At 36.4% G+C, this 104,855-nt stretch overlaps 12 protein-coding genes, 1 non-coding gene and 1 pseudogene across 16 annotated transcripts; 8 read left to right on the top strand and 6 right to left on the bottom strand.

Annotated features, from left to right (window-relative positions):
* The first annotated feature begins 14,535 nt into the window (after positions 1-14,535).
* LOC137709518 (uncharacterized) lies at positions 14,536-15,913 on the top strand. The gene is made up of 2 exons (XM_068448603.1): positions 14,536-14,982; positions 15,077-15,913. Exons 1-2 carry the CDS (start codon positions 14,710-14,712, stop codon positions 15,641-15,643), a joined length of 840 nt encoding a protein of 279 aa, XP_068304704.1. The 5' UTR covers positions 14,536-14,709; the 3' UTR covers positions 15,644-15,913.
* Positions 15,914-21,559: 5,646 nt separating this feature from the next.
* Positions 21,560-24,955, bottom strand: LOC137709520 (uncharacterized). Its single transcript, XM_068448606.1, has 4 exons — positions 23,094-24,955; positions 22,510-22,611; positions 22,246-22,423; positions 21,560-21,935 (listed from the first exon to the last, which is right to left on the bottom strand). The coding sequence occupies exons 1-4, from the start codon at positions 24,953-24,955 to the stop codon at positions 21,723-21,725; spliced, it is 2,355 nt and encodes a 784-aa protein (XP_068304707.1). The 3' UTR covers positions 21,560-21,722.
* Positions 24,956-26,078: 1,123 nt separating this feature from the next.
* On the bottom strand, positions 26,079-29,135 carry LOC137707671 (G-type lectin S-receptor-like serine/threonine-protein kinase At2g19130). Its single transcript, XM_068446580.1, has one exon. The coding sequence runs from the start codon at positions 28,903-28,905 to the stop codon at positions 26,398-26,400; it is 2,508 nt and encodes an 835-aa protein (XP_068302681.1). The 5' UTR covers positions 28,906-29,135; the 3' UTR covers positions 26,079-26,397.
* Positions 29,136-38,750: 9,615 nt separating this feature from the next.
* On the top strand, positions 38,751-39,814 carry LOC137708449 (universal stress protein PHOS34-like). The gene is made up of 2 exons (XM_068447534.1): positions 38,751-39,546; positions 39,632-39,814. Exons 1-2 carry the CDS (start codon positions 38,862-38,864, stop codon positions 39,640-39,642), a joined length of 696 nt encoding a protein of 231 aa, XP_068303635.1. The 5' UTR covers positions 38,751-38,861; the 3' UTR covers positions 39,643-39,814.
* A 365-nt stretch (positions 39,815-40,179) lies between these two features.
* On the bottom strand, positions 40,180-44,455 carry LOC137707504 (uncharacterized). Of its 3 annotated transcripts, XM_068446384.1 has the most exons (6): positions 44,111-44,455; positions 42,936-43,218; positions 42,758-42,810; positions 41,383-42,652; positions 41,091-41,237; positions 40,180-40,982 (listed from the first exon to the last, which is right to left on the bottom strand). In XM_068446384.1, the coding sequence occupies exons 3-6, from the start codon at positions 42,806-42,808 to the stop codon at positions 40,357-40,359; spliced, it is 2,094 nt and encodes a 697-aa protein (XP_068302485.1). In that variant the 5' UTR covers positions 42,809-42,810; positions 42,936-43,218; positions 44,111-44,455; the 3' UTR covers positions 40,180-40,356. The 3 variants fall into 3 exon arrangements, with proteins under 3 accessions (XP_068302485.1, XP_068302484.1, XP_068302486.1); XM_068446383.1 differs by having other exon boundaries at positions 42,758-43,218; positions 44,111-44,454; XM_068446385.1 differs by having other exon boundaries at positions 41,383-42,647; positions 42,758-43,218; positions 44,111-44,454.
* A 2,283-nt stretch (positions 44,456-46,738) lies between these two features.
* LOC137708658 (frataxin, mitochondrial-like) lies at positions 46,739-50,306 on the top strand. Of its 2 annotated transcripts, XM_068447780.1 has the most exons (6): positions 46,739-47,031; positions 47,442-47,514; positions 47,644-47,691; positions 47,780-47,874; positions 49,084-49,230; positions 50,115-50,306. In XM_068447780.1, the coding sequence occupies exons 1-5, from the start codon at positions 46,790-46,792 to the stop codon at positions 49,211-49,213; spliced, it is 588 nt and encodes a 195-aa protein (XP_068303881.1). In that variant the 5' UTR covers positions 46,739-46,789; the 3' UTR covers positions 49,214-49,230; positions 50,115-50,306. The 2 variants fall into 2 exon arrangements, with proteins under 2 accessions (XP_068303881.1, XP_068303880.1); XM_068447779.1 differs by lacking the exon at positions 50,115-50,306 and having other exon boundaries at positions 46,740-47,031; positions 49,084-49,390.
* A 3,922-nt stretch (positions 50,307-54,228) lies between these two features.
* On the bottom strand, positions 54,229-55,458 carry LOC137708386 (zinc finger protein CONSTANS-LIKE 4-like). Its single transcript, XM_068447443.1, has 2 exons — positions 54,796-55,458; positions 54,229-54,713 (listed from the first exon to the last, which is right to left on the bottom strand). The coding sequence occupies exons 1-2, from the start codon at positions 55,330-55,332 to the stop codon at positions 54,504-54,506; spliced, it is 747 nt and encodes a 248-aa protein (XP_068303544.1). The 5' UTR covers positions 55,333-55,458; the 3' UTR covers positions 54,229-54,503.
* Positions 55,459-64,520: 9,062 nt separating this feature from the next.
* Positions 64,521-68,593, top strand: LOC137708099 (G-type lectin S-receptor-like serine/threonine-protein kinase At4g03230). Its single transcript, XM_068447091.1, has 8 exons — positions 64,521-65,895; positions 66,032-66,526; positions 66,611-66,763; positions 66,850-67,061; positions 67,148-67,358; positions 67,475-67,712; positions 67,795-67,945; positions 68,033-68,593. Exons 1-8 carry the CDS (start codon positions 64,566-64,568, stop codon positions 68,345-68,347), a joined length of 3,105 nt encoding a protein of 1,034 aa, XP_068303192.1. The 5' UTR covers positions 64,521-64,565; the 3' UTR covers positions 68,348-68,593.
* A 7,870-nt stretch (positions 68,594-76,463) lies between these two features.
* TRNAY-GUA (transfer RNA tyrosine (anticodon GUA)) lies at positions 76,464-76,556 on the top strand. Its single transcript has 2 exons — positions 76,464-76,500; positions 76,521-76,556. It is a non-coding gene; the product is annotated as a tRNA-Tyr (tRNA).
* Positions 76,557-77,474: 918 nt separating this feature from the next.
* On the top strand, positions 77,475-78,176 carry LOC137709195 (G-type lectin S-receptor-like serine/threonine-protein kinase B120). Its single transcript, XM_068448300.1, has one exon. The coding sequence runs from the start codon at positions 77,475-77,477 to the stop codon at positions 78,174-78,176; it is 702 nt and encodes a 233-aa protein (XP_068304401.1).
* Positions 78,177-78,388: 212 nt separating this feature from the next.
* Positions 78,389-83,138, top strand: LOC137709194 (G-type lectin S-receptor-like serine/threonine-protein kinase SD1-1; annotated as a pseudogene).
* Positions 83,139-84,808: 1,670 nt separating this feature from the next.
* Positions 84,809-88,066, top strand: LOC137709193 (receptor-like serine/threonine-protein kinase SD1-8). The gene is made up of 8 exons (XM_068448299.1): positions 84,809-85,368; positions 85,457-85,962; positions 86,071-86,187; positions 86,285-86,451; positions 86,600-86,810; positions 86,927-87,164; positions 87,238-87,388; positions 87,478-88,066. The coding sequence occupies exons 1-8, from the start codon at positions 84,809-84,811 to the stop codon at positions 87,787-87,789; spliced, it is 2,262 nt and encodes a 753-aa protein (XP_068304400.1). The 3' UTR covers positions 87,790-88,066.
* Positions 88,067-88,910: 844 nt separating this feature from the next.
* LOC137749369 (uncharacterized) lies at positions 88,911-90,028 on the bottom strand. The gene is made up of 2 exons (XM_068489463.1): positions 89,933-90,028; positions 88,911-89,825 (listed from the first exon to the last, which is right to left on the bottom strand). The coding sequence occupies exon 2, from the start codon at positions 89,817-89,819 to the stop codon at positions 89,058-89,060; it is 762 nt and encodes a 253-aa protein (XP_068345564.1). The 5' UTR covers positions 89,820-89,825; positions 89,933-90,028; the 3' UTR covers positions 88,911-89,057.
* A 4,579-nt stretch (positions 90,029-94,607) lies between these two features.
* On the bottom strand, positions 94,608-98,263 carry LOC137709192 (uncharacterized). Its single transcript, XM_068448298.1, has 4 exons — positions 95,997-98,263; positions 95,597-95,905; positions 95,403-95,508; positions 94,608-95,300 (listed from the first exon to the last, which is right to left on the bottom strand). Exons 1-4 carry the CDS (start codon positions 98,261-98,263, stop codon positions 94,608-94,610), a joined length of 3,375 nt encoding a protein of 1,124 aa, XP_068304399.1.
* Between the last annotated feature and the right edge of the window lie 6,592 nt (positions 98,264-104,855).

Raw genomic sequence — 104,855 nt, 5'->3', positions numbered from 1 at the left:
GCAGACGCCTCCTTTTGCATGGGTTCATTTGCATAATCTGCCCGGTGTATATCCAGTCAACCCCTGGTACTTGCTGCCTGATATAAAATTGTGTGGCCACGGATGGCGCCGGTAAAGGAATACCCACATAAAATAATTGCAAGTGTGGACAAAGGAAAATTTTGATATTTAGAGACAAACTATGACAACAACGTCATGGGGCGAAGCAGTTTGTCTGGCTACGGATCATCATCGTATATTATATGAGAATCCGTTGTTTCGAGTATATAATGTTAGGAAGGTAGATTGTGCGCTCTTTTGTTTGGATGTCTTTTATATCCTCTTCTATTTATGCAGTCATGGTTAAATCACTTCAACATTTTATATTGATTTTTTTATAGAGACAATAAGACAAAAAGCAATAGAAATATAAAATGTTGACGTGACTTAACCGTGACCGCACAAATAGAAGGGGATGGTAAAGGCACCCAAACAAAAGGGCAGACAATCTGCCTCCTAATGTTAGAGATATCATTGATCATATTTTTGTAAGGCTTTTTATATTAGCACTCCACAAAATGTTGAATGCACTCTACATAAAATTTTAATACTAAATGATTTATGTATTCTATGTAATGACAATTTTGACCTTATTAAGTTTTAAAAAAAATAAAAAATTTCTAAATACACCACAAATCATTTTTATTATTTATCTTCTTCAACTATCAAAATTCCTCCCACCCTCCATTTTTTATGGTTATTTTCAACTAGGTATCTTACAAAATAGAAAGTACAGAGCATTTAGGAAGTATGAATACTACAAATTGGATGAACATAGATATCCGATAGCTATAAAATTTGTTAGCAAACCATAGTTTTCATATGAAAAATGCCTACTGCTTTGTAAGATATTACATCAAAGCTTAACTTAAAAGTTCACATGTATCAAAATCACCATAAAAAAATTAATAGGCTACACAGGTTAAACATGGCCTGAAGAACAGAGTATAACGAAAAAGAAAATCATAAGACGTTTAATTTCTAAGATGTTAGAGCGTGATTCGGATGGTGAAGCAGTAAACTTAAGTCACAGTTCAATGAGCCAACTAAGCCGTTTAAAATGAACGAAAAACAACAGAGTTGAACGAAAAACAAAATCCTAAGACGTTTAAAATTGAGCGTTATAAGATTTGAAAAATATGGGGTATATAGAAAATGTGGGGTGTATGGAGAAAATGTGAGGTGTATGTTGAGAATGTGGGGTGTGAGGGAATTATGGGGAAGTATGTGTGGTGTATTAAGTATGTGGGTTTATTCAATAATAAGTGAGGTGTTAATATAATAAACCTTTTTGTAATAGTAAAAACTCTTTGTAATAAATGTATATGGCTATATGCCATAATAAGATCAGTTAATATTTTGTTGAAGCATAAGAAAAGAGAAATTTTGTTTGAACCTATATAACTTATTTCTACACATAATTTACTTTCTACATCTATATTATTTTTAATTAAAGAATAAATATCTCTTTGAGCCCTTATTTACTACCTAAATACCCTCACAAACCCAATTCAAAATGTCAATTTATCTTTACACCTATTTAGAAAATAAAATCCTTGAAGTTTCTACTTTTTTATGGGAATGAAAGCTTTCTGAAGTTTGACTTCTGTTGACAAGTTGAATAATTTGGTGAAGTTTCTACTTATTTATGAATCTTCCGTATACTAATAATAATTTTTCTTTTTAGATTTCCCTTCAAATTGTATGGCTTGAACTTGACAAACTGTTGTGTTTGTTGAGAAGACTAAGGGCGCGTTTACTAATCTGTAATCAAATTGAGAGGAATTGAATTGAGGAGGAATAGAAATGAGGTGGAGTCAGAATCAGATTCATTTTGAAGTTGTTTACTAAAACTGTCTGCAATCGAAGTAGGAATGACATTGATTTATATAATTGTTTACTAATTCACATGAATCGGAATGAAAACTATTGTGATTACTAAAATACCTCTAGTTTAATTAATCTATTTTATATGCTAATTATTTTTAGTAAATATTTTATTCTTTTTTGTTTTTTTTTAGAAAAGAGAACCATTATTACTTTTTATTTTTAAGTAAAACTTTTATTATTTTATTTTTGGATTTTTAGTGAAATTATCTAGAACCCACAGCTTATAGCCTCATCCCAACGGAGAGATCACCGTTCCTACTGCTTCTTCTTCAGCGACTTGCAGGCGTCGGAGCCTGTGCCTCAGTGTGGGATTCTGCATCCCCGAGCTCCAATTTGGGTCTTTCTCGGGTCTCTCTCACCTGAACCCGCTCCTCTCCCTCGGCCTCTCTGGTACCACTCTCTTCTCCATCACTTCTGTTTCCTTGTGTTGCTGAATTTTCTATTATTATCAATGGTGGTAACTGGGTTCAGATTTTCTGAAGATTTGATTTTTGCTTTGGGTATGCTTGCCATTTTTGGGTTGATTTTGCCGAATCCTATGAAGGTGGACGTGGAGGATTTTGAGGTGGTGGAGCGAGAGGAGGCCGCAGAGGAGTAAATAGCTGTTGGAGAAGATAACAGAGGACAACGAGAAGATGGAAAGGAGTATTGAAGGTGCAATGCATTTTGGGAAGGAAAATTTGATTCCGGATGGAGCCTTCTCCCCAGAATCCAAATACTACCTTCTTCTAGGTAATCCAATTCCGACAATATCAGGAGATGAATTCCTGATTTTACGGGGGGCCCGCAGAATTGTTCATTCTGCTTAAGTTGGTAAACGGAGGAATAATCAGGAATGGGGAATGATTCCCATTCCACCATCCTTTCCCCATATGTAAACATGCCATAAATGTGTGGCAATGGCAAAGTATTATGGAACTGAGTATGTTAGGAATTTGCATATCTGCTAAGTTATTTTTCTAAGTTAATCTTTAATTTAAAGGAGACAAGATCTATGTTTTTTGGTCCTTGTGAATTTAGATTTGCTTGTTCAATTAGAATTGATATATTTTTGGTAACGTTACTTTTGTTACATTTTGTTATATGTATTTGTATCACATATCTAATAGAAATAGGACCCACATATGTTGGTGGACCCTACCTCTATTAGAGAGATGGTACAAATGTGAGATGAAAAATGTGGTAAGTACATCATTATTCTATATTTTTTTTAATTAGTCTTGTATCTTGTTTTATTGGCTCGTCTGGGAAGTGCTTTTAAATGTTTAAAAATGTTTTTAAAGAAAATATTTTTGAAACTAATCATTAATAATAATGCAAGTTAATCCTGAAATGGCACTTAAAGTGCTTCCTACAAGAAGCACATCATTGGTGCTTCTTGCTAGAAGCAATTCAAGTGTTTTTGAAACCCAATAATATTTTCTTTAAAAACGTTTTTAGTCATTAAAACACTTCCCAAATGAGTAGTCTGTAATTCGTTTTGAAATTATGAAATGTTAAAATTTACCCTAAAACTTTTGCTAGCATGTTTGCCAACGAAATGAAAATGTTTAATTTGTCTACAAACATTAAACAGTGATTAATTTTTTGTATTACCTCAAAGAAATTATAAGAAGTTTGGTTTGTGTCAATGATTAATTTATGCTTTAGCATAGGTTGATGGTAAGGTTATAGTACCACCTGCTAAAAATTCTCTTCAGTGATCTCTTCTTATAAGCATTAAAAACTATTTAGTGATCTAAATAAATTGCCCAAATTAAATTAATAACTTTTTTTTTATCAAATTTACCTTAATTATATATTTTTCTGAACAAACGATATTATCTACACTAAGGGGAGGGGGTACGCTTAGCCTCATAATGGACTAGCAATAATGTGGTTCAAATTGGAAAATCGAATCTAAGGCCTCTCACTTACAAGATTGATAGTCTAGCTTTGATAATATCTATGTGTAAGAACTCGGATATTGAGGTCAAGAACTCATAGGCAAGCTGGTAGATCACTATTAATCATACTGATGTACATGTTGTCCCAATTTAACCACCTACACAGTTTGATATAAGTTGTAATTTGTTATGTCTTGCTTTCTATATGGGATTGCATCACGTATGACCATGTCAAGGCTCTGATACTATGTTAAGATCTAAAAGTCAAGTCAGTGACACACTAATAATCACACAAAACTATCCCAACTTAACCATGCATCTACACTATCCAACATATGTTGGGTTTTATCACAATTACTGACACATCCCGACCCGAAAAGTCCACTAGGATTCCAAATCGAGCTGTGCTGGCCGACACCTGGAAGGTGACGAAGCCATAAAAGGTAATAATGTGTAAAATGTGAATAAATTTAAACTTAAAAGTGCCTATATACACAAATGCATGGTGAGTGGGTATGGACCCATTTCACGCGTGATACAGAGCATAAGTAAGCACAGTAAGGTAAGATAATGATTATACTATCATAAGGAGCCACCTGAATTGGGAGTGCCACAAGTCATCGTTGATACGGAACTTTGCTATTAGAACCTGGAGAGGTGCAAAAATAGAAAATGTGAATGGTCGAAACAAAGATTTTCAAAATCATTTCTGTTATCAAAGGTAGTAACCTCTCGCCGTAAAACATGTATAGTTTCCAACAAATCATACTACGTAAAAGTATGAAATCAAAAGTATACTAAAAGTAAACTCGGAAGTATACCACTATCCAGCATCTCATTAACAATATAAATAATCACGTGCTTAATAAATGATACTAGCATGCAAGTCAGAATCACCTATGGTGACCTGTACAACTGTACACATATATCACATCAATCAATGCTAGCACATAAGTCGGAGTCACCTATAGTGACCTGTACGACTTATCCATATCTCATCAATCATGGCTAGCATATAAGTCAGAGTCACTTCTTGTGACATGTACGACTTATCCTATCCATATCTCATCGATCATGGCTAGCATATAAGTCGGAGTCACCTCTTGTGACCTGTACGACTTATCCATATCTCATCACATATCTCATCCATCATGCTAGCCAATAGCTCAATAAGTATACATGCACACGAGTCGGAACCACCTAAAGTGGTCTGTACGACAAGACTGTGCACCTACCTTGGATCCAAGGTGAGTGTAAGGTGCGGGAGGTGAACATCACGTGAAGGACTGTGCCCTGACCATAGGCGGGAGCACTAACACCGGGGTGCAGGTTTATGAGCTATAATATATCTCAACACAATCATACTCACTACCATCACTATCATCAACATGTACTCACCTGAAGCTTACCTAGGCATCCGCGGCATTATTTAGCACTTCAAAGCATTCACAATAATTAGGTTCAGGTAATATATACATGAATATGCCATGATGTAAATCTGAAATTTAACTATATCATAATACTTCCAGATATATAAACATATATACAAATGGCATGAAATGCATAAACTGTAACACCTCACTCCCGAACTATTTACTTTCGAGAGTAATCATCGATGATAAGTCCAACTAGACACTAGTTAGATTAACTATCATTACTTACCTTTCCTTACTTCAATTTCTTGATTCTTTACATCTTAATTTATGACCAACATTTAACTACCAAAACCTAAGGTTATATCTTGCATTTTCTACCAATCTCCTTCACACTATTCAATTCCTCAAACAAGGTTATTGTCTCAATTATTTAGTCTCGTTTATTTTATGGCTGCATCTAACGTCTTGTTAGACTGCCTACTTACCCTAAACAGGGATCAAACCATTCGTAGTTCACATCCATTATTTGTAGGTGACATGCATAAATCAATTTAAAAGCATTTGTGGAACTATTAATTATATGCCTATGATAAAAGGAAAATACCCACTCACCTAGAGTCCATGCTATGATTCTCTAGCATGCGCAATGAGGTGTCCCGAATGATTGGCGCCTGTGGCCAAGTCTAATTTTTCCGAGAAACACCTCAATTTTACATAATTCCGCCGGAAACCCTAAAAATGGTGTGCTTCGATTCGACCTCCATGCTCACTCCGACGCCTCCACAAGTGTTTGGGCTTTGTTCCTGAGGTTAAGGGGAGTCTATTTGTGGTGGTAATTGGAGGAGGTAGCTTCAAATCATGGTGGAATGAAACCCAACCCGTGTGCCCCCTTTTTGCACGGTTTTACCCAAAATTCACCAATTTCCACCCAATTTTTACATGAAAATGGAAGAGGGATCAGTTGGCCTCGTGGTAAGGGTCATTTTTACACTAACCTTGTCGTCTAAGGTGACCAGAGATGGGAGAATCCACCGGGTCGGGTCACAGGTTGAGGGAAACCCGGTTTCCCCTCCCCCCCCCCCCCACCCTTTTTCTTTTCTCCCTCCTTTTTCCTCCTTGCTCTCTTCCCTGGTTGGTCCCTCACTTCTCTTCTCTTCCTGATTGGGCAATAGCCCTTCCCTTCTCCTCATTTCCTCTTCTCCCCCCATTTTTTTTCTTTTTCTTCCCCATTTCCATCACATACACATGCACACACTCATTGTCCTCCTTTTTAGCATATATTAAAATAATATAAATAGAATAGTTATTTCTTCAAAATACTTTCGATTCTTAATTCCAAATTCACTTCTGCTTGCGCTTACTCGTTCATATCGTCGAGTACTTCAGAAACATACTAAAAGAATATTAGTATGTCTCACAACATGTTGGTCCATGAAAGTCAAAACCTTCACCTCTAGGGTATTTTTGTAAATTCACATTATAAAATTTATAAAATAATAAATTTTGGGATGGGTTGTCACAATTACAATTATGAATGAAACGTTCAATATTATGAATTGTAAGTTGTCTCTCAAATTATCGAGAAAGGATTGCATTCTTTAATGACTAATTGCTACATGTCGTACAATGTACGTGACAATGAACAAGTGACGTTGATAACCAAATTAGCTGAAATAATGCAATATGAATGGTCTATTATTTAAATAACACGTAGCGAAGCAAGATAATTTGTACGATGTTTCACACCACGCGTGTGAATCGAATTTGTTGTTATGTGATTTGAATCAGGTTGGCTCTATACTTTCATGGTCAATGAAGAATCTTTCTTTTTTAAGACCCCAAAGGGAAGGAGATAGAAGCAAGCAACAGACCATCTGCCCACTTGGGGTCTTCCTAATTGTCGGAAGACTATGATCGGGACCATTTTCAGTAACAAATGTACGATCCTCACTTCATCAGGTCTTCAAAAATAGGAAAACAAAATGAGGTCATTCTATTGCCTTACTTGAGTTTAAATAGGGGAACAGATCCTACCAATTAATTAATTTGGGTCCTTGAAATTTGATCCTATAGCTAAAATTATTATAACTTTTTAAAGGGCTCCAGGTTTGTAGCTGTTGGATCAAATTTCAAAGGCCCCTTAAAAAGTTATAATAATTTTAGCCGTTTGATCAAATTTCAAGAGTCCAGATTAATTGATTGATGGGCTTTGGTGCAAGAGATCCGGAGAGAATCTCTTCCCTTTAAATAGTTGTGTACAACTGTTGTGAAACTGAGACTGATTTCCCACCCTAGTTTTGAATAAGGGCATGAATTTTGAACGGCAAACTGAAGTGGTCAATGCACTTAAGGAAAGTCGATTGAGACCTGAAAACTGCAAAGAAACATCGCCTCAACTTTTCGTCAAGATCTCTCTCTCAAAAAAATATGAGGCAGTGGATTTTACAAATTAATTTTATAAGCATCAAAACAATTTCAGTAATAATTTTAATTCAAAGATGTGATATCTTTTATTTGTTACCCGAGCACACTCAAACTAGATTGCAAAGGCTTGTAGCTTTAGTTGTTGAAAGCGTTTGAATTTATTCGTACCTCAAGATTCAAGAATCCAATCCCTAATCCCAGTTTTGGCTTTCCTCGTTCTAAAAACAAAAGAATTCAGTCTCAAGTGCTCACTTTTCGGTTCACTTTTGAGACTTTTGTAAAAATGAAGGAAATTGAGGTTATAAATAAATCAATAGAAAACATGGGATTAGTCCAATGACTTAACGACACATGCAAGGTCTCCTTTTTTCCCGATATGGGATTCATACTCTCCACAAGTCCCTAACATGTGGTGAATTTTTAATTTTAACATATCGACAACACAAATCGAGGGACGTTGAGCTTCACACACTGGACTACATACTTTGATACCATTAAGAAAGTTGAGGTTCCACCATAAAATCAATAGACAATATGAAAATTAGCTTAATTACTTATAAGCAAGATCTTTTCTTTTTCCGATATGAAATTCATAAATAATGGTTACTTTTTATATTTTAAGAGTCTTGTGGTGTAAGTTTGTTTTTATTTGCATATCTATCTACACTGAGGCGTGAATCAATTCTTACTTACAAGCATAAAATTAGGAACTTCAATAATAAAGATGAAATAAAAGAAAAAATTAGAGCACTACTTCAAAATTTGGATCGAAAGTATAGTGAGTAGTTTACACAAGGATTTCAACTCACAAATTATACAACAATAGTTCCTTAATTATTCTTTTGTCTACAACCTAAGTTTTACAATTCAAAAGATAAAAAAAAACATAATCATAACACATACGACAATCTGAAGCATTTTGTATAAAGTAATGTTAGAGAGATTAAATTTCTAAACTTAATTTACAACCAAAATAATGTATCACTAATAAAAATAAGTACATTAATCAATACTTAGTAATAATCTAATTATCAATAACCACGTCATTTAGTTTATAAAATTTTTATTTACTAATTTAGTATCTCTAACATTATTTATTTATAATATTCATCCTTCAAATGTATAATTCAAGGAAGTTAATTATTCTGTTTGTGTGGTCAAAGTTTTGAATTTCATAAACTGTCGTCCGTTAACTCATTTTCTATGTAGTTCAGAGAGGCCCACAGTTGCACACAGCAGTCATCATCAGGCATGAATTCCATATGCATACTGTAACGAAAAAGAAAAGAAAAGAAATTCCATGCACAGAGAAGATACGGCATATTCCATGCGTCGTCGTTTACTTAGCAATTCGTGCGTGAAGACAGCGTGTTGACTTTGAAGTCCGAGTCGAGCTGCCATGTGCTCAACATTATCGTGTTCTCTTTACGCGGTCCATGTTTTCACGTATTCCCACTCTGTCCCCTTCTCACTTCCAACGTCACTGCGGCATGCGTGGAATAATACACGTAATTAATTAGCTAATTAAAGAGAACTTGTTTTGTCATTATGTTCACATATTTATTCACAAGAACTTGATAGCTACCTTGGATGTAAGGAAATAAACTGTATGAATACGGAGTTAGTCTATTGTACAATTAATAAATAAATAAATAAATAAATAAAAGTTACACTATCATTTAATATGAACTTTCGGTAATGCAATGGATATAATCACATCTAAGTTTAATAATCTACATTAGTATAATAGGTCCACAACGTAACTACTAATTTTGTTGTAGTAATAATAACGTCGTTGTGAATTATTAACTATAACCGTAAGATAATCATATCACAGTTTACCAATATAAACATCTAGAAAACAAGACATTACTCATTTATGTATACAATATGTATATATGTAGGGAAATTTATTTGAACCCATATAATCACCTTCTACACCTAACTTAAACTTTAAATGTGAATGTTTGTATCAAGTACAAATTGAACCTAACAACAAAAATAAGATTTATCGGTAAATGTGCACCAATTAAACAAACCTAATCATCACGTAATCTTTCTCCTACGTTCTATACTGGCAATATCATTAATACACTCTCGTAGAGAAAAACAAGCTATTTTTTACAAATGAATGATGATTTTGATGTTTTAGATACTCCAACTAAGGTATGAATCGATTTATGCAAGTTTTTTTAAAGCACAAATCCAGCCAATCTCTATGAACCTCTCTTGCACGGCAATCAATATCCCATCGTTGATGTTAAAAGCTTTCACTTTAGGTGTCACATCCCAACTCCCAGCCTCCAAGGATATTGTCCGCTCTTGCATTCCCTACCCGAAGACAGGGCTACCTCGCGGTTTTGTTTCTGCGGACCGGTACCCGTGGCCGAAGCCGGTGATCCGTAGCCGCAAAACGCGTCCTTGAAACTTAAGAGTTGCGAATGGATATATAAGGCCAGGACTCGACCCTCGTGTGGCCGATGTGGGATACTACAATCCACCCCCCTTAGGGAGCCCGACGTCCTCGACGGCACACCGAACCAGCACGAGTCCGGCTCTGATACCAAATTGTCACATCCCAACTCCCAGCCTCCAAGGATATTGTCCGCTCTTGCATTCCCTGCCCGAAGACAGGGCTACCTCGCGGTTTTGTTTCTGCGGACCGGTACCCGTGGGCGAAGCCGGTGATCCGTAGCCGCAAAACGCGTCCTTGGAACTTAAGAGTTGCGAATGGATATATAAGGCCAGGACTCGACCCTCGTGTGGCCGATGTGGGATACTACAGTCTCACCTTCATGTAATTATAATATATCTCTAATTAAAATAAAATAATAAATAAATAAATAAAATAATAAAATTAAAAAAAAAACTTCCCACTCTCACATTCTCTATCTCTCTTCCTCTCTCCTTCTATTTCAAAACAAAAATAAAAAATTTTCTCACACACTTTGTGTGTGCCCATATGCTAGTTATGTAATTATCTGTGTACTGTGCAAGGCTCCCTTTGGATATTTGAAAATAAGTATTTTTTTTTTATTCGAGCGATAGCATTAGTAAGTTAAATGTTAGATTAGCCACCGGAGTTTCAACACACGCCGTCATGCAAATGAAAATAAGAATTTGTATTTGACAATAAGGTTAAATTTTCTAAAAATTAAAAAAAAAAAAAAAAAAAAAAAAAAGATATTCGATTGAATGCATTTGTTTATAATTGGATGGTGTACATATGGAATTAATGAATTTAAATTACTAGCTATATGAATAATTCGAAATCCAGTTGTTGTATCCATATTCCTTCTTATTCAAACCCTAGCATATATTAATATGGATTAAGCAAACAAGTTATTAACCTTTTAAATTATTACATTTGAAATCACACTACATCCAAATCGGTCGTAATTAAGAATGCTTGTGACTATATATGATATAGTTTATGTAAGATTCACTTGGGAGGCAGAAACTTCTCCTCTTGTACTCTTGTACGTGCACTGCATCTAACCAAAACATTTTTTTATTTTCTGGAACTTCTGCAGTGGTAAGAAAATCCTTTTGGTATTTCAACACTGAAGCAAGGTCAACCCTATGTACGCGTTTGATTATCTATAGTGTTATCGGACTAAGTCAAAGTCGAGCATTATGTTATTTTTTTGCCAGAAAAATTCTGCAGATGATCAGACTTGACTCCAATACTTTAAGAAAAGCGACTTCAGTAATCCAAGCTTAATGCATGCATGTATATTCAATTAAACTCAGTAATTAATTTATTTAAACGATGGTGATACTTTGCGCGTTTAATTGTGGGGAAACTTGACTCCAACTCTTCTAATTCTTACGAACACCAGTCAGTGCTGAGGGAATTTAGTCTTGAGCCGAAGTCTTTTTTTTTTTTTTTTTTTTTTTTTTTCAGGAAAACTAATGAAAATGACCTGAAAACTTTGAGTTTTAATGATAAGGACAAAATAAAATGTCAAGTGAATAGTACTAGGATTGACTTTTTAGTGTAAAAATATAGTTTTTTGTCAAAGTAAACAGTATTGAGAACTTTTCGTTAAAGTTCTATTTTTTGTATCTATAATGTCCTAACCTAAATTTCTAGTCAGTTGGGCTAGGTCAGGAAATGCTTACGTGGATCCAGCTACAAAATCCAGATGACAATTGGGGGCTTTGAGTTTCTCGGCCTAAGGGCCATTCCTTGTTTCTTTCCTTAATTTGTTGGGCCATTGATCTTTACCCAAACTTTGATTAGTTAATTAATTTATTGATTAATTGAAAAGAAGCGGTCAATAGCTAACTATTTAGTAATTTAATATGGTGCTAACTAATTTTCGGGCCTGCACCACAAAGTAATCTCATTGATTTGAATCGTACATTTTTTAGGTCCTTATTCATAAATCATTCTTGCAGAAATTCACTCAAAGCAGAAATCTCCAACCCCTTAATCATTATTATAAACATTTCACAGTTTATCAACAACATTATGTTCATCTACTTCTAAACTCCCAATTAGGGAACTAAACGTCTTCCGATTTTAGTTAAAGTTTGTAAGGATGATCTTTTAGTTATAACCTTAAATATGGTTGATTCAAATTATGAAAAATATTGTAAAATATGCCTAAAAAGGTGATTACCTCTGTATTTACTTACTAACTGGTAGGTCAACAACCGCTTTAGGACTAGGAGAAAGAATGATAACACAAACGTTAGTTAATCCAGTTGCCCATGATAGTGTGAATGTCTTCCCACTCTTGAGTTTGAATCTTGTTTTTTTTTTTTTTCCTTGTCTTTAACTTACCGATGTACTCACCACACTGGTAAAAGTACTCATCTTCCACCTCTTGTGTACTAAGAAAAGATTACCATGATAAGCAAGACATAAAAGACATTTGAATACTTCATTATGGCCAATTTCTTTCCATTTACTTGTTAATTCTCAATATATAGATTCATAGAAGTACTTGTACCAATATAAACACATAAAAATGATAATATTGGCATAGACCGTAGACTGTAGGCTTGAGCAATTGCTCTTGCTAGCTTTCCTTTGTATCGACATGTTATAAGCCAACTCAGATTGTTTTGTTTTTCTATTTTGGTCAAAGCACAACGTTTTAAAGTGAGTAAAATGGATCATGCAATGTCAAGATCAATATCTCTATTCGGCAACAGTATAATTAGAGTAGAAAAAAGAAATACTCAACTTCTTAAGCATTCAATAATTATACTTAGTGTCACAAAAGGAAGCTAAAACAGAAAAAAAAAAAAATGCTAAAAGACAATCAAACTTGTCAAATTCTTATTAATTATTTGCCCCACCTAATGTGCTAAGAGTAAAAAATCTCTCCAATCAAATTAAATGGACGGCCATTTGCTTGCCACTATGTCAAACACTCAAACCATAAGTCTCAACCACACCAACCAACTCAATTAAATTGATAACCCATTAATCTCCTCCCCTCCCAAAAATAAATAAGTATTATATAACTTGTAACCCTAAACTTGTCTCCCGTGCTGAAAAGGTCCTAAAGCAAATGTAGTTAAAAGGGTTATTTTGGTTCCGATTCTTAATCAACTCAATTGTTGGACTGAAACCTTATTTGTTTAAATATTTTGATCGAGATCCTTAGTTTCATTTAAGAGATTTAACTCATGCATTTATAAATTTAATGTCCCACAAATTATGAAATTCAAATAATATTTTAAAATATAATAAATACTTAAAAATCAAATTTAGAGTAATATTGTTCTTCACAAAAATTATAACAAAAAAGTAATGTGCCTACATAATTATTAACATATTTTAAAAAATAACTATTAATATAGTTTAATACATAAAAATAAATACATATAATTAGCATGTTACATTTAGCAAAATAAAAAATGGGTACAAATAAATTAAAAAATATGGGTACAAATACAAATAAAGGTTTAAAAAATATGGGCACAAAAATGAATTAATATATAGATACAAATTAAAGCCGAAAAGAAAATTGGTACAACTTTTTTTTTTTACCACCCCCCCCCCCCCAAAAAAAACACACACACACATAATTATGTCATTAAAAATTGGTACAACTTAAAAAAAAGGCTTGCAAAATAAAAATGGGTACAAACTAAATATAAAAATATATAATAAAAAATTCAGCCATAAATATAAATATACCAAATGTAACGTTTCTAACACTAAATGAATATATTTAAAAGCAAAAAAAAAAAAAAATTATTATTGAAATAATTAATGACATTTATTAAAATCTAAGAATTTTGATCAAAATTTGAAAAGGAATAAAGTTTTAATTAATGGAGTAGGAAAAATAGGAATAGACACCTAATTTTTCCTAGTTAAAAGGTTTCCTCTCACAATAATTAACAATCAATTCAAAATTATTTGGCAATAGGTGAACATGTTCGGGTCTTGTTAACATTTAATGCAAGACTTATTTTTTATTTTTCTATATGATATATTTTTAACACATCTCTTCATATGTCGCATCACAATCCAAAGACAAAATATTGAATCACTAACATAACATATATAAATTATCTACGTGATAAAAGTTTTCAACTTCTTTGGATTGCCTTCAGCATTTTTACAATGATTTGATAAATAAACTCCACATGGTACACTTTAGTTAAGAGAGAGAAAACAAGATAAGCACAAAACACCCGCGCGCACACCCTAGTACATGAACTAGATTCTTCCTTCTTCTCTTCACATCCCTTTTGATCTATTCTTTTCGTATTCTCTTATTTTGTTTTTTTCTTGTTATAAAAATTTAATATAAAATATTAACGTAATTTAACCGTGATCGTTTAAATAGGAAAAAATGAAAAAAGAAAACAAAAAAGGGAGAGAGAATCCTGCTCCCCTGGACATAACTCCCAAAGTCTCAACTTCCAACCGATCACTCGTTGTCTAGTAAATGAACAAGACACCACTGCCGGCCTCCAACACCCAAAACTCCCAAATGAAAATAGATTGTCTCTGTTTCCCTTCTTGCTCTTTCCTTGTTTTGACCAAAACCTTAACCCCATTAATTATCCCATCTTAGACAAGCCCGTTCAGGCGTTTCTTTTTGTTGTTGGTAACGGACATAATGAAGAAAAACGTTTCGAAGTCAAAACCCAAATTTCTGCACTGTTTCCGACCGGTGGACGTGGACATGGTGCTCGAGAACAAAGCTTCCTGGAGGAGACAGGTCCGAACTGTTGAATCCAGGAAGGACAAGAAGGCAGCTCTGCTGACGAAAACAATGTCTCTGGACAGAGGGTGTTCTTCTCCGGCAGGTTCTGTGAACTCGAATATGCCTCCTCGTCCGAACAAAACTTTTTCCAAGGCGGTGAAAGCCGTGGTGTTCGAAACAATCTTGGTCGGTGTTCCGAAATCCTTAATCTTTGATGGATTATAGATTTTGGGTTGTTTTTGTTTTTCGATTTTAACAATGGTTTTTTGGTATTTTGCAGGCCAAGACAGCTCGTGATCGGAAAGTTTGCCGGCGGGACTCGTTCGGATCAAAGCGGTGTTTTTCGTTCAGAAATGAGGCGTCCCTGAATTTGGGAGGCGATGAGTCGGTGAAAAAAATTGAAGAAACAAAGCCAAATTCTGAGATGTCGTTACATTCTCGTTCTTCCAGTTCATCATCATCCGCATTATCTTCTTCGAGTTCGGTTTCGGAATCCGAAAGGTTGTCCAAAACTCTCTTGGACCCGACGAAACAGAGCCTCGGGAATCCTCACAACCCCGCCGCGAAACCGAAGAACACGAAAGTGGGGTCCTACTGTTTCAACTCTGGAACATATTTTCTTCTCATCAGCCTTGCAGTGACGGTATTTTGGGGCAAGGCGATTGCAATCCTTGTCTCATCAATTTGGCTCTACTTTTTTCCGTGGCAGAGTTCGATTACAATCTCGCCGGAATATGTGAGGAGGTGGTCGGAGGCGGAGTGTAGGGATAATAACAAGAGGGTAATTATGGAAGGGTTTATTGATAGGATGAACCACCACCACCAGCAGACAGAGAGGGGGCATTAAGTTTTTGGCGTGAAAATTCTCTGTTTCGTGTTTGATGCAGCTTCTGTGGTTGGAAGGGACATCAAGATTTTAATTGTGTAGGTTCCTTGTGGTACACTGAGGACAAAACACAGAACATTCTGTATTTACATTTACTTCTCTGTTTTGCCTGTTTTCTTGAGACCTGTGAGTTTTATGTGGTTAAGTTATATATATATATATATATATATATATATATATAATGCAGACTAGCCATGCCACAGAAAATTGGAAGCTGTATTCATGTAAGAATATCTTGATTGTAACCAGTTATATATAAAAAAATATGAATTTATATTTAGTACGCAATCAATGAATTTCTCTTGCTTTACTTTCGCTCCCTCTTGGCGGGTATTTATTGACCTCAATGTAAGAGTGTCTCACCCATGGGATTACATGCTTTGTGAGAGGTGTGCTTATGAGATTTGGCACACCTTATCATGATATGGTCATTTAGGCGATTTTGATTTGAGGAGTAAAACTTAATAACAACTAGTGCATAAACTAAAAAATATGAGAAATTTTGGTAGGATTTTCTGATATTATGATAGATCTCATGTCGGAAATGAACATGGAATCAAAATACATTAAATCTCATACTTTTTGTGAGAGTTGTCTGATAGGAAATCGGAAGCGTGTGTTTGTGTTAAATTGTTGGAAATCTTGGTTGTAACAGAAGATATATCAAAAGATATGGACTATTTTTACTCTGCTTGTATGTCCTTGCTCGTGAGTGTCTCATTCATCACGTAATATAATTCTAGTGATAAGGCATAATCACCTCTAGTTTTTCTTTCAGGAAGAGGATCCTTTCCTGAGCTCAAGATGGGGATCCTCCTGACCAGCCCATCTGGGTCGTTCAAATTTAATCAAACGGCTCTACACAGGGGGACCCTCTAAAAATTATAATAATATCAACCGTTGGATTAAGTTTGAACGGCCCAGATGGGCTGGTTAGGAGGATCCCCATCCTGAGCTCAAGAGAGGATCCATGTCCTTTCTTTCAACCTCCCTACATGTCACTAGTCATTATTTAATCAAATTTTATAAACATCCAATGCTTGTAAAATCTGGCACACCATATCATGATGTGGTAGTTTTGACAATGTAGATTTGAGCCGTAAAATTTTGGCTGGTACTATTCGCAAACTTATTTTTATTTTTCACGACCTTTTGTTAATTTTTGTTCTTTGATCTTTTTTAATTTATTCGATCTAACTACATACCAAAAGTTAAAAAGTAAAAAAAAAATTGTATCTAGATAGCACACCTCTAAAATTTTATAAGAAAGTGCACATAAACTGCAATTGATGCTGATGCACATTGCACATCTTTATTTATTTATTTAATTTTATTTTTTTGACATCTTTATTTATTTATTAAAGACATTTCACTACCTTGTTTGTTGAGGAGGTTCCAAAGCATCTTAGAAATCAATGCACTATCTGTTTTTGTTCAATGGGTTGGTGCTTTAGGCATATAATGTGCTTAAATGAAGGTTCTACAAGGCGCTAAGCACTAGTCGGTGGTGGGTTGGTGCTTAGCGTCTAATCGTGATTAGGTGGATTAGGCGGGGGTTTAGGTGGACCAGGTAGGGGCTTAGGTGGATTAGGTGGGGGTCTAGGTGGACTAGGTAGATTTAAGTAAATTTATTATGAGTTGTATAAATAAGTATTTGCTTATACTTAAAAAAGACACAATTTCATTAGGATACATACATTGTAAAATAAAATGCAATTATTGATTATAAAGTTTTGGAACATAATGAAAACATGGGAAACAAGCAGATAATGTGTGTTCATCTAAGTATTTAACAAGTTTCTTATAACTTATTGGAAAAAATAAAATGTAAAATGAAAGTTATCTACTATCTCTGTAAGTGAAAGTCGCGACCTAGGCAAATCTGGGTTGAATAGGCGGGCTTTTAAGCGGTTAAGGCAAACCCCTAAGCAGTTGAGGCGGGCACCTAAGCAGGTTTAGGCACTCTTTCTTAATTTTCAAACGCTTAGGATTAATCGAGACGGTGGTCAGTCGCCTAACGTGTCATATCCTGGTCCTGGGGGGACCACTTCCTAGGCCCGCTCCACCACCGTAGCACGATATTGTCCGTTTTGGGCCCCGACCACGCCTTCACGGTTTTGTTTCTGGGAACTCATACGAGAACTTCCCGATGGGTCACCCATCTTGGGAATGCTCTCGCGCGCTACTCGCTTAACTTCGGAGTTCCGATGGAACCCGAAGCCAGTGAGCTCCCAAAAGGCCTCATGCTAGGTAGGGATGAGAATATACATATAAGGATCACTCCCCTGGGCGATGTGGGATTGTGGAATATAAATATAAGGATCACTCCCCTGGGCGATGTGGGATGTCACAATCCCACATCGCCCAGGGGAGTGATCCTTATATGTATATTCTCATCCCTACCTAGTACAAGGCCTTTTGGGAGCTCACTGGCTTCGGGTTCCATCGGAACTCCGAAGTTAAGCGAGTAGCGCGCGAGAGCATTCCCAGGATGGGTGACCCATCAAGAAGTTCTCGTGTGAGTTCCCAAAAATAAAACCGTGAGGGCGTGGTCGGGGCCCAAAGCGGACAATATCGTGCTACGGTGGTGGAGCGGGCCAGGGCAGTGGTTCCCCTAGGGCCGGGATGTGACAATTTGGTATCAGAGCCTAACCTTGGCCGCGTGTGTGCCGACGAGGACGTCGGGCCCCTAAGAGGGGTGGATTGTGACATTCCACATCGCCCAGGGGAGTGATCCTTATATGTATATTCCCATCCCTACCTAGCACGAGGCTTTTTGGGAGCTCACTGGCTTCAGGTTCCATCGGAACTCCGAAGTTAAGCGAGTAACGCGCGATAGCATTCCCAGGATAGGTGAACCATCCAGAAGTTCTCGTGTGAGTTCCTAGAAACAAAATCGTGAGGACGTGGTCGGGGCCCAAAGCGGACAATATCATGCTACGATGGTGGAGCGGGCTCGGGAAGTGATCCCCCCTCCCCCCCCCGGGACGGGATGTGACATAATGCCTAGGCGACTCTAGGTGGGAATTTTTAGAACAGTGGCTGTGGAGCCAAAAAATATTCCCAAAAATTATGGAGTTGTTACGTGGATTTTTTGACAAGAAAGATGAGATCACCCTTGTTAGATGGATGACGCACACCCGAATTTTCACTCACATGCAACATACAATAACGACTCAAGATTCCCTCCATCCTTGAAATAGTCAAATGTGATTATTATAGAATTTATTCAAACCACTATCATTTCCTCATTGATTTCATTCAATAAGGTAACTCCTAAAATCCCTTATTCAATTTAGAATAATTGCCATAGTAATTTCAAAATATTATATTATATAATATCTTGAATTACTCCACTCAAAATCACTATATATGGTTGGCCACTCCCAACCCTAATGGCCGGCCACCCTTCTATAAATACCCCACTTATCCCACTAAAATGTTAAACCATTTGTTACCCACAAACTCCTAAAAATACTTTCTTCTCATAATATTAACTTTGGAATCGGAGATTCTTCGGCCAAACTCCCAGCCCCTCCCAATTCATCATGGGAATGCGTGAGGCTTTTAGCCTTAATCGAAGATGTTATTATTTTACAGGTGTATTTTTATCAAAGAAAAAGATGACGGAAATTTACATCTACATTGACTTAAACAGACCTAAAGTTTATCATTTTTGGCAACATTTCACACATGGCTACATGTCCTTTTTTGTTACTACTTTCTACAGTTTGTCCTCTTGGCTTTATAGCCAAAGCCTTCTGGATTTAAACCACGCAATTGATACTGATCTTATCAATAATATCGAAAGATCTCAAAGTTTAAATAGCATTAAAGGGAGGGGTCCAATTCTTTACTACCCTACCAAAATCCATGAAGATGGTTAGATTCACAAACTTCTTTTGTCATAAGATTACTGAGCTTGTCATAATATTATTCTCCAATATATTAAATGGGTTGTTTGCCACGTAGATTGCAGATAATTGAAGTAATTGTTACCTGTAAAGGGTTTAAAAGTATCTTCAAATGAGATATTAAATTTTAAACATAAATTTATAACAGTTTGATATCATTTAAGTTTTGCTTGCTACTCGATATGTCAAATTAAATTATTATTTTATTACATTAAATTATTATACTAAATGTTTTAAAACAATAATAAATTAATAAAATGAATTTAATAATTGATCAATTTTTTTTAAGCTGTATTTTGGTATTAAGGGTGAGAGCTGTCAATCCATATCATCCCACATTAGGCTTGATTTTTCGATTGGAAAACGTTGTTGCTGCTTTTTTTAACTGCTATTACTAATTTAGACATTTTGACGTCTCATTTGGAGATATTCTAGTGTTGAAGTAAAATGAAAGATCACTTTTTTACTATACTTTATGTTGTGACAAGTGATGTATACAACAAATTCAGACATTTTGACATCTCGTTTGGAGATACTCTAATGTTAAAGTAAAATAAAAGGTCACTTTTTTACTACACTTTATGTGATAAGTAATGTATACAACAAATTCAACATTCGACAAAATAAATTCATTAACTTTCCGCTATCAATAATGTGGTTCAAATTCAATTTTGACGAGAATCAAACTTAATACCTCTCACTTACTAGTGAAGAGGAATAACATTAGACCGTAGTTTAAGTGGCTAATCTAACCGAATTATATAACTTATCAATGTAGAGAATGAGAGATTCTTAAGGGCCACCAATTGTATACTTATATGTGCTTATTTTTTCTCATCAAGAAAATTATATGATAAGATAATACACATAATTATATAAAATCAATGATATAATCAGATTTTTTTATAGAAGAAGGTAGAGTACAAGGTACCATATATGATTTTCTGAGAAGAAGTATTGGTTTTTCCTTCCTCCTCTTTCTTTAATTAAATCAAATCCAAACAAAAAGGTTTGTCTTTTGCTCTTTTTATCTACTTTGATTAATAAAAGATCAAGTGGCTAGGCAGGGATTTATTTAAAGTTTTTCTGTCTTTCAAGTGTAAAAGGAAGATCAGAAAGAAAGGGACATTTATCAACTTATTCATTGCAAAAGCTAGAGAAAAAGAAAAGTGTTGGGCCATTCACTTAATAAAAACCCCATAAATCACACATATTCCTGTTTTTGCATCCAACAATTTTGAAGAGGAATTTTCATGTTATAAGTACATCGTTATGACTATAAGAGCAAGTTTTGACGCAACAGAAAAATTATTTTTTTGTGATTGAAAGGTCAAAAGTTTGAGTCGTCGAAGCAGATTCTTTGCAAAGTAAAGGTACAACTGCGTATGATAGACGTTTCCTCGAACCCCCACCCGATCCTCACAAAGCGAAGAACCTTGTTGACTTGATGCCGCTCACAGGTATACCTTTATGATGATGTTCTTTATTATTAATATATGTAGGGCAAAACTAACATATGTTCATTTATTTTTAGCACGAAATGTCATTGTATTAATATATCCGTAACATACAAGTCATTCTCAAACTTAATTGGCCATTAAGGCACTGCAACTCTGCCTTCTGGCAGTTTCTTAACGGTATACAAGTTATAAGGGATGACTGGATCTAAGTACAGACCATAAAAAGAGGGCACCAACGACAATAATGATGATACAAAAAGGTACCCAACTCTTAATTTTGCAGCCTTGGAATTTCACATGTTTCCTGATATTTAGTTCAGGGTTTTTGTGTCAAAAGCAAGCTATGGTGACGAACCCTCTCTTGTGGGAAGAGATTCTTAGTTATCTTTGGTTTCATATCTTCTTTAATTCTTTCATTATGGGATCACCAAGTTACATGATAAGAAAGATAAATACGAAGAAACATACATTATAAGATCGAAAAGATAAAAATGGAGCATCACTAAATCACTTTCACATTGTTATCAACCAAACCAAGGCACCAAAGTACAGGAGTACACTTCCTTTCCTTTACCCTTTACAGATCTTCTTCCCTTTACAAATCTTCGCTATGCAGGCAAACTAAAATTCACAAAACCAGAAATAGATGGTATTATTCGTATGTAACTATTTATAATGTGTTTTTCGAGAACTGAAGAACTTGTAATCTGGCTGCCTGTTGGAAACCATGACGTGATCCTTGTAAACGCAGCCTCTACCAAAACGTAATGCATTATCCTCCAACGTTCTGAGCCTTTCTTTGAGAATTTCTACACTGTTAGAAGTAGATTCGTTTGAAGAATGTACGGAAGGTGTTTTGGGTTCAAACCAGCATTCACCCTACAAGAAGAATATCCACAATAAGTTTCTAAGCGAGCCTATATCAACAAGTAACCATTGTTCAAAGCATTATAGCAGTAAGCAGAATAGGACTTGTTCAAAACTTGTGATATCATTGTCACAGTTAGCCAGCATATAGTGTTTCCCGACACTTCCAAACTGTCATGGAGCGTGGTTTTATGCTCCGTCAGTTTCAATTGTTGATGTCTTATGATTGCTTCCAACCCTTTCAGCGATTAAGTGTTGCACAGAAAGAGTGATCTTGACTGAAATCAAGGAGCATGAAAGACAAAGAGTGTTGATTTCTTACATGTGCGTTGTAGCTTTGCAATCCTAACACAGGGCAGACGATGCGACTTGTGTACTTATTGGCAGGATCAACTGAAATAGGCCTCTGTACAAAATGTCCAAGTGAATGGTAAGTCAAGAATGTAGCACGTAGGTTGCCTTCTGGAATTCGATATATAGGATACCAGGCCACCGAAAACCTGAAAGCCACATTAACCCAATATTCTTAAACATGCTAAGAATCAGTAGCAAACCACATAAATTGAACAGCAAAATTGATTCTCACCAAGATGCAGGATGTAAATCGTGCAAATTCAGACAATCTAGCTTTGACGGGTCACAGAATATGTGATGATTAGAAGTTCCAACATCAGTTAGCTCCAAAATTCTGCAATCAATTAGAAATCAGGTACATCAAAACTAGTATCTCAAAATCAAAATTACTAACATGCAAATACGAGAAGTGAGGAATACTCAGAAGTCCAAAACAAGACATTAAATTAGGAACCAATGTAGTTGAAATAATCATTTGGAGTTCTTTTTGCACTTTCATCATTGTTTCAAACATGGATCAACCATATTGCATCATTGTTCGATTTTTTCATGGTCCATTTCAATATCTATTTGGAAGTTTCTATCCCTCATTCTCAAGTAAAAAACTACGTTCCACAGCAATTTAATAATGTGTAAAGAAACCGAACAGCTAGAGAAGTAAACAAATATTGTTAACAATCAATCCAATTTTGATTACTATTTCTAGAAACTTTTCCGCTGCAGGATGAATAGAACAATAAGAAAAGACGAGAGTGGCAAGAACATACTTATTGTAGAAGGGCAAGATATCTTAGTATAAGAGTGGCAAGAACATACTTATTGTAGAAAGGCTTTCGCTGATATGGCTGCTCAGACTCAAAAAATTCAAATATGAGCTCTGAATCAGGTGAACAATCTAGAGTCAAAGGGACACTTCCATCATGTTTCTCTGTCTCTGCCTGAAGATGGTTGAGCTCAGTTGCTTTTGAAGAATGTGTTGCATTCAATGTTTTGGAACAAGAGTTTTGGGGTTGAAACAATTGAACAGCGGAAAGGTAAGGAACAAAATATGCGTGGAATGGCATTGACCTATCGAGGTTTTTTGAATCATCTGCCTTGACATCCATTCCGTAGTTCCCTGGTTTCTCATACCAGTTCCAAACAGTGGAAAGTGATAAATTCGGTATCTGGTGCTTGCACAGGAAACCATGAGACATCTGATCATCCAAGAAAATAGAACATTTTTTATGCACATATGAAGATGCAACAACAGGAGCAGCACAGTGGATGAATCTTTCAAACTCTGCAAGGGGACATCCCATTGTAAGCTGAACAAGCTCAGATGCTAATTGCATTCTGTAAGAAGCATTTAGACCTTCCACTGCCATTTGCGAGCCAATCAGGAACTCGTCGGTGGCCCTTGGTATTCTACCATTTGCTTCATAACCTTTACTTTCAATGTTCTGATTCTCTATTTCAGCAGCGGACTTATAGAATTTTGGGCACTGATAAGACTCTGAAGGCAATTGATGGCTAGATATTGAGTCTGCGCATCTTGTATCAGATGAAGGGAAAGGAATTTGACCTCCTTCCTGATGGTTATCGCTCAACTCCTTACTTAAAACTGCTAAGCTAAGGTTTAAAGCAATGCAAGTTCCAGCAGAGCCAATCCCCTCATTTCGCCTGGACTCTTTTGTACCAACAGGTTTCCATTGATGAGAACTTGGTCCAGAATTAGCAGCTTTCCTAAACTTTTGATCACTGTGATATCTGAACTGTGAGTATGGCATACTGTCCAAAGAAGCATACGAACACCTACCAAAATTATGCTCCATGATTGGATTCTTCCCGAGTTTATATGGTCGAAAACCATGACTGGGAACATGATGAGCATGGTAAAACGTTCTTCTTGCAGTGTCTCTAGTCTGGTAATGGTACATACCAAAAGGAACCTGTGAATACTCTTTTTTCCCATTGAAATTCTCACGCCTATACAAATTAGTTGATGTTTCACAATCATTTTCGGCACCTTGAAATTTACTTGGTTGTGAGACACATCTATGAAAACTCCCATTCAACCTCTTCTGAGAAAAAACCCATTGTGATGATTCATCCCCTACAAATGCTCTTGGCGGAATTCTCCGATGCATGGATGACTGTTCGTGTCCCATCCCCTTAAACCCATAAGCAGCATTGTTGCTAGGCAACAACACATCTCCAGAAAATGAATCATGCTCAACCCATACCTGATTCTGCGGCGGATGAACATGTTTTACTCCATATCTGTAACCTAGTTCCTTCACCCAATTCTTTCGTGCTTCCCGCTTCATCTTCCAATTGTGACCTAAACATCTGTTTTCCTTTCCATTTTGACCGCAGGCTCTCCCGGTTCCATTCTCGGTACCTTCAGAAACACCGCCTTTCGAATCTTTAACTTCAACCTCAACAAAATTACTACTGCTTGCATCATCAAACCCACAATTGCTCATCTTTGAAGAATTACAAGAATCCCGCACACCAACTGACGATAAATCCTGGGTCTGGTCCGAAACCCCATCACAGATCTTTCCTTTCTTCTTATTCTTTTTCTTCTTCTTCTTCTTCTTCTTCTTCTTCTCAGAAATCATCCCATCAGGAACGTCCGTACATAAAGGTAGAGAATTAGGTTCAAAATTTCCCCCTTTTTGGTCCACCATCATTTCTCGTTCATAATCTTTAGAGGGAAAACACACAAAAAGAAGAAAAGGGTTTACTTCAATTTCAAGAAACTAGCACACAGAAATTCAATCTCAATCGAAGAAACCCAGAAAACCCAAATCTTAATGTTGTCTAATTGTGAAGAAAATTCCAATCTTTTGCAGCAAAATTCACAGAAAGTAAACGGAGAAATGCAACAAGAGCTAGGAATATTGAAGGGAAACTATTTTCTGGGAAATTAAGTTCGTAAGGAAAAAGGAAATAAAAGAAAAAGTAGCAGAGAAAGTACCTGAGAGAGAGAAAGCAGAGGGCGCGCGCAATGGGAAGTGGACAAGGAATTTGAAAAGCAAAAATTAGTTGGGTTTTTTGGTGGGGGTTTAACGGTTCGTTATGCTTTAAGCGCCGCTTGCTTGCTTCTGTTATGGTGTGATGAGGGTGTACCACTGTTCATTCAGTGAGGCTTTGGATGTTTGCCACGTGGATGGTCGTTTTATTAGTTTTTTTTTCTGTGATTGAGTAATGAATTCATCTCACAAATTTCCATTTGAATAATACTAGGAAAACCAAATTGTTTAAACTAAATGATGTGACTATAAATGATTGGATTATTAATTAAGTATCGATTAACGTGTTTATTTTTGTTAGTGACACATCATTTGGTTTAAAAAAATTGATATCCCTAGCAGTACACTTTGCATCTACAGCCTTGTATTTGTAAGAAAAGGAGGGTAGGGTAGAATTTGGAGTTTAGGGTTGTGAAATATGGGAATTTGGGGGTGATTCGGGAATTATTTCGTGCTAATGAGAGCGATTAAGGTTTCAATCTTCGCTTCAGCATTCAACACAAATCTCCGCTTCACCATTCAACACAAACAACTACGTCAAAAGATGGTGGAGCCTAATTGAAAGGTAAAAATTTGGCCAGGATACTTGGGTAAGATGATCAAGGTACCCTTTGTTTTCTGTCCAGGTCGACGAGAATGCATGATTTGCACATGTCACAATGCCATTTGACGCTCTTGTTTGGGATGGATTAACGAAGTTATCACATCACCTTTACTGTTCAAGTAAAATTTTCAAGTTCGAAAAAGAAAAATAAAGTTTTCCAAATTAACAGTCCATCACTTATGCATATGAAGCTTTAATTAATCAAACAGAAATAAAATTTATCTTGAAGATTTTGATATGAAGCATTACCAGAAGCTATCTACACACACACACATTGCTTATTGGGATAATTTGGATAATAATCCAATAACATACCTAATCAGAAGCACTCTACACACACACACACACACACACACACATTGCTTATTGGGATAATTTGGATAATAATCCAATAACATACCTAATCAGAAGCTATCCACACACACACACACACTAATACAGGCAATTACTTGAGGATCAAACCAAATGACCAAATAGAAAAGGCACATCAAAATGCTCACTGATGCTCTTCAGATCCCTTGGAGATGGTTGAAGATGGGGTGCTTTTGGTCTGAGAGGAAGCAGTCGATGTGTTATTGCTCCGCGGGCGCGAACTCTGGTTCGAGGATGACTCAGTGAAGAAAACTATCTGCTCCTGGTCGTCTGCAAACAATTGAAGAGCTCTCGGAATTGGCGGCAAGTTGACATCGGAAACTGCCTCGAGGATTTGCACCACCTGCCCCATTGACGGCCTCTGAGCTTCATCATCTTGGACACACCAGCATGAAACTCTACAAACCCTAGTGAGCTCTTCTACGTCCGCATTGCCATCGAGACTCGGATCCAATAGGCTCAACACATCACTTTCTGGAGTACTAATCTGGCTAGCAGCATAAGCTGGGAAGAATCTAACTTTCCCATCTTCAGATTGCTCCGAGTTTCTTCTCCCCGAAACGAATTCAAACAGCATCATTCCGTAGCTGTACACATCCGCTTTCACTGTGATCGGCACGCCTGAAATCCACTCTGGCGCAAGATAGCCTCTTGTCCCTCTCATGGTTGTCAGGACCCTACTAAACTCTCTTCCAACAAGCTTTGCAAGGCCAAAATCTGCCACTTTCGGACAAAGTTCAGCGTCTAAGAGGATGTTTTCTGGCTTTATGTCACAATGTATGATGCAATCTCTGCACTTCTCGTGAAGATAAGCCAACCCTCTTGCTGTCCCAAGTGCAATTTGGTACCTTGTTTTCCAATCCAAGACCCCCGGACCCTTATCGTTGAAGAGTTGAGAGTCCAAAGATCCGTTTGGCATGTAATCATACACCAACATCCTTTTAGAACCTTCGGAGCAGAACCCACGAAGGCGGACAAGATTGACATGCTGGATTGTCCCAATTGTGCTCACTTCTGTTCTGAATTGCTTCTCCCCTTGGCTAACACTTTCAAGCTTCTTCACTGCTATGACAGACGAATCGGGCAATGTCCCTTTGAAAACAGAACCAAAACCTCCTCCCCCCAATTTTTCGGAGAAGTTCTTCGTTGCATCTTGCATATCTCTGTACCCGAATGCCACCAACGAACCCTCTACTGCTTTTCCCAATCCTTTCACCCGCTTTCTCCGTCTCAAGATTGCAAATACAATAAGGCCTAAAAGAACTGCTACACCGGCAGTTGAGCCTGCCACAACACCAACAATCAATCCCTTGTTGCTTTTCGAACTCTTAAACTCAGATGCTGCAAGTTTGAGGTATAAAGTACTTCCCTGGTCGTCACTTGATGTTAGTTGTTGCAAATCCGAAAGCTCTCCTTTCCAAACCGAACATCCACTTCTGTTGTAAGCATAAGCAGTGCAAGAGCAGTTTCTAAGGCAGAACGATTCACATTCCGCAATACTCCCAACCTCCGCAGACTGTTTATTTTCAGGCAATGACATGCTAGGAAGTTCAAGAAACCGGTCTGGCTTCCCGTTAGCACTAGTAGCATTTTCACAATACAGACGAGTTTTTCTCGAACACCCACCAGAGTAGTCCATCAAATCCCAATCTCTCTTCGACTTGGGCTCAAAACCGTTCAAGCAATTACAGGCGAGGTTGCTTTGCTCATTGCAACTTCCGAATGCGCCACACAAATCATAAACTTCGCATTGCTTTCTCGGTTGAGACCAAAACAAATTCCATTTCCTGGAAGTCTCCAACCATGTCAGCTGTTGAATCTGCCCCGAAGTATACATCACGAAACGAGACACTCTCTTACGATCATAAACAGAATAGGTGAAATAACTTTCGGTTTCATTCGTAAAATAGCTGAAGTCGTATATATAATTGAGCCTCATTTCCGGAACCAAGCTGAAAATCTTTGATTTTGGATCCCATGGTCCACTAGTCCAATACTGTCTAGACCTATTCCACAGTATGAAATACGCATTGCTTCCGTTGGGGTCTAACTCGAGCGAGAAAAGACCCGGTGCAGGATCCTCCGAACTCTTCCATGAAGTAAGAATTTGGGTTTGTTTGGTAACAGTGTTAAACCCAATCCTACCTTCTGGAAGCCATGTGTGAGCTGGATGATCAAAGCTTTGCCATAACGCCTCCGAAGTAATATTACCAGACCCCGATCTCAAGACGAGGTTTCCGGTATCCAAAAGACGTGCAGTGGTGGCGGAGGAGGAGGTTAAATTCGTTGACCAAATGGGGGTTTTGGACTCGTTCAAGAGGACTAAATTACCATCCGACATCCTCAAAACCGAAGAAAATCTATCGGAAACTGGTTTTTCTCTGTTTGCCACCCAAACTATGGTTCTCTCGGATACCACTTGTTTGGTGTACCACATGCCTATGTAGAAGTTTGAAGAATTACCTGGATTGAAGAAACCGAGCTCGAAAATCCCAGCGGCGGAGACAATGGTTTGGTCGCCGGAGAGAGATTGGTTTGCGGTGATGGAGTCGGCTGCAAGGGAGACATGGCTTTTGAGATAGCAGAAGAAAAGAACTGAAAGCACCAATCTTTGCTTGGTTTTGGCATCCATGGCTGCTCAGGAAAATTTGCAGACAAAGTTGAGAGAGAGATTTCTAAGCCAAATAGTTTTAAATCGTTTCAGTGGCCAAAAGTCATGATCGTGTGGCTAAAAGTCAAAGGTGAGTTTCTTTGTTATTTTTTTCCACAAATCCCACTGAGGATCCATTTGTTTTTCTGCAAGCAAAGTTTTGTCAGATTTGGAGAAGCGAAGGTCAAGTGGTCAAGCAACCAAACAATGGAGGGCTTGGATCACATAAACCATGTTACTATGTGAACAGAGTTTGATCATATGTGTAGCTTTGTCAGCCGCAATTGACTTTGACTAGGTCTATTTGTTTAACAAATTTTTCAGTAAAAACTTTCTAAGAATATTGAACTATTAATCAACTTATTAAATAATTATCTAGCTAGAAGCCATTGTGTGAGAAAAACTATCAAATCAAATATTTGAATGCAAAAATTACCACGGGATGGTTAAGTGAATGTAGCCGAATTTCAGATCCGTATTATCAATGGTATGTTCTGGGTTTGATTTTTGTTGTTGATGAATTGTATAACGGTAACTAGGGAAAGCTAAAATGTTTCCCTATGTGTCTTTCTTGCCCTGAAAGGATGGATTGTCCTGACAAAGCCATTAGCTGGTCCATTTTTTTTTATAAAATATTCAAATGCAAAGATTGGTTATAGGTATGTGTCAAACTAACAAAAATATTAGTGTAAAAAAATGATGGATTGTTTAGTTGAGGATTTACTCCAATAATGGTCAATTTGTATAACAATTCTTTAATCATATAAATGTTTTGTGAATCGTGTTATAAAGAACAAAATTTATAAAGATGTTAATATTTCGTAGGTAAGATAACGATAACACATCAATAAATTTCGCACAGGTAATATACTAATATAATAAATAATTTATAATTAATATCATGTTATATTCCTTGGTCAAATAAATAACATACGCTGTGGCCATGAAAATAATTATGACGGTAATATATAAAATACAAGCACGCGAACAAATTTTTATACCAAAAACAACAATTCCTGGGTCATGACCGTTTCCACCATCTAACCAACATAAGATAAACAAAAATGAGAAATTGGACTGATCGGTTTAGAGCAAAGTGAAATTTCCAACTAGCCTCATTCAGATCGAAATGAATGGATATCAGTAATTTACCACCCGTCGTCCTCTTTCTAGAAAAAAAGGGAAATCAAATTGGACCCCACTAAGATTTGTCTGTTATTGTGGTGAGGTGTTGAAAATGCTACACAAATCACTTTCTCTGATTGATTTTTGTTTCAATGCCAATTTCTGTTGTTGTAACCTTTCCTCCAGGGAAAATATTTTTCCATTCAAATTAAAGGTCTCCGTAACTGTGAGGCTGGCGGTTCGGCAGATTCAATCGTCACGGGGTCCACACAGAAGCAATCTCAGCCGTTCAATCTGTTGTTTGTGATAAATGTTCAAACCTACCTCGGTTGGGATGATCATTTACTCGAGACGAAGGGTCCAACATTCAACGAACGGATGATCAGCCTTGCGTATGATTTGGTTGGAAGTTTCCATCTTGACCGCTGCTCTAGTCTTTTTCTGTCCGTTTCTGCGTTATGTCCTTGCTGGCTCTGTTGAGAGCTCAACTCCAGGGCTTCCACTTTGTCAGGAAATTTTGTCGTGTAATTGGTTGTATATCAATTCTATTTTTTATTTATGTTTCATAACATAATGTAAAAGAGTGAAATATATTAGAGCAAATTGTAGCAATGATCCTTTAATTTTAACCAAATTGGAACAATGATCTGTAGTATCCCACATCGCCCGTGAGGGCGTGGTCTTTGGGCCTTATATATCCATTGCCAACCTTAAGTTCCAATGAGGCCTTTTGTGGACTCCCTGAGGGGAGAGCAGGCGCTGGCTACGGCTGAGTACCGGTCCGCAGAAACAAAACCGTGCGGTAGCTCTGTCTTCGGGCAGGGAATGCCAAAGCGGACAATATCACTAGAGCTTGAGGGTTGGGATGTGACATGATCCCTCAACTAAAAATTCATAACTATTGATCCCTCAACTCATAAAAACTTGTAGTTATGCCCATTTTCGTCAATTTCATTATAATTATGTCAAAATGAATTATGTTGAAAGAACCATTACTCCAATTGTGTTAAAGTTGAGGGACTATTTCTCTAATTGGATTAAAGTTGAGGGACTATTGATACAATTTTTCTTATTTGATTTTCCATATCTTAATTCAACCTCACCTTCATTGCACATGACTCATTTTGACGGAAGTTCTAACAGAGTTGACAAAAATGATCATAACTGCACGTTTTGATGAGTTGAGGGACCAATGGTAATGAATTTTTAGTTGATGGACCATTGCTCCAATCGGGTTAAAGTTGAGGAACCATTGCTACAATTTACTCAATATATTATATACAACTGGTAACATATACCAAAAGAATTGGACTGGAAATTGAGAAAGAATTAAGGAGAATATTCAACTCATTTGCTAAGACTTGAGAAATTGGACTATATTATTTTTCTCATGTCATGTTCGCTAGATTTTGGACAAAGTCCTGTTGGAGAGGGGAAATTTGCACACCGGATCTCGAGTGCGAAGATAAATATCCTTAACTCTTACAAGTTACAGTAGCTTGAATAATGTGTTATTTTTCCACATTGTGGTTGGGACAAAAAAAAAAATTTCTTTCAACGCTTGTGCATAGATTTTAGAGGCAGTTAGATCTAGATTTAAAACCCTTTTTTTTTTTTTTTTTTTTTTTTTTTTTTTTTTTAATTGAGTCCAATTATAAAATACTTATATCAGAAGAGGATTAAAAAAAAATTCAAGCAAACCATATGTAAGATAGAATTGAATACAACTAAAATGTCTATAATATAGGTAGTTAAAAACGATTTATTTGTGATATAGATGTAGATTATCGACAAAAAAATTCTATGACACAGGTATATTAAATAAGTACAGGACTAAATACAACGAAATTGAATTGAAGGGACTTAATTCTTATGATTTAGGATATTACAATTCTTTTTTACTTTTCACTTTTATCACAAATTTAACAAAAGAATTACAATCATTGTGAGATTAGCCCCATCTATTTCTCTTTAGTGTAGATAATATCGTTTGTTCAAAAAAAATAAAAAAAAGTGGACTATTCCTAATATTAGCTCACAAAATTGAATTTATATTGAATCTACCCTAAATCTTAACAAGAAAAACTAATTTACCCTAAATCTTAATAGAAAAAACCTTGAAGAGAGTAGGAAAACAGGCATAAAAATAAAATTGGACATCTCTCGATTTTCGTTTGTTGTTACGAAGGGTGATGCCAATCCTCATTAATTTTTCTAACCGAAAGATGCATTGAACAGAGTAGGAAAATCAAGAAAAACTAGCAAATTTGATTTATTTATGTCATCTTTACGAACGGTCATGCCAATCCTCATTAGATTCTAACCGAAAAACGCATCAACGAGAGTAGGACAATAAAAAAATAATAATAATCATGTTAATCTTATCTGTATCGTTTTAATTTTATCAAATATCCGCAAGGATATAGCTCGGTTGTAGAGCGTAGCCATATAAAGCTTTACTGAGTTCTGAAGTTGTCCGATGTGGGACAAAAGTTACGTTCTCTTTCATACACGTGGGCCATCCAAGCCCCATATAACTTTTTTTTTTGGTGGGAAAGAAAAGGATTATTCTAGAACAATAAAATTTTGGAATACGCCTGAATAAATTCCTTATCAAGACCGAAACATATGAATGTTTTATGAGAAAATAGCATTTTGCTGCCTCTCTTGAGTCTTGAAAGCTCAGTTCTCCAATGCCAATAAACTTGGTACTTACATGAAATGGAGACGTGCTGTGATATATACAGAAATTCTCCTCAAATAAGTCACAAATCTATTATTTTTAGTTGTGAATGTATAGATCAGAAAGACTTGGACTAATAATAGAAATTAGAGTTTATTAGACTTTGCACTCTTGTGATTAGAATTCAGTAACAGTTTGATTTATGTCTTTTCATTAGTTTTCCTTTTTTAAAAGTTAACAACCTTTCGGTCTACCCAAATTAACTATTATTTTTTTATATGACAATTTGCTAAGGAAACTCTCTCAAAATGAGATTCTACGTGGAATCTTCTCAAAGTGAGATTCTATGTGGAATCTTTGTCACCACACAGTTTAATGTCAATTCTTCTATCAACATTACCAAACATTGTGCCAAAAACATAAGGTGACAGAATCCATGAAGAATTCTACTTTTAAGAGAGTCTCCATTTCATTTATCATATAAGATTGATACCAAGTAAACTATTTTTGATCAATTATTATAGGGTGGATTATTTTTGAGCATCAACAATGGGAGCATATTTGCTCACCACTATAAACTATGGTGTATGCTTACCATACACCTAATCATTTATCACATACCCTTTAACTTAAATTTGGTTAATTTTTTCAAAATTGAAAAAGAAACATTTAATGTGAAAGTTAACTAGAGTTTAGTAAAAGGATACATGACAGATGATCAGGGGTATAATGGACATACACCATAGTTATGGTGATGTGCAAAAATGCTCCCATAAACAATTATTATTTACCATTTGTAAGTTATGATCCACGTGGTACCAATATAGCGCATGTGTAAGTGCAAAATCAAGGGTACCATTTTATAACATCAAGGGTGGTTGTTGCTGGAGGAGGATTCTCTTCCCTCTTAATCTCTCTCCCATTTTCTCCCCTTCTACTTGAACGGTTACGATTAAGCTACGTTAATAACTTATATTGATTTTTTTTATTTTATATCGAGACAATAAGACAAAAAAACAAAGTGTGAGAGGAGAGGAAGGAAGGAGATGAGAATAGGAGAGGAGAGAATCCTAATCCGGTTGTTGCTTACCAAACTGTTACTTTTACCCAAACCACATGAGTGCAAAGTGTATATAAATTAAGGTGAAGTGCCGATTTAGTCATTGAAATATCATCTCAGTGAAAATTAGTCCTTGAATTATGTTTTTGGTAAAATAAATCTCTAAATTTATTAAAAATTGCTAATTTCATCCCTACTATTATATTAAAAGCTAGGTAAATTACATAAAACTACCTCAACTATGGGTCGAACCACAATCTCATACCTCATGTTTTAAAATTACAATGTCATACATCACCTTACGAATTTGTTGCAATATCAGACCTCCGTCAATTTGTCTTTTAATTTTTCTGTTAAATGCTGACATGGTTTAGAATGGGACCCACCCCCTTGTTCAATTAGATAAAAATATTAATAAATTAAAGATAAAATTATTTAAATATTTTTGAAAAAACAAGTGGAACCCACCCTTTCTCTCTCTCCCCTCTCTCCTATCTCTCTCACGTCTTCTTTCTCTCCTCTCTCTCTCTCTCTTCTTTCTTCCTCCATTCTTTCACCTTCATCTTTCACAGAAATTTAAATCGGCTGAGAGAAAAAAAAATTCACCACTCTCCTCCCCAGAAAAATTTCACCTTCATCCTCCAAATTTCACCATTCTCCTTCTCTCTCCCTAGAAAAAAGAAAGAATTTTGAACCAAAAAAAACCCAATTTTTTATTTTTTTATTTGCAAGAGGGTTTGTTGGGCCTGGGGACGGGGTTGAATTTGGGGACAAGAGAGTGGGTCCCATTCAAAGTCACGTCAGCATTTAACAGAAAAATTAACGGACAAACTAACGGAGGTCTGACATTGCAACAAATTTGTAAGATGAGGTATGACACTGTAATTTTTAAAACATGAGGTATGAGATTATGGTTTGGCCTATAGTTGAGGTAGTTTTGTGTAATTTACCCTAAAAGCTATTTTATTCAATTTTTTATCAACTTAAGTCACTTGACATATTTTAGAGTGTAATACCATCATTCTCTCGCCTATAAGCCCTTAACATGTCATATAGGTTGTGAACCTAACGTCTAATTTACCCTCTAAAATTAACTCCATACACTATTTCTTTATGAAAAATTGGCAATCTACCCTCTAATGTGTATCGTATGCCAGTAACATGACTTAAATTGACGGAAGATTGAATATAGTAGCTTTGTATATAATATTAAGGATGTAATTGGGAGATTTTTATAATTTAAGGGCTGATTTTTCTGAAAAAAAATAGTTTAGGGACCTAATTTTTACTCAGGTGATAATTTAGGGACTAAATTGACAATTCAACCTATAAATTAAGAATGTTAGAAATTTAGTGTGGAATAAAAATTGAAACCAACCAACCCAAACTAAAAATCTTGGTAAATCGAACTGAATTAAACTTGTCTTTATGTGGTTACATAAAAATAAGGAAAACTAATGAAAAGTATTTGAAAACTTTGAGTTTTAACGGTAAGGACAAAATAAAAGGTAAAGTAAATAGTATCAGAATTGACTTTTTAGTATAAAAATATGGTTGTTCGTTAAAATGAACAGTATCAATAACTTTTCATTAAAGTTCTCTTTAAAAATATCATTAACGGCAATGGACGTTTGGTCAATGGTTCAATCCTTGACCAAACGAAATTGGGTCTTGTCCACCCATATTTATGGGCATCCTGAGAAACTTCGTTGAAATTTCCTCAAAATTTCAGTTTAGGAAAGTTACCTCATTACAGATTTAATTCAATATGTTGAGATTTCCTTATTTATTCCAATTCGATATTTCCGTCAAGAGAATTGTTATTAGTACTCTAAAAATTTCATTCTACACTCCTCACAAATGTATTTTTCTTTCTAATTATAGAAAGTTTGGAATGCCAAATGAGATTTTTAGAATGCTAATAACAATTTCCTACCGTCAATGTCCATATTAATAAATTGGTTGTGAGAACTTTTTCTGATAAGATTTTCGAATTTTTGAGATTTCTAGGATTTGGAAAAGAAAAGAGGCGCAGTAAAACCCTAGCGATTGAAGTCTGTCCTTGGTAAGCTCTCTGTGATTCAAATTCCTCATCCAACATAGCTCGTACAGTAAGGTAATTACATCCATGTATGAACCTGTGTTTACTAAAATTTAGTGCTATTCGTATTTCAATCATTAATTTAGGGATTCATTTTCAACGTTTAAGTATTAATCTCAAGGACCAAGAATTCTCAATGAAATTTCCTTGTTTTGAAGCATAATTCTAAATGATTTCGTCGATCCACACATTTTTGTTATTTGGTATTCACTTCTAAGTAATTTCCTGGATCTGCAACTTACCTTGATATTTTTGTTTTTGGTGAGTAGATACAACTTTGTTAAGATGTTGTGTTTGATATACATTTTACTCAAACAAATTTGAATAATTTATCTCCACTTATGTCGATATTTATTTATCTCCATAACCATGATAGTTATGACAAGTTCAATGTTTAATTAATAGATCTTTTGTAGATTTTTTGTTAGAAAGGGCCCAGTTTCAAAGATTTTTAGCTAGATTTGGGGGTTAGAAAAGAAGGGCACCTAATGAAGCAAAATTGGTGATGGAAGGGTGGATTGGTGAAGTTTGGTTTGTTTAAGGCCTCAAACAATGGAAAGAACCAATCTTGTTGGTTTGATTTATCATTTAATTATGGCTCAAACATTAGTTCAATTCAACTAAACCACTCATAAGCAGGGACATTTCTGAGATTTTGAGGGCTCTGTGTAGAAATTATATAAGGACTCTTTTGCTCGTGATTGCATTATCTCACAAAAGCATACTAAACCAATAAAAATGATCATATATTAGTATCATAATTAAAAGAAATTTTGTAACTAAAATTATGTGATCAATCTACAAAATCATTAGTGGACATGTAAAAGAAGTCATGAAACAAAACATAAAGATGAATAAAAAAAAGTAGAAACTAGAAACACTAATCCAAATTGCAAAAACAATAATCATGGTAATACCTAAATTAAAGGCAGCCTTTAATCTTCAATAACAAATTATATTAAGGCCTTAATCTATGTATCTCTCTTCATTCTATCTGCCCAAACAAGAAACAAAATAATCAAATCTAGATCCTAGATTTGATTAATAATATATTAACTACCACTTAGTACTACGGTCTAATGATATTTTTTTTTATAAGTGAGAGGTCTTAGGTTTGATTCTCGCGTAAGGGGAATTCGAATCATATTATTATTAGGTCATTGTGAGGTTTAACCCACTTCCTCACCCCCATTAGTATAGATAATATCTTTTGTACCGAAAAAAAAAAATTATATCCTATTATACATTCGTAAGGTTCTAAAAAACGCTAGGCTCTAGTCGGGCGGCGGGCTGGCGCTAGTCGGGCGGATTTAGGTAAATTTCTTGTATATCTTGTAAATAAGTGCATATTGACACTTACAAAAAATGATACTTGTATTAAATCCATGGACAAGATAATAAAAGAATGATAAATGCAAAAAGAGTATCCAACAAGTCCAAATTTTAAAAACACATTAAGCATATATGCCATATAACCATAGTGAGGAGTATTATAGGATGACACATGTACAACAAGTTCACAATTTAAAACAACATAAAATGGAAAATAGGAGGAAAATAAGGAAATTTAGTAATGTAAGATACTTATCTTTAGCATCCGGGAATTTAAGTTGATACACAACACACCTATTCTATAAAATTAACAAAATTTCAAGGTATAATTAGAACTTAGACTTTAAACAAATTTAACAAAAAAAAAGAAAAAAAGAAAAAAACCACCCAACCGCCTAGAGCCACCCCAATTTTTCCAGTCGTTTTGCACAAAATCGCCTTGGTTCCAAGACGCCTAGGGCATTTTTTAGAACAGTTATGCGTACACCATGGTTTAGGAGATAAATTAGACAAAATTTAAGAGAGAAATCAAATTCGAATGAGCTAGATATTTTGCTATTAATATATTGACATCAAAGTGCATGGGAGATGAGCACAACAACAAATGGTGGCAACAAACAAAGCAAACTGCGCATATCGCAACGACATCTTTCAAATTATAATTGTTTGTCATAGATACACAGATGATCTATATCCTTATTTTACTAACCGATTCTTTTCATCTAATTTTCAGTACGTAGAGAGTAGACAGGATATGAATATGGACGATAAGAAAGGTGGGGCAATCAGTGAAACAAAGGTGGCCGAGGAGGAGGTTACAGAAAACTCAACACAACCAAAACGCAAAACCTTCTGGACTGAGTGTGATCAGTGCAGGATACCATTTGAGTATTTCGACAGATATTTCCTTGGTCACCGTTTCAGATGCAACGGCTGCCGAGGAATATTTGTTGCTCTAGAAGTCGATCCGCCATCTACTCAACGTAGCCGTAATACTGGAAAGCGAGTTCGTCGCGGCAGCAGAATTAATTGTTTGGACCGCTGATATTCAGGAATGCAAGATGCTTCATCGAAACTTAAATTACAATGCGGAGAAACCTTTTGAGCGTTTACTCTTGCAGTCAAGGTTAAATAAATTTTCGGCAAGCCTTACATGATGAGGGGATGATAAGACCTGGTTTAAGATTTTAATTTTATTTATGAGACATGATTTAAGATTGAACCAAAAGTGATGAATTGGTTTCTTATTCATTGGTTTACATTATACTTTGATGGAAGAGATCCGGAGTGCATCATTTCCTTACACTTTGACAAACAGGCTGACTATTTTTGGTTATTGGATATAAAATTTAAAACGTCTATCATGCCTATTGAGAGATTTTTAGTGCGTCCGGAACGCGAAATAATACATCATGTGATATTATACGAGTAGTAAAATACTTGTATTAAAAAATAAAATTTCCCTAGTAACAGTTAATCTACCTTTGTCCGCTATTTGAGGGCTAATGTCAAAGACACAAAGCAACGGTTTGTTAAGTTCAATATTTATATTTGCGAATCACCGAAACTGTCCAATCAATCAATAATATAAACTCGCACCAAAGTCTACGCCAAGTACTCGATCGTAATATCGAACAATGAACCCGCCACCGCCCGTACACATCCAACTCTCCTCCCCGGGCTTTCCGCCAGCCACCACGATCACCCCAACACCTGATGGGACCCACCGCAAGGTCGCGATCGCCGTTGATTTAAGCGAGGAGAGCGCCTTCGCCGTCCGATGGGCCGTCCAGAACTACCTCCGACCCGGGGACACCGTCATCCTCCTCCACGTTCGACCCACCAGCGTGCTCTACGGCGCCGACTGGGGATCCGTTGACCCCAACGACGCCGTCTCCTCCTCTGAGTCGCAGCAGAAATTGGAGGACGACTTCGACGCCTTCACCACCACCAAGGCGGCCGACCTGGCGCAGCCGTTAGTGGAGGCGCAATTTCCGTTCAAAATCCACATAGTGAAGGACCACGACATGAAGGAGCGGCTCTGCTTGGAAGTCGAGAGGCTCCGGCTCAGCGTCGTCATCATGGGCAGCCGCGGCTTCGGCGCCGCCAAGCGAGCCTCCAAGGTCGGCAGGCTCGGCAGCGTCACTGACTACTGTGTTCACCACTGTGTTTGTCCAGTTGTGGTCGTGAGGTATCCTGAGGACTCGGACGGGTTGGGCCCTGGCGGCGAACCCGATACCCCGGTGGAGCTCCACCCGGTGCCGGAGGAGGATCAGGAGGACTTCAATGAAGGCTCCTCCGACGACAACGATGATGCGCATGGTAAATTTCGTTTGTCCTCAACTGTAAATTAGACTAAATAATCGTAAATTGCAAATTGACCCCTTTTTCTCTTGTCATGTTGCAGAAATCAAATAAATTGAAGGTTAGATGGCTTACGCAGCGAATTTAAATGGGTTTATGGCTACTCTTGTAATTTCGATTGTTTTTCACTTTGCATTTTCTCTTTGTCAAACCGTGAAAACTGGTGGTGAATTGAATGTGTGTCTCTGTCTGTATAATCACATGCATGTTTGATTTTATAGCTTTACCCTTGCTATGGTAAATGGTCATTTACTTTTTGACTCCGACAACCATGGAATCAAACATAAGACTTCGGGTACAAGTGAGCACCCTAACCATACAGCCGAGCGCCGTTAACCATACGAGAAATTTTTTAATGTCAGGAATACGGCTTGATACTAAATGTCATAATAGACTGATTAGACTTTTTTTTCTTTCTTTTTTTCCTATTTTTGAAGTATCAAACCATTTGTATTATGACATTTGATATACCGGATCGTGTTTCCGGCACATAAAATATCTCTCTAACCATACAGGCAAACGCAAACAGCGATTTCCAACTATATAGGCAGACATCATTAACTACTTGAGCTACAAACAAGATATCAATGCTTGCAAAAGAGAATTCAACCATTCAATAAACGGGTGTTCGGAAAGCACACAAAAATATAGAATTTCAAATGTGAGAGAATGCAATCGTAGAAATCCACACACAAACCAAAAGTTTTGGTCCAAAAAACCAAGTACTGCATGAACCGATAGAAAGTACAAAGCGTGAAATGTAAATCCTCACATAGCTGCCATTGTTCCCTCACTCCGACTCCTGCGCATCGAGAGATCCTGCTTGAGGTTCATAATTCTGCTTCCCAAATCAAGGTAGTGCTGCCGACTATGCGCTGTAGCTTTTGTTCCGCTCGGAGGGAGGTGGCTGTGTTTACCCCGAGACTTTTTCAGTGTTGCTACAGATGCACTTGCATGACCGTGAGTTGATGAAGTCGATGGCTTTTTAGAAGATGCACCATGACTAGCCTTCCTCGGAGCCTTGTGATCGGGTCTAAGGGTTCGATCAAACTGGTGGTTACTAATACCTAAGCGAACTGACCGATCTGCAGAATCCTTCAGAGAGCTGGACTTGATTTGCTGCCGGTTGTAGTAAGTCATGTGGGGAAGAAGTCCTTGCAGGTATTTCTTCAATTGGTCATCGCCGACATTCTTCTGAGCTGGGTTTCCTTCCAGACTGATGGCTTGCAAGGAGTTGTAGTTCGCCGCAAGTTGACCAAGACATTTTGCCGTTGAGATTTTGTTGAAGCGCAGATCCAGAACAGTCAGTTTTAGGAGGCGATGGAGACCCTCCACCTCACTGATCTTGTTTCCAGCCAAGTACAATTCCTTTAGAGATGAACAAGAAGCTAGGCCTTCAACATAGACAAAACGGAAGAAAAAAAAGTTAGGACATGAATTATTCATGATTAATCAACAAAGCCAGGAAATATTTCAATGTGTATTCGATATATGCAATCTACCATGTCCGATTCTCAAAATCCTGTTGTAGCTCAGGTCCAGTACACGAAGTCTTGTGAGTTCACGCAAACCTTCAATAGTAGAAACACTGTTTTTTGAAAGATTCAGCATATGGAGTCCTCGAGGAAGAGCACCAGCAGTTATCCTTACTGCAGCATGTATGCAAATGGAAAGCTAATTAGAATACAGAATCAATTAATCCCAAGAATAATCACAAACACCACAACACAGAAGCATACAGAAAGAATAATAAATATTTGAATCAAATGGAACAGATGAGTCAGAGAGGAAAACCTATGGAATTTCCTGATAAATTGAGCACCCTGAGATTTACAAAAGCACTAAGGAACGGTATCACTACCAATCCATGATTTGCAAGCTGAGCTGTGGTGGCAGCAGCACTCAAAGAAGATATATATCGCTTAGCAACTTCCATGCCAGGAGTGACCTTACCATCTGCCTTAGCAGTAGTCAAACCGTTTGAGTCATTGGGCTCTCTCTTCACCCGATCATTACATTGGGACAATTCATCCGTTTCTTCCACCGGACTGCTGCTATGCTGAAGATTATTAACCCACTCCTCGATACGCTTATATTTAAAATCCTTGTTCGGCAATTCATCCCAACTTAGAACTGAGGATTCTCCTTGGAGGTTTTTCTCTGTGCTTACCTCATCTGCCGCTGGCATTATCCAGTCCTTTGCAAAACTAGAGTAGTTACAAGAATCATAGCCATCATCGATGGAGTTTTCAATATTATCGTTCTCAGCTTTACTTACAACATCATCTCTTTCCTGTTCTTGCTTTACCTGCATTTCAGTCTCATGTACTGAATTCCCTTTCCACCTCATGCCTAAGACATGCAGGTCCTCGGAAGATCTTGAATGCACTGCTAAACGATTAACAGGAGAACCATCTTCAATAGCTGGAACAGAAGCACTAATGTTTGCAGAAGAACAAGATTTAACAAGCCCTTTTGCAGTACAAGGTGTGAAGTCAGCAGAGTCATCAGCAAACTCTCCAGATGTTGGAGTCTCACAGTTTTCATGGCCGTCCTTTTCTGATTGTAATGGTTCTCCAATTGAGAAAATTGATTCATTATTGACAATTTCAGAACTTACTTGACCGAGGTTGGAAGCAGGAGTTGTCTGAGATGGTTGAGGTGGGCTTTCTCCTTGGTCCCTACTTCCCTCTGGTACCACCAATCCATTCCGATCAAGAGAACCATCAGAAGAAACTCCTTGATCAGTCTCGTCCCCAGCGTCATTGTCAGCAGAAGCCCTCCCATCAAGGTATAATTCACTTCCCAGAGACCTACTTTTTATAAGCCGTCCTGCCTGAGTAACCTTCTTGTCATTTTCTTTGATGAAGCTGCTTTCCATATCACCTGCTTTCCAATCAGCCTCAAGAGAAGATACATGCTTCAAACTGCTGTTAATTTGAGAAACTCCTTCTGTCTGTGATGGGTTTACGCTTGATTTTCCAGGCGAATCCTTCAAAGCTTGATTTGGAGAAGAAGCTTGCAATGTTTTATGCATTATTTCGACAGAAGGTTGAAAACTTTTCTGTTTGAAAAAGAAGACTCGGAATCAGAATAAGGAATGAACTAGCAAACCAATCAGAATAAATCAGAAGCACCAATGACCTGATGTGATGATTGTTCCGCTCACCTTGGGTTTGGGGCGATGGACGTTAGCTTGGAAACATGAAAACCTACCCATTGCTGGCAAAATATAAGAGCTAGTGAGCTACATCAACACTCGTGAACTACCTTTGACTACACCTGAAACTATCAACGACAAACTATTGTGCTCAATACTGTCTGGAAGCCTGTATGAACAACCTGACCTTGCTAAGTACAGTGAAAAACTACCATCAAGCTTCCGATAGGGCAACCACGAATGTCATTAGCCATAATCAAGCGACAAACCCACTGAAACACGGCACAATCTCCAGATGTGTGATGATCTCGATCGCCTTAAAACACAAAGCAAAATCACTCTCTCATTATTACCCCACACCTTTTTAGAGGTGCGAGAGGAAATTGATTTTGCAGTAGCGGCCAGACTGAAATAAAATATCTGTCAAATGGAGAAGAACCCCAACCAGAACATGCACCGGAAATACTGGCCTGATAACAAGAAAAAAAAAAAAATACTGAAACTTAGCACCCCGTGCAGTAATGCACAACATACTATATATAACTCAGTAATTTGAAATCAAGGGACAGAAAAATACAACTTTCTAAGAATCCATGACAAAAAAACAGATTGAAATCTCCTGCTTGCTACTTGAAACGATTACCTCCCATCATTTCCTCTTATACACATTATAGGCTCATTGATGCATAGGATAGGATTAGATGGAATAACTTACAAGATCCAAAGTATGTTGAAGTAAGAAAAAATCAAGGTAGCGGTTTCGTTTAGTGGGAATTAGAGGGGATAAGTTATAAGGTGTTGATATCCTACCATTTTGCTAGGATTCGACGGGATAAGTTTCTTTCCTGAGTAATCCATATTCTACCTTCAACTTGAACAGAACTTGTTCATTCTTTTCCTTCAACATGCCTTAAAATCTAATCATATTTAACTCAACATAATTGTTTATGTTAGTGATAAACATCTTTTGTTCCAACATACCCACCAAAAGCAATGAAAAGCTATTGAATATATATCTCTGTGTGTGTGTGTGTATTGTATACATATACATACATATTATGATATTTTCTGAATTAGTTTCCAAAGAAACGGATAAACAATTGCCTCATTCAGATAGCAAGATGGGAAAATAGAAAAAACCACACAGTGCAGCTGACAAACACTATTTGTTTCTATTGTTCATGCCCAGAAAGATTAAACTACATTCAGAACTCCGAAAACCCGGCAATCAAACACAACCCATTAGAGAAAACAACCCACAAGTCAAATACAAACAACAAGAACACATTTTTATCATCAAAAAAATCAGAAACCAAGAAAAAGGAACGCAAAGATTATAAATTTTAGAAGCAGAGATCTGACCTCTCCGTAGCCAGATTGTAATGGAAGGCAGCGCTCAACGAGAGGAAGACCCCGCCTTTCTTCTTCCTTCTTCTGCTGCAGCAGCAGAGCCACAAAGTCGCAATTATTTTTTTATTTTTTATTTTTTGTAATTGTAAATTTATTGGTTTGTATGTATTATTGAGAGCTCCTCTGGCTCTGATTTTATACACCCTAAAAAAATTATGAAAAAAAAGAGAGACGCGGAATTGGGAAGAGAGAATGATTCTGAATCATGTTTTTGTTTTTGTTGGTTAAATTCAAGGATTTTGCGTAGAATTTTTGCTTCCATGTTTGTTTGTTAAATAAATGGGAAAATTTTGCGTCCACACACGCAGCGACGTGCGAGGGCCGTTGGTGTTTACTCCTCCTTATTTAAAGGAAAATTAATAAAAAAGATTTTAAAATTTTAAGTTTTAACTATAAAGATAAAATAAAGGATGAAGTGAATAGTATCAGAATTGATTTTTTAGTGTAAAAATGTGGTTTTTCATTAAAAATGAATAATATTCAAAGTTTTTCTTTAAAATTTCCTTTATTTAATTTACAAAGAGAAGATTTGTCATAAGAAGAGTATATTGTTATAGTCAACTTAGTTATGACTAGGTATGAGAAATTTTTTAATGTTCTAGAAACACGAAGTGATGAATCATATGTCATTATATAAGTGAAGAGAAGTTTTATTTTATAATTGTCACTCCACTTGTATAATAATAGTGATGTATCACTCTATATTCTGATATACTAAAAAAAAATCTCTCAATTAGCTATGTAGAAAAAGTATTATTGTTAGCAGTTCAAAAATTTAATTGTAACTACTTTTATTAAAGTATTTTTTTATTAAGTATGTGGTCCATCATTATTAGAGAGAAAAATTGTTACTGGTAATTTAAAAATTTTAATGTGAATTTCAAACTTTTCATATTTAAAAAAAAAATGCCAAGTTGGATATCTAAATGAGTTTATTTAAATAAATAAAAATAATAAAAAATAAAAAATAAAAACGTTACTGCAATATAAAATATCATCCAAGTTAGACCATCGTTTAACTGGAATTTGATTCCCGTCCTATCTAAATAATAAAAAATTAGTTAGAATATCACATTATCAAAAAGATATTCTCATTTTTTTTTTCTTCGATCAGCTGTCTCACTTTACATCTTCCAAGCAATTCTCAGTATATGGAACATGATATCTTGTTCTTGGTTTCACATTATGAATCGAACCTGAGCTTATACTAAACAAAACATGTTATTCTAATCTCAAAGACATAGCATGTGATTATCTTTTGCTTGTGTTTTCTAAAGGTGATTCTAGCTTTTCGAGAAACATCTGCATATTAATATAAATAAATAAAAAGATAAATGCAGATACATTTTTTCGGCTTTCACGCATTCTTGTTTTTTAACGATCATAAATAAAAAATATGTGTAAGAAGTTAAAAACAGTATGCGAAAATCATCTTTCAATGAATAAAGCCACATTGTAATCTCTTATTACATAGAAGTAAGTAGATGGAATGGGACATGGAAGGTGATGCTTCCAATTCATTCTTTAATATGATATGGTTGTTCTCTCATTTTCGGTAGTTGATGTCGCCGGCCTTAGGTTTATGGCCATTGAATCTTATGTTGCCAGCAGAAATTCAGTTGGAATTTGGTATTTTAAACCAAACGGGTGCAATGTGGCAGTTCTTACTCCGCACAAACGGGTTGGATTAGAGAGGCGGTGAGAGCGGGCGTACAATACATGTGATTCATAGACTCATATCTAAAATTTTCTTTGAGTATAGGAAAAATTCTTCAGTGTGCATGGCATTTACACACTAACACGTAACATCTATGTTTAATAATATTATGTCATAAAGAGATAAATTTACCGCATAACAATATGTTATTGAATCAAAATATTATGTTGTTGGTAAACTCATTCTATATATATATATATATATATATATATATATATATATATATATATATATATTTATACTTTTTTGTTCAAATATAATCTTCATTGATAAAAGAAATTGTTACAAGAAATAAACTTAAAGAAAATGTGCTAGTAGGGCAAGTGGACAAAGAAGTCCAAGCAAAGCACACAATGGCCAATTAGACTCTATCTGCTAACACAAGTCGTCTTCGCCACAACCACCATGTACCTTACCAATCTTTTGTTCGGGTTAGCCGATACCCGGTCATCACCAACAAAACACAAGGGCCATAAAACAAACCGCACATGCAAATAAGTCCCAAATGAAGAACAATCTAATCATTAATCTCACAACAACAAAAATGTACAAATTTTCCTCTAAAAAAAACTCAGCAAAAGAAATAAGCACTCAACACCGGCAACTATATCCACCATCCGAGGACTAACAAGGGAAAACTTTCGATGCAACAAAGCAAGAAGATAGGATACCATCCAACCGTACAAAGAGGCAGCACACAAACCCACACCAGCTGCAAAGCAAATTGGTGCACCTCTACCTAAGAACATCAGAAATTATCCACAAACCCAAGCAATACAATATATCGAGGCCCACAATAAGCCCAATAAACCGGGCCCACGTAATTAAGGAAGGTAGCGTTGTTCTAGGCCCATCGTTGTCCTCAACCTCGAGCTCGAGTTCGAGCTCGAGAGACAGGCTGTCGGCTTTCCGCTATGGCTTCAAAGCTGCTTCCGCTGCGACGCCTCTCGAAGAGGCTTCTCAAACCTCCATCTTCTCCTTCTTCTTCTTCCACCGCCTCCAGGTCGTGCTTGCATATTCTAGAAGCTTCAAAATCTCCACATCTCTCCCAGAACAGCCACGACGGACCTTGTCATTGGATAGCTTCCAGAAGCTTCTGTTCTAGCCCTTTGAATCTCGACGACGATACTCAAATCCCCGCCGCCATCGATTACCAGTAAGTCCCAATTTTCCATCAAAATTTTGTCTTCTGTTTGGCTACTGAGGAAATAAGGAAACAAAGTTTTGATCTTTCTCTCTAAGGCGTTGTTGTAGGAAGTATAAATGTTGCTTTAACTAAGTTCAAATATACAAACTTTATTGGGAACATGCGCTAAACAGACAATAAGTCGTATATATGTCACGGTTTATCACCCCTTATGACTGTTAGTGTCCCGCCAGTTCTATTTTTTATTGAAAGATTGTAACCGGTTCTATTTGCGCATATTTTCTGTATTTATTTAAGTTGTTCATCAACTGAGAAACTCTAAAGCTATTGATTTTGTGTTGGAAATGGAGTTTTAGTTGAAATTGTTGTTTGCTTCAAGGCGTAAAATGAATGTTGCTAATGAGTTGATGTGCATACAGTTCTGTACTGCCGGAGGATGAATTTCACAGGCTAGCTGATTCTACAATACAAGACCTTCAGGAGAAATTTGAGGTACCTCTTTCGTTCCGTTCCTTTTCATGCCGTGTAATATGAGTAAAAAACCTCGTTACGCATTGTTTTCTTGTTTTGGTACGTAACACATTAAGTATTATCTTTTCATTGATGGTTCTACTTGGACAGGAATATGGAGATTCTGTTCAAGTTGATGACTTTGACATAGACTATGGGGTGAGAATGGCTGATTGTTGTTTGAAATTGATTAACTAATTAGGATAGTAATGAATTTTTGGTGAATAATTGGGTTTGCATTTGGCAGAATGAGGTGCTGACCTTAAAACTCGGGGATCATGGCACCTATGTTTTGAATAAACAAACACCAAACAGACAAATTTGGTTGTCTTCCCCAGTGAGGTATGTTGTCCGCTGTTGCTCTTACTGGCTTCAGGTTTGCTTGTGTGTTTGTGTCTCAACGCTTTTGTGAGACCATATGTAGGCTTTCCAAATGTCTGTGTGTCTTGTTGATACCTTTGCTTCACGCCATTGTTTGGACTGCATGTTAACTAAATGTACAATATCTGAATGAGTAGTTCTGTAACGTGGGAAACTCTTTCATTGTGTACTATGAATGAAACTGGATGTATCCTCAACAGTCAACACCAGACGAACTGATCTGTTACTCTATACCACAGTGCACGCATACATATTGAAACGTTTGAATGAACATATTTTTTATCGTCAAATGATGTATTACTGCATGTCCATGAGTTTGCTTTTGTGTCCATGGCTTCTTCATATTTCCTTGATAGCGGCATTATTTTTGAGCAATGTGCAGACAGCTTAGCACGTCCTTATGATCAGAAATTAATCCCTTAAACTTATGGATGGATTATAAATTAAAGAAATTTGAATACAATCTTACAATTTTCTAATACTGTCTAGGTTCTTAGTTGAAGCAAGAACAGGTATCAAATGACGCAGGCTTGAATTAAAAAAGTTCCCTTGAATGAAAATTCTCCTACAAGATTTTGGAATGGAAGCGCAAAGAATGAAATTGAAATTAATTCTTTTAGGAAATATAATCTGATTAATGACTAGAACCTTGAACGGTAGCCCTTCAACTGGAACCTGTGCCCTTCCTTCTCCCATGTGGATGAATGTCTTGATGCCCTTAAACTCATGAAAGGAAGAGAGTTTAATGGGGCGGGGGGTCTTTATTTTTTACGCATCATGCACGTGCCTGTTATTGTTGGCACATCGTTGATGTATATCATGTTTCCAATCTGTTGGCTATTGACATGTCTTTATGGAAGCTAATTACATTCATTGTTGTTTCGAGCCTCGTGTTCACAGAACTGGAATGCTTTATTATACTGCCCATCTCTTTCATGTAGAATGCCATGTTAAGTGTGATGTCAACATGGTCTCACGCACTCACCATCTTGACAAATACCTGTACTGATACTGTAAAACCAAGATAGACATTTTCGTGCTCATTCTCCTACCCCTGCATCTATCTTATGTAAAGTGTTAGATATTCACGGTCGCATTTGATCCTCACTATTTTGCATGACTTATTAATTTTTCTTTCTTTCTGCTAAAAGATTTATGTTCTTGATGCAGTGGTCCTCAGAGATTTGACTGGGATCGGAGTTCTCAAGCGTGGGTTTATAGGAGGACCAAAGCTCATTTATTGAAAATTCTAGAGAGTGAGTTGGAGGAACTGTGTGGTGAACCCATCAGCCTCTCGTAAACCGCCTCAAAAGTTAGGTAATATAGTTTCACTTGGAAATTAATTTTTCTTCCAGAACACATATTTGGTGTCCTCCACAGCTGAATATAATCTTATCTTGACTAGTTATTGTCTGAAAATTTGTTTTTTTGTGTGAATAAGCAACATGCTTAATGGGAAGGCAAGAACTTCATTTCATTTCGCCAATTTTCTTTCAATGCAATTGTCTTGTAATTTCCTTTTGTGTTCTTTAGTCTCGCTAGGAAAAATTTCACTGTGCAACTTATGACCTACTTTCGATTTGTCCACTCGACTTTTAATTTGTTATGAGCCCCTCTAATCCTTTAAACCATGCCAATTTGCTTATTTTCTCTTGGTAATCATAACTGTTTTTATTATAAATAACTTTGTAAAGATTTTCTGCGAAAAGTTAATTAAAACTAAAATCATTTAGTCAATTGTAATAAATAAATAGATGGTTAGTAATGTTTTTATCGAATCCGTCCATTTGTTTTTATGCAGTTCAACAACTAAATGATCTTAGTTTTAAGGAGTTTTTTTGTAGAGATGATCTATATATAGTGACATATAATATAAATTTTGTAGAGATATTTAATATAGTGACTTATATATAACGGTTTTGATTATAAGCATGAAGTTCTGTGAATAATTTATGATGTATTTTAAGTAGGAGTTCGTACTCAATCCTTGAGGAGCCAAGTCTTTTTCATTTAAAAGTCTTGCGGCAAAACAGAATAGAATACTAAAAATCGCTTTGCAAAAAATCAATTAAAACTAAGGTAATTTAGTCATCAAACTATTTAAAAACAAACGAACGGTATTGGTAAAAGTATTACGAACCGTATCTGTATTTGCTGCAATAGATTGACTAAACAATCTTAGTTTTAATTTATTTTTGCAGAGATGATCTTTACAGTGTGATTCATAGTATGAATGGTCCTGATCGTAAGCACAAAGTTCTGTGATTAAAACACTAAGAATTTTGAGTAGGAGTTCCTGCTCATCTTTGAGTAGCCAAGTATTATTCATACTAATAAGTTCAATGGCATTGTTAAAAGTAGGGTGGTGTTCTCCACACATTCATGTTTATCTCCCACGCTTCTTGTTAATTTTTGTCATTTGATTTTTTTTGAATTCATTCGATTCGACGGCCGAAAATTAAGAGAAGTGTGTACAAGGTAAAACAATGGTGGGTTGTATGTCCTTGAGGTACTAGGGCACTTTATACACCCCAACTCTATGGATGAGGATCCTTTGGATCTTCTTTGTAGAGATATGGATGATCAATCAATCGTGTTTGTTTATCGTACATTGTGCGGTTAGTTTTCATTAGAAACTGTTTGTGCTTAATTTTAAATAAAAAAATTCAAAATAATTTCTGACAGCACAATATATGATGAACGAATGCAATTGATTGTTCATTCAGATTCCTACAAAGAGGATCCAGATAGAATTATAATCCCAACTCTATGATCACAGCCACAAAACTTTAATTCAACTTCTAGGTACAAGTGCTTTTCCGCATGGTGCCTGGCTAGCACCAGCTGGTTTTATGTATTAAACAAATAATGGATATTTTACGGAAAAATAAACGCTGTGCGGTGTCTCTTCCGAGTTCCAAGGGATTAAGGATAGAATTAAGATTGAATAATCCTCGGATTGGTACTAATAAAATATTTTGGTTGACATAAAAGTCTCGATTCCGACTAGAATTGCGATCAGATGATCCCTCTCAATTTTTTACTCATTATATGACCCAACATACGTCACGTTTGAAACTACTTCTAAAATAATTAAAATACTTTTGAGTTAAAAGAAGCATTTTAAATATTTTTGGACAGAAGCACTTGTTGTGTGCTTTTTTCAAGAAGTACTTCAAGTGTTTTTTTAAAAAGTGCTTACATTTTTATTAAAATTTTGACATGCTTCTAATAGAAGCACTTTTGGTGGAAGCATAATCATCTCCAATTGGGCAATATATCTATCTACAACCTATAAAATTTACAAATTTGTACTATTATATCCACCACAAATAATGACTGAAAATTGAGGAAAATTGAGGATATAATATCCAGTTGTATACAAGAATATTCCGTTAGAATCAGATAAAAGCAGCAGTGCATGAGTTGCGCTGATCTATTAGACAACTGATTTTGCATTGTTGAACTATTGCAATTTTAATCTAGCCTTTTAAACACTTGTGTATCGTAGAAAAACCAAATAATTCAACGAATTTCAACATAACACGTGTATTTTAGAAAGAAAAAAAACCCAAATAATTGAGCGGATTACAACGTGTTTATTATGCTTAGTTGCCATCAATGTCACACTCGTAGTGTTTAAGATCAACGGTCCCTGTTGATCCATTTAATTTTGGATACCAACTTAGTGGTTGCTATTAAACCATGGCACTATTAAGTTTCTGTCTGCAAGCTAAAAAGGGCAAGCATAATGCAAGTGTACTGATTCAGTACAAAGCTACTTTCGTAAACAGCTTACTTTCTGCAGTTGGTTTGTTCTCTCAAATATCCCCTCTACCAATTTGGGTGGCCAGAAACCAAGCGAAAATTTAGACGAACCTCCATCGTTCAAGGTGGGAAAGGAAACAAACATTTCACCAAAAATCATGTGAGAGTAAATTCTAATGGAGGAAGTTTATCTGCAAGTGATCGATTGTACCGGTGGATATGATTTCTCTCGTCAACCAACTGCATCAAGGGTTCGAATTTTCTGCGTGCCTCTGTCCTTAATCTAATTTAGAGTAAAAATTTTGTTTGTAATAGAACAAAAAAATGGAGGAAGTTTATAGAAAACATTTTTCAGAAATGTTTGTGTTTGTAATTTAGTTGGAACATTGATTGGCTTCTTACATTACAGTCGCCCAAGCACGTGTTTAGTGATTGTTAATCATTAATGAATGTAAATTCCACAATCTGTCAATCTAGAAGACCTTAAATAAGATTGTCTGATTAGTTAAATGATCGTACTCTCACAAAGAATCGGATTCACTATATAATTAGGTACCATCAACTTCTTCAATGCATACAAGCCCACTTTTTGTGAGAGTGATCGAACCAGCTAGCCGATCTGGCTCTCTTACTAAAAATTTCCTTCGGTGAACAACTGATAATCGTCCATGCTAGTATCATTAATCCTCCAGTTTAAATAACATTTTACAAAGAATGGGATGAGACACAATCCTTTTGTCAATCCAAGTGCCAGAAACATAAAGCCTCATTTGTCACCATCATGGTGTCATATTTCATCAAGTCATGGTCGGTAGAAAAACCTCAGATAAATAAAAGCACCTACCATGCTTTTGCTTTGGCTGGCAGCAAACTCGTAGTACAATATCTTCCTGGTGGTTTAGAATTTTCAGGAAAGTACAACTGCAAACCACCACCACACACACACACAACCATTCAAACCCTAAAAACTTTAAAACAAATTAATATCCACCACAAGAACCAAACTACTCGATCGAGTTCAGATCTTTTGTGATGTAAAAAATGTTAACGAGACTCCTTTAAAATGAGATTTTTTAAGAATTTTTTATCACAGTTTAACGTTAATTTTCGTATTAATATTATAAAATATTGTACCAAAAACATGAATAACAAAGAGTTTACGGAGAATCTGGTTTTTGAGAAAGTATTCTTAACAGTTCTCGCATGGTAATTTGCAAAGGTTATTATTATTCCTTCTTAACAATTAACCACCCTTAAAAACGAACCAAAACAAAAGTGATTAAGTAAATTAAGAAAATATGATTGGTTGATGAACTTGTGGTGTCTGCTGAGAGCCTCTCTCAACCACAACCTGGTTACGTGGGAGATTTATTCGTATTATTTTATGAGAATCTCTGATTAATGATTTGATGGCCGACCGAGGACCTTACAGTAATCAACAAATAAAGAGTACGGATAAGATGCTAATCTCATGTTCTTCGTTAATCAACTTTGTTTTAAGGGTCTTAAGCTAGATATTTGTTGAGAGAAAAGAATAAACAAACATACACAGATATCCAAACCAGACAATGTTAACAACAAAGAAAGATTAGAACAAATTAAAGTAAAGTACGTAACCTTCGACCTACTAACAAATAAAGGTATGACATGGGATGGGAGGGTGTCTTATATTATCATGCTTAAGCAATATTGTTGCTAAAACCCACTAACAATATTGTTTCTTAGAGTGACGTAATTTGGGTGCTCCTACATAAGGGTGCATGAAAATGTCTAGGATATTAATCAAAGGTTGAGAATTTGGAGAACAGTTGCTATGCCTTGATTGTTGGTGCATATGATACCTACATGAGTGATCAAAATTTGTCTGATTGTCGATATGCACAAAAAATTAGAATTTGACAGTGATATGATACAAACAACATATAAACGGTTAAATTTAACTGATTGTGATTCCAACACCAACAATATATCGACGATGAGAATTCTCCCACATGTGTGGTGCTTGTGACTTGCGTGAGGTTGTCATGGGTCATGACACAACGTTGGCTTTAAATCACAACACAATGTGTTCAAAGGACAAACAAATCATAGCACAAAGAGGTCCCAATCTAGTGTGTTGAACGATGACTTGATATGTATGGACTAGGGTTTACTTGCGTGCCACAGAAATTGGCCATGGCATTTTCTGACAACTGCCACGACCATTCACGCCACCTTCAACTTCAATCCATCAACTCCACTCCTCTGAGGACTCGGTCGTTTCATCTCCACCGCACATTATGCGCTCCCTTCTACTGGAGTCTGGCGCCATGCCATTTCAGCACACTAAAATCTACTAGAGTCGAGCGAAACGCGTCTAAATAAATTCGACGTCAAAATATTCTAACATGTTATGTTGTCAGATTATTAATTCAGATCGTGCCGGATCATTCATGAACAAAGTTTTACTTGATTAATAATTCAGATTAACGGCCGGACTAAGATCATCCAACCCTACTTAAAAAGGAAAAACATGATAAGGTACTTCAATACAAGAAAAGAAAGAAAAAAAAGGAAAAAGCTACTCTTTCAAATTACAAAATAGTATTTTTACAAAATAATGGCACGACATAAACATGAAGAATCGGAATTTTAAATTAGTAAAATAAAAAGAAAAAAATTTAAACAAATTGCGTGACTAATACGAAATTAACTACCGATCTAATCAGGAACTGCTGAGTTGAGACTGCTGTAAGTAAAAAGAATTATCCATCATCCCCACATCAGACGGCTACAAGCCTCCGAAGCGTAAAGATCGACGGCTTCAGAGCCTTCATTAAAGTTCACCGATTGTCTTGCCGGCGAAATCTCCTCGTGGACTCGATAACGGGCGAGGACGGGGAACCCGGCCGGTTAAGATCGATTCTCCGGTCTTTTCGAGGTCTCGATGAGTCAACCGAAGTGGCTCCGTCGTCGGGTTCGGTCCGACCCGCTCGAGCTGCCTTAGCCGAGCCACACCTCCGGTGAGGACATGAACGGTGGAGATCGTCGACCTGTGATACAAAACGCACGAATCTTAGCCGTTGAAAAACGAAAGACGATTCTGAAATCAACGGAAACAGAGAAGTAACGTACCTGAGAGCGAAGATCAGACGCGGTTTCTCTGAATCGCTTCAACGACACGGCGGTGGCGTCTTCGGAACCATCTCCATCGCCATTGTTGGACGCAGTCGCAGACTGCTCGCTGCTCGATGCGCTCGAAGTCGGCGGAGGCGGCGTCGCCGTCGAAGACAACGGCACCACCTGCTTATCTCCGCCCTCATCGAAACCAACACCCTCATCATCATCGGCGTCATCGTCGTCGTCAATCTCATCGATGTCGGAATCGAATTCATCATCATTACCGTCCTGGCTCACCTCCTCCTCCTCCTCGTCTCTGCTTCCGTCTCGTACAACGCAGCTCTCGCAAACCGAAAAAGTGTGGCCGAGCTTTTCGCCGCAGGCATTCCACGGCGTCGGAGACTGGCACCCGTGGCAGAGGAGACTCCTGGAGTGGCGAGCCACCAGAAAATTGGCGCCGTGGACCTTGGCGTCGCAGTCCCAGCACAGCATCGCCTGGTCCGATTCGCAGACGATTCTCGCGGGAAGCCGGCAGAGCTCGCAGTTCTTCATCTCTCTCTTGATTGCAAAGGACGCAGAGTCCGCCTTCAGTTTCTGGGAATTTTCTTTTCTCGCAGCTTCTTTGTGTTTTCTCGGAAAAAATTATTCTCTCTCTTCTGCAAGTTCGGGATGGGATGGGAAAGAAGGGAAAAGAAAGGAATTGGCCACTTGCAGTTATTTATAGCAACAACCCTGCATTTTATTTCATTTACGATTTTACCATTCTTGGAACTTGTTTTTGACACATCAACTACTCAAATAATTTATAATTTCAAGAGCAACCAATTGGCTACTCATGATTAAATAGGAACTCTTATTTAAAATTTTTGTGTTCGAGTACAAAGTTTTATGCTTATAACAATAATTGTTTGTGTTATGAATCACTATATAAAGATTATTTTTATAAACATAAATTAAAATTAAGGTCGTTAAGTTAATTATTTTAACAAATATATAGACGGTTAGTAATGCTCATTGTTCTAAAAATCACCACCTAGCGCCGCTTAGGCCTTGTCTAGGTGCTAGACGGTTGACCACTGCCCCGATTAAGAGTTTGAAAATTAAGAAATGCCGCCTAAAAATGCTGAGGTGCCCGCCTAGGCACATGCCTAGCCCACCTAGACCTGCTTAGGTTGTGACTCACTTAAATATAAAATAGATAACTTTCATTTTGTATTTTATTTTTTTTCAATATATTGTAAGAGACTTGTTGAATACTTGAATGAATACACATTATGTGCGTATGTTCCTATGTTTTCATTATGTTCTAATACTTCACAATAAATATGTCATTCTATTTTGTAGTTTATAATGAAATTATATATATTTTAAATATAAATAGCCATTTATTTACATGAAATAATAATAGATTTACTTAAATCTGCCTAAACCCCACCTAGGCATTAGGCTCCAACTCGCCGCCCGACTAACATTTAGTGTCTTTTAGAACCTTGATAATGCTTTTACCAAAAGACATTAAATTTAATTAATTTTTTGCAGATACGATTTTTGTATAATGATTTATAATATAAAAGGTTCTATAGAGCAATAAATATAACAACCTATGTTCGTATTACTTTCACCTGTACCTATTATTTGTAATTGATGGTATATACTACAGTCTAATAGTATTCATTTTCACTTATAATGAGAAATTTTGAATTCTATTATCATTAAATATGAGTTTAAACAATATTATTGCTAATTCATGCTAATGCTAAATCTACACGTAATATCATATTTTAAAGAAGAAAAAATAGTTACTGACGAAGAAATCGGACCAAGTAAACAAAGGGCACGGATGTCATTTCCAAGTGCAAAACGGTGCAGAAATTCTTTGGATGGCGTGTGAGGACAGCACCAAAGTAGTCCAAGGGTTTCAAAGGGAGGAGGACCAAGAGTTCGAGGCTGTGGTACTCCGCGGCGCCAGGTGTCGCCTTGTCAGGGAACAAAACCTATGTGTGGTCTGTATAGGAAGAGGGTCGTCTCCTGAGTTCAGGATAGGAATCATCCTAATCAGTTTATTTGGACCGTTTAAATTTAATACAACGACCCTAAACAGGGAAATCTTTTAAAATTATAATAATTACAATTATTGAATTAAATTTAAACGGCCCAGATAAGCTGGTTATGAGGATTTCCATTTATAAGCTGGTTAGGAGGATTTCCATTTATAAGCTTAGGAGAGGATCCTCTTCCGTCTGTATATATCTACGGGGGGCCCTTCAGTCTTTTGCCTCCTTGGTTGGTGCAGACTTGCGAGGATATTTTTAAAAATCTGGCGGAAAATGTCGTCCAGGTGGCATATTTTCAATGCAAGGGAGATTGTAGTGTTGCTTACGTGGCGGAATTTGAGCCAACGGACCACGTGGGTCTGCACCTGCAAACTGATTTGATTATCAATTACGTGTACTGTGGGCCCGCGCTCCTGCAATTTTCAGCCTTGCATTTCGCGGCTCCGAATCTTGTTCTCCGATTCCTCGAGTCTTGAGTCTTCCCACACGCGTTTATTAAATATTTTAATATTAAAATAATAATATAGAAAGATTTTTTTTATTTATATTTTTATTTTGTAATAAAAAAATAGAAATCAACTATAAATAAACTGCCCACTATCTTAGAAAATAAATTATTTAAAACTTCAGGAAAATAATAACAAAAACAGGGGAGCACACACTATCTTTATACTAATTGTTTTTTTATTAAAATATATGTAAACACTGCCATGATTTGCCTTCCGAGAATGTAAACACTCTCATAGCTTATAAGAGCAAGTCCAGCCTACTCCAGCCCCTCGGTCATGCGCAACCCAATTTCCCTCCCCTCCTCCCCCCACCCCCAACCCCCCAAAGATTGGGTGGAGTGACGCCTGGCTGACGTCATGGTAGCGTCAGTAATGGTTTAATTTTTTTTCTTTTTGCCAGGCGTATGAAAAACGCGCGAGTGGAAACGTATCCCTGACAAGATTTCAGAAGGTAGAGCCTGCGTGCAGGCGCACTAGAAAGTAGGGGTGGAAAAAATTCCCGAAAATCCCGAACCGAACCGAAAAAATCCCGATCCCAAACCAAAAATTTCCCAAACCGAAATTCCCAAAATTTTCGGGATGCTATCCCGAACCAATCCCAAAATTTCGGTATGGGATTCGGGATTGGCTTCTCGATATTTCGGGAATCCCATACCAAACCGAAAATATGTAATATTAATTATTATATATATATATATTTATACATATATATATTATTCTTTTATAATTGATGCTAGTAGTTTCTAATTCATGCTCAGCAACCTAGAATGCCCTACACCTTGCATATTTTTCATGTTCTGTTTGATATTCATGTGGATTTTATTATTGCTGCTGCCATGGCTGATGATTTCAGAAGGCTTGATTCTTTTGTCTCTCAACAGATTGCAAAAAGAGTTTAATTAATTTGAATTTTGACTATGATAAAAAGAGTCAAGCATGCCAGTGTTCAATTAAATGGTAGTGTGAATGAAATGAAATTCCTAGTTCATGAATGTGTTCTTGAATTATATATTTGAAGAACAATTCATAATTTTATATTTCAATTTGGGATTCCCGATTTGTCCCAAAGAACAATTCATAATTTCATATTTCAATTTGGGATTCCCGATTTGTCCCAAAATCCCGAAAATATTTCGGGATTCCCGAAATTTGGGATTCCCGAAAATTTGGTTTGGGATTGGTCTTCAAATTCCCGTCCCGAAAAATTTCGGTTTGGGATTCGGGATACTAGTTTCGGTATGGTATCCCATACCGAACCACCCCTACTAGAAAGGCTCTGGATTTAGCTGCTACGTGGCTCTTTTTCAGCCGTTGGTCTAAGGTCCACCTAGTTTTAATCGGAACGTCCATCTTGTAACTAATGAGTAATGGTTTTCAAGTGTGTTTGCTAACAAATCACAAGTAACTTCACTGGTACAAAAATGCTGGGCCAAGCCCAAAGGAGATTTGCACACTTCCTTTTCCCTAAACAGCAGGATGGCGTTATCTGCGGCAACCAAATCCCAATACCAAACCCAGAGTTCCAGCCTTTTTTTTTTTTTTTTTTTCAGAAAAGGGGACCCCATGGTGGCTTGCCACAACAGCTCATCATTATAGAGACTGGAAAGACCGACAGAGACATTTTAGTCTTTCTTTACTTGACATTGGGCGATTCACCAGCGTCAGGAATCGAAGTCAACGCCGATAAATACTTCCATTTCACTAACGCCTTTTTGAAACTGTGAATTACCCTATTGATGCTCACTGTATGAAAATGTTCTCAGCCTAGATCCCTAATTTCCTTTTCAGAGTTATAGGATGAAATTGGTGCGCACAGTCGAAATCGGAGTACTACATTTATCATCAAATTTGTATCATTTTTGGTACCTTCTCTTTAATAGAGATAAAATCTATCAACATATATAGGCCACATCTTTATTAGAAAAATGATACAAATAGATTGTAAGAACATGATTTTTGATAAATAAATGAAATAAATAGATTATGTAACTGTTAATCGAATTGCATACTAAGCGGGGTTAATGTCAGCCATATGTAGGTCTATTATGTACTTCTACGCTTAAACGTAAATGTATATTATGCTCTAATAAGTTATAGTATTTAGTATAATTTGCATCAAAATATCTCAATTAGAAACCTAGATGGTGGCCAAACATCATTAATCAAGTTTATAAACACGGTGATTAAGAATCCAATATCAAAAGGCAATCGCAAAATAGGCAAAATAGGAAAACTAAATTATCATATTAGGGTTTCTTCATGCCCTTGCAAAGGTGTTTAGTTATGCATATCATAATAATAACAATAAAGGTCAACGACGGTGTGCTCCTAAGCTCTTTCTTAATTGACAAAAAAAAAAAAACCTCCCTTTCTTTCGGACGAATTTGTGCTTATGGTGACACGTAGAGAGCTTAATTAGAACATTTTATTTATACTAGAAAAACTTTAAAAAATCAGGTAAAAATTCTCATAAAAAGAAACAAAATCGACTACAAAATAAGAAAGAATCCTTCTTGATTTGAGAAACACATCACATTTTGCATGCCAAATTGGGGCCTTTCCACCATCTAGAAAATTCTGTAAAATACAAAACCTGGAGACCAATCTCTTAGATTACCAAGCATATATGGCACGACAATTGAAAAATGGGAAAGGCCTTTAAATCTTCATTCTCCCACAATTACGTGTTTTATTGAGAATTTAATTTTCGTGAGATTGATTTGCAAAACTGAAACGTCTGAATCCATTAAAAAATATGAAATTCGGACACAACGATCCTTCACATCTTAGCTTCCTTCTTGAGTTGGTCTTGCATCAAACACTTCAGAAAGTCGATTTATCATAAGAAACGTCCCAAGTCCACAAATTGGCTAAAAGTAAAATAATAATAATAATAAGGCTCTTTTAAGAACCTTTCTTTAACAAAATATAGGGATAATTGACATGACAATACATGAAATAATGCACTTATCATACAGGAAAATGGCTTGTGGAACTGAAGTAGCAGTGTTAAAGAAAGCTAAATAAATACTGATGAAAAAGATCATGATCGGAAGAACAAGCTGCATGCATGGTAACATGGTTTGCAAATCCCACGCTATCTTCTGTTTCTTGGCGTATGCAATACTGCTGCTGTTGCTCTGCTAGGGATACACTAACATATGAGAATCTAATCAGCGATGGATCAGAAACTCCTGTTTCGGCCAAAGGAAAATTTGAACTTGGATTCTTTAATTACCCCCTTCAGCTTCACCTACAGGAAGCGCTGGCGCTGATAGCAGATATGTTGGCATAAGGAACCGCAAGCTGAGTCCGAGGACAGTGGTATCTGGTATGGGTTGCCAACAGAGAAAGAAACTCTCTTACAATTAATATATTTTCTAGGTGGCATTACTGATGATATATATTTGTCGTAGACGTAAATAATACATCATTCGTCCATTATATAGTTGTCATGTAGGATTGCGCTACATGACATTGCATGTGCGTGTCAGAGCATTTTTAATCGATTGGGTGACGAAATGATCTTAGGTTAATAATGCATGGTAACATAGTTATTAAATTAGCTAAATTTTTTGTTCAGAAAACTTATCCTCCATTCGGGAATCGTTTTATGATTTACCCCTCTCGCTCTAATGCCACTTTGTACTAGAACAAAAGATGTTAAAACTGATAGCATGTTTACTTACTTGAAATGAGAGAAGTCATGAATAAGGAAAGCCACGAAATAGCAGTTGGAGTAACTACTCTCTCTCTCTCTCATCAATCATATCTCTACTTATTCAGGTATTATATTATGAATTATAATGTCGGCATACAAATTCCAAAAAAAATTCAGATCTCATCATCATTCAAGTATGTAAACATGCTTAATCCAATGCTGGCCAAATACTCGTAATTCTCATATATCAGATCAACTGAAGGTTCTCAATTCTCACGGATTTCAGGTTAGGTTTTATATGTGGCTGTAGCTGCCGCTGACTGGTTGCGCTGCGACCGCTGTCATTGGCAATTTCAGAGCACTTGGTTCGTCTTCACGAATGAGAGCATCCTCCAAATTAAAAAAAAAAAAAAAGTTAATAAAAAAAACCCTCTAGTAAGCTTCTCTCTTTTCCCAAAATTAAAGGTTTTGGATGGATTCCTAAGAGCAACTCCAGCGTTGGAGCCCTCCTCCCTGGCAATGCAGTATTCAATCCACCTAATGAACAATAACTGCCCTTAATGAACAGTAAATAGCCCTGACAATAGAATTTGCATCTCCACCGTTACACTTCAATAGCCCTGGCAATAGGCAATAAAATATTAGTATTTTTTTTATTTATAAAATAATACAAAATAATTTTAATTGTAATATCGGATAAGATTTTTAATCGTTCTCGTTGCGCCACGTGTCATTATCCGAAGTATTATTAAATAATACAAAATAATACAATTATTGGTGATGGATTTCTGATAAGATTATTAACCAATCACGTCGCGCCATGTGTCATAATCTGTTCACAATCTTTGAGGATAGATTTCCATCAGATTTTTAACGAATGACGGCATGCCACGTGTCATAATCTGTTCACAATTTTTGAGGATAGATTTCCATCAGATTTGTAACGAATGATGGCATGCCACGTGGCATTATGCACAACCTAATCCTTTCTGAATCCTTTATATAATCCACCATCCATTAATTAATCTCTGCCGTTGGATATAAAAAAAAAAAATTTAATCCACCATCCATAAATTTTTTTGAATTTTTTACAATTTTTTTTAAATTTTTATTCAATTAATTAATCTCTGCCGTTGGATATAAAAAATTTTGAATTCCAACACTTCAGATTGTGCCACGTGTCACAACGGTAACTTTTCAGATTTTTAAAACTATTTTTTCATTTAATTTTTTTTATTTATAAAGCATTTTAATATCCACCGTTGATCTCAGATCGAACGGTGGATATTAAATCTGACTTAATTTTTTTTTTTTACTGTTGAGATTGAACGGTCCAAATTAAGTGACCGTTGAGATCTAACGCACCGTGGGAAGCCACGTGGCTTCCCAACGGTAACTGACAGCCTTTTTTTTTCTTCTGATTTTTGTGTCGGCGACGCGCCCCCACGCGCGGGTGGGGTGCACGCGCCTGACACAAAAAAAATTAAATATTGCGCTGACGCCACCCTGGCGTCAGCCTGACGTCACGCCCACCTCGGGCTGGCAATCCCCCACGGGCCCGGAGCTCGGGCCTCCACCTTCGGTCGGGCTAGCCCACGCTGGAGCCCTCCCACCGGCCCTCGGGCCCTTGTTTTCGAGCCTGTCCCCCGAGCCAAACCCAACGCTGGGCTTGCTCTAAAGCTTCACCTTTTTGTGTCATAATATTATTAAAATAACTAAGCGTAAACAGGAAAATGGATTTGGATCCTCGCCAGATTCCCTTTATGGGGATCATAGAGATCAACAAACACGGACCGTTAATAAAAAATCATGCGGCCATAATTTTTTCTTTTTTTATATTTTTCCCGCAAAATGATGGTATTTTACTTTTAAAAATATAAAATATATTTAAATGGAACCACACGATTTTTAATTAACGATACGGGTTCGTTGATTCCTAAAATCTCCGAGGAGAGGTTCCGGCAAGTATCCAAATCCGAAGAAAATAATGCAGGTTGCTTTTGGTCTTCATGGGTCTCTATCATCATATTATTATTAAAGTATAATTGGGAGAAAAACGAAAAAGTGGCAATCGTTTGTTTCTATAAAAAAAATCCTAGGTCCGGGCATCGAATACTCCGACCAGTATCGAGGTCAGGAAAAGGCATAAAATTTGAAAAAGTAAAAGGTTCTAGAAAAATGTTGACAATCATTCAAGGTCTATGTCTACAGTATGCAGAAAAATTAGACAATAATTCATTTAACTAAGTGACTTCGCTTTATGGAAAACTATCGAAATTATTCGGATTTTTACTAACCGGAATGGTCGAATGAGGATTTGGACCATCCGAAATATTCGAATGAGGATTTGAACTAAAAGAAATATTTGAAGGTGGATATAAGCACAATTTTTTTATAGTATAATTCTTTTACGGGATTGTATGATGAGCAAAGTTCTAAAAGACACAAGGTTCTGACATATAATATATAAAAAAAATTGATAGACTTTCCTTAATATTTTGGTGAATATGATAGTATGAGATAAATGTTCAATGATTACAAGCTTGTAGTACTTTATGAAATGCTTTTTTGAAACTTGTATTTATTTATAGTGAATTTTAAGAGGAATAATTGTGTCCAACATGTGACCTAAAAATTTAAAATAACCAAGCTGAAATATGAATATAGTGTGTGCAGTAGCAGCGCCAACAACCTTCATTCAAGCATTTTGTTGAACAACTTTCATACATGTTTAGAAGGGCGGATTCTCGATTTTCATGGGGATTTCGGACGACCGTAGGGCAACCACCCCTCTATGCTCCAATGTAGCTTCGTTTATGACTTAAATGTATTAATATTTAAATTTAAATTTTTATATTTTTAAATAAAAACGATTTAAACATCAAGAACATCGAATACTTCAAAGCACTCAAAAAAATTCCTTGTTTTCATATTTCATACATAGAAACCCGCGTAAGCACATGTCTTAATTCTTCCTCACAAAAGGACGAAGAAAAAGTGAGGGTAAGGGGGCCAAATGAAAAAGAAGAAGATGACATGAGTGGGATTATACAATTTCTTTCTTACCCTCCTCCCTTGACTTTGCTTTTGCTTTCCCAATAATTCAATCTGGTCTCTGATTAAGAGCCTTTCAAATTACATTTTACTGTAGCAATGTGCTCTTAGTTACAGCAAAAACATTGTTTTTTGCAGAGAAACTTACTTATAGCAGGATCTTGTTGTGCCAGATTGCCAGTATTCTAAGAAAATCTTACGTTGTTAGACATTTTAACTTTCTCACATGACAGTGAATGATTATCTCAAATACAAGCAAAATAATTTCCATTGCATGGAAGTCTCCTTAGAAATTTTCACTCAAATCAACCAATAATTTATTGGCACACTGCTCACAGCTTGCAAAGGTAACATGTAGCTATCTAGGGGTACTTTTGAGAATATGGAGAACAGCATCAGGACATGTGAATATCTAGAGCCAGACACTAATTAACTTAATCACTAGTTTTTCCACTGTATGCCTCCTAGAATTATGACAAATGATCTAGCTTAGGTACTTGTATCATTATGGTGATCCAAAGCAAGATCAGGAAGTTAATCATCATTAGCTGGTCTGCTAATCACATGTTCTTCTGTATGTTCTTTCTCTACTCTTTCTTGTTATGCACTTGTTTTCTGTGTTGCATTGCTAAAGATACCATGACAATTGGCAGCTTGATTAGTGATGATCAAGGTGATACTATAGTTTCATCAAGAGAGAAATTCGAACTCGGGTTTTTTACTCCTAATGGAAGCTCTCAGAGTAGAAGATATGTTGGAATATGGTACTATGGATCGAATCCGAAAACAGTTGTGTGGGTTGCCAATAGGGACAAGCCGCTTTCAGATGCTCATGGTGTTTTTGGTATTGCAGAAGATGGAAACCTTAAGGTTTTGGATGGCGGCGGTAAAATGTACTGGTCTACAAGTCTTGAGAGATCATCTTCAGACAGGGCTGCGAAGCTCATGGACTCTGGGAATCTTGTTGTTGTGAGCAATGAAGATCAAGGGAGAATTCTTTGGCAGAGTTTCGAAAATCCAACCGACACATTTCTTCCTGGCATGAAAATGAATGAAAATTTAGTACTTACTTCATGGACAAGTAATGTTGATCCTGCAACCGGGAATTTCACATTTCAGCAGGATAAAGAGGGAACGAACCAATTTGTTATCTGGAAAAGATCGGTGAGGTACTGGAAAAGCGAAGTTTCTGGAAACTTCATTAGTTCAGATGAGATGGCTCCTGCAGTTCTTTATATGCTATCAAATTTCACCTCTACCCCGGTCCGTAATGACTTTTTGCCACATCTCAAGCCATCTCTGTACAATGCTACGAGAGTAGTTATGAGTTCTTCGGGCCAAATTCGGTATCTCTTGTGGGATTATGAGAAGGTTTGGTCTTTGATCTGGTCAGATCCTAGAGATGGTTGCAGCGTGTATAATACATGCGGTAATTTTGGGAGTTGCAATAGCCAAAATGGTTTGGTTTGCAAGTGCTTACCTGGTTTTAAGCCTACTTCGCCGGATAATTGGAACAATGGAGATTATTCAGCTGGTTGTGTCAGGAAATCAACAATTTGCGGCAACAATGCTGTGAGTGACACGTTCTTGAGTTTAAAGATGATGAAGGTGGGAAACCCCGATTCGCAATTTAATGCCAAAAGTGAGATGGAATGCAAAATAGAGTGCCTTAACAACTGCCAGTGCCAAGCTTATTCATATGAGGAGGTTGACATCACACGAAAGGGTGGGAGTAGTGGTTCTACATGCTGGATTTGGTCAGAGGATGTTAGAAATCTTCAGGAGGAGTATGACACTGGCCAGAACCTCCAGGTTCGTGTAGCAGTTTCGGATATAGGTATGATTCTTATACAAAAATGCTGGAATTTCTATATGTTCATCTAGCAGTTCCAAATGTTCTTTGTTAGACAATCATGAAAGCTCAACATTTTCTCTGTACTGTTTTTAAATTTCAAGGAATTATACTTTTGCAGAATCAACATCAAGGAATTGCGAAACTTGTGGTACAAATCTGATCCCTTATCCCCTGAGCACTGGACCAAAATGTGGTGATCTTGCATACTATAGTTTTAAATGCAACACCGCCATGGGCCAGGTTAGCTTTGAGGCACCCAGTGGCACCTACAAAGTCACAAGCATCAATCCGGATACACGAAAATTTGTCATCCAAGCCAAAAATGCAGATAACTGCAGAAATCAAAATTTCCTACAGCTCAATCAATCATCTCCCTTTCATGTGATCAACAAGTGCAATGCTGAATCGTCCGAATTAAGTTCTGATTTCTCATTTAAAGGAGGACATGAAGTTGAAATTTCTTGGGATCCACCATTAGAACCACTTTGTTCTTCATATACTGACTGCAAGGACTGGCCCCGGTCTACTTGTAACACTACCAAAGAGGGGATGAAAAGGTGCCTCTGCACTGCGAACTCTAAATGGGATAGCTTGAGCTTGAATTGTACTCAAGGTAAAATATTTACATAATGTTTGATTGCAAGTTTTTAAATTTCAGAAGATAGCGATTTACCTTTTCTTGTCTATTTTTTCGCAGAAGTTGGTAACGGTAAGAAAATTGGTGAGCAACGAAAAAAGACCTTGGCTCTAATAGTTGTAGTATCTTTTATAAGTGTAGCTGTTCTGGCTATTCTCTCAAGTACCTTCATTTATGCTTACTTATGGAGAAGAAGACAGCTCAAGCGACAAGGTAACTAGAATATATCCACCACATGATTTACGTTATTTTCATTAGTATGAAGTTTTGGATTTTGATGGAGTTGTGTTTGAATTCAGAAAGCAGGGAAAGCGTTCAAAAGAATTCGGTGCTTCACTTTTATGACAGTGGGAGAAAAGTTAAAAGTTTTATCGAATCAGGCCGATCTAAAGATGATGATACAGAAGGCTTTGATGTACCATTTTTTGATTTGGAAAGTATACTGGTTGCTACAAATTACTTCTCCAATGCGAACAAACTTGGACAAGGCGGCTTTGGCCCTGTTTACAAGGTACCATCCCTTTATTAGATACATGTCATGGTTTAAATCAACTGGTTTTTGGTAAACACTGGACTTTATCTGGATTGTACTATCAGGGTAATCTTCCCGGGGGACAAGAAATCGCGGTCAAGAGGCTCTCAAGATGTTCGGGACAAGGCTTAGAGGAATTCAAGAATGAGGTTTTGTTGATTGCCAAACTCCAACATCGAAACCTGGTTCAACTTTTGGGCTATTGTGTCGAGGGAGATGAAAAGATGTTAGTCTATGAATATATGGCTAACAAAAGCTTGGACTCATTCATATTTGGTTAGCCTCTAATTTTAATTCTCAGAGTTTTTCTTTTGCAAATCTCTATCTATACTGATTGACCGAAACTAACTTACATGTAATGCTTCTTGGATGGAAAATAATACCACGCAAAGATCGAAAACTATGTGTGTCGTTAAACTGGGATATGCGCTTCAATATCATTTTGGGAATTGCTCGGGGTCTGCTTTATCTTCACCAAGATTCTAGGTTAAGGATTATTCATAGAGACCTGAAAACCAGCAACATTCTTCTGGGCGAGGAGATGAATCCCAAAATCTCTGACTTTGGTTTGGCTAGGATCTTCGGAGGCAACGAAACTTCAGCAAACACCAACAGAGTAGTTGGAACATAGTAAGTTTAAATATATGCCATTTAACCTTTTCATCACAAGTATATGAGTTCACTAAATCAATTTATATTTCTTGTATTGCAGTGGCTATATGTCTCCAGAGTATGCATTAGATGGATTATTTTCAGTAAAATCCGATGTTTTCAGCTTCGGTGTAGTTGTAATTGAGGTCATCAGTGGGAAAAGGAACACCGGGTTTTTTCAGCAGGAAAAATCTTTGAGTCTTCTAGGCTATGTGAGTGCTTGAAACATTTCATACACCAAATCTTATATTATCATCCTCAAAATATTACGCCTTACATTTTGTTAATTGATACACCAGGCATGGCACTTGTGGAAAGAAGAGAAGGCATTGGATTTCCTCGAGCAGACACTGAGTCAAAGCTGCAACCAGGACGAGTACTTAAAATGTGTCAACGTAGGGCTCTTATGCGTCCAAGAAGACCCGGGTGATCGCCCAACCATGTCACAAGTAGTTTTCATGCTAGGCAGTGAAACTGCAACGATTCCAATCCCTAAACAACCTGCCTTTATTGTTAGGCGGTGCCCTTCTAGAAGTAGCCCACCTTCTTCCTCAAGCAAACCAGAAACATTTTCTAACAATGAGTTAACCATCACTTTAGAAGATGGTCGGTAGCCAAAGCAGTTTCTGTGCGTCTTCTCTTTATGTTACGTTGTTATCATGTTATGACGAGTGCATCAACATTGGAATTCATGATGTTTTTCTTTTTGCCATCTTCAATGTATTCTTTGCTTATAATCCGGTTATGTGTATGTTGTCTGTGCTGTAATATCTATAAATTACAGCAGTAACTTTTGGAGCTCCCAAACATTTGGTGATCTCAGATGTGTCGATATGAATAGCAGCGACTCATTATTTCAATGTGGAATCAGGTGGTAGAAGGGAGGCATTTATCCTTTCTCAGTCTCTGAATGGAGTGCCTCTTTCTCTGTCTAGTTTTGTTACTCATATATGTTGTCTTGCCACTTTGTACCAGCAAAGAAAATTTAGTACCCGGAAAATATATCGGTGCAAACCAGACCTTGGTTTCTCCCATGGGGACCTTTTCATTAGGCTTCTTCAGTCCTGAAAATTCTACCAAACACCTCCTTGGTATATGGTACAACAAAATCCCAAAGGCACCGATGGTATGGGTTGCTAACAGAGAATTCCCACTTAATTCACTGAGATTTTTCATGCTCCGCGGTGATGGGAATCTCGTGGTGTTGGATTCCATGGTGGGACTAGAAAATTTTTCTGGTCATCTAATACATCAGTACCTGCTTCTGCAGTGAATGCCACAACGGGTTCACTAATGAATACTGGAAATCTTGTTCTGAGATTCGGAGAAGACAGTCTGTGGCAGAGCTTTGATCATCCCTTCGATACATATTTGCTCAGCACGAAGCTTAATGATATTAGCTGCTACAAACAACTTGCTAATAAACTCAGGGAGGGAGGATTTGACTCCATTTACAAGGTGAGAGTAATAAGGGTAAAACTGTAAACAGATATGTTTGTTAGAGGTTGTTATAAGGAGGTTATGGTAGTTTGTAATTAGTGAGTGATTAGTTGGATAAAGATGTGATTAGATAGTTAGCTAAAGCTAGTGAGTCACTAGTATATATATACATCAATGTGTAACTTTATTGTTTGATGAAATGAAAGAATAATTTCTTCATTATGGTATCTCTCACCTAGGTCCTACGACACTTGATCTTTCCCTTCTGCTTCCTGCTTCTCCTTTCTTCGAATCTTCAAACCCTAGAAACCACCATGGCTGGCTCTCCTTCTTCTGAATCTGCTTCCCTCGTTCATCCAATTCCGATGAATTCTTGCTCATTCTTCACTCTTCTCGGCAACATCGTCGATTACAATCCAGAATATTGGATCTATGGTGCCAATCAAGCTCACAACGACGAACTATCTCACCTGGAGTGCTCTGTTCGCTCCCATTTTTCGTTGGTATAATCTCACCAGAATCATTGATGGCATGATGTCTGCTCTGTCGAAATATCTTCTTGACTCGTCTGGTAATCGAACCTTTACTCCGAATCCTCAGTATGTTACTTGGTTTGAAAATGATTAGAATATCTTGATTTGGATAAATTCTACATTATCGGATGCCCTAATTCCGTACACTGTTGGAGTCAATTCGGCCTGTGAGCTTTGGTCCAAATTGGAATCGCGACTTGTAACTGCATCGCATTCGCACATCCACGAGCTTCGCTCCCGTCTTCGTAGCATCACGAAGGGTGATTCTATGGCTGCGCTCTATCTTCAACAAATTGAAAAATCGCAGATGCTCTTGCAAATACCGGAGCTCTAATCGAAGATTATGAGTTGATTTCTATAATTTTACATGGTTTGCCTTCTGAGTATGAATTTTTAATTGATACAATCCAATTTCGCCTTGGTTCAACCACCATTGATGAACTTCATGGGTTGCTCGTAAGAAAACCTTATCGTCTGCCCCAATTCAAGCATTTAATTCCTCTGCTGATCTTCTTCCAATACTGCCTAGTGATTTTGGTGCTCAACCATTCTTTACTCAGAACGAATCTCATTCGCACTCTTATGGTTCTCAAAATCGTGGCAACTTCTCTCAACCTAGAAATTACAACAATCGTGGACCTCAGAGGAATAATCAAGGGTTTCAGGGCAATCAAAGATTCAATTGTGGCAATCAGGGTAATCATCGTTACAATTGTGGTGCCCTCGTCGCATGAATCCTACCTTTGGTACCAAGAATTCTTAAATTGTCTATCATGCATCTACAACTCCTACTTGGCTTATTGATTCTGGTGCTAGCTCACACATGACTCATTCTTACACGAGTTTGTAGAATCCTGATGCATACACTGGACTTGAGCAAGTGCATATTGGTGATGGCAAAGGTTTGCCCATACTCAATTCTGGTTCCTCTACACTTAATACTGGTTCTCATTGCTTTGATCTTAAAAATGTCTTGCATGTTCATCATCTTAAGCAAGATTTGATTTTTGCCAATCGTTTTATACTTGATAATTGGTGTTTTATTCATTTGTATCATTTTCACTTCATTGTGAAGGACCTTTCTTCGAAGAAAACGCTCTTTAAAGGTCCTGTGAGAGCTGGATTCTATCCATTGCATGCAGCCTTTATTGTTGGTAATCAACATGCATTTGCAGCATATGCTAAAGCCTTACAACATAATTGGCATCAAAGATTGGGTCACCCTGCACTCAAAATACTAAATAAACTAGTCTCCAAATCTTGTATTTCAGTTTCAAGTGCTTTAAATAAATCTGTGCGCTCTAGTTGTGCTCTAGGCAAGTGTTCAAAACTGTCTTTTGCTTCTGTTCCTTGTGCATCAAGTAGGCTTCTAGAGCTTTTGCACACTGATGTATGGGGTCCTGCACCACTCATTTTTGTTAATGGATATCGATATTACTCATTTTTGTTGATAACTACACAAAGTATACTTGGTTATTTCCTCTTAAATCCAAATCTGATGTCTTTGATACATTTGTGCAATTCAAAGTATTGGTGGAAAATTTACTCAATGCTAAAATTGTTACTTTGAGATATGATTATGGTGGGGAATTTCTTGGTCTCAAGTTTATCAAGTTTCTTCAAGAGCATGGCATTTCACATCAGTTAAGCTGCCCTTACATACCTGAGCAAAATGTTTGTGCTGAGCGTAAACACAGGCATTTAGTTGAAACTGCTAGAACTCTCCTAACAGCCTCCAAGGTTCCTCATTCATATTGGGTTGATACTTTTGCCACAGCTATCTATCTCATCAATACGGTGCCAACCACCAGATTATCTCCTTGGGAATTACTATTTCACAAATCTCCAGATTACACCTCTTTGAAAATCTTGGGATATAGATGTTTCCCATGGTTGAAATCTTATGCAACTTCCAAGCTTGATCCCAAAAGCAAGGAATGTGTCTTTTTGGGGTACAATTTGAATCACAAAGGCTACAAATGCCTTGATTCTCACACTGGCATAGTGTATCTTTCGAGGCATGTGATTTTTGGTGAAGATACATTTCCCTTTGCTCAAAAGGATCATCTTCAACAATCAAGTTCTAGTTCTAGTTCTTCTCAATTGCAGCAATCTAATCCCTTTCCAACCACATTGATTTTTCCCATTATATCTCAGCCTTCTCAATCTACATCTCTTACCTTACCTATAACTCTACCTTCACCCTCTTCTATTCATACATCATCATCTCTTCCTGTACCATTCTCTACTACTTTACCTACCTGTCCTCTCACTTCTGTCACTAATACACTTTCTGAACCCTCAATACTCTCAATACTCATCCCATGCAAACCAGATCCAAATATGGTATTTTTAAACCTAAACCACTCTTGACAACCAAGCATCCTATCTCTTCTGATTTATCTCCAGATTATGCACTATCCACCTATCTTTAAGCATCAAAACACTCCCATTGGAGACAAGCAATGCAGGAAGAGTTCAATGCTCTCATTCAAACTGGCACTTGGTTTCTAGTTCCTGCCAATCCCACTTAGAACTTAGTTGGTGCAAAATGGGTGTTTAGAATCAAAAGAACACTAGATGGTACCATTGATAGGTACAAAGCTAGGCTTGTAGCCAAAGGTTTCAATCAACAGCAAGGTCTGGATTATATTGAGATATTTAGTCCAATTGCTAAGCCTGTAACTATTAGGCTTCTTCTCACTTTGGCTGCTAAATTTGATTGGTTTCTCAATCAACTTGATGTTAGCAATGCCTTTTTGCATGGTAACTTGACAGAATATGTGTTCATGATCTAACCACCAGGATTTGAAGACCCTACCAAGCAAAATTATGTCTGTCATCTTGACATGTCTTTGTATAGACTAAAGCAAGCCCTTAGGGCTTGGTATGAGAAGTTGACCACTGCATTGAAGTCTTTGGGTTTCTCAAGTTCACCAAATGACCATTCCTTATTTGTAAAGAAGGTTCCTGCATTGGTTTTAATTTTGGTCTATGTTGATGATATTATTGTTACTGGACCAAATGCTCAACTCTGTCAAACAATTATTTTTCTGCTCAGTTCTTTATTTCTTGTCAAAGATCTCGGTCCTCTTCATTACTTTCTTGGTATTGAAGTCAAGAGGTCATCATCTTGTATACTTCTCTCTCATACCAAGTATATTCTTGATATACTTTCCAAGGCACATATGGAAGGTTCAAAACCTTGTGTTACCCTACCCAGTACAACCAAATTGGATCATGAATCTTATATGCTTGATAATCCTGTAGAATATAGGTCCTTGGTTGGTGGTTTGCAATACTTAACCTGGACAAGGCCAGATTTATCTTAGGCAGTGAATTTGGTCTGTCAATTCATGCAAAGCCTAAGACAAGCTCATTTTCAGGCAGTCAAACACATTCTCAGATATCTAAAGGGCATTATGTCCATTGGTTTATGGTTTCCCAAGTGTTCTAAGTTTCTTACTCTCACTGCTTTCTCTGATGCCAATTGGGCAGGTTGTAGTATTGATTGATGTTCCATTGTGGGGTTTTGTGTCTATTTGGGAGACTCACTTATCAGCTGGTGTGCAAAGAAACAACATATTGAGGCTTGGTCATTGACAGAAGCTGAATATCGATTACTTGCTAACCTGCAGTTGAACTGACATGGATATGCAAATTATTGGTTGATGTTGGTCTTGTTCTTCATTTTTCCCCTTAGATTTGGTGTGATAACATTTCTGCCATTTCTTTGGCTAGAAATTCAATCTTCCATAACAGAACTAAGCATGTGGAAATTGATTATCACTACATTTGGGAAAAGGTACTTGCTAATCAAGTGCAAGTTCTCTTTGTGTGCACTCAAGGTCAGGTTGCAGATATCTGCACCAAGGCACTGTCGAAGCACATATTTCATATTCTCAGGGACAAACTCTCCCTTTGGTTACCTCAGTTAGGTTTGAAGGGGGATAATAAGGGTAAAACTGTAAGCAGTTAAGTTTGTTAGAGGTTGTTATAAGGAGGTTATGATAGTTTGTAATTAGTGAGTGATTAGTTGGATAAAGATGTAATTAGCTAGTTAGCTAAAGCTAGTGAGTCACTAGTATATATATACATCAATGTGTAACTTTATTGTTTGATGAAATGAAAGAATAATTTCTTCATTAGTTCCGCTATGTTCTTGATAATAAATACGATAATTTATGTTGTAAGTTTTCTTAATACTTTCCCTGTACGTTTGATTGTCAGGGAATATTTCTCTTTGCTTGGGATCTTTTAACCTCTATAGAGGACTTTGTTGGAAAATGAAGAAGTAGCGATAAAAATGCTATCAAAGAAGTCAGAATAAGGACATGAGGAGTTCATGAATGAATTAAAGCTTATAGCCAAGCTCTAGCACCCTAATCTTGTTAGGCTCTTGCGTTGCTGGAAAATTGAGAGGTACTAGAAATGATCTTGATCTACTAGTACATGCCCCATCAAAGTTTAGACAAAAAAAAAAAAAAAAAAAATTCGGTATATATGCCCACCACTTCTAAAATTGATGGTTTCATACTGTTCATTTCTAAGACATCACATTTGATTTCCTTTATTTATTCTACTTCATGTTTTGTCCAATCAGATGCATCTGAAAAATCGAAACGAATTGGGGCAAACACTTTCGAATTATAGAAGACGTTGCTCAAGGATTACTTTATATTCACAAGTTTTTTGGATTGAAGATCATTCAGAGGGACCTAAAAGCAAGTAATATATTGTTGGATGGAGCAATGAACCCCAAAATTTTAGACTTTGGAATGGCGAGGATGTTGGGATGAACTAAACCGAAGCAGACAACAATAGGGTTGTTGGTACATGGTAAGTACAAAGAGAAGATGTTATCATTCATGTGAAACCTTGTGCAATTGTTTCTGTTGCTCATTTCTACCTCCATTTCATGCAGCAATTACATGTTATCAAAGTGTATACCCTCTATGGCCATTTTTCGGAGAAATTGCATCTATTTAGCTTCGGAGTGTTATTGTTGGAGATTGTTAGTGGATAGAAGACTGCTGATGCTAATCGCTTTGGATCGTTCACTAATTTTTGCTGAATGGGTAAGTACTAAAGTTTTCTTACTTTTTATTCCAGTGCAAGTAACTGAATGGTCATGTCAGACTAATGGGTTTGAAACTTCATTAGGCATGGGAGTTATGGAAAGAAGGCAGAGTATTAGAGGTGTTTGATGAATCGGTAAGGGAAACATGTCGACCCGATGAAGCTTTAAGGTGTATCCATAGCTTTTATGTGTGCAAGATTATCCATCTGATCGACCAACAATGTCCTTATAGGAATTTTGGTGATGTTAGCTATTCCTGCAATGTAGACACCACCATTACTTTACTAGAAACCCGATAGTGATTCAATATGGGGAGGGGTCCAGGTTCGACTTTCTCCTCCTGTAGCTAAAAAATAACATGGTTATTAATCTACGCTGCTAACACAAACAATTTTGTAGTTACCCATTTTCGAGAAAGTTGTGTGAATGCAATAGTTTGTGATCTAATATGATGATATACAATTGGACCAAAAGGAATGGAATTAATTTTGCTCAACCTCTTACGTGGTGGTAAGCTCACCACCTCATTAATTGCCATTAAATGTTTGTGAATTTCAAAATTTGTGTAATAGATATATTAAAAAATCTATAGAAAACTTCATTTTAATCATTGGCAAATATGACTTCTAGATTAAAACCATTAGTACGATCAAAATCTAATTTTAGTCCCTTGATACATTAATAACCTCATTTATTAATTATATTTTGATTTTTTTAATTATTTCTCTTTTTCTTCTTAATTTTTAATGTTTTAATTTTATTTCATTATAATTTTCATTTTCATTTCATTTATTGTAATATATTTTGTTGTAAACATTTAGATAAATTAAATTTTGTTATACAATATATTTCGATGTACTTTGTCCTCTTCATTTAGGTACATTAAATTTATTATAATACATTTCGATGTATAGATTTAAGTACACACATATTGGTACATACACTTCAATACAGACATTTAGGTACATTAATTCAATGTAATACATTTTGGTACTAACATTTAAATACATTAGTTCAATATAATACATTTCGGTACTAACATTTAGGTACATTAATTAAGTACTTCAAGTTTGAAGAATGTTAAATAAAATTAATAAATTAAAAAACTCTTTTTTGGTCAAAAAATAAATAAAATTTTTTATATTAATAAATTTAATTATTTAATGGGAGACATTAAATTCAATGCAAATTAATTATTTTGAATTAAGGACATAATTATAATCAATATGTAATCTAACCCAGGTTTATTTTAAATTTCAATTTTCTTGAATGATTAAAGTTAAAAAACCCTTTAAATCTAACTCATCTAACTATGACGTTTAGCGAATAAACCTACACATTATTTTTGATAAAACGACGAAATGTAAGAAATTTTCACGGTGATAATCAAATAATTATTTGATAGAAACCTAACATTCAACCTTGACTCGTATGCTCAAGAAGTCAATCAACTCACAGTTTATTTCTCATCTGAATTCATACAGTACGCTTCCATCTCATAAAGCTGAAATCACTATCTAACACATCTGTTAATGACCCTTAACAACTTGTTAGTTAATGGATCCCACCAAAACAAGAAAAAAAAACACTTTGTTAGTTAATAGAAGACAACTGTACACGATGCCACATGACACAATATCCTATCATTATTTGATTTCCCAACCAATCAGCAGCCGTCCGACCTTAGCTCAGTTGGTAGAGCGGAGGACTGTAGTGGGTAATATTCTCTCAGCCATCCTTAGGTCGCTGGTTCGAATCCGGCAGGTCGGATTTAACTTTTGGCACATCTAACTTTATTTTTTCTTTCAGTTTATTTTTTCTTTCAATCTAATAAAATATTTCTGTACCGTCCAAAAGTCTGCAGAACAAATCCAATTACCCTTTTTTCTTTTGGTGTCAAATTTTCCAATTTTCCTGATCATTGAATCAACATGCTTACTCCAGCAACGTTTCTACAAAAACTCGCGTTCGTCGCGGCCATGGTCGTTCAAGTTGCAGTGTGTACATGTCCAATGTTCATGTCTGTCTAGACGACTTTGTTACGTTTCCGTATCTCTCTTTGACAGAAAAAGAAGAGAGGACGCTTGTTTCTTCTTCGGATACTTTTCTGATGATTGCAGCAACATTTTACCATATGTAGCAGTTAATAATTATGAGAATCATGTCTGAAGCCTAAAGATCACACCCATGTGCTCCACTTTACCCCTATTGTTATGTACACACCTTAACGGTTTTGCTCAAAATTTCACATTGGGGTGTTTGTTTTTTTTTTTTTTTTTTTTTTTTCTCTGAAGCCTAACGATCACACCATGTGCTCCACTTTACCCCTTTGCCTTAATGATTTTGCTCACAATTTCACACTGGTGTTTTTTTTTGGTCTTAATTTGTCCCAGAAATAAAATATGCACATCGTCTGTTTGCTTCAACATTTTGGCAATGGGGAAATGCATTGTATCTTTGACATTGGAAGAAATTAAGATCTAACACGCTTCTTCTGTTGTTGGGTCCAATTTTACCTAGGTAATGTGGAAGAAGGTCATATGATCCTTCATATTTTGGACCTGTTAAACGACCAAATTAAGATTGAAACGCGCTTTTTTTCTGTTATTGCTCGTTTATACCTACTCCAACCCTTGGGTTAGAACCTAAGGCGGTATTATGCTTCTCCATCTGTCTCTCTGTAGCTGAATGGGGTGGATCCTTTGTGTATTTATGTTTCTCCCATCTGTTTGTACAAGCCTATACACCTTGGTACCAGAAGAATCTCTCGGTGCAGACCAGACCTTGATTTCGTACAGGGGAACATTTGCATTAGGCTTCTTCAGTCCTGAAAATTCTAAGAAATTCTTCCTTGGAACATGGTACAACACAATCCCAAAGAAACCGAAAGTATGGGTTGCCAACAGAGGATCCCCACTTGATTCTCCGGGTGTTTTGATGCTTAGCGCTGATGGAAATCTTGTGGTGTTGGATGGGATGACTAGAAAACGAGTTGTCTGGTCGTCTAATGCGTCAATACCAGCTTCTGCAATTAATGCCACAACTGCTGTAATGACGGATAGTGGAAACCTTCAACTAATATTTGAACAAGACATTTTGTGGCAGAGCTTCGATCATCCCTCTGACACATTGTTGCCTAGTATGAAGCTTAGCCTGAACAAAATAACAGGTCAACAAGCGTGTCTTACATCGTGGGCAGCACTTGATGATCCACAACCCGGATTGTTCAGCGTACGCATTGATCCGAAACTTCCCAGCCAGCTAATTACCTGGAAGGGAAATGCTACATATTGGACAAGTGCTATTTGCTTCGGCAAGGATGCAAACCCATCCTTTAGAAATCAAAGTGGAGAATTCTTTTACGTTGCTCACAATTTTGATGCTAATTAGATTTATTTTACTTTTGGTGCGTCAGATAGCTCTGTAAAAATGAGGGCCGTTTTGAGTCCAACAGGCTTGAAGTGTGCAGAGAGCCTCTTAATAAATGTGATTTTTATGCTGAATGCGGTCCATATAGCGCCTGTGATAAAAACGGTGATACCCTCTCGTCACAATGCAAGTGTTTGAAAGGTTTTAGGACCGAATTACATAAACAATGGGCTATGGGGGACTGGCCCGGTGGTTGTGTTCGGGAAAAGGCATTGACATGTGATAGAGGGGAAGGGTTTGAGAAGTTTGAGAAGATGAAACTGCCGGATCATGCTATTATTTTAGAAAATATGAGTACGAGTGAGTGTGAATCTGAATGCCTACGGAACTGCTCTTGCACAGTTTATGCCTATTCAAATGTGATAGAAGGAGGTACTGTAAAATGCTTGACATGGCTTGATGACTTGATGGATATTGTTGAGAATCATGGGCTTGGGCAAACCATAAATATTCGTGTTCACCGCTCTGATCAAGGTATGTCAGTTTAGTTTCTTTTGCTGTTTTCTGTGTCAATTTGTATCCTTAGCAGACAAGAGACAACAAAATTCAGCCAGAAAATGATCATTAGTTGGAGCCTTTTTTGTTACTTGCAGGCGGTAAGGCCCGTAAGGGTCATGTTGGTAAGTTGTCCCTTGTAATCTCAATAGTCTCAACTACAGCAGGATTGCTTACAATAATTTTTGGCTATTTATCGTGGAAGAAAACATTGAGAAATGAAGGTAGTACTACCACACGCCACCGTTGTGCTATTGTTAGCATATTCTAACAGCTATAACAATTAGACTCAAACAGGGAGCGTAGGAAGGAGCGTAAGCGAGGCTACAAGAAATTTTAGCCTTAGAGGTGCGACCTGTTGTGATTGGCTCATATTATGAGTTGACAACAATTTCATCTCAACCATGTGGAGTGCTAGCTACTTTCGGCTAAAGAAAGGGAGAAAGAAAAAGGGGGACATCATTATGATGTCTAGCCCTTGATTTGTGGCTTTTACAAAGGCAAAGAATTGGCCTTGCGTGATGAGCCGAAAGAGAGAAGAGGAGAGAGAGAAGGCGGGGCCTTTTGTTTATATTAAGGCATTTGGTTATGCCTTTGTGCTATTGTTAGCATATTCTAACAGCTATAGCAATTAGACTCAAACAGGGAGCGTAGGAAGGAGCGTAAGCGAGGCTACAAGAAATTTTAGCCTTAGAGGTGCGACCTACCACTCTTTAGGTTAAGGAGTACATAGTAGCTGCTACAAACAACTTCTCTGAAGCTAATAAACTCGGAGAAGGAGGATTTGGTCCTGTTTATAAGGTGACCCTTCCACTGTGTGCACTACATGGTAGCACTTTAATAGTTCTTCATCATTACTTTTGAATATTTCTTATCGATGTCCCAAATTAAGTTTCATTGTTAGAGTTTAGGGGTTCCTTTCTTCTGGAATTTTTCATCCTCTACAGGGTATTTTGATTGAAAATGAAGAAGTAGCCATAAAAAGGTTGTCAAAGAAGTCAGGGCAAGGACATGAGGAGTTCATGAATGAGTTAAAGCTTATAGCGAAGCTCCAACATGCCAATCTTGTTCGGCTTTTGTGTTGCTGTATTGAAGATGAGGAAATGATATTGATCTACGAATACATGCCCAATCGAAGTTTGGACAGATTTTTGTTTGGTATATGCTCATCACTTCTACCATTAATTCTTTCATATTGTTGACTTCCAGAGCATCACATTTTATTACCTTTTTGCAACATTAAAATCATTCTTCTTTACGGTTTGTGTAATCAGATTCATCTGAAAAGACAAAATTGGATCGGGGTCACGTTTTCAAATTATAGAAGGTGTTACTCAAGGAGTACTTTATATTCACAAGTATTCTAGATTGAAAATCATTCACAGGGACCTAAAATGACACGCAATCCTGATGTCCCATGAACATCGGAATGGTTAGCCGACATCCGAAGATAACAAAAGTCATTTATTGAATATAAATGCCGAGAACAAGAAATAAATGACTTTTGTCACCTCGAGTGTCATCTCGATGTCCGTGGTCGGGGCGTGTCAGATTCAACTCTCTTTCTCTCCCTCACCTTCCCTCTGTGCTCTCTCCACCCAGAGCTCACACACACACACACACATTCTTGCACACTCGCACACCAACTCTCTCTCGGATCTCCCTCACCTCTCTTGTCCCTCTCCCGTCTCTACGCGTGACAACCCCAGATACTGGAGACCTCGAGCACTGGTACAATTGCTGGAGGGAACTCCGGCCAGTCTCCATCACCCTCGGTATGGGTAAGTCTCGAAAAACACTCCTAACCCTTTCATTTTGGTTCCCTTATGTCTCTGCTGATCGTTTTTGGGCATTGTGGTAGTCGGGATTTTGAGAAACACCTCGGAGGAGCTAAACCCAGATTCCGGCGTGAATGCCGTGGCTTCCAGGTCACTTTTCGGCCAACTCAGGCCGTTTCACAGCCTCCAATAGGTATAATTCGACTCCCTATTCTTCTGGGTTTCATTTTGGTCATTTGAATTGCGTGAAATGATGATGTTTCGAGCTCCGTAGAAGTTACGGAAGTTCCCGGCCGTGTTCCGGCCTTCTTCTTCTTGAGGTCCGGCGACCCACCTAACTAACGGGCCAAAAACCGGCCCAAGTAACCCAGCCCTTTTAGGCAGCCCAAACCCTAAACCATTTTAGGCCCAAACCCGTGCCCCTTTAACCCCTATAACCCTAGAGCTGGGCCTGTACCCATACCCCATTAGCTCGGCCCAGAGATCCTTTAACCCTTTAAACCCAAAACCTAAACCTAAAACTGTAGGCCCAAACCCATAGGGCCTTAACCGGACCCAAGCCCAACTCGGTGGAATATTTTCTAGAATATTCCCCTGTTGACTTTTTGTTAACTTTTTCGAAATTTACCTGGGACCTTTCTTAGGGTAATTCGACGTTCTGAATCTGTTTTTGATGTATGTTTTCCTAAATTCAATCACTTTAATATAGTTGTATTAATTGGATCCTTTATGTGCTTAGGTGCATATATCGTAATGATTCCGTCTTCGCTAGTTTGCGTGGCTCTTCGGCAGCGACGTATCTGTGAGTAGACCCATTCTAAAATGCATGTTTTGATAGTAGAAATGCATACATGAAAAGCATGATTTACTGAATACGTTTTGTGAACGGTTTATGAGAAATTGATTATCATGCTATATTGAACTTATTTTGGAATACCATATTTTCTATCGAACCGATGTTCTTGTAGGGTATCTGATGGATGACGATATACTATTTAGAACATGTTTTTACACACTTCTTTATAGTATAGATAATGGATGACTTTATAGTATTAAGATGATTTTGAGATATATGTACCTATGTTTGGAAAGATTATGTTCAATGTTTTGTGCGTATTTAGTGGTCACATATTGACCTTCGGGTTGCGTGCTGTAAGAGACTTCGGGCGATGATACTTATGTTGACCTTCGGGTTGAGTGCTGTAGGAGCCTTCAAGCGATTGATACTTATATTGACCTTCGAGTTGGGGTGCTGTAGGAGCCTGCGGGCGATTAATATCTATGAAGGAAGTTTCTAAAGGAAGAGTTCTTTATGCCTTCGGGCAACACTGATACCACTAGTTAGCACACATTACGAGATATACTTTATGAGATGTTTTATGACATGCTAGAGTTTTCGGAAAAACCTACTATATATTATGCTATTAGTTTTCATAAAAATTCTAGGGGTTAGTATGTTGATAACTGTTTCAGTATATACATACATACATATATATATATATATATATATATCAACTTGGTCCACTCATGTTTGTTTTGCACCCCTTCAGGATTTAAATTCGAGGCATACGATCCCGGAGTCAAGGCACTTCTGCATCTACATCTTCGAGTCCTCTAGGTGTAGGATGCATTTTTTTATTTTTTCAATTTTATATTATTTTTTTTAGTGTTCTAGTTAGTTGTACGCTCTGAACACGTTCCTCATTCGTATATTAATTATATTTAAATTTGTAAGTCTTATTTATTCTTGTTCTAATGCATTCAATAAATAGCTTTTGTCACCCTCAGGTATCGGCCAACATGTGCCTATCCTGATGTTCGGGAAATGTCGGGATTGGGGCGTGTCATAAAAGCAAGCAATGTTATGTTGGATGGCAAAATGAAACCCAAAATTTCAGACTTTGGGATGGCAAAAATTTTCAGGATGGATCAAACTGAGGCAACTACAAACATGGTTGTTGTGACATAGTAAGTTACAATGTTTCCTTCATATATAATTGTAAACCTTACGTACTCCTTATTGCTGACTTCCCTACCATTCATGCAGCGGTTACATGTCGCCTAAATATGCCCTCTATGACCATTTTTAAGAAAAAAATGGATGTGTTTAGCTTTGGAGTATTACTCTTAGAGATTGTGAGCAGAAAGCGGAATTCTGCTTTTCATCGTTTTGAAGATCGGCTTACACTTGTTGGATGGGTAAGTACTAGAAATCCTAGTTCGTCTCTCTCTTTTTTTTTAAGCCTTGCAGACTGATGAGTTTATATACATGTTATTTCCCTTAGGCGTGGAAGTTATGGAATGAAGGAAGAGGAATCGAGGTTATTGATGAATTGTTAAGGAAAAAGTGCCAGCTTGATGAAGCATTGAGGTGTATCCATTTTGGGTTTTTGTGTGTTCAAGAAGCTCCGGCTGATTTACCAACAGTGTCTTCAGTAATTTGTACGGTACAGAGCAATGAAGCTACATCACTTCCACCCTCCAAAGAACCTGCTTTCTCAATACATAGGGGTGCCGGTGCTGTTGGTTGTTCTTCTCAAACACCTGCCAGTTTTTTGAACAATGAACTCACTGTTAGTTTGCCAGAAGGTCGATAGAGGTTCATATTTCGTTTTGTGAACGTCAAAATTAAATATGTCAACCTCAAGAATAAGACTATGACATTCAACTCTTCCTTTCCATATCAGAAACTGTAGATCCTTGATTTTGTTATAACGTATATCTATTTAAAACAGAAACAGGAAGATTTTTGGGATGAATCAGAGTATCAAACTGATGCAAATACCGAAAAGATTGTTGGCACACGGTAAGTGTTATACTGCACATGTTTTTGTTATGTACTAAACGTTATGCAACAAAGATTTCGAAGCAGACAAAGGGAGGATTTGATTTTTCTGGCGAAAATGATCCATCATCAAATGGAAACGCTTATACCGTTGCTTACAAGTTTAACGATGATGAGGAGTATGTTTCTTATGGTGTCTCAGGTAGTTCAATAAAATTGAGGCTTAAGGTGAATCCAACTGGGCGGATTGATCTACTTAAGTGGACAGATCACATAGTACACGGTTTTCAGGGTGGAGCATGCCTCTTAGTCGATGTGATTTTTATGCTCCTTGTGGTCCAAACGGTGCCTGCAGTACAGGAAAAATGAACCTCTCGCATCACCATGCAAGTGTTTGATAGGTTTTAGGCCAAAATTTCAAGAACAATGGAATATGGGGGATTGGTCCGGTGGTTGTGTTCCAGAAAAGGTACTGGTGTGCGAACGGAGAAGTGTTCTCGAAGTTGGAGGATGTGAAACTACCAGATCATGCTATTATGCTAGAAAATAAAGTTACGAGCTAGTGTAAATCTGAATGCCTCCATAACCGCTCTTGCACAGCTTATGCATATGTAAATGCGAGAACGAAACAGATATGGTACGGTGACTTGATGGATCTTGTAGACAATCAAATTGTCGGGCAACGAGATATTTATATTCGTGTTCATGGCTCCCAACTAAGTTTGATCAGGAGGTAAACACACAAATTCCTAATCAACCAAGTTACCAAGGTCCTAATTCCTAATCACAAAAAAATCACACTGATCAAATTAAAACTCCGAATTAAAACATACCCAATTATAAAACTATCGTTAAAAATGAATATTTCATCATTTTGGTATAGCAGCATAAAGCCTCATTAAAAGGATAAAAAGAAAAAAATGCAGAGAGAGAATACAGCAGCATAATCAATCAAGTTGATGCATATTTCAATCGAGCCTGCAATTAGGTTTCTTCAGAAGCAAAAATGGCAGAACGGAACCCAGAATCAGAGAGAGAGAGAGAGTGGAGTGAGTTGGTCTGAGCTAAAATAAAGAAAATGAGCTTTAGAAGGTAGGAAAGGATGTTGTTTAACAAACTAAACAGTCAAGAAACCATTTTTAAATTTGAGTCAGAGGATACGCCAAGGCTGGACTTTTCCGCCGGGCAAAACAATAAACTGCTGATGAATTAAACAATCAGCAGGTCACCCCCTGCTATCTGTCGGTGATTCGGTGCCCAAACCCCATCCCCATCCGCCAAAAACAATTGTAGCCAACCAAAATAAACCCCACCCGGAGCCCAAACCCACAAAGACCATTCTTTGAAGCAATGGCATGGCCGTAAATAAAACGAAATTCGGATCCAAACACTATTCATTTGAACAGTGCAATTTGAGACTAAAGTAATGACGCTCATTCGCAATAGGGTGTGTACTTTCACTAGTTGTGGTGACAAATTATTGCTGATCACTTCTTCTTCTTCTTCTTCTTCCTCCTCTGTCTCTCTGTAGCTGAATGGGGTGGATCCTTTGTGTTTTTATGTTTCTCCCATCTGTTTGTACAAGCCTAGACACCTTGGTACCAGAAGAATCTCTCAGCGCAGACCAGACCTTGATTTCTTCCGGTGGAACATTTGCATTAGGCTTCTTCAGTCCTGAAAATTCTAAGAAATTCTTCCTTGGAATATGGTACAACACAATCCCAAAGAAACCGAAAGTATGGGTTGCCAACAGAGGATCCCCACTTGATTCTCCGGGTGTTTTGATGCTTGGCGCTGATGGAAATCTTGTGGTGTTAGATGGGATGACTAGAAAACAAGTCTGGTCGTCTAATGCATCGATACCAGCTTCTGCAATGAATGCCACAACTGCTGTATTGATGGATAGTGGAAACCTTCGACTAATATTTGTACAAGACGTTTTGTGGCAGAGCTTCCATCATCCCTCTGACACATTGTTGCCCAGTATGAAGCTTAGCCTGAAGCTAATTATTTGGAAGGGAAATGCTACATATTGGAGAAGTGCTGTTCAGTTTGGCAAGGAGGTTAAAAGATACTTTAGAAATCAAAGTGGAGGGTTCCTTTCTTACAATTTCGATGCTAATGAGATTGATCTTACTTTTGGTGTGTCAAATAGCTCTCTAAAAACCGAGGGTCGTTTTAAGCCCAACAGGTGAGTTAAATCTGCAGCTGTGGACTGAATTTGATACAATTAAGACATGGTCTAAAGCATGGGAAGAACCTATTAATAAATGTGATTTTTATGCTGCATGCGGTCCATATGGAGCCTGTGATAAAAACAGTGATCCCCTCTCGTCACAATGCAAGTGTTTGAAAGGTTTTAGGACCGAATTACATAAACAATCGGCTCAGGGGGACTGGCCCGGTGGTTGTGTTCGGGAAAAGGCATTGACATGTGATAAAGGGGAAGGGTTTGAAAAGTTCGAGAAAATGAAACTGCCGGATCATGCTATTATTTTAGGAAATATGAGTACAAGTGAGTGTGAATCTGAATGCTTACGGAACTGCTCTTGCACAGCTTATGCTTATTCAAATGTGATAGAAGGAGGTACTGTAAAATGCTTGACATGGCTTGATGACTTGACGGATCTCGTCGAGAATCATTGGCTTGGGCAAACCATGTATATTCGTGTTCACCGCTCTGATCAAGGTATGTTAGTTTTGTTTCTTTCGCTGCTTTCTGTGTCAATTTATATTCTTAGCAGACAAGAGACAACAAAATTTAGCCAGAAAATGAAGCCTTTTTTGTTGGTTGCAGGCGGTAAGGGTCATGTTGATAAGCTGTCCCTTGTAATCCCAATAGTCTCAACAACAGCAGGATTGCTTACAATAATTTTTGGCTATTTATTGTGGACGAAAATATTGAGAAATGAAGGTAGTACTACCACACGCCACCATCTTTCTCTCTCTCTCTCTCTCTCTCTCCAATTTACACACAAATGAATGGTGCTATAACAATTAGACTCAAACAGGGAGCGTAGGAAGGAGCATAAGCGAGTCTATAAGAAATTTTAGCCTTAGAGGCGGAAAGAATGACCCCGAACTACCACTCTTCAGTTTAAGGAGTATAGCAGCTGCTACAAATAACTTCTCTGAAGCTAATAAACTCGGAGAGGGAGGATTTGGTCCTGTTTATAAGGTGACCCTTCCACTGTGTGCACTACATGCTAGCACAGTAATAGTTCTTCATCATTTCTTTTGAATATTTCTTATCGATGTCCCAAATTAAGTTTCATCGTTAAGGAGTTTAGCGGTTCCTTTATTCTGGAATTTTCCATCCTCTGCAGGGGATTTTGATTGCAAATGAAGAAGTAGCCATAAAAAGGTTGTCAAAGAAGTCAGGGCAAGGGCATCAGGAGTTCATGAATGAGTTAAAGCTTATAGCCAAACTCCAACATACCAATCTTGTTAGGCTGTTGGGTTGCTGTATTGAAGACGAGGAAATGATGTTGATCTACGAATACATGCCCAATCGAAGTTTGGACAAATTTTTGTTTGGTATATGCTCTCCACTTCTACCATTAATTCTTTCATATTGTCGACTTCCTGAGCATCACATTTTATTGCCTCTTTGCAACATTAAAATCATTCTTCTTTACGGTTTGTGCAATTAGATTCATCTGAAAAGACAAAACTGGATTGGCGTACACGCTTTCGAATTTTAGAAGGTGTTGCTCAAGGAGTACTTTATATCCACAAGTATTCTAGATTGAAAATCATTCACAGGGACCTAAAAGCAAGCAACGTTCTGTTGGATGGAACAATGAAACCCAAAATTTCAGACTTTGGGATGGCAAAAATTTTCGGGATGGATCAAACTGAGGCAAATACAAACAGGGTTGTTGGGACATTGTAAGTTACAATGTTTCCTTCATATGTAAATCTTATGCAGTCTTTAATGTTGACTTCTCTACCATTCATGCAGTGGTTACATGTCGCCTGAGTATGCCCTCTATGGCCGTTTTTCAGAAAAATTAGATGTGTTTAGCTTTGGAGTGTTACTCTTAGAGATTGTGAGCGGAAAGCGGAATTCTGCTTTTCATGGTTCTGAAGATCCGCTTACACTTGCTGGATGGGTAAGTACTAGAAATCCTAGTTTATATCCCTTCTTTTTTTAAGCCTTGCAAGAATGATGCGTTTATATACATGCATGTTATTTTCCTAGGCATGGAAGTTATGGCAAGAAGGAAGAGGAATCGAGGTTATTGATGAATCGTTAAGGGAAACGTGCCAACTTGATGAAGCTTTGAGGTGTATCCATGTAGGGTTATTGTGTGTTCAAGAAGCTCCAGCTGATCGACCAACAATGTCTTCAGTAATTTGTATGATACAAAGCAATGAAGCTACATCACTTCCACCCTTCAAAGAACCTGCTTTCTTAATACATAAGAGTGCCTGTGCTGTTGGTTCTTCTCGTCAAACACCTGCTAGTTTTTCAAACAATGAACTCACCGTTAGTTTGCCAGAAGGTCGATAGGGTTCAGTCATGTTTCGTTTTGTGAATGTAAAAATTATATATATATATATATGTGTGTGTGTGTGTGTGTGTGTGTGTGTGAACCTTAAGAAAAACCTCGACATTCAACTCTTCTTTTCCATGTCGGAAGATCCTTGATTTTGCTATAATGTATCTGTTTTATACAAAGACGGAAGATCTTTGAAGATTCCGTGACGCTTGCTGGTCGGGTAAGTATTAGAAATCATAGTTTATATATTCCACATTTTTAAGCCTTGCAAGTTGCAAGCTACAAATTTCAGAGGTTGATGGTTTATATACATGTAATATTTTAGCATGGGAACTCACACTACTACAATATATGCTATCACCGGCGGAGGACAAACCGACGAGAAATCAACTTTCTGTCGAAAATTTGGCACAAATCCGACATTACATAATGTAATGTCGCTTTTCAATAGCGACACTATTGCTAGGGTCGCAAAAGGGCTTCAGCGTCGCTTTTTGAGCTTAATCCGCCACTACACAGTGTCGCTTTAAAGCGACACTAACCCTAACGTCGGTTTAAAGCGACGCATACTTACACGTGGATCAGCTATTTAATAATAAAGTATGCAGTATACTGTCGCTTTAAAGCGACATTATATTAAAATGAAATAAATAAAATATTCCTTAAACCGACGTTAGATAACAATGAAATAAATAAAATATAAAAACTAGCGACGCATACTTACACGTGCATCAGCTATTTAATAATAAAGTATGCAGTATACTGTCGCTTTAAAGCGACATTATATTAAAATGAAATAAATAAAATATTCCTTAAACCGACGTTAGATAACAATTAAATAAATAAAATATAAAAACTAGTAACGGTCTTAACCGACACTATATTTGTTAATAATAATAAAAGTGGATGAACAACTGCATGCAATTTCAATTAATTCCAACCAAAAAAAATTATAAATTTTAAGATCAAAATAAACATTAATGAAAATAAATAACAAAAACAATAGTGCCAAACTGTACATTTCACATAAAATCCAAAAAGTCGTCCGTCGTAACAAACATTAAATCCGACATTACAAACATAACATAAAAAAACAAAAATGAAAATAAATAACTAAAACAATAGTGCCAAACTGTACATTTCACATTTCACATAAAATCCAAAAAGTCGTCCGTCGTAACAAACATTAAATCCGACATTACAAACATAACATAAAAAAACAAAAAGATAGACCAATTATACTGTCGTATTTAACCGACAAGAAAAAGAACCAATTAAACTACCCAACCGAATCTGCGCCTGAACGTCGTCCAGATCCTTCTGCTTGAGAATCTTCTCCTTGAGATACTCCTCCTTGAGATCCTCCTTCTTGAGATCCTCCATCTGATCCAAAAATCCTCGACAAGTCCACATCAAATCCAACACCTGCAAGCATTCCAGAAAACCCCCCAACTGGAACTTCAGGAAAAGATCCACTAGGAGCAGCCATCTCAGGTCGATATACTGGCACTTGATAAGGCGGCTGCTGCATGTATGGCATGGGCGGCTGCTGCATGTATGGCATGGGCTGCGCAGGCATCGGATACACAGGATATAGAGGTTGCTGATTATTGCCAGCATACGGATATGCAGGGGAAGGCTGACTTTGGCCCGACTGTTGAGGAGGTTGACTGTGGCCTGATTGTTGGGTTCCCGGGCTATATGGTGGTTGTGGCTGAAATCTTTGAAAAAACCATGCAAACAACTGATTTTGCTTGTTCTCCAGGTCCGAAATCCGTTTATTATTATTTTCGTCTCTCATTTTCAACTCATTATTTTGAGTCATTAGCAACGCCATTGAACTCTTAGATGATCTCCTAGAGGAAATTGATGTAGAAGATGCAGAAGATGCATAAGACACCATATCAGGAGTCACACCATGACCGTATCCTCTGACTCTATTATACCTCTCAGGACCCATAGTATCAACATAAACTTGGGTCCTAAGATCTTCATTATCGTCTTGGCCCGACTCAATCAATGTTTGCAGGTTGCTCTCCATTGTTGACTTGCATTACAATTTTTAAAAACAAAAATTCAATCGTAAAACAGAAAAATAAGCTATAGATAATAAATACTAATAAAATCAAATACTAACACGAAAAAATCAATTACCCCTGTACGCTCCGATGTTTCATCAATCCATGATTTATCTTTTCGTGTATGACATTCACGAAAAAAGGTTACAGGATCTGCTTCTTTCCCATGCTTCTTCCGCTTTATCAAAAATAAAATTTCATACAAACAAATTAAGCAAACCTCATACTAAAAATAAATATAATTATTTAAAATTAATCATCTCTTGAAAATGTACAATCCATACATATTCTTCCCGCACTCTTGCAAAGGATTTTGTACCAGTAGTATGGTTCATTGATTTCAATCCCCGATTAATCTTATTTTTTTCAGCAACCTCCTGAAAAAAAACGAACGAAAAAAGAAAAGATTATATTAGGCAACTTTAAAGTTATAACGAAATAAATCGTGTAGGGTTTACCTTTGTTTTGTCTCTATTCCAATATGCCAACAAATCATTCCACTGGGTAGGAATCACATCAGGAGGAGGCTCGCTGCGAACCTGTTCTGCTCTTTTAGTATAATACTTTTTTTTTAACTTATTTCTAAACTCTTTGTGCGCATGCTCCGCAATCTTAAGCGTCATATGACGGATCAAAGGCATTTTTACTATATCTGCATCTTCAAAAAAGATACTTCCCTACATACATAAAAACAAAAAACAAAAAAAATCACGCTAGTCAAATATTATTACAATCATTGACCTATTCTTCTATTTTCAACTAAAAATAAAAAGATCTATATATACCTTTATTCTATTCCAAAAAGCTTCCTTATCTTCTTCCGTAACCTTACGCCAATCTTTCTCCAACGGAAGATTTCTATAGTCCCTAACCTCCGCTGCTACATGTTTTGAAAAAGCACTAGCGTTATCACTAATGCATTTTCCGGACGAATCAAACGAACAAAGCTGTTTCGTCCATTTAGGAATTGAGGGTCCACGCCTCCGTTGAGATGTACCTTGTTAATACAAACACACAATTAAAAAGTAGGAAACAAATGTATATTTTCAGATTAGCAATAATAATCGTTCAAACACAACAAAAAAAAAAAAAAAACTGACACTCATAACAATTCAAAAAAGAACCAGCATCACCCTCGTCCTCTTCCAAATGAAGTTCCTCAGAACGTTGATCTTCACGGGAATTATCCATTGCAAAACTTAATGGAAGGAGAAGGAAGTGGGGGAAAGAGGAAGCTAGAAATGGGGGAAAGAGGAAGCCAGAAATGGGTGATAGAGAGGAGAGACAGAAGTGGAACACGGAAGTGAAGGGAGACAGAAATTAAATATGGATAACAACTTAGCGTCGAAATATGAATACATTACGTCGCTTAAAACCGACACAATCACTGACTAAACCTCCCCACACGTAACCTGACATAAAGCCTGCTATACTTGTCAGTGCAAGCCTATTGCGTCGCTTTAAACCGACGTTATCTTGCATAGCGTCGAAATAAGGGCCTACTGCGTCGTTTAAAACCGACGTTAGCTTGCATAGCGTCGAAATAAGCACAGGTTTGTGTCGCTTAAAACCGCCACTATATCTGATTCGACCTATATTATAGCCTGACATAGTTTTGACTGAAAGTCTGACATGTTTCAGTCATAAATGCCTTTGCGTCGAAATAAGGTCACATTGCGTCGGTTTTAACCTACGTTAGCCTGACAGGTTTTTAATAAGAGAAAGTTTGTGTCGAAATATGAAAACATTTGCTTCGAAATAAGAATCGTCTGACATTCAATTAGTCTCGAAAATGTATAATTTTGCCTCGATTAAAACCAGTCCAAGTTGACATGCCAATCAATTCAACCCATTCCAAGCAAAAAATACCGGGAAACCTCCCGCCGAACATAAAAATAAAATTTGTACTTCCCAAAAAAAAAGGAACAAATAAATAAATTTATTAAGTTATGTTATGTCATATAATATTTTAATAAATAATTAGACATGCCAATCAATTTACCCAAAATTTAAAAATAATTAGTTATGTTATGTCATATAATATTTTAATAAATAAATTTATTAAGTTGAATCAATTTTTTTTGCACTGTAATTGTTATTTTAATTTGTTGTTATTTTGATAATTTTTTGTTGTTATTTACTAGAATGGATTAGATGAACATAATTTGAGTTGTTATGAGAAAATGGAATGAATAATATTTATAAGCATTTATGTTAAATTAACAATATTAAATATAACCTAAACTTATAATATTTAGGAATATAAGAATATATTATGTTAAATTAATTTTTTTTGCACTCTAATTGTTATTTTAATTTGTTGTTATTTTGATACATTTGATAACATTTGGTTGTTATTTACTAGAATGGATTAAACACCATTGAACCCAAATCAAAGTTGGAAGTGTGGTGATATGTAGAGTTGCTCCACATCGGAAAGTTAATTACCCTAGAAAGCTTAGAAGAGTTGAGTCACTCTTTGTATTTTAAATTGAAGATCGAATTCATTCATTGTATTCATATAGGGTCAAGGAGTGTAGTTATAAAAAATCATCTAAATCGGAGTTAAAATAACCGTTAAATCGTGATTTTTCGTTTATAACCGTCGAAAAGCTTTGTCCCGTTACTTGATCTCTGAATGTTTTTTTTTTGTGATTTTTTGCTGATGTGATCTCCAAGCATATACAAACAATTTTGACGGTTTGGATCGTTGAAATTAGTTTTGGAGAATTCGTAAAACGATAGATTGGCTAACACTTAGAGTTTATTTATACTTTCATTAAGTATAACGTAAGATTTTGTGGTATCCACTTGTGTAAATATTTTAAATTGAAGATCGAATTCATTCATTGTATTCATATAGGGTCAAGGAGTGTAGTTATAAAAAATCATCTAAATCGGAGTTAAAATAACCGTTAAATCGTGATTTTTCGTTTATAACCGTCGAAAAGCTTTGTCCCGTTACTTGATCTCTGAATGTTTTTTTTTTGTGATTTTTTGCTGATGTGATCTCCAAGCATATACAAACAATTTTGACGGTTTGGATCGTTGAAATTAGTTTTGGAGAATTCGTAAAACGATAGATTGGCTAACACTTAGAGTTTATTTATACTTTCATTAAGTATAACGTAAGATTTTGTGGTATCCACTTGTGTAAATATTTTAAATTGAAGATCGAATTCATTCATTGTATTCATATAGGGTCAAGGAGTGTAGTTATAAAAAATCATCTAAATCGGAGTTAAAATAACCGTTAAATCGTGATTTTTCGTTTATAACCGTCGAAAAGCTTTGTCCCGTTACTTGATCTCTGAATGTTTTTTTTTTGTGATTTTTTGCTGATGTGATCTCCAAGCATATACAAACAATTTTGACGGTTTGGATCGTTGAAATTAGTTTTGGAGAATTCGTAAAACGATAGATTGGCTAACACTTAGAGTTTATTTATACTTTCATTAAGTATAACGTAAGATTTTGTGGTATCCACTTGTGTAAATATTTTAAATTGAAGATCGAATTCATTCATTGTATTCATATAGGGTCAAGGAGTGTAGTTATAAAAAATCATCTAAATCGGAGTTAAAATAACCGTTAAATCGTGATTTTTCGTTTATAACCGTCGAAAAGCTTTGTCCCGTTACTTGATCTCTGAATGTTTTTTTTTTGTGATTTTTTGCTGATGTGATCTCCAAGCATATACAAACAATTTTGACGGTTTGGATCGTTGAAATTAGTTTTGGAGAATTCGTAAAACGATAGATTGGCTAACACTTAGAGTTTATTTATACTTTCATTAAGTATAACGTAAGATTTTGTGGTATCCACTTGTGTAAATATTTTAAATTGAAGATCGAATTCATTCATTGTATTCATATAGGGTCAAGGAGTGTAGTTATAAAAAATCATCTAAATCGGAGTTAAAATAACCGTTAAATCGTGATTTTTCGTTTATAACCGTCGAAAAGCTTTGTCCCGTTACTTGATCTCTGAATGTTTTTTTTTTGTGATTTTTTGCTGATGTGATCTCCAAGCATATACAAACAATTTTGACGGTTTGGATCGTTGAAATTAGTTTTGGAGAATTCGTAAAACGATAGATTGGCTAACACTTAGAGTTTATAATTATTATAATTAGTATAAAACTACAAATAATAAAAAATAATTATATATAATTATTATTATTAGGGTGTAAAACATTCATTGCATTCGTATAGGGGTGTAAAACAGTTAAATTAATATATAATTATTATTGTTTTTAGGGGTGTAAAACAATTAAATTAATATATAATTATTAATATTTAGGCTATAAAACTGCAAATAATAAAAAATAATTATATATAATTATTATTATTAGGGGTAATGCATATGATTGACAACAAGTATCTTGCGTCGAAATAGTCTCATATTGCGTCGAAATAGGCTAGGGTTGCGTCGGTTAAAACCGACGCCAAGTCTGACACACATGTCCTAAGCTTAACATTGCGTCGAAATAGGCTACGGTTGCGTCGGTTAAAACCGACGCCAAGTCTGACACACATGTCCTAAGCTTAACATTGCGTCGAAATAGGCTGGGGTTGCGTCGGTTAAAACCGACGCCAATTCTGACATACCTGAAAAATGCCGTCGGTTAAAAGCGACAGAATGTCAAGGAAAAAAAAAAAAAAAAAAAACAGAAATATAATTTTATAATACAATATCATAGCATACAAAATAAAACAAAGTCTAATTAATACAAAAAATAATTAATATATTTATTCCCTGTCATCATCTGTTAGCTCTTCGTCGGTATTGGCATGATTAACGAACCCGGTAGGCAACGCTAATGATTCAAGAAAGGGAGTCTCTTCCACGCCAACCCTTGTATGAAAATTTTCATTATCAAGAATTCGATCATCCAAGTTCGGCGTGTCATAATCATCAATAGCATCACTATCCTCTAATACGTCAAATAAATCTCTTGGCTGAGTTCGAACAACTACGTGCCAATCTTTTTCAATCGTGTCCTCCACGTAAAATGCCTGTAATGCTTGTGATGCTAGTATGAAAGGATCCTCTTTAAATCCCAATTGATTGAAATTCACCATAGTAAATCCATATTGATCAGTCTTCATTCCTCGTGGACTTTCACTATTAACCCATTCGCACTTAAATAACATCACAGCTCGACCCCTATCTCCTGCTTCAGTAGGACCACAATATTTGACCTCAAACATATCTACAACTCTGCCATAACAATTTACTTGCCCAATTGCTCCAGGAACATTTGCAGGTACAAAGACACCACAGTTTTGATTCTTATGCTTATCATCCACAGATTTTATACGAAATCTAAATCCATGAACAATGTGACTTTTGTATCTGCTCACAACCCTACTAGGATAATTAGCTAGCCAATGCAAGTCTTGAGATATCAATGTGTCATTAGCATCATATCTTGAATTCATCTGTAATAAGTATGAAGATAAATATTGACAAAATAACTATAAACATGTTATAATTAAAATGCAAAACAATAAATAAATAATATGATTATTATATCAACTCACATGTTGCTTGAACCATTCTGGAAATTCTTTCTTGCTTAGCTCTTTAATTTGTCGCATAGTTAACCTTTCTCGACGATATTTAGTTTTCAAGAATTCTTCATGTTGCCTACACAATTATGTCCAATTTAGATAATTATTTTTTCAAAGTTAAGAAAACCAATAAAACATTTCGACGTATGATTAAACATTCTTACCTTCTAAATGGGCTAACTTCATCACAATTATTTAGAATGTATCTATGGCACTGATCAAGAACATTTAGATTGAGCTCCACATTTTCTCCTGAACCCATATAACATCCTTTCGAGTCAAAAATTGATAACCCACCAGATACTCCACGTCCAATCCCATCTTCATTTCGGCCTCTACGGGTACGACGAGACTCAACGTCTCTAAGATACATGGAACAAAATGACAAGCACTCATCCACCAAATATGCTTCAGCAATAGAACCTTCAGGACGACCCTTATTACGAACATAGCGCTTCAGTGTTTGCAAATACCTACAATTATAAAACGAAATACAAATTATTATAATTATTAATTAAAGTTATGACTACAATTGTAAAAAAATTATAAAAATTTATTCATTACCGTTCAATTGGATACATCCATCTATATTGAACAGGGCCTGCAAGCGCTGCTTCATCTGCCAAGTGAACTGGGAGGTGCACCATTATATCAAAAAATGCAGGAGGGAATATTTTCTCAAGTTGACATAATGTCAAGGCAATTCTTGAATTCAGTTGCTTAAATCCTTCCTCAGACTCCTTCTTACTACATAACTGTCTGAAAATTGCACTCAACTCTAATAAAACCATAGTAACAGCTTTAGGCAAAACCGGGCGTATTGCAAGCGGGAGTAACTGCTGCATTAAAACATGGCAATCATGACTTTTCAACCCATGTATTTTTCGTTCATTCACGTGCACACATCGTGACAGATTTGATGAATATCCATCTGGGACCCGAATAGTAGACAATACTTTACAAAACGCAGTTTTTTCTTCTCTTTTCAATGTGAACAATGCTGGAGGTCGAAATGTTCTATTTCCTTCTCTACGTGGGTGTTGACTATGTCTTATGTTCAAGAATTCAAGATCTGCACGTGCCGCCAATCCATCTTTAGACTTTTCTATATCTAGCAATGTTCCTACCACACTGTCACATATATTCTTCTCGATATGCATAACATCAAGATTGTGTCTAATCAAGAGATGCCTCCAATAAGGTAGTTCATAAAAAATCGATTTCTTCTTCCACTGACTGTTACTACTTGTACTGCTCAAAGCTCTTCTTCTGCGTTGCCCAACTGAAGCATCCTTGTTTGGTTTTCCAAAAGTAAATCTCAATGTAGAAAGTTCTTCGAGACATTGTAAACCAGTCCACTGCCTTGGTGCAGTACGATGCTCTCGACGACCATTAAAAGTGATGGTTTGCCTTCGAAACCTATGATTATCTTCAAGAAATCGTCGATGCCCCATATAACAAATCTTGCGACTCGCTGGCAAGTAAATAGATTCTTTATCATGCATGCAATGTGGACAAGCTTTATAACCATGTGTACTCCATCCTGACAACATTCCATAAGCCGGAAAATCACTTATGGTCCATAACACGGCAGCCTTCATCGTAAAACTTTGGTTGGAAAACGCATCATAAGTGGGAATGCCCACCTCCCACAACTCATTCAGCTCGTCAATCAATGGACGCATGTATACATCAATCTCTTTACCAGGACTGCGCGGTCCTGGTATTAACAAAGACAATAACAAATTTGGTTGCTTCATGCACATCCAAGGTGGCAAATTATAAACAGAAAGCACCACAGGCCATGTGCTATGATCATTCCTCATTTTCCCAAAAGGATTAAATCCATCACTGGCTAACCCTAATCGGACATTTCGAATTTCTGACGCAAAATCCGGATATAAATTATCCAAATGCTTCCATGCGGGAGAATCTGAAGGATGTCTCATAAACTCATCCTTAGGACATTCAGTTGCATGCCATCTCATATGTTCAGCCATATGCTTCGACATAAAAAAGCGTTGCAATCGTGGTTTTAAAGGAAAATACCACATAACCTTAGCTGCGACCTTTTTCCTCGAGCTATCCTCTGCATTGGTAATTTTATATCTTGATTTACCACAAACTGAGCACACGGTCAAATCTGAAGTATCTTTCCAATAGATCATGCAATCATTGGGACATGCATCAATTTTCACATACGACAGCCCCAAGTCATTTATAAGTTTTTTTGCTTTATAACAGGATTCAGGCAAACAATCCCCTTCAGGCAACATTCTTTTAATTAACTCCAGTAAAGTGGTGAAGATCTCGTCAGGCATTCCCGCTAAACACTTGATCTGATACAATCTTACAACTGCTTCCAATTTCTTAAACTCCTTACAACCTGGCCACAAATCTTGATCTGCCTCTTCAAGCAACTTAAAAAAAGTCTGCACCTCTTCTGGACGCCCTTCCCCAATAGGGGGTTCAGTAGATGGCCCAACACCTTCTTCTGTTAATGGTTGGACAAATACATCATTAAGAAAATCATGCATGCCAATCACCTCATCTCCTGTTTCTTCTTCTCCAATTCCCACATTTTGCTCTCCAATGTTTTGCTCGCCATGATGTCGCCAACAAGCGTTTTTATAATCTTTATCCATATCATACAATATGAGATGTTCAACAATGGTGTTCCTAACAAAAGAATATCGATTACAACATCTTTTGCAAGGACATCTAAACTTATCAGGACCAACACCATTTGCAACTGCTTGATCCAAAAACAAATTAATTCCAGTTGTATACGCTTCAAAATTTCGGGGTATTGTCAACCAACTCTTGTCCATATTTTACCACTTTACGAAGGTAAAATATTATGTTGACACTAAGATGCCTACAATCTTTCAATCCCTATCATGTAGGCATAACTATCAAAATTTTCAATTTCTATCTTTCACCCCTCGAACTCTATCACGATTGCAATCTTTTAATTTTCAACACCTATTATAGTAAAAGCAAATTAAAATAACAACAAAAAGTTGTCAAAATTATGCTCATCTAATCCATTCTAATAAATAACAACCAAAAGTATCAAACTTATCAAAATAACAACAAATTCAAATAACAATTAGAGTGCAAAAAAAATTAATTAATATATTCTTATATTCCTAAATATTATAAGTTTAGGTTATATTCTTATATGAAAGGTTATATTCTTATATGAAAGGATATTCTTATATTATAAGTTTAGGTTATATTCTTATGAAAGGTTATATTCTTATATTTTTATATTCCTAAATATTATAAGTTTAGCTTATATTCTTATTAGAGTGCAAAAAAAAAAAAAAAATAACATAATATATTATAATATTACTCAATATTATAAGTTTATGTTATATTTAATATTGTTAATTTAACATAAATGCATATAAATATTATTCATTCCATCTTCTCATAACAATTCAAATTATGTTCATCTAATCCATTCTAGTAAATAACAACAAAAAATTATCAAAATAACAACAAATTAAAATAACAATTAGAGTGCAAAAAAAAAAAAAAATTAACATAATATATTCTTATATTACTCAATATTATAAGTTTATGTTATATTTAATATTGTTAATTTAACATAAATGCTTATAAATATTATTCATTCCATCTTCTCATACCAATTCAAATTATGTTCATCTAATCCATTCTAGTAAATAACAACAAAAAATTATCAAAATAACAACAAATTAAAATAACAATTAGAGTGCAAAAAAAAAAAAATTAACATATTGTATTCTTATATTACTCAATATTATAAGTTTATGTTATATTTAATATTGTTAATTTAACATAAATGCTTATAAATATTATTCATTCCATTTTCTCATAACAATTCAAATTATGTTCATCTAATCCATTCTAGTAAATAACAACAAAATATTATCAAAATAACACCAAATTAAAATAACACTTAGAGTGCAAAAAAAAAAATTAACATAATATATTCTTATATTACTCAATATTATAAGTTTATGTTATATTTAATATTGTTAATTTAACATAAATGCTTATAAATATTATTCATTCCATTTTCTCATAACAATTCAAATTATGTTCATCTAATTCATTCTAGTAAATAACAACAAAAAATTATCAAAATAACAACAAATTAAAATAACAATTAGAGTGACAAAATTAATTAATTCGACTAAATTTTTATTAATTTAACAAAAATAGTAGAATTTTATCTAAGTGCTTAAATTATAATTTTTAAATAAATAAACTTGTGTATTATACAATTTAAAAATTAAAGAAGTTAGGGATACAAACCTGATTTGTTGAAGAATTTCGACGTCAACAATTCTTTATGTACTCAACCAACTCCAATAACTTTCCTACAAAAATAAATTGTAACTAAAAATTAAACAAGAAAAACTTACTGTTGTGAAAATAAAAATATTATAAGCAAGAAAAACTTACTGTTGTGAAGAGGAACAAATGAATTTTGAAAACCAAAGGAGAAAGCTGAAAGAGAGAACAGAGGAACAAATGAAGTTTGCAAACCAAAGGAGATAGCTGAAAGAGGAACACGGGAGACTTTGTAAAAATTGGAAGAACGAATAAGAAAAGTGCAAGAGAAGAAAAAGAAAACACGGGGGAGAGGGTATAAAGAGCAACAATGTGTCGCTTACAACCGACACTGGTTTTCAAAATATATGTCGCTCAAAACCGACGCAAGATTTAAAATATTAAAAACAAGAATTAGTGTCGCCTAGAAGCGACACTAATAGTTTATGTCGCTTAAAAGCGACACTATTTTATTTAAAGCGACGCCATTGCTTAAAAATATTAAAATATATGTCGATTATAAGCGACACTAAATTTTTACGTCGGTTTAAAAGCGACATAGAAATTTTATGACGCTTATAAGCGACACTAAATACGACGTCATCTTCACTGAGTGTCGCAAATCTCTTTTTCGCCACTATATAATATTAAAGCGACGCAAGAAGTGACACTATTAGGTCCTTTTGTAGTAGTGTCAAGTAGTTTGTTCTTCTTCTCAAACATAACAGTTACTCCAACAAAGCGCTGCTTTTGACAATCACTGAAGTCTCTCTTACCCATGTTCGCCATCAAGCTAACAGAGTTGCCCACCGACTCGCTCGTTATGGTCTTTCGCTTTCCCATGACTATAATTGGGTTGAATCCCCACCGGTATTCATTCTTGACTTACTGGTCGAGGAGACCCCCAGCCATAATTTGGCTCTCTTGTAACTTGCAACTTCTTGAAATACAATACTACTATCGTTTCTTTAAAATAAAAATATAAAAAATAAAAAATATAAAAAACAGACAAATGACTCGTTTGGATGAGCTTTTAAAATGATTGAAAACGTTTTTAGAGAAATTATTTTGGGTTTCAAAAACATTTAAAGTGTTTTCTGCAAGAAGCACCAGTTATATGTTTTTTCAAGGAATCACTTTAAGTGTTTTTTCAGAAGTTACTTATATCTTTACTAATGATTGATTCTAAAAATATTTTCATCAAAAGTGCTTTAAGTCATTTCAAGGAAATGATTAGAGATATGGAATGAATTGGGAAAAAAGTGATTCAGTTGTAAAACGAGGAAGGGGCATAGGTAAATTTTTTGTGATGGTTCATGAAGCTCTTGATTAAGCCTTAATCTTAACAAAAATTATGTAAAGGAGGAGGAATGGAGGTTATTGATGAATCCATTAGGGAAATATGCTGGCTTGATGAAGCTTTGAGGTGTATCCATATAGGGTTTATGGGTGTTCAAGAAGCTCCAACGATCAACAATGTCTTTGGTAATTCTTGTGCTGCAGAGCAATGAAGCTACACTCACTTCCACCCTTCAGATACCCGGTTCTTTCCAGGGCTCCCGTCCCTTCTTCTTCTTCCGCTTCCCTTTCTTTTTCCCTTTTGATTTTTTCGGTCCCAATCTTTCTGGTTCACAATAGAAACTCAATATTGGTTTATTATATTTGAAATACGGATTTGAGATTTTTTTTTTCTTTTAATTTTCTAGTTTTTTGGAAAATTGGGAGGATTTGAGTCTCCTCCACCTGCTTCGATTTGCATTTTCTGGGTTCACAAAGAGCAGACCCATACCTGAAAAATACCAGATTGCTGAACCCATTCGAACCAGAACGCTTTTGAATCAAAACCCAGTCAATTTAACCTTTAGAATTTGAAAAATATATCCCAAATCGTTGAGTCCACTCTCCTAATCGCCCAAATAATCAAGGAAGAGGATACCCATACCTGAATTCGCAAAGGTTAGAAGCAAAGACCTGCGATTCTTCTTGCTTCCTTGAAGTTGTGGCTGTGCGTGCGCCCCGTTCGCCAGGAAGAGCACGGAACAGAAAGGAAAAAAGAAAAAGAAAAAAAATACTAGGCGTAATCGGATAAATAATCTCTATGATCATAAGGTATTCGGTCGCTTTGTGATAAAAAAATTAAGGATTTAAACATATACGTCGGTCAGAATTTACATCAAAAATTAAAACTTCTGCCATTTCTTCGTTAGTATCATGTACATGAGTTACATGTGAGAATAAGATGGTGATTTCATCCTCCGTTCAGTACCCAAAATACACACCCAATGACATGGCCCAATAATATTAAAACACCTGTCATTTAGATCTCCGAACACTTGTTATCTTGTTAACCAGACACCCAACTTTATCTTTCAACCCATATCCAAAAACCCATCTTCTTCCTTACATCTTTCCCAGGCCCAGACCGCTTCCCGCCAATCTCATCCCCACACCTTCTCCCTCAACCTCTCCTCCGTCCATCCCAACCGCATCTCCTTTCCCGTCGATACCACTCCACTCCCTTCCCCGTCGATCCCACTCCCACCCCCTCCTTCGTCGTCCCCACCGTTATCCCTTCTTCAACTCTCCTCCGTTAATCCCATTCCCAACCCACAAACATGGAGAAAAAAAGACTCGCCCCACTGATCTGGGATCATACGTTATTGATTATGAATGAAAAATCTACCAATAGTACAGAAATCTAAGGCCATTGGGGTTGGTAAGAGGAGGATGGTGAATATGGGCAACAAAGAGGAAGGTTCGAAACTTGGCTTCTGGGAGGAAGGCCATTAAAGTGGTCTGTGAAAATGGGAATGTGTTTCTCCAGGCTGAAGTCAGAGAGAAGATAGTTGTTTGGTTGCAAGAATAGTCGGTATTGTAGAAAGATATACGTGTATGTCTGTTAGTGGGCCACGTCAGAGTCAGTATACTTGTGGTACTGAGGAGGCAGTACCCAAGTATTGTCCTTTTGTTTATTTATATTTTTTGCGATTTAAGTTGAATTACTTATCCACCGCTAAATGAAATTTTGACTTGTTTTATTTTGTTTATATTTGTCTCTCCCTATTTGTAGAAGGAAATTTAAATTTAGAACCTCAGGAGCAAGCAATATTGTAAGCCTTGTTGTTTTTATTGAAGTTACAAATGTTTGTAAGTTTCTGCGCATGTTACCTAGTTATAGTATTTTTTAATACAATTATATATTTACATTAATTAAAAAGGAAGAAAAAAAAAATGATATTAAGTTCGTTATTCACAATAATCGAAATCCATTTATAAGTGAATATAAATATTACTAGCTCAATGTATAAAGTGATTAGTTTTAGTAGTTATAATAATCAACTTCTTCATTCAATTTTTTTCTCATGCTCATATTCCACTTGATGACCAAGAGTTAGGGTTCATTAATTTGTTTGTGTGCATAAATATTTTTCTAAGAAGCTAAATCTCTTCGACCACCTACCCTAGCAACCTTATGCATGCACAAAACATTAATCCTCTAGATGATTCTTGTTTCATTTGAATGGAATTAATGTATCAATCTCCAGGAATCATATTTTAGGGTTTACTTCACTGACATATATATCTGAGGTGCATGTCCAAATGAATCTATGTCTCCCACATCCCTCGTATGATAAAATAATATACAATCAAATTGAGAGTTTTCACCCCTAATATCATTGAGACTTTTTATGATAAAACCTAACACGTAATAATAGGTAGTTAATTTGGAATAAATCAGTAATTTGGTGGTAGACCTGCATGGCTTATAAAATTTTGCGGCTAGATCTGACTTTTAGATTCTCATATTTTTGTGTTTGACCAGCGAATTAATTCATTGAACTGTCTCTTTACATTGAACTGTTTGACAATCTGCAGAAGCCATGGCTGTTTTACATTGCCAAGTTCAAGGTTGGTCGAACATGTCTTCCCCTCTTTGCAACGACATAATCAAGGTCGCCTCAGCTCATCCTGTCCTAATAATGACAGCCCACCATATACTATTCTTCCCCTCATCGTTTCACTGCATATTTCTTCCTTTTCTCTTTCATCTTTTGCTCAGATTTCACGTGTATCTTGATCATTGTAATTTTCAGGTATAGCGAAACAAAGAAATTATACTTGCTAATATATATATATATATATATATATATATATATATATATATATATATATATGTATGTATGTATGTATATTATGCATTTGATTCCTAGAGAAAAAGAAATTAGGTATACTGATATATTTATTTATTATGCTTTTCCAATTAAGGGTGGGCAGGGCAGAAAATTGTACAACCCGACAAGACCAGTTCTCATCTCATGAAAACGCAAATCCTGTCTTAAAACTTTTTTTTATTGAATAAGATGCTTTATTAAACATTATACAATAGTACATAGAAAAATCCATCTAAAATCCAAACATGAATATTAAAAACTAAATCTGTATCTTAATTAAAACATACGCGGCCTGATTAATATAACAAGGTTTAACAAAATGTCGTACAAATGCGTACCAGTGCAGCTAATTATAAAGTACAAAGTCTTCCAAGAAAGAAGACATCAAGCTAGAAGTACGCTAGTGGCTTAATTTTTTTATCATATATTTTTATTTTTAGTTTGTACCTATTTTTAATTTACAAATATTTTTTAATTTGTACCAATTTTCTTTTCATTTTTAATTTGTACCCATGTATATACCTTCATGTAACATTGTATATTTAATCAATGATAGAAAAATTACATATGGTATATTTATGTTTTATGCCTAAACTTTGTATCATATATTTATATTTTTAGTTTGTACCCACTTTTAATTTGCAACATTTTTTTTTAATTTGTAGTATTTTCTTTTTAGTTTTATTTTGTGTCCATGTATTAATTTCTTTTAGCGCCTATATTTTTAAAAATTCATTTGTACTCATAATTTTTAATCTTTTATTTGTACCCTAATTTATTTATAATGTACCCATTCTTCTTTATTAATGTACCACTTTGTTATATGTGAAATGTACCATTTTTTTTGTAAAATGTGCCAATTTTTTAACACTATGGATACATTCTTTTGCCATTTATTATTTCTTATTTTTACATAGTTTTTATC

The sequence above is a fragment of the Pyrus communis genome, chromosome 11 (assembly GCF_963583255.1).
Source record: "Pyrus communis chromosome 11, drPyrComm1.1, whole genome shotgun sequence".
NCBI classification, from domain to species: domain Eukaryota; kingdom Viridiplantae; phylum Streptophyta; class Magnoliopsida; order Rosales; family Rosaceae; genus Pyrus; species Pyrus communis.
This window is presented reverse-complemented; position numbering and strand designations above follow the sequence as displayed.

Coding starts and splice junctions, on each gene's coding strand:
- LOC137709518 (XM_068448603.1), top strand. CDS start 14,710: ATGAAGAAAAACGTTTCGAAGTCAAAACCCAAATTTCTGCACTGTTTC. Junction 14,983..15,076: donor TGGTGTTCGAAACAATCTTG/GTCGGTGTTCCG, acceptor GGTATTTTGCAG/GCCAAGACAGCTCGTGATCG.
- LOC137709520 (XM_068448606.1), bottom strand. CDS start 24,955: ATGATGGTGGACCAAAAAGGGGGAAATTTTGAACCTAATTCTCTACCT. Junction 22,424..22,509: donor GATTTACATCCTGCATCTTG/GTGAGAATCAAT, acceptor TGTGGCTTTCAG/GTTTTCGGTGGCCTGGTATC. Junction 21,936..22,245: donor TGCAAAGCTACAACGCACAT/GTAAGAAATCAA, acceptor TTCTTCTTGTAG/GGTGAATGCTGGTTTGAACC.
- LOC137707671 (XM_068446580.1), bottom strand. CDS start 28,905: ATGGATGCCAAAACCAAGCAAAGATTGGTGCTTTCAGTTCTTTTCTTC.
- LOC137708449 (XM_068447534.1), top strand. CDS start 38,862: ATGAACCCGCCACCGCCCGTACACATCCAACTCTCCTCCCCGGGCTTT.
- LOC137707504 (XM_068446384.1), bottom strand. CDS start 42,808: ATGGGTAGGTTTTCATGTTTCCAAGCTAACGTCCATCGCCCCAAACCC. Junction 42,653..42,757: donor TCCATCGCCCCAAACCCAAG/GTGAGCGGAACA, acceptor TTTTTCAAACAG/AAAAGTTTTCAACCTTCTGT. Junction 41,238..41,382: donor TTTATCAGGAAATTCCATAG/GTTTTCCTCTCT, acceptor TACATGCTGCAG/TAAGGATAACTGCTGGTGCT.
- LOC137708658 (XM_068447780.1), top strand. CDS start 46,790: ATGGCTTCAAAGCTGCTTCCGCTGCGACGCCTCTCGAAGAGGCTTCTC. Junction 47,515..47,643: donor ACCTTCAGGAGAAATTTGAG/GTACCTCTTTCG, acceptor CTACTTGGACAG/GAATATGGAGATTCTGTTCA. Junction 47,692..47,779: donor ACTTTGACATAGACTATGGG/GTGAGAATGGCT, acceptor TGCATTTGGCAG/AATGAGGTGCTGACCTTAAA.
- LOC137708386 (XM_068447443.1), bottom strand. CDS start 55,332: ATGAAGAACTGCGAGCTCTGCCGGCTTCCCGCGAGAATCGTCTGCGAA. Junction 54,714..54,795: donor CGTCTGATCTTCGCTCTCAG/GTACGTTACTTC, acceptor TTTGTATCACAG/GTCGACGATCTCCACCGTTC.
- LOC137708099 (XM_068447091.1), top strand. CDS start 64,566: ATGGTGATCCAAAGCAAGATCAGGAAGTTAATCATCATTAGCTGGTCT. Junction 67,359..67,474: donor CTTGGACTCATTCATATTTG/GTTAGCCTCTAA, acceptor TACCACGCAAAG/ATCGAAAACTATGTGTGTCG. Junction 67,713..67,794: donor AACAGAGTAGTTGGAACATA/GTAAGTTTAAAT, acceptor CTTGTATTGCAG/TGGCTATATGTCTCCAGAGT.
- LOC137709195 (XM_068448300.1), top strand. CDS start 77,475: ATGGGGTGGATCCTTTGTGTATTTATGTTTCTCCCATCTGTTTGTACA.
- LOC137709193 (XM_068448299.1), top strand. CDS start 84,809: ATGGGGTGGATCCTTTGTGTTTTTATGTTTCTCCCATCTGTTTGTACA. Junction 85,963..86,070: donor TGTTCACCGCTCTGATCAAG/GTATGTTAGTTT, acceptor TGTTGGTTGCAG/GCGGTAAGGGTCATGTTGAT. Junction 86,811..86,926: donor TTTGGACAAATTTTTGTTTG/GTATATGCTCTC, acceptor TTGTGCAATTAG/ATTCATCTGAAAAGACAAAA.
- LOC137749369 (XM_068489463.1), bottom strand. CDS start 89,819: ATGGAGAGCAACCTGCAAACATTGATTGAGTCGGGCCAAGACGATAAT.
- LOC137709192 (XM_068448298.1), bottom strand. CDS start 98,263: ATGGACAAGAGTTGGTTGACAATACCCCGAAATTTTGAAGCGTATACA. Junction 95,906..95,996: donor TGGATGTATCCAATTGAACG/GTAATGAATAAA, acceptor TTATAATTGTAG/GTATTTGCAAACACTGAAGC. Junction 95,509..95,596: donor GAAGTTAGCCCATTTAGAAG/GTAAGAATGTTT, acceptor ATAATTGTGTAG/GCAACATGAAGAATTCTTGA.